General features: G+C 37.8%; 2 protein-coding genes across 5 annotated transcripts; one reads left to right on the top strand and one right to left on the bottom strand.

Moving 5' to 3' along the window:
* The first annotated feature begins 48,688 nt into the window (after positions 1-48,688).
* LOC131160170 (uncharacterized) lies at positions 48,689-49,541 on the top strand. The gene is made up of 3 exons (XM_058115555.1): positions 48,689-48,843; positions 48,962-49,087; positions 49,178-49,541. Exons 1-3 carry the CDS (start codon positions 48,739-48,741, stop codon positions 49,361-49,363), a joined length of 417 nt encoding a protein of 138 aa, XP_057971538.1. The 5' UTR covers positions 48,689-48,738; the 3' UTR covers positions 49,364-49,541.
* Positions 49,542-53,738: 4,197 nt separating this feature from the next.
* On the bottom strand, positions 53,739-127,752 carry LOC131160168 (autophagy protein 5). 4 transcript variants are annotated; one of them, XM_058115550.1, is made up of 8 exons: positions 127,355-127,752; positions 114,820-114,944; positions 107,563-107,629; positions 106,152-106,241; positions 105,036-105,123; positions 101,678-101,821; positions 95,212-95,343; positions 53,739-54,222 (listed from the first exon to the last, which is right to left on the bottom strand). In XM_058115550.1, exons 1-8 carry the CDS (start codon positions 127,466-127,468, stop codon positions 53,870-53,872), a joined length of 1,113 nt encoding a protein of 370 aa, XP_057971533.1. In that variant the 5' UTR covers positions 127,469-127,752; the 3' UTR covers positions 53,739-53,869. The 4 variants fall into 4 exon arrangements, with proteins under 4 accessions (XP_057971533.1, XP_057971534.1, XP_057971535.1 ...); XM_058115551.1 differs by having other exon boundaries at positions 105,036-105,063; positions 127,355-127,751; XM_058115552.1 differs by lacking the exon at positions 106,152-106,241 and having other exon boundaries at positions 127,355-127,751.
* Positions 127,753-144,179: the final 16,427 nt, after the last annotated feature.

The raw sequence follows: 144,179 nt of genomic DNA, 5'->3' as shown, positions 1-144,179 counted from the left end.
CTTGAATTTACATTGAATTTAAATAAAACGTAATATCAAATTGTATTAAAATTCGTCCAAATCCATTCAAAATGTTCGAAATCTATGCTCTCGAATGCAATGTTACATTTTTCATTTTTGATATTACTACCGTACAAATTATATAATATGCATGATTATGAAATCTTTGCGAATTTGTTATATCATATAATTATTTTTCCTGATTATACTAAGCGTCAGCTCTCCTCGATTTGTATATTAAATTTTTTTTAATGACTCTTAATTTGTAGGATTCGCAGCTGTCATAATATTAGTACGTTGTCATGCATGCATGCACTACAGTCGTCAGATGCAACTTTTGACTATTTCTTTATAATTTTTATTGTTATTAATTTGACCAAATAGAGTTCTTGTATTTTAATTTGAATTTGTACTAGTATTTGTATTTGAATTTTGAATATTTATAAATAATTTTCATTATCTGAACATATGTTATTTCTTCATTTAAATTGATTTTGTATTTAAATTTGAAATTTTGAATGATTTATAAATTTTGTAATAATTATGGTTTCAGTTTATGTAGTCGAAAAGGGAATTATAGATTTTTATATAAGAATTGATGATTAAAAAAAGTAGTATTAAAGGTTTTTTTTTTTTAATTTTTCTAATTATTAATGAAGGATTCAAATTTGTCACTAATACCCTACTATTAGTGACGAATTTGACTCCTTCACCAATACTAACATATTAGTGACAAATTTGAATTTTTCACAAATACCTTACTTTTACTGACAAATTTCTGATTCATCGCTAATACACTAGTAGTAGTGACGAATTTCTAATTCGTCACTAATACCCCTACTATTAGTGACGAATTTGAGTTGAGTTGTTCTAGACTATATAGTGACGGTATTAGGGTTTTAGTGACGGTTATAATCCGTCACTAATACTCCATTATTAGTGACGAAGTTTTGAGTTTGTCACTAAAAATTAGTAGTAACGGCACATATAGCAACTATTTTAAAACGTCACTAATACTTATATATTCGTCACTAATACGAATTTTTAATTCGTCACTAATACTCTACTAGTAGTGACGAATTCCTAATTCGTCATTAATACCCCTTCTATTAGTGACAAATTTGAATCCTTCACAAATACCTTACTTTTAGTGACAAATTTCTGATTCGTCACTAATACACTACTAGTAGTGACGAATTTCTAATTCGTCACTAATACCCCAACTATTAGTGACGAATTTGAGTTGAGTCATTCTAGACTATATAGTGACGGTATTAGGGTTTTAGTAACAGTTATAATCTATCACTAATACTCCATTATTAGTGATGAAGTTTTGAGTTCGTCACTAAAAGTTAGTAGTAACGACACATATAGCAACTATTTTAAAACGTCACTAATACAAATTTCTAATTCATCACTAATACTCTACTAGTAGTGACGAATTCCTAATTCGTCACTAATACCCCTTCTATTAGTGACGAATTTGAATCCTTCACAAATACCTTATTTTTAGTGACAAATTTCTTATTCGTCGCTAATACACTACTAGTAGTGATGAATTTCTAATTCGTCACTAATACCCCAACTATTAGTGACGAATTTGAGTTGAGTCGTTCTAAACTATATAGTGATGGTATTAGGGTTTTAGTGACTGTTATAATCCGTCACTAATACTCCATTATTAGTGACGAAGTTTTGAGTTCGTCATTAAAAGTTAGTAGTAATGGCACATATAGCAACTATTTTAAAACGTCACTAATACTCATATATTCATCACTAATATATTCGTCACTAATACTATTAGTGACGAATATATAATTATTAGTGACGGTTTTGATCTGTCACTAATACCCTGCTTTTTTGTAGTGTCTCTAGATTTTATCACTGAATTAACTCCTATAGAATCATTTGATTCAATTACCAGGAATCTGTAAGCTTTTCTATGTTCAGCATATCCTAGAAATACACATCATATTCCTCGCTCACCTAATTTCCTTATCTTAGGTTCAAAAAGCCTTACAATTGCCCTACAACCTCAAATTTTAAGATATTTTAAATTAGGCTTTCTTTTCTTCCACAACTCATATGGAGAAGTCTTAGTCCTCTTTAAAGGAACTCTATTTAATATATGACAAGAAGTTAGTAAGGCTTCACCCCAATAACCACTACTCAATCCTGAATTTGACATCATAACATTAACCATTTCTATCAATGTTTGGTTTTTCCTTTCTACCACTCCATTTTGTTATGGAGTATATGCTACAGAAGTTTCACGTATCACACCTATAGATTCACAATAGGTGGGGAAATGATATTCACCTCTTCTATCTTATTTAAGACACTTTATCTTAGTATCACATTGGTTTTCAGCCTCTACCTTATAAACCTTAAATTTATCAATTACTTCATCTTTAGTATGCATAAGATAAACATAACAAAATCTAGAAAAATCATCTATAAATGTTACAAAATATTTTTTGCCTCCTATGATAGGTATAATGAAAAGTAAGGTGTATTCCCAATAGGTGGGGTGAATTGGGTTTTTAAAATTTCCTTTGAAATCTATTTGTTTTACGAGCTCCTTTAGTTAAGAGATAACCCAAAAAATTAATATTCATCAATCACACAATTACAATGATATTGATTTGCAACCCCACAAGTCCAACCAACAATCCTTTTGAATATGTCAATCCCATCAACAAGGTAAGCTTGATTTCACAATATGAAACAAAATAGAAATTTCAGCAACCTTTCAAAATTCAGAATTTGATATCAAATAAGCTACTTGAATTTAATCAATAAGTTAATGAGCTTTGATATTTATCAATCAACGTACTCCCTTTAAGGTTTCCGAAAACTTTGATATTTATCAATCAATGTACTCCCTTTAAGGTTTCCACATTTCCTAATAACAAATTAATTTTCACCAATTAAGTAAGCATCCATGCAATTTATATATGCAGAAAATTAAAGAGATTTAGGGAAGAGAAAGACACCAAGAATTTACGAGGTTCGGCTATACCCACCTACGTCCTCACCTTAGGCAAACCACCCAAGGATTTCACTATACCACTCCCTTAACCGGGCGGAGCAAACCTTTTACACACTCCTTCAAGTAGGATGGAGCCCTCCTCTCTAAGCAATACCCCACTCTCGGTTAGCCAACAATTCAATGAATCTTGAATCGTCAAAAACAACAAGAGAAAATTTTGTGTACAATGACATGCTCAAAAGGGCTGATTAACACAATTTGAATATCACAATATACTTCAATCAAATATCTATATAGAAAGATGAAGCTCAGGTGCATATCACTAGGTTCTTTCTTAGATTAAAATTTTCAAGTATAGATCAAGAACCATGAGCTTTTAAATCAGCAAGTACTTAGCTTTAACTTTTAGAAAATATTCAGCAAAAATGCTTTGATTAAGAAAGAATTTTATCAATAGCAGATTTTGATCTTCGTTGTTGTGTTTGATTCTTGGGTTTTACATGTATTTATAGATAAAAAAAGGTAGTATTTTGATTCCCCAAGTTTCTTGGGTTCAGTCGCACATGCCTTTCAAATCAACATATTTTTTAAAAATAGTACAAGGTCAGTCACCTAGGCCTGATGGGTCAGTCGCCTGACCTAGTTCTGTCTGCTTGTCAATCAACTGATCAAATATGGTCAGTCACCAGATCTGTTGTCAACTTCGATCACCTTTCAGTATTTTGGTCATAACGTTTTCTATACAACTCCAAATTGGATGTTCTTGGTATCAACAGAAATCTAAGAGAAAATAACACAACTTTTATGTTGAACACTTTTTAATATAAGAAACCATTGATAGATAAAATTGCACATCAATGCAGATATAGAAAAAAAAAAAAAAGGGATTTTAGAGAATCCTGTTTGGTGCTTTTTATTCCAAAACTAATTTTAATCTTTTTGAAATAAATTTTGACCTTATAAAAATATTTTCGAAGTATTTTAAATCGTATCTAGGTCCAAGTAATTAACCTAAAAGTTTCATGCATCCATATTGAAATCGTTTGAGGTACTTACATGAGACTTCTTAAAAGACTATTACTTTCTAAGTGCTAAGTCTTCATGTATTTCCTTTACTCTCAGTATTTTCATGTATTTGCTTTGTTTTCAATATCTTCATCTATTTTCTTTGACTTCCTTCATAGCTCATTGTCTTAAGTACATACTTCATCAAGTTCTTCTAATTTTAAGTACAAGCTTTCAATAGACTTTTCAAGCACTTGACCTTGGTCTTTTATCAACACTCTTGAGTACTAAAACTTCACTTAACCAAATATGTTAAGTTCCTTTGCTTTTTTATCATCAAAATAAGATTCTAAACCTTGTGAGGCTAACATGTACCATGCAAGTCACATACATCACTATGCACTAATTGAAGTAAAGAAGACATTCTAGCAGTTTTGTTAGGAAAAGTTTTTCTAGTTATTTTGGTTTTAATACATACACTGCACTTATCATCCATGCCATTTACATATCTAGGAATTAGTTCCATATTAGTCATATCATGTAATTTTGTAGTATTAATATGTCCTAAACGATTAAGCCATAAAGAAAGTGAATCAATAATATAAATAGAAACATTCACTTTATTGATATTAATTTTAAACATATTGTTGGTTTTTTGAGTCCGATCTCTATTTTGATGCTGACAAATACAAGTGTCACGACGTCCCGGAAGTGCGGCTGCCCCGAGGTGGCGAAATAAAAAATTGTTTAAATTTTCAAAAAAATAAGAATATCGGAGTCGCCACTAACCTTTTAGTGTGGTTAGAATACTTAATTACTACCCCGTTAAGGGTGGAATAGGTCTACGTTACGAGAGTTGGGGTCCGGAGTTCGGTTACGCGAGGGAAAGGTACGAGCACCCCCTGTGCACCCGTTCTTACGAACGGTACCTAATTAATTATGAAATTATCTCTAAGTAAATTTAAAAAATATTTTATATTACTCCTTATGTGAATTTACAAAATATACAAGTAAAGAAATTAATCACAAAATATACATAATATATATTTATATATATTCCCTCAGAACCAAAGGTACGTGAAGCCCGAAAGAGCTTGTACCCTTTTTAATTGCAATCATAAGGATGAAAATCATGAGAATATTTTATAAAAATAAATAACATAGTACATATAAGGCCAAATAACGAAAATACTAAAAATACTGATGATAATATTAATAATGATAAGAATGATAATATTAATAAATAATAATAATAATAGTAATAATAATACTAATATTAATAGTAATAATTATAAATACCATAATGATAAAAACAGTAATAATGATGATAATAATAATAATAATAACAGTAATAGTAATAATATTAACAGTAATAACAATAAATATCATTAACTAATAATATACATATTTTAATAATATGATTTTTATCTTAATATTAACACACTATTAAAGATATGCACAAGACACACATATGCCAACAATTAATTAAAGAAACAAATTGAACTTAAGATTAATGTGTACCTATTCAACATGGCTACTAAAATTAATACACAAGCCTGAATATACAATTATTAAACATAAAATGAATGGAATAACAACCAAAAACCTTAAATACACACAACAATGAACACAACCTACTTAGATAAACACGACCATAACCCTAAATGTTAATCACATGCTTAAATATGACCTAAAAAAAAGAAAAAACCTTAAATATTAAACATATAACATGAATATGGCACACTCGATAATATTCAACAATCAAAACTTATTACATTTAAATATCAAACAATAGAACTCTTACCTCCACAGTAAAAGACAAATCCTACAATAATGAGAATGAATCGATTAGTAATTAAAATAATTACCACAAAAATCTAAACAAATATCACAACAATAAAATGAAACCATAAACACAATATTAAAATTTTAACGTATATACAATAAAAAGCCTAGATGCGAACATTAACTACATATTATGACAAATAATATATTAACTACCCATACAATGAAGTCTTAAGCTTTAAATATTAAAACAAATCAAAATAAGAAAAGAAATAGAAAAATAAATAAGTAAACAAATAAATAAATAAAATAAAATAAAATACACGTGCACGTGTGTGTCGTGTACGCTGTGTGTGTGCACTGTGTGTGTAAATGTGTGTGTAAAAGTGTATGTAAACAGTGTGTGTTTGTGTGTGTGCATGATACATGCATAGGAGCTCACCGGGGAGTTGCCGGAGAACGGAGCAGGGGGCACTGGGAGGTTTCGGGCTGCTGGTGCACGGCTGCCGTGGGAGGAAGCAGGGACCGGAGTTGATGGACGGCGAATCGGCTATGGCGACGGCAATGGCAAGCGTTGAGGGTGACGGCGATGGCGCTGGTTGCTGGGCAAAGAACGAAGATGCGTCAAGGCTGGAAAGCTGCAGCTGCTGGTTTCCTCGGCTGAGTGCTTGCCAGCACTGATGCTTGGTGGTCGCTGGCAGTCTGGTGTGGTGGTGCTGTCTGCCGGCGAGGATGACTGGAGAGGTTTGCAGCAGGGGGCCGTGGGAACACACGGTTCGGGTGGTCGTGACAGCCAGAGAAGGAGCAGGGAGTTCGCTACAGGGAGAGTTGCAGGGCTGCTGTCGTGTTGCCAGGTCTTGCTGGGAGCAGCGGAGAGCTGCTGTGTGGAAGCTTGGGGAAGCTGGGTTTCTGCTTGTGGAGTGGCTCGGGGAGTTGCTATGATAAAAATACTAAAAATAATAATAATAACAATAAAATAAAAAAAATAATAATAATAATAATAATACAAATAATCATAATAGAAAAAATAAAAATAATAATGATAATAATAATAGTAAATAAAGTAATAGTAATAATATTAATGATGATGAAGAAATAATAATAATAATAATAATAATAATAATAATAATAATAATAATAATAATAGCAAAATAATGATAATAAAGTAATAATATTTAAAATAGCGATAATAACGATAATAATAATAATAATAATATAGAAATCCCTTGGTTATATTCGGCTCGGGCAAAAATAGGGCGTCTACAGCTACCCCTCTTTTTAGGCTTTGCAGCTTCAATGTAACGATAGGAACTCTCTTAAGTTTTTTGTAGCAACAAGCCTGCAAAGATAAAAGACACCTATTTTAGTTAGGTCAAGCGAGTACCTATAGCTTTCAAGTTAATCAAGAGTTGTTTATTTCTACCAATCAGGGACGATTGGCACTGAATGTGAGAATCCAGGAGGGAGTACACAGCAATGACTTGCACTGGATGTAAGAATCCAGGCGGTAGTATGTAGGCTTGACTAGCCCTAAGTGTAAGAATCCAGGCCGAGGTACAGTGGGATGGCTTACACCGGATGTAAGAATCTAGGCCAAAGTACAGTGGGATGGCTTACACCGGATGTGAGAATCCAGGAGATAGTATATAGGCTTGACTGGCACTAAATGTAAGAATCCAGGCTGAGGTACACAGGGATAACTTGCACTGGATGTAAGAATCCAGGCGGTAGTATGTGGGCTTGACTTGCACTGAATGTAAGAATCCAGGTTGAGGCGAATACGAGGATCAAAGCCATGGGACACAATGATGGCTTGCTTCGAATGAAAGAATCTAAGTCGTAGCGGATACGATGATCAGAGCCATGGGACACAATGACGGCGTGCTTTGAATGTAAGAATCCGAGTCATAGCAGATACGATGATCTGTGCCATGGGACACAATGATGGCTTGCTTCGAATGTAAGAATTTGATCTGCAGTGGATACGATGATCCGAGCAATAGGACAAAATGATGGCTTACTGCGAATGTAGGAATATGAGCCGTAGTGGATACAATGATCCGAACCATAGGACACGATGATGACTTGCTTCGAATGTAAGAATCAGAGCCGTAGCGGATATGATGATCCGAGCCATGGGACACCCTGATGGCTTGCTTCGAATATAAGAATCCGAGCCGTAGTGGATACGATGATCCAAGCCATGGAATACAATGATAGTTTGCTTCGAATGTAAGAATCTGAACTATAGAAGATACAATGATCCGAGCCACGGGATACAATGATGGCTTGCTTCGAATGTAAGAATCCAAGTTGTAGCGGATATGATGATTCGATCCATGGGACATAATGATGGCTTGCTTTGAATGAAAGAATCTGAGTTATAGCGGATAAGATGATTCGAGCCATAAGACACAATGATGGCTTGTTTCGAATGTAAGAATCTGAGCCATAGCGGATACGATGATATGAGCCATGGGACACAATGATGGCTTGCTGCAAATGTAAGAATCTGAGCCATAGCAGATACAATTATCTGAGCCATAGGACACGATGATGGCTTGCTTTGAATGTAAGAATCTGATCTGTAGTGGACAGGATGATCCGAGCCATGGGACACAATGATGGCTTGCTGCGAATATAAGAATCCAAGTCATAGGAGATACGATGATCCAAGCCATAGGACACAATGATGGCTTGCTTCGAATTTAAGAATCTGAGTCGTAGCGGATATGATGATCCGAGCCATGGGACACAATAATAGCTCGCTGTGAATGTAATAATTTGAGTTGTAGCAGATATGATGATCCGAGCCATGGGACACGATAATGGCTTGCTTCGAATGTAAGAATCTGAGTCGTAGCGAATACGATGATCCACGCCATGGGACACAATGATGGCTTGCTTCGAATGTAAGAATCCAAGTGGTAGCGGATACGATGATCCGAGCTATGGGACATAATGATGGCTTCGTGCAAATATAAGAATTCGAGCTGTAGCAGATACGATGATCCAAGTCATGGGACACACTGATAGATTGCTTCAAATGTAAGAATGAAAGCCGCAGCGGATACGATGATCCGAGCCATGGGACACGATGATGGCTTGCTTCGAATGTAAGAATCGGAGTCGTAGCGGATACGATGATCCGCGCCATAGGACACAATGATGGTTTCCTTCGAATGTAAGAATCTGAGCTCTAGCAGATACGATGATCCGAGCCACGGGACACAATGATGGCTTGCTTCGAATGTAAGAATCCAAGACGTAGCGAATACGATGATTCGAGCCATGGGACATAATGATGGCTTGCTTCGAATGTAAGAATTCGAGCCATAGCGGATACGATGATTCGAGCCATGGGACACAATGATGGCTTGTTGCGAATGTAAGAATCCGAGCCATAGCAGATACGATGATTTGAGCCATGGGACACGATGATGGCTTGCTTCAAATGTAAGAATTTGAGCCGTAGCGGACACAATGATCTGAGCCATGGGACACAAAGATGGCTTGCTACGAATGTAAGAATCCGAGTCGTAATGGATATGATGATCCGAGCCATAGGACATAATGATGGCTTGTTTCGAATATAAAAATCCGATTCGTAGCAGATACAATGATCCGAACCATGGGACACAATGATGATTTGCTTCGAATGTAAGAATCCGAGCTATAGAGGATATGATGATCTGAGCCATGGGGCACAATGATGGCTTGCTGCGAATGTAAGAATCCGAGCCGTAGCGAATACGATGATCCGTGCCATGGGACACAATGATGGCTTGCTTTGAATATAAGAATCCGAGCCATAGCGGATACAATGATCTGAGTCATGGGACACAATGATGGCTTACTGCGAATGTAAGAATCTGAGCTGTAGCGGATACAATGATTCGAGTCATAGGACATGATGATGGCTTTCTACAAATGTAAGAATCCAAGTCGTAGTGGATACGATGATCTGAGCCATGGGACACAATGATTGCTTACTTCGAATGTAAGAATTTGAGTCATAGAAGATACGATGATCCGAGCCTTGGGATACGATGATGGCTTGCTGCGAATGTAAGAATCCAAGCCATAACAGATACGATGATCTGAGCCATGAAAAACAATGATGACTTGCTTCGGATGTAAGAATCTGAGTCGTAGTAGATACGATGATTTGAGCCATGAGACACAATGATGGCTTGCTGCAAATGTAAGAATCCGAGTCGTTGTGGATACGATGATCCAAGCCACTTCAAGTTGTGATAAGGTATGAAATCAAAGTTTGGAAAATGGTTACTCTATTGGGGAAATGCACTGGGGTGTAGGGTCCTGATCTCAATGAATGAATATACTTGTCCTTTGGATCTGTTACCCTAGTTTCAAAGTAAATCAATGTGTATCTGGTGTCAGCTGCCCCAGTTTTCAAATAAATCAATGTGCGCTAGGGGTCAGCTACCCCAGTTTCAGATATTAGCACAGTAGGAATTTCTCAATCAAGGATGTCAAATGATCATTCAAAATCTTATTCAACAATACAAGTGTGAAGGGTGTTCTATTTCTATATGTATGCATGTTGCTAACTTATGATGCCAGAATGCAGTGATATGCTGCTACATGTATGCATGCTGCTAACTTGTGATGCTAGAACGTAGTGATATGTTGTTATATGTATGCATGTTGCTAACTTATGATGCTAGAATGCGGTGATATGTTATTATATGTATGCATATTGCTAACTTGTGATGCTAGTATAGTGATATGCTGCTACATGTATGCATGTTGCTAACTTGTGATGCTAGAATGCAGTGATATGTTGCCATATGTATGCATGTTGCTAACTTATGATGCTAGAATGCAGTGACATGTTATTATATGTATGCATATTGCTAACTTGTGATGCTAGAATGCAGTGATATGTTACTATATGTATGCATGTTGTATGATATTACATGTATGCATTTTTTATTTTTTATTTTTTTATTTTTTATTTTTTATTTTTATGTTTCTTTTTTCTGCAATGCATGAAATGTATGGTAATGCATGAGATGTATGGTAATGCATGAGATATATGGAATGTATGGTAATGCATGACAAGGCATGAATCTTTTCATCCAACGTGCTTGTGATCAATAACCTCATTTTTTATCTTGGTCGTATTTTCGAATTTCTACATGAAATTGGCTACATTTGAACGGATCTATAATTGATCTTGGCTCAATTTTCTTGATTCATCCGGCCATGGAGGTGACTGGCTTGGCTCAAATGAAGCTCGATCACAAAATTTGCCCCAATTGAATGGATCTATAGCTGATATTGATCCTGTTTTCATATTCCAATCTAATAAGAAGGTGTTTGAATGGGTCCCACTGAAACTTAATTCTTCTTGAATAAGCAGATCTTTGAAACCTGACATAACATTTTCCCTAGTTAGACTGCTCTTTCTCTATAGGGATCTTCTTCGGATTGCATCCTTAATGTTTTAAAATATCTTTGAAATTTAAACAAATAAGCATGCAATCAGATAACTCAATCTCAATGGGAATATGGATGGAATGCACAAACTTGCTTATATTTGCTTGATTTTCTATGCTTGTTAAATAGGAGACAAATTTTACCAGTACTTTGATACTAATGTAACTTTGCTAGCTTAGAGAATTATATCAATGGGAAAACCCTTTTTTTTTTTTTTCTAACCTCATAACCATAACTCCTCCATTGTATCACCACTTAGAGATTCTTTCTTACTTATTTCAAGCTTATTTCAAACTCCCTGTCTTGACTTATAACTAGTGTCTCATTAAGTAGTCTGATCAATATTCCAATCTTAGGGTGAACTTTAAGACACGGGACAAAATGTTGGCTTAGGATTTAGGTTTCACCAAGAATGAGAAAACTAAGGATCAAAAATCTCATCCCATAATAAAAATTTCTACCCCAGTTTGTGGTGCAATTATAACGCCTAGAACCCATAAACTCAGGTTCGGTGCGTTATACCTGATAAAATCCTAATTAATCATAATCCATAACATACGCAACCGAAAACATAACCATAATCTCCATAAACATAGTTCTATAATACAAACATTCCATAATATCAGAGTTTGCTATATCCTAACTAGAAATCCATAAAATTTATCCATCACCTACATTTCCATATATACATACATCTCCAGAACATTTCAATATATTCACAACCATTTCTCTCACTACATCCTTAAAACATAACGACATAAAACATAAAACATAAAACATAAATATTTACATCCCCAAAATAGTATCAACATATACCTTATTTTTTATATTCCTCAAAACTAAGTACCCTCAAGCTCCCTAAGACTGACCTCGAGGATGTCCTGAAAAATGAACATTCATATTCGGAAGAGACACATCTCAGTAATGGAAGAAAATATACATATTAAAACAGCGTGTGGCTAACATGAGGTATATAGATATCATTTTAACACATTTTCAAATCATTAACGTAACTCTAAAATCATTTTCTGAACCTAATCAAACACATGCAGAGATTTAACCCACAAGATTACCCAAGGATAGGGGTGATTGCCCACCCATACAAGTAGCACCCCTCTACTCTGATACTTAGGTAACCCTAAGGTTGCAACTAAAGCGTATCAGGGCACTCACCTTACTCAGCAAGCCCTTAAGTGTTAACTTGATCTCGTACTCACGCTTTCAACAATAGTTTATCTGCAAAGGCCCTAAGGATAGGGAAATCTACCCGTCCATACAAATAGTTTCCCTTTGCCATAGTATGTTATGCAGCTATTGCCACATCTGAAGCTACTAGTGCACTCGCCTTTCTTAGCAAGCCCTCAGGCAAAGAGTTTGCCTCGCCCAATCGTAACATGTTCTACATACATAGATACTTCTAATATCATAATACTTTATTCCTTTCTGTCATTATTCATTCATACACATCTGTTCATGTTCATAGCTAAAACATTGCATTTCATTTCACTTTAAGTGACTCTTTCCCATTTACATCGTTCACATTTGTCATTTCATTTCATTGTCATTTCATTGTCATTTCATTGCATAACATTTTCATTTCATTCCTTCGTACTACAGCCGTTCCTTAGCCATCATTTGTTAGTCCACATAGAAATGGGCTAGAATTGGCTACAGTTAGTCCACATAGAAATGCACTAGAATCTGCTAACATGGCTTTCAGCTGTCATACATTTACATGGTTGCATTTAACATACACAAGCAACATTGTCCATATCATATTTTATTCTCAATACTTTACTCACTTAGTCTGCATCTCATACATTTAACATATATTTGCATAGGTTCTCATGCCACACAATTTAATAGTAAAATTCATACATGTTCCTATAAAATAGGTCAACCCACATTTAACATTTATATGCTGAAAATACATTTCATTTCTTACATAATTCCTCAGAAAATACCTTTCACTTTCATTCATTTATTTTCACATATAAATAGCTATATAAAGATTCCTAGGCTCAGAAAACATATTTTTACACGGTTGGCATTTTATACCCACATGGAAACACACACACACACACACACACACACACACACACACACATATATATATAACACATAATCCATTTTAATTCACGAAAAATCTGATTTAATACAAAAATTTCCCCCTTACTTGACTTCAAACTACGCTGGTTGGATCCCCGAACTGATACCCGCAATGTTCACTTGGACCCTGAATCCAAAAATCCTAACTTAATTAAAATAAATTCCAATTAACTCAAATCTTAAGGAAAACACTTATTTACTATTTCCTAAGCTCCATATAACATTATTCGTTGAGGAAATCCCAAAATAATTCACTTACCCTAATTTTGGGATGTCTCCCAAACCTCACAACCCAACGATCAGCTCCTACATCCTTGTAGAGAACGATCCTACAAACCTCATGGTGGTTCCGGATGGTCAAACCGAGTCAAATCCGGCTTGAAATTGAAGAGAGAAGGCTGGGAGACCATTGCAAAGAGAGAGAGGAGAGAAAGTTCGCGAGTTTCATGCTAAAAAATAAATAACAGCCTATTTATAGATAGGGCTTCGTCAAACGAGACACATGGGTTTGTCGACGAGGCACTATAGAGACTTCGTCCTTCGTCGCCAAAATTCAGAGTTCCAAAATATACTCTCTCAGGATTCCTTCGTCGATGAGAAACTGAGTTCGTCAACAAGCTTTTAGAAGGACACTCGTCGACGAAGACAGGACATTAGTCGACGAGGCCTACTTTTCTTTTGAAAAATTCTTCCTTTTCCCCTTGTTTATCCATTAATCTATTTTATTTATCATATTTTCTAATTAATTTAAATTTCAGGTCATTACAGCAGTATTCACAAAGTATTGACCGAACTTGATATTTGAACAAGCTGCCTACGTACCTTTTCATGATCAGGTTATTACGTAGTTCAGACTCAACAATGAGTCTCACAAATCATTTGAGACAACAACATATACCAATCTGGTCAAAACTTTCATTTGGACAATAATGTAGGCTAGGGGTATGAGTTAAAGAAGAAAAGAGTTAAATAAGGCTCAAAATCATTGATTTCATCAAGGGTAATTTGGTCAAAGATCACATATGTAATATGTCCCTTATTTTTATTTCTTCTTCCTTTTCTTCTTCTTTCCCTTTCCCTTTTTTTTTTCTTTCTTTTTTTTATCTTCTTCTCCTTTTACTATACTCTTTACTTTTCCTTTTATGACGGAATCTTAACCTCATTTTCATTTAAATTCCATTTGGGCCTAATCTTTTTTTAAACTGCCCCAATGTGGGGTGTGATCCTTTGACAGGTTAATCAAGAATTGAATTTTTTAGGCTCAAAAAGGGATTGCAAGGGATTTCTTCTTTGACTTTCTTTTGGGTAGCCAAAAAATGGCCTCCCATCCTGTTGGTAATGATTATTGTCTCAAATAACTTGCCAAATGCTAGGGAACCCAAATGCAGGTTAAATTTTTGGTGAACTGACTTTTAAGAAAAAGCTTATGTAACCTTCAGGCTCAACTTAGTTAACAAATGGTAAATCATTGTTTGGTTCTTTATAGGAAAACTGGTCGACCAAAGATAGCCACCTCTCATTTGATCAGAATATAATCATTATACTCTTAAGACACCAATCATAATTTAGAAGACAAAGACAAGAGACTTTGTTCGTCAATTTCATCCAGCAAATGCATGATAAGGCTTGATAAGTCGTTTCTGTCTACTTCTCCTACAACTCTTCATCATTTTGAAATCCACATCCCAATGAGGTTCCTTGACAATGTCTTTGTAACGACCAAAAAAATAAATAAATAAATAAATAAAATAAAAAAATTATTAATTAAAAAAAATTTATTATTATTATTAATTAATTATTATTAAGAAAATTAATTAAATTAATAAATTTAAGGATTTTGGATATATATATATATATATATAAAAGTATATATGTAAGTATATATATATATATATAAAAGTATATATAAGTAAGTATATATAAGTATATATATATATTAAAGAATGGATAAAGGAGAAAGAAAGGATAAAGGAAAGAAGAAAAAAAAAAAAAAAGAGAAAAGAAAAGAAAAAAAAATGAAAACTTAGTGTGTAAGTTTTCTTGCTGGAACAAAACAGAAGGAAAAAGGAGAAAAAAAAATTCACGCGCACAGAACAGATAAGAAAGGAAAGAAAGAAAGAGAAAGAAAAAAATTAAATATATTCTCTCACTCTCCACTCCTCTTTCTTCTACGATTTTACGGCCGATTCTCGCCCAATTGGAAATCCGAAGATATCACCAAACTCCATTCTTCGCCACCGACATATCTACCGAAGTGGATTTGTCGTAGGAGTAACGTGGGAATATCTCGTGGGGTAAGCCAAATTCTCATTCTTATCTCAATTTTTCTTAAATTTTAAGCCAAATGGGCGATCGGACACCACCACGAGAATCTAGGGATGATTCTCTACAAGTCTAGCAGAGTGAAATTCTCGTGGGGTTATTGTAGAAATAGTCCAAAATTAGGATAAATGTGTTATTTAGAAATTAATTATCATTTAATTATTATAAATTAGGAAATGTTAAAATAATATTTTATTGGGGTTGATTTGATTGAATCAGGGTTCGGGTGAGCGTCGCGGGTATAAGTTTGGGAGCCCTGCAAGCGTAATTCAGGGAATCAGGTAAGGGGGAATAAAATTATATCAGTATTTTATTAAAGTGAACCAATTATTTACGAGCATATGAAATTTATTATTTATTTATATTATTTTCAGAATAGTTTGATTACTGGAAAAAAAATTATTATTTGGTTTACGGTTATATTTGGGATAATTGTTTATGATATTAAATTCGTGTGACATGGGAGTAATTTTCCTAATAAATTGGATATGAATTACTGTGGTATTTGGGTTTGCATGTGGGGGTGTTTGAAATGATTATGGTAAGATGAATGAGTTGTTATGTTTGATTCCTGTGTGGAAATGATTTAATGCGTTTGTGTGAACTAACTGTGTGGTTATTCGTATGCATCTCAATATAACGTTGGCATGAGGAGGTTGTTATATTGCCTATATATAAATGATGATGTGACGTTGGCAGGTCGAGGAGCTCGTCATATCGTTATTTATATGGGGTAGGACATTGGCAGGTCGAGGAGTTTGTTCTATTGATGTATGACGGGTAGGTCATGGGGATTGGATACTGGTGAATAATGGCGCCTGTGTGGGCCATGTTATATACCCTGTGTGGGTAGTGGTGCCTGTGTGGGCCACGTTATATCCTGTGTGGATAATGGCGCCTGTGTGGGCCATGTTATGTACCCTTTAGTGGTACCTGTGTGGGCCATGTGTAGATAAGAAGTACGTAGGTGCCTGTGTGGGCCACGTACTGACATGTACGCAGTTGCTCTGTGTGGGCCACGTACTGAGGACATTGGAAGATGAAGTATGAGATGCATGATTCCTGTGTGGATGTGTTGTGTGCATGTGAATTTAATTATAGCATAAAAATAATGGTATAGCATATTGTGAATGCATGTGTGTGCATGCGGCGAGGTAAACATACCACTGGGGGCTTGCTGAGAAAGGCGAGTGCTCTGTTAGGTAGTTTCTTAGTATCAGTGCAAAGGGATGCTACTTGTATGGGCGGGTAGACATCCCGATCCTCGGAAACCTTCGCCTTTAAAATTATAATTATCTGTGGACTAGCGGCGAGGTAATACTTCACCTAAGGGCTTACTGAGTAAGGTGAGTGCTCTGGTAGGTAGTTTTTAGTACCAGAGCAGAGGGAAGCTACTTGTATGGGCGGGTAATCTTCCCTATCCTTGGGGACTTCCACTTGCATAAAAATTATGTACTTGTGCATATTGAATGTGTGTGTGATATTGGATGTCGGGAATGTTATTAATGGTACATTTTCTCAGTTGTTATTGATGTTATATAAGAAGCAGTTTATTTTGAGTTATAAATATTAAAACTCATTTGTCACACACTGTTATAATTTATTCCACCCTTACTGAGAAGTGTCTCACCCTAGTGGATTAACAATTTTTCAGGTTCTTCTGGAGACCGGGTTTGAAGGCCTAGGCTGGGACTGTTTGTGATAGTTTCTTTTTGGGGTATTGTAAGATACTAATATATGTATGGATATATTTGTACGGAATTACGTTTTAAATGCTGGTTGTGGATACAGTTATTTGGATGTTATAGTGTTGATTTTTGGTTGTTATATAGAACTCTGGTATTTATTTGAGATTATTTATTCATGTGCCGCTGCGTGTATGTTAATTATGGTATCAGATACAGGTGATTGAAACACCTGGCACTCGGGCCCCACTTGGCGGGTCGGGGCGTCACATTTAATAATAATTAATTAATAATAATAATAAAATTTTTTTTTAATTAATAATTTTTTATTTTATTTATTTATTTATTTATTTTTTGGGTCGTTACATTCTTGAAGTGGGGGTCCTTTACTAAACTTCATCTTGGAGGCTTTTCCTTCATTCTCTTCTTCTTCTTTTTTTTTTTTTTTTTTTTTTGGGCCCCATTGAGTAGACTCCCAAAACAAACTAATGGCTCCAAGTCCTTTAATTTGTACTGAAAAAACTATTTTCCATGTCACTTTACACAAAATGCAAGCAAAAATAGGAAAAATTTGGCATAGGGTGATGATCCAAGGAGGGTAGAATGAGATGAGACTGAAAGACATTCTTATTTCATTCAATTTCAAAATGATTTAAATGAAAAGCATGGATGCATTCCTCTTATTATTATCCTTTGGTTATCAAGTATCTCATTTTTGTATCACGTGAGCTCACTTCTGAAGTTGAATACCAATCAATCCTTCAAACCCGATGGTATTTATTACATTCCTACTGTGATCACGCAACGGGTCCCCATGATCCTAACCTTTCTCTGTAAAGAGATCGTCTTGCTCTGCTCAATATTGGAATCTTGGATCTTAATTTTGCCACCTTGGACCATGATTTTGCAAACAATTGGAATGTGACTATTGACCCATTGGAGATGACTATGCATGCATGGTTATGAAATTGAGCATGAAATGATTATGTTATGCAATGGGTGTTTATGCATGGATTTAACTAGTGCAAACATACATACAAATAGGGATATAAACATGTATGCAACCTATCGTGTATGGTTATGTGTGAAATTATGCATGAATGCATGAATGCAATGCAACCTAAATAACTACTTTTCCTGAATTCTAGAAAAATCCCACTAATGAAAGATTTCAAGATTAAGACAGCCTTTGATGAACCACTATTTCAATTTAATTCCTCCCTCAACCATTCTTTTCCTTGATGATGACCCATGTACCTTAGATCTTATGAAGGGTTAGATTATGATCTGAGTTTGAGGTTGACCCAGGCTAGTCAATCCATTGAATTTGTTCAATGCAGGCTTGTGGACTTTAATGTGCACTTGGACCTTGAGTATTTTAAAATATGGGCTTCAAGCTATTTTATGATGGGATCGGGTCCTGGTTTAAAAGGAGTGGGGCTTGGATTGCTTAGAAAATGTTGGCCTAGATTTTTAGGTAATAGGGTCGAGACTCACTTTTGAAATCTGGGTTTGACCTTTTTTTGAAAATCAGGTCTGGGCCGAGTTTTTGCTTAGAAAAAGGTCAGGCCTAGGTTTGTTTTTTAAAAAAATTGGGCCCAAGTTATTTGAAAAGGGTTGGGCTGACCCATATTTTAAAATGCTTGGGCCAAGTACTTTATTTTTTGAAAGGGTGGGCCATGGTCTCATTATTTGGCTTTTTTAGAATATTGGCTAAGTAGTATGCATGTCTAAAAGGGATGCAAAATGCATAACATAATACAAAGTATTTCAAAACATATATACAAAAGACTGTACGTGGAGAAGGATGTGGCTCTTGTCCTGACCCAGGGTAGGTTTGTATGTACGGGGTTCTACAGGGCTCTATCCTATGGAGGGAAGACTATAGACAAGTATGTGTGGGTAGGCTCTAACCCTATTGATGATAGGTTCCCAACCTGAACCCTATCTTCACCCAAAGGGTTTGGACAGGGCTCAAATTGAGCGGAGTGGTTTGCGAATCCCATCAAGCTTAAGCTACGAAGGGACAAACGTTCTTACACCCCTATCTAATCCTAGTAGGGAAAGCCCGGGTACAAAGCGTGAAAGTGTGTGAATCCAAGTTTAGCTATCACGCCCCGAACCCACAGATGGGTCCCAGGTGTGAATATAGTAACCTAACATGTCTCTATATAAATTAAAACATACATGATACAATACAATAAGAGGGTCTAACCCCGTGGGGTATACAGATATCTTATACACAAACACATAGACATCCATACTCATTAAATACGCAGTGAAATACGATCTTTCTATACATGTACAGTACTATACTAGAGTCTATACAAAACTAGGATATACATTCCCACAATTACAAAACATACCCCGAGTGTCTACAAGAACCATCACGACAACCCGGTTACAAAACTCATACCTAAATAGGCACTAATAGCAACTAACGACACCTCGCTTCCAAATGCTAGGATGCTAGTTACGACTACCTGAAGGACCTGAAAATATTTGTACGTATATTTGGGGTAAGACACCTCTCAGTAAGGAAGAAAGCAGGTTATATCGGTGTTTGGCATACTAGTGTAATTTTACATACAACATAACACCATAAAATATGATACAGTTCAAAAACATTTCCATACAGTTCCATACAGTTCCCGTATTTTCACAATTCCATTCCAGTACATACGATACCCACACATACGGTCAGTGTCATCACACTAATACGCAACTACGCTATGAAACTCGAAACTTCACAGCGATTACATTGCCAATATGATGTAGCTCACACTAATACCCAACTACTCCATGAAACCCGAAGCTTAATAGTGATTACATTGCCATTACAGTGTAGATCACACCCCTCGGTGACCAACCGGGATACATAGTGATATTTCACACCCTCAGATATAAAGCCGAAAACTCTCGCCCACGGTTTTGACACCGGTACATGTTGTAGCATACGGTAATTAGCCACCACACAACTGTTTCGGCATACGATAATTAGCCGCCCCTAGCCGATTTCACAAAACCTAGAATCATTTTGGAACTCACATTCCTATACTCATCAACGTACGGTAATTAGCCACCACATAGCTATTTTACAAAATACCTGGAACAATTACATACAACCATACATACCACACTTATTTGGTTTATGACAAATCATATCGTTTTCCAAGTCGAGTATACAATTTTATACAAATATGGATAATAGTCATCACAATAATACAATTTAAACAAAACAAATAGTTTCCCAAACAAAGTAGAGATGATACCTGAAATCCCCAAATTTTTCAAAAACTGTAACCCGAAAATTCTGTATTTTTGCCCGATAGATTTCCCCAAATAAGATACCAAAATATACATACAATCATAGCCTACAAGCTTACCGATCCCGATTTCAAAAAGTAACTGATATAAATTGAATCCCCTTACCTTAACCTGAATTCCAACTATGAACTCTATGGTTCCCAAAACTATGAACCGAGACTCTAAAACCTACAAACCACTGTATGATACATGCTTACAATCCTTACTACTATACATATTCTGAAACAGAAACGAAAATCGAGCCTTACCTCGATTTTGGCCCGACACCCAAAACTACTCGAAACAAGATTCCGATCCGTTAGAAACGTAGAGAATCCTTCCCTGATCCTCGCAATAACATCCAATTTATGAATTAGATGACGAACGGCGAAGAAATTAAGAGAGAGAGAGAGAGAGAGAGAGAGAGAGAGAGAGAGAGAAAGAGCTTTGAGTTCTAGAGAGAGAGAGAGAGAGAGAGAGAGAGAGGATATTTGAGATTACTTAACTCCAAAGCAATCCATTTGGATATTTATAGCCCTTTGACTCGAGTGGATTCGTTGACGAATTGGCGTCCTCGTCGATGAGTCCGCCATTACGTTCGTTGACGAGACGGTGGCCTCGTCGACTAGCCCGGGATTCTAGATTTTCCAAAATCCCTTGGGATCTCCTCGTCGACGAGACACTGAATTTCCTCGCCGAGAATGACAATACTTCATCGACGAAGCTTGCTCAAATTACTACTTTACCCTTCTTTCGAATACTTAATCCATATACTACGGTTCGGGTTCTTACAACCTCCCTTCCTTATAAAAATTTCATCCTCGAAATTTGCAATCTCTCATTACGAACACATTCATACTACCAAATACATATACACTCTAAGAAGAATCGGCGGCCATTTATACGTAGCCCCGATAAAAAACATACATACTCTAAGAAGAATCGGCAGCCATTTATACGCAATCCCGATACAATACAAACATAAGAAGAATCAGCAGCTATTTATACACAATCCCGATACAATACAAACATACTCTAAGAAGAATTGGCGGCCATTTATACACAGCCCCATTACGGTACATACATACATACATTCCCTCACTTATGGCGGAAGAATACCGTGGTTATATACATACATGACCTCGAGAGCTCACAATACTACAGGACTCTCCCAAAAGCTAACCACACAATACTACTACGATAACAGAGTACTACATACATACATACCCATGCTAACTCTGCTATCAAGACTACTACTCAAAACAACTACGGATACTTTCGGCATATTTCTGCCTCCAATTCCTAAGAAGCTTCCTCAACCACGTGATACTACCACAATACCTTTACTAACCGTATTTCCTTGGTACGCAACTTCTGAACTTTTTGGTCTAGAATCTAAACTAGTACTTCCTCGTACACCAAAGCATCCCCAAGTTCCAAGGACTCATAACTGATAACATGCAATGGATTCGACAAGTACCTCCTCAACATGGATACGTGAAATACATCATGGATCCTTAAGAGTGCAAGGGGAAGTGCAATCAGGTATGCTATCGGACCTACCCATTCAAGAATATCAAACGGTCTGATATACCTCGAGCTCAGCTTGCCCTTCTTCCCGAATCTCATCACTCCCTTTATCGGAGCAATTCTAAGGAATACCTTACCCCCCACCTCGAACTCCAACTCATGGCGGCGAACATCCGCGTAACTCTTCTGCCAACTCTGAACCCAATCTAATCCTCTCCCGGATCAAGCCTACCTTCTCAGACGCCTACTGCACGAGTTCAGGTTCTAAAACCTAACATTCACTAACCTCATCCCAATACAAAGGAGATTGACACCTCCGACTATACAGAGCCTCGAACGGTGCCATGCCAATACTAGCCTGGAAGCTATTGTTATAGACAAACTCCACCAATGGCAGAAACTGGATCCAACTACCACTAAAGTCTAATACCCCAAGCCCGTAACATATCCTCCAAGATCTGTATCATCCTCTCCGATTGTCCATCAGTCTGGGGATGGAACGCTGTACTAAAAGCAAGTTTCATCCCTAGTGCCTCCTACAAGCTCTTCCAGAATCAAAAAGTAAACATCGGATCTCGATCTGAAACAATGGACACCAGTACTCGGTGCGTTCTCACTATCACATGCACATTCGGGTCTGCTTGCCTACTCAAAGAGTAGCTAACCTTCATCAGTATAAAGTGAGCAAATTTCATCAACCTGTCCATGATTACCCAAATAGCATTCTGCTCTTGAAGTGCTGGCGACAATCTGGTAACAAAGTCCATGAAAATATGCTCCCATTTCCACACCATAATAGGCAAAGGCTGCAACAGCCCTGCTGACCTCTGATGTTCAACTTTTACCTGCTGACATGTCAGACACTGCTCCACGAATTGGGCAATATCCCTCTTCATACCACTCCACTAGAAGGACTTGTGCAAATCCCAATACATCTTCGTACTACCCAAATGTACCGTATACAAAGAATGATGCCCTTCCTCCAGAATCATCCTTCTGATCTCATTGTCGTTTGGAACACACAACCTAGTCCCAAATCTCAACACACCTCTATCAGAGATGTAAAAATACGCAGCCGAACCCCTGCTGCGCTTTCTCCACAATCTCAGCCAGCTCCGCATCACTAACCTATGCGGCTTTAATACACTCAAACAAGATTGGCTGGATCACCAAGCTAACAATGAAAGCCTGATGATCGCCAGACACCAACTCCACGCCAAGGCTTTCCAGATCCCATCTGACATGATGCTGAGCTACAACTGTAGATATTGTTCCATGCCCTAACTTCCAACTCAATGCATCTGCAACCATATTAGCCTTCCCCGGGTGATAACTGATCATGCAATCGTAGTCCTTAATCAACTTTAGTCACCGCCTCTGCCTCATATTCAGCTCCTTCTGTGTGAAAAAGTACCTAAGGCTTTTGTGGTCAATGAAAATCTCACATTGAACACCGTACAGGTAGTGTCGCTAGATCTTCAGGACATAAACAATAGAAACTAACTCTAGGTCATGCGTAGGGTGATTCTTCTCATACTCCTTAAGTTGCCAAGAAGAATAAGCTACCACTTTACCCTGTTGCATAAGCACACATCCCAAACCCTTCAGGGACACATCGTTGTAGATCACAAAACCCTCATCCCTTGAAGGGATGGTCAATACTGGAGCAATAACCAACTGGTGCTTCAACTCGAGAAAGCACTGCTCGCAATCACTAGTCCATTCAAACTTCACCCCCTTCTTGGTTGATCGTGTCAAAGATCCAAATAATTTAGAGAAACCCTCTACGAACCGACGATAGTAACCCACCAATCCGAAAAAACTCTGAACCTCCTGCACACTCTTCGGTCTCGTCTAGTCAACCACAGCTTCAATCTTGCTAGGAACAACCAAGATACCACCCTTAGATACCACATGGCCTAAGAAGGCAACCTGATTCAACCAAAACTCACACTTCTTCAGCTTAGCATACAACTTCCTTTCTCGCAGAATTTGTAGCACAAACCTCAGATGATTCTCATGCTCTTCCGAACTTCTCGAGTATACTAGAATGTCATCAATAAATACCACTACAAACTGGTCTAGGTACTCATGGAAAACCCTATTCATCAAATCCGTGAACACTGCCGACGCATTGGTCAACCCAAACAGCATAATCAAGAACTCGTAGTGGCCATATTTGGTTCGAAAAGCAGTTTTCGCTACATCCTCAAATCTAACCCTCACCTGATGATACCCTAACCGTAGGTCAATCTTCCAAAATACATGTGTTCCCTGCAGCTGGTCAAAGAGATCATCTATACAAGGTAAAGGATAACGGTTCTTCACTGTCACCTTGTTGATCTCACGATAATCAATGCACATACACATCGACCCGTTCTTCTTTTTCACAAACAATACTGGAGCTCCCCAAGGCAAAACACTCGGTCGAATAAAACCTTGGTCCAGTAATTCCTGCAACTGCTCCTTCAACTCTCGAAGTTCTGCTGGAAGCATCCGGAACAGAGCTTTAGAGATCGGTGCCTTACTAGGCAGCAACTCTATCGCAAACTCCACCTCACGATCCAGAGGTAAACCGCATAAATCATCGGGAAACACATCCGAAAACTTGTTGACTACCCGAATATCCTCGAGTCTCAACTCATCCCGCAGCGGTTCCTTCACACAAGCTAGGTACCCCTGACATTCGTCCAAAAGTAGCCTCCTTACCTATAATGCTGATAGAACCTATGGTGTCAAACGCACACACGATCCTACGAACTCGTACTCCTGCTCCCCAGGAGGTCTGAACACTACTACCTTCCTACGACAATCAATCACCGAAAAACTGGAGAATAGCCAATCCATCCCCAGTATGACATCAAAACCAAACATGTCGTATACTACAAGATTCTCTGGTAGCTGTCTCCCTTGAATTACAACTGGACAGTTTCCTAATATCTTACTATAGATCGTTATACTCTCAGTCGGCGTAGCCACAGACAATCTCTCATCCATAGCTCTAGTTTCAACCCCACAAAACTTCACAAAACTAGTAGATATAAAAGAATAGGTTACTCCCGAATCAAATAAAATAATAGCTCTATTCGAAAGCAATAACATGGTACCTATCACCACGTTCCTAGCATTTTCTGCATCCACTGGAGTTAGTGAATATACCCTCACCGGAGTTGTGGTTGCCTGGTAGTTCCCCCGAGGCATTTGATTACTCTCACGGTTCTAGCTCTGTACAGGCGTATCTCTCCTCGGCATTTGACAGCTTCATGACATGTGGCCCGGCTTGCCATAGTTGTAGCAATTTCCCCAGAACTGCTGACATTCGCCATCGTGCCTTTTACGACACTTGGCGCATAGTGCGGAGGATGGATCCCCCTAATGACTCTGCCGCTTGGTATTCTGTCGATAACCTGAACTGTAGTTCTTATTCTTCTTCCACTGTCCCTGTCGAGGACCACTCTGAGGACCAGAAGATACCGGCCTCTTCCCTTGATCCTGCACTACCTCATCTCCCCGAAGGTTGGTCTCAACTATGGTGGCTTTATCCACCAAGACAAAGAACTTATGGATCTACAACATCCCCACAAGACGGCGGACATCTCCGAGTCTTCTCGTACTCATTTGGAACTAAGTATGGCGCAAATCGAGATAACTCGATAAATCTAGTGGCATACCTCTACACCGTCAGGGTTCCCTGCGTCAGGCCCGAGAATGCATCGGCCTTCACATCTCGTATGGAGACCGAGAAGTATCTATCAAAAAATACCTCCTTGAAGTGGCCCCACGTCATACCAGACGGACCAGCTCTCTGCCTCTCAAGCAGACTCACCGCAGTCCACCAACGCCCCAACCTCCCCAGTTAGTTGGACGGTAGCGTACAAGACCTTATGCCTATTAGTGCAGTGGAGGATTTTCAAAATCCTCTTAGCCTTCTCGACCCAGTCTTCTACCACAATCGGATCAGGTCCTCCCATAAAATTCGGAGGGTGCATGCGTGTAAATCTCTCTATGGTACACTCCGCATCTGTAGGAGAGCCTTCGCGTCTCCTAACACTTCGTTCGATCTCTCAGATCACCTGCCTTGCCAAACCATGAGACACAGAAAGAGACTGATTGGTCATCATCTCCTTGGAGCCACTCTCCAAGTTATTATCCTTGGGTTCCATTCTGAAAACAATAGGAATCGGTTATAATTCCTATCTCGTACGCAGTTAACACAATCAAACACCTAATCATGTCAACTACCAATCCCACAGGTCTAGGCCTGTCCCGTCACACTGACATGAATCCATCAATGGTTTGTCATGATATTTCTGAAATCATCATTCCAGGAAGAACACAGAACACCACTAATGAGTCCTCGTCTAACAACAACACAACCCTCGACCTACACTACCCATTTCCTACATCCTATACTCTGGTATGTACACATCAATACTCCTAACCAAGTCTATAAGACCTAATAACCTGGTTAGCTCTAATACCAAGTTGTCATGCCCCGAACCCGTAGATGGGTCCCAGGTGTAAATATAGTAACCTAACTTGTCTCTGTATCAATTAAAACATATATGATACAATACAATAAGAGAGTCCAACCCGTGGGGTATACGCATACCCTACACACAAGCACATATACATCCATACTCCTCAAATACGCAGCGAAATACGATCTTTCTATACATGTATAATACCATACTAGAGTCTATACAAAACTAGGATATATATTCCCACAATTACAAAACATACCCCGAGTGTCTACAAAAACCATCACGACAACCCGGTTACAAAACTCATACCTAAATAGGCACTAATAGCAGCTAACGACACCCCCACTTCCAAATGCTAAGATGCTAGTTACGGCTACCTGAAGGACCTGAAAACATTTGTACGTACATTCGAGGTGAGACACCTCTCCGTAAGGAAGAAAGCAGGTTGTATCAGTGTGCGGCATACCAGTGTTATTTTACATACAACATAACACCATACAATACGATACAGTTCAAAAACATTTCCATACAGTTCCATACAGTTTTCAGTATTTTTACAATTTCATTCCAGTACATATGATACCCAAACATATGATCAGTGTCATCACACTAATACATAACTACGCTATGAAACCTGAAGCTTCACAGCAATTACATTGGTAATATGATGTAGCTCACACAAATATGCAACTACGCCATGAAACCCGAAGCTTCACAGTGATTACATTGCCATTATAGTGTAGCTCACACCCCTCGGTGACCAGCCGGGATACATAATGATATTTCATACTCTTGGATATAGAGTAGGACACTCTCACCCACGGTTTTGACACTGATACATGGCGCAGCATACGGTAATTAGCTGCCACATAGCTATTTCGGCGTACAGTAATTAGCCGCCCCTAGCCGATTTCACAAAACCTGGAATCATTTTGGAACTCACGTTCCTATACTCATCAGCATACAATAATTAGCCGCCACATAGCCATTTTACAAAATACCTGGAATAATTACATACAACCATACATACCACACTTATTTGGTTTACGGCAAATCATATCGTTTTCCAAGTCAAGTATACAGTTTTATACAAATATGGATAACAGTTATCTCAATAATACAGTTTAAACAAAACAAATAGGTTCCCAAACAAAGTAGAGGTGATACCCGAAATCCCCAAATTTCTTGAAAACTGTAACCCGAAAATCCCGTATTTTTACCTGATAGATTTCCCCAAATAAGATACCAAAACATACATACGATCGTAGCCTACAAGCTTACCGATCCCGATTTCAAAAAGTAACTGATATAAAATGAATCCCCTTACCTTAACCTCAATTCCAACTACGAATTCTACAGTTCCCAAAACTATGAACCAAGACTCCAAAACCTACAAACCACAATACGATACATGCTTACAATCCTTACTACTCTACATATTCTGAAACAAAAACAAAAATTGAGCCTTACCTTGATTTTGGCCCGAAACCCGAAACTGCTCGAAACGAAATTCCGATCCGTTAGAAACATGGAGAATCCTTCTCTTATCCTCGTAGTAACGTCCGATTTATGAATTAGGTGACGAACAACGAAGAAATCAAGAGAGAGAGAGAGAGAGAGAGAGAGAGAGAGAGAGAGAGAGAGGATATTTGAGATTACTTAACTCCAAAGCAACCTATTTGGATATTTATAGCCCTTTGACTCTGGTGGATTCGTCGACGAATTGGCGTCCTCGTCGGCGAGTCCGCCATTACCTTCGTCGACGAAGCTTGCCGATAGTACTACTTTACCCTTCTTTCGAATACTTAATCCATATACTACGATTCGGGTTCTTATGTTAGCCTAATCCCACTACGCCACATGCATGTCACATGCTGATTCACAATTAATCACGTGCTTATACAAACACCCATGGAAACAAATATTTTCATTAAATCAAGGATATTTTCAAATATGGAAACTAAATGTTTACATTAAATTCAGAATATTTACAAATATAGTGACAAGCATTCACATTAAGTCAAATACATTCACATATATGGGGGCTAAATACATTAATCAAGGATATCTACATATATGGGAACTAAATATTCACAATAATCAAGGATATCTACCTATATGGAAACTAAATATTCACATTAATTAAGAATGTCTACATTTATGGGAACATTATTTCACATTAATCAAGGATATCTATCTATATGGGAACTAAATATTCACATTAATTAAGAATATCTACCTATATGGAAACTAAGTATTTATATTAATCAAGGATACCTACCTATATGGGAACTAAATACTCTCATTAATCAAGGATATCTACATATATGAGAATATTAATCAATGATATTTACAAATATTAACTCAAAGATATCTACAACTATGGAAATATATGACTTTACTAAATCAAACGTGTTATAATTTTAACAAACTACTTCATTCAAATATAGGAGAATTTTATTTACAAAATAAAATGGAGTAATTAAAAGACTTAATAAATTTTAATTGGGATAATTCCTAATTAATTATTGGCTCAACTCTCAAATAGTCCCCAGCGGAATTGCCAAGTTGTCGCGACGTCCCAGGAGCGCGGGTGCCCCGGGTTAACAAAATAAAAGGTTGTGTTTAAATTTTCGAAAAAAATAGGAATATCGAAGTCGCCACTAATCTTTTAGTGTGGTTAGAACACTTAATTACTATCCCGTTAAGGGTAAAATGGGTCTACGTTACCAGAGTTGGGGTCGGGAGTTCGGTTACACAAGGAGAAGGTACGAGCACCCCCTACGCGTCCGTTCTTACGAACGGTACCTAATTAATTATGAAATTATCCCAAAGTAAATTTAAAAAGTCTTTTATGTTACTCCTTATGTGAATTTACAAAATATGCAAACAAAGAAATTAATCACGAAAATATACATAATATATATTTATATATATTCCCTCAAAACCAAAGGTACGTGAAGTGCGAAAGAGCTTGTACCCTTTTTAATTGCAATCATAGGGATGAAAATCAAGAGAATGTTTTATAAAAATAAATACCATAGTACATATAAGGCCGAATAACGAAAATACTAAAAATAGTGATAATAATAATAATAATAATAATAATACTAATAATAATAATACTAATATTAATAGTAATAATAATAAATACCATAATGATAACAATAATAATAATAAATAAATAACAATAATAGTAATAATAATAATAATATTAATAGTAATAACAATAAATATCGTTAACTAATAATATACATATTTTAATAATATGATATTTATCTTAATATTAACACGCTGTTAAAGATATGCACAAGACACACATATGCCAACAATTAATTAAAGAAACAAATCGAACTTAAGATTAACATATGGAAACCAATGAAAAGTGTAAGAAAATAATTGAACTTATGGAAACAAATTATTTGTAAAACTAATGTGTACCTATTCAACATGGCTACGAAATTAATACACAACCCTGAATATACAATTATTAAACATAAAATGAATGCAATAACAACCAAAAACCCTAAATACACACAACAATGAACACAACCTATTTAGATAAACACGACCATAACCCTAAATGTTAATCACATGCCTAAATATGACCTAAAAAAAAAAACCTTAAATGTTAAACGTATAACATGAATATGACACACTCGATAATATTCGACAATTAAAACTTATTATATTTAAATATCAAACAATAGAACTCTTACCTCCGCAGTAAAACAAAATCCTACAATAATGAGAATGAACCGATTAGTATTTAAAATAATTATCATAAAAAATTTAAACAAATATCACAGCAATAAAATGAAATCGTAAAAATAATGTTAAAATTTTAACGTATATAAAATAAAAAAGCCTAGATGCGAACATTAACTACATACTACGACAAATACTATATTAATATACATATCCATACAATGAAGTCTTAAACTTTAAATATTAAAACAAATCAAAATAAGAAAAGAAACAGAAAAATAAATAAGTAAACAAATAAATAAATAAAATAAAATACACGTGCACGTTTGTATCGTGTATGCTGTGTGTGTGCACTGTGTGTGTAAATGTGTGTAAAAGTGTATGCAAACAGTGTGTTTGTGTGCGAGCATGATACATTCATAGGAGCTCACCGGGGGGTTTGCCGGAGAACGGAGCCGGGGGCACTGGGAGGTTTCGGGCTGCTGCTGCACGGCTGCCGTGGGAGGAAGCAACGGCAATGGCAAATGTTGGGGGCGACGGCGACGGCGCTGGTTGATTGGCAAAGAACGGAGATGCGTCAAGGCTGGAAAGATGCAGCTGCTAGTTTCCTCGGCTGAGTGCTTGCCAGCACTGATGCTCGGTGGTCGCTGGCCGTCTGGTGTGGTGGTGCTGTCTGCCGTGAGGATGATTGGGGAGGTTTGCAACAGGGGGCTGTGGGAACACGGCTGTGGTGGTCGTGACAGCCAGAGAAGGAGTAGGGGAGTTCGCTGCAGGGAGAGTTGCAGGGCTGTTGTCGTGTTGCCAGATCTTGCTGGGAGCAGCGGAGAGCTGCTATGTGGAAGCTCGGGGAAGCTGGGTTTCTGCTTGTGGAGTGGCTCGGGGAGTTGCTGTGTTGGAGAGAGTGATCGGAGCAGGGTGGAGCTTCGGGTGGAGGTTATAAGGGAGAAGAAGAGATGGAAAAGTTGGAAGCTTTCTGCTGCCAACAATTTGATGATGCGCAGAGTTGCAGAGGGAGAAGAGGAGGAGAGGGGGGGGCCGGGGGCAGATTGAGGGAGAGGAAATGAGCGAGAAAGAGAGAAGACCAGCGGTTTTTTTTTGTTTGTTTTTTTCTTTCCTTTGGTTGCGTCCGGCTGCCCCCTTTGTATGCGAGCCCTTCATCTTTATAAAGAAAACAAACCTCAAAACCCTAGCATGGTGCTACCCCCGTTTATTTTTTATTTTTTGTTTTTTTTATCCTTTTAAAAAATAATAATAATAATGATACAAATACTAAAAATAATAATAATGACAATAAAATAATAATAATAGTGAAACAACAACAACAACAACAACAACAATAATAATAATAATAATAATAATAATAATAGCAAAAATAAAAATAATAATGCTAATAATAATAGTAAACAAAGTAATAGTAATAATATTAATAATGAAGAATAAATAACAATAATAATAATAATAATAATAATAATAATAATGATAATAATAATAATAATAATAATCCCTTGGTTATATTTGGCTCAGGAAAAAATAGGGTGTCTACAACAAGTGTCTCTTATGTGTGTTTTAGTGCATGAACAGGTATTATTCAGGTCACACAAAAGATCAAAAGAACATGGAAGTCAAGACAAGTCTTAAAGCACAAATCTAGTGCATTCCATGATGTCAGAGAGCAAAGGAGAAGAAGAAGACATTTATTTATTATTGTAATTGCATTTTTTTTTATTTGGTCTGTAATAATGCATGCATCTGCATGATATGGTTATTTGCTCAAATAGGACCATAAATTGACCTTAGGGATCAACTTCGGTTAACCGACGTCGGATTTTCGGGGTTAACTCTCAATGACCATAGATTGACTTTAAGTCCCTAAACATCACATGAAAAGTCTCCTATAACTTAAAAATTACACTTATGTGAACCAGGGTGACTTTAAATGAATCAAGACTTAAATGCAAACTTTAAGTGTGTTCGGTCGACCGAACCTGAACCTACATAGAAGCCTTGATCGACCGAACATACCAGGGTCAAAAGGTTGACTATTCATTCGACCATTTTACAATGAAATTGCACTTCTTGGTCAACTGAACTAACATGTGGGTGATTCCCAACAACCTGGTCGACTAAACCACTAGCTAAAATTTGACCTAGTCGACCGAACCTCAGAATCTGGTCAACCGAACCTGCTTTGGTCGACCGAACCTCAAAGGGTTCAAAATTGCCTTAATACAGTCGACCAAAACCTCCGTTCAAAAATGCCACGATCGACGTAACTTAGTGATATGGTCGATCGAACCTCAAATATGGTCGACCGAACCTCTCGGGCTGAAATTTTTTTAAGGACTAAAATGCCATTAATTTTTTAATTAAACTTTTTCCAACATACCGAGCGTGTCCCCAACGATCATAATTTTCAAAAAATTTATAAATACCCCCTCCATGACTCAGATTAGTAGTTTTGATTAGCCTAACTTTTCTCTCAAATCTTTTTCCTAATCAAAGTTTCCCCACATACTCCTTTATTTTAAAAAATCATTTTGGGATTAAATTTTTCATACTCTCCAACTCTCTTTGTTATATTCTTTGAAATATTTTTAAAGAGAGTATTTTGTTTGGGCTTTTTTTTTTTTTTTGTAATTATTGCGCAAATATTCTTGAGCGAAAAAATTCCAAATTCTCCAAATACTTTTCATTAGCAAAATCTTTGTTGGAGAACATATTTTTCATTTATATATATTCATATCTTTTATTTGTGCAAAAATTATTTGAAGAGCAAAACTCTAGATTCTCTTATATTTTTATTGAAATATATTGTTGGAGAAAATTTCATATTAGGGTTTAAATCTATTTAAACACTCTTACTTTACTGAGCATAACTCATATCATATTAGAGTGCATGTATTGAGTTATACTATTGTACGTCTTCTGCTTAGTATAGAAGCACTGTCCTTCTACACATATTTTATTGAATATCTATTGTATTTTCGACACATGGTCGAAAGAGGGAGACTAGCCCTTTGAATAGTCTCGGATTTGTTCAGACCCAGTTAGGAGAGCGCCAGATTGGTTCAGACCTAGTTAGGAGAACTAAGAGATGTACCCTCCTGGGAAAGTGTGCAAGGTGTTGTCTTCGCCCGGTAAGTGAGTTGGGGAATGTCCACCCTGAAAGGATATTGTAAACGGTTTCTGGTCCACCCGTAAGTGAGTAGGTAGTGCAATCCTTAGGGGGTATGCCAAAGGCGGGGACGTAAGCTGGTTTGGCCGAACCTCGATAACAAATATCGTGTGTGTCTCTCTCTCCTTATCTCATTTAAATTACTGCACTTTAAATTCAGTATGTGTATGTCTATTTATTAATGTCATAATTATTTGCATGCACACATTTAAATTATATGAGATATACTGCACACGTGTATATTTGCACTCACAGTTTAATTATTTTATATACACATTTGTATTATGAAAGGGATATGATATGTGGTGAATCGGCTTAAATGTTTGATTTAGCCCAAATGTTTTAAAACCCAATTCACCCCCCCCCCCTTTTTTTTCGTGGAATCACACCAATTCCAACACATACCCTCATACATATAGCCTTTTCCACAAAGACTCCACCCTTGGAGAGTACAAATTTTTCATATTCAAATACTAACTTAAAGCCAAACTTACTAAGTAGGCTTCCAGAAACTAAATTCTTCCTCATTTATGTTACATGGTATACAACAGTAAGAGTTAAATATTTTCCAAAAGTAAATTTTAAAGTGACATCTCCTTTGCCTTTGACTACAGCAGTGGACAGATTTCCTATGTAGAGAACATTGCCATTTTCCACTGATTCATACTTTGTGAATGAACTCTTTTTTTCGCAAACATGCCTTGTTGCACCTAAGTCAATCCACCATACATAGTTATCTTCAACAGCATTGATTTCAGAAATCATAGTCACAAACTTGTTAGAGTTTGTTCCATTTTGTTTTTTCATGAGAAGACGACACTCATTTTTGTAGTTTCCAGGTTTTCCACAATGGAAGCATGAACCTTTTTTTTCTTATTTTGATTCTTGACAGAATTGAACTTCCTACTCAAATTCCCTTTCTTGGGATGTTGGGGCTATGTAGAACCACCTCCTTCTTCCATCATATGCACTTTGGAAGTATGCTCTTCTGCACCTTTCTGGTTCTGCCTAAACACTTCCTCAACTTGGAAATGCTGGCCCAATTGTTCAAGAAACATATCAACCTTTTTGTGCTTCAAAGATTTTCTAACATCTTTCTAGGATGGAGGTAACTTATCAATAATAAAAGAAATAGAAATGCATTCATTCATTTTCATATTATGTTGATAAAACTAGTTAAGGATATGCATAATTTCATGAAACTACTCTACAACAAGCCTACTATTAAGCATGGTATAATTGAAAAAAATTTCAGTCAAAATTTCTTACTAGTCGCATCATTTGTGAAATACTTAGCCTCAAGTGCATCCCAGAACTCTTTTACAGTAGTCATATTCTGATACAGATTGAACAGATTGTCTAACATTGAGTTACAAATGTGACATTTGCATATATAATCATCTTGCTCCCATTTTAGCCTTGTACGTTCTTGAGCCAAAGTCTCATTCTCATTAATAGCAAGTTTGGGGGTGGTTAGAACATACACCGCTTTAAGACCTGTAAGAAGAAAGTGCATCTTTTTCTGCCAGCACCTGAAATTGCTTCCATCAAATTGTTCAATTTTGACCAAATCCACAGCAAATTCCCTCAAGATTGAAGATCAACCATTTTGTAAATAACGTTTTAAGATTGTAGAAAAACAAATAAAGAAAATGCTACAGAATAGAAAATACTTGAAAACACGTTACAATGTCATTTTCCTTAAAACATTATTTGCCCCCACCAGATCGGTGTGTATTGAGTCAGCAAATACATTTTCAGGATATAATGAAGTTCAGAATATAATTAATATCAATTTGCATCATACACAAACGAAAAACTAATCACAAACACCCTTAGAAGAATATGAATAAATTTATGGATTTCTATTTCTGCAGAAAACAAAACTCTTGATTGAAGAAAGTATATTTTGTAAAAACTTTGTGAGAGAAAGAGAATGAGAGAATGATTGAATATTTTTATATAATTCTTAGAGTTAATTCTGTCTTTAAATAGAAAAAATTATATCTTTTCCAAAAAGTTACATTTGTTCAAATTTAAACAATCAGTTAAATATGTTGAAAATAGTAACCTTGACTAAATGTGGAGATGGTCGGCAGCCCATCGTTGTTGACATTGGAGATTGGCAGGCAACCTACTCCACCTACCAGCCCACCTCCGTTAAAGTTTAACTCCCACCATTGTTGATTATATTATTGTATGATTTACTATAAATAGGTATGTGTATGTTTTGTGAAAGTGTGGTGTGTTGAGAGAGTAATAGCCAGTGAGCAAGAGAATTCTATTTCTTGAAGTTCTCTGTATTTTCCAGATTGAAATATATTTGTTTGGTATTTATCCTCACTAAGTTTCAGTCACATCCAGTGATTGAGTGTACCTCTCCACCCATCAGTGGTATCAGAGCGTCCAGGTACGCCGGAATTCGCCAAACAGAGGCGAAGAGAGGAGAAATTCAATTTTCTTCCCAATTTTGAAGTTGCTCCAAATCCCAAATTGAGCCTGTCATTATGCAATTCGACTCGAGACAATTCCAACGGTGGAAACCACGTCTCAAACGGACACTGGGAGAGTCTACACGCGCTTACACGCGCCTCCCACGAAGATAGCGTCCTTCCCATGCCCGCACGCGCCAAGGAAGACTCCGATAGACGGTGACACGCGCCCACACGCGTCTTCTTCGCCCGATTGGTGACCTGGATCCATACCTGAGATTTGACCCGTATCCGACCCGCCTCCCAGCAGCAGACACGCCACACCCGCAGAGAACGCCACGAGGCGTAATGGGAACATTAACGCTGTTAAAAGGCCGTTAAGTTAAACCGGTTAGTTTAAAAATTCACCAGAATTTCCTATAGCCGGTTCAGTGATTTTTAGACCAGTTCTTTGCAAGCCAAAACCGGTTCCTAAGGTTTTTCAACCTTCGGAACACATTGGTGGCATTAGATTTTCGAAAATCAACCCTCATCTTTCTATTTTTATATATTAAATTCGATGGCTAACGGTACTACCCAATCGGTCATTCCAAAATTGACCCGAGAGAATTATGACAACTGGTCAATTCAAATGAGAGCCCTTCTAGGTGCTCAGGATGTCATGGACATCGTTGAAGATGGGTACAGAGAAAGCCCATTAAAAGAAGCTGAAGCAGATATGTCGGATGCTCAAAGAACGACCTTGCGAGCCGATCGAAAGAAAGATTGCAATGCCAAATCCATAATCTACCAAGGCCTTGATGAGGCCACATTCGAAATCATCGCCTCCGCAAAGACATCCAAAGAAGTCTGGGACTCTCTCCATCGAACACACAAAGGTGCAGATAAAGTGAAAAAGATTCGTCTTCAGACATTGCGAGGTGAGTTCGAATCTCTAAAAATGAAGTATACTGAATCCATTGCTGACTACTATACATGAGTAATAGTAGTATCAAATCAATTGAGAAGAAATGGAGAGGTTCTCAATGACGAGAGAATTTGTGAGAAAATTTTGCGATCTTTAGATCCAAAATATGATTATATAGCTATGACCCTAGAAGAAACAAAAGACTTGGAAACAATGTCTGTAGAAGAACTTGTGGGCTCACTCCAAGCCCATGAGCAAAAAGTCAATAGAAGAAGTGATGATAAAGCACTGGAGCAAGCTCTCCAAATGAAGTTGTCCCTCACTGCAGATAGATATGACAAAGGGGGGACGTCACAACAAGGAAGAAGACGAGACCGAGGATCTCATGGAAGAAATTCTGGAAATTTTAACTCTAAAGAAGGTGGCAGAGGCAGAAGAGGTCCCACTAGAGGAGGACGAAATCAACAGAACTATGTCCCACGAGGCAAAGGACAAGGAAGAAAAGGAGGATACAATAACCGCTCGAATGTAGACAAAAGAAACATTCAATGCTACAATTATCATAAGTATGGACACTATAGCAATGAGTGTTGGGGGCGACAACAAAAGGTTAGTGAGGAGGCCAACCTTGCCGAAACTGATCATGTAGATGGAGAGTCGTTGATGCTGATGGCACACAATGCAACTCCTCAGGACCAGAGTGTTTGGTACCTTAATTCTGGAGCCAGCAATCATATGACTGGCAGAAAGAACTTATTTTTTGAACTTGATGAGAAAGTTTAGGAGGAGATCTCTTTCGGCGATAATTCTAAAATCCCAGTCCGAGGGAGAGGAGATGTTTTGATCAAACAGAAGTCTGGAGATCATGCTTACATCTCCAACGTCTACTATATGCCAGCCATGAAGACTAATATACTTAGTCTCGGATAGCTTGTAGAGAGAGGCTACCGAATCAACCTCAGTGATAAGCAGATGGTGATAATAGATGCTCGAGGAAAGCTTGTTACTCGAGTTTAAATGGAAAAGAATCGAACGTTTCCGCTCGCCATCCAACATGATACGCCAAGGTGTTTCAGTGCTATCATTAGCGACAAAGACTGGCTATGGCATCTAAGGTATCGGCATCTAAACTTTGAAAGTTTGAAACAATTAGGAAGCAAGAAGATGGTGAAGGGCTTACCCAATATCCATCATCCAAATGTGATATGTGAAAGTTGTATTTTGAGCAAGCAACACAAAAACAGCTTTGGAAAGCAAGCCGACTAGGGATCAACCATGCCGCTCCAGCTAATACACACAGATGTGTGTGGTCCACTAAGACCATTTTCGAATGGACAGAATCGATACTTCCTCACCTTCATCGACGACTACAGCAGGAAGACCTAGGTCTACTTCCTGAAAAGGAAGTCAGAGGTGTTCGACAAGTTCAAAGAGTTCAAAGCTCTTGTGGAGAAACAGAGTGGCTTCCGCATCAAGTCACTCTAGTCAGATCAAGGAGGAGAGTACAAAGACGAAGCTTTCCTGGAATTCCTTAGACAACAAGGGATTTAGAAATAGTTCACACCATCATACACTCCCCAGTTGAATGGTGTAGCCGAAAGGAAGAACCGCACAATCCTTAACATGGCTAGAAGCATGTTAAAGGATAAAAATGTGCCTAAGAGTTTTTGGGCAGAAGTAGTGTTATGTGCAATCTATCTGCTCAATAGGTGTCCGACGAAGAGTATTGATACAAAGACACCATATGAAGCCTGGATTACTCACAAGCCCAGTGTGAGTCATCTTAGGGTGTTTGGCTCCATAGCCTACGCCAAGATCCCAGAAGCAAGAAGGACAAAGCTGGAAGATAAAGGAGAGAAGTGTATCCTTGTAAGATACGGCGATAGCACCATGGGATATCGACTCTACAATCCCATCAACAAGAAAGTCTTTCACAGTCAGGATGTCATCTTTGAAGAAAATGAATCCTGGAAATGGGACCAAGCTGAATGTTCCAAAGATGTGGAATTGACACTTGAAGGAGAAGAACCTACACAGACAAAAGAAGTGGCTATCGAGCCACAAGTTCCCGAGCTGCAGACACCTCCACAAGTTTCATCACAAAGGAATGAAGCTCCATCACCAATAGAGCGTGAAATCTCAGACATGAGACCTAGAGGAGCTCAAAATCTAGCCGACCTGTATGAAACTACATAACCAATAGAAGAATATGTTACTCTACACTGTCTATTGTTGACCAGCAACCCAGTTAGCTTTGAGGAAGCCAACAAAGAAGATAAATGGAGAAAAGCGATGGATGAGGAGATTCAATCCATCGAGAAGAACAAGACTTGGGAGTTGACAAATCTCCCGAAGGGCCGCAAAACCATTGGTGTGAAATGGATCTACAAGACCAAAAAGAATGCTCAAGGAGAAGTTCAAAGATACAAAGCAAGACTTGTCACCAAAGGCTACAAGCAAAAAGAAGGGATTGATTATGGAGAAATCTTTGCCCCGGTTGCCAGGCTTGAAACCATCAGATTACTAATTTCACTTTTAGTGCAAAATGGATGGAAGATTTACCAGCTGGACGTGAAATCAGCATTTCTGAATGGTTTTCTGGAAGAAGAGATTTATATCGATCAACCACCTAGATATATGAAGAAGGGAAAAGAAGATAGAGTGTACAAATTGAAGAAAGCACTCTATGGCTTGAAGCAGGCACCTCGTGCGTGGAGCATGAGGGTTAATGACTACTTCCAGAAGAATAGATTTGAGAAGTGTCCCTACATGCATGCGCTATATATAAAGATGGAAACAGATGGAAGCATGCTGATAGCCTGCCTATATGTTGATGATCTGATCTTCACCGGTAACAATCCAGAGATGTTTGCCGCTTTCAAGAGGAGCATGGTCAAAGAATTCGAAATGACGGATATTGGCCAGATGGCTCACCTCCTTGGCATAGAAGTCGTGCAAAACGATAAAGGAATTTTCATCTCCCAGAGCCACTATGCAAAAGAAGTATTGAAGAAGTTTGGGATGGACAAATGCAACCTTGTGACAACTCCGGTTGAAACAGGATTGGAGTTGAGAAAGAATGAGCAAGGAGATGTTGACCCCACATATTTTAAGAGTCTGGTTAGAAGCTTAAGGTATTTGACATGCACCAAACCAGATATACTCTATGAAGTTGGACTTGTCAGCAGTAAAGGGACTTCCGAACAGTCCACCTGAATGCAGCGAAAAAGGATACTTCAACTGTCAAGGGGTACCATCACCGATGGTTGTTCTATTCGTCAAGAGTTGCGGTGATGAAACTTATTCGGGCTATTCAGATAGCGCTGGGAAAGAGATCTGATGAAAGGACAAGCACGACGGGATTCACATTTTCATGGGATGATGATACAGGTGTTACATGGTTTCAAAGAAGAACCACATCTACGTTGTCATAGTGAAGCTGAGTATATGTGCTTGCAAACCTCAAATGTTTGTCATGGTATGGATTAGGGAATGATGAAGTATTTGGGATCTTCAAGATAAACCCCAAAGAAGTCTACACGACAACGATGCAGCGATATGCCTTGCGAAAAATCCAGTTTACCATGCAAGAAGCACTATATTTGAGATCGGTATCATTTTATAGGGAGCATGTCAAGAATTAAAGAAAGTGGAATGATATCGCAGAAAATATGATCAGAGTGCTGACATTTTAACAAAACCACTCAGGCATGATATTTTGGAAAGAATGAAGACAAGGCTGGAATGACAAACGTTAGGAGAGAGGTTTAAGGGGGATGTTGAAAATAGTAACCTTGACCTAAAGTGGGATGGCCGGCAGCCCATCGTTGTGGACATGGAGAGTGGCAGGCAACCTACACACCTACCAACCCACCTTGTTGAAGTTAACTCCCACCATGGTGATTATAGTTGTATGATTGACTATAAACTAGTTGTGGTATGGTTTTGAAAAGTGTGGCGTGTGGTGTGTGTGAGAGAGTAATAGCCAGTGAGCGAGAGAGTTATGTTTCTGAAGTCTCTGTATTTTAAGATTGAAAGATATTGTTTGGTATTTTATCCTCACTGAGTTTAGTTTCACTGCACTCCAGTGACTAGGTACATCTCCACATCAAAATAAGTGTTTATAAAACTACCATTGCGAAAGCAAAATGTTGGTCCCAATAGGAGAAGAGAAATGGAAATGAAAAGAGGGTTGTAATGTAAAGAAAGCCCATAGTATGAGCCAAAAATGGATTAAAAAAAAAAAAGCAACAAGAAAATAGAAAAAGAAGTTTCAAAAGCTAAAAAAAAGAAAATTTTAAATAACAAACATTCAATTCCTATTTAATTAATTTTGGAAAATAGTTTTTTTTTTTTTTTTTCTCAAAGAATTAAAAAATTTAGCTTGTTTTTCAGTTTAATAAATTTGATAATAATTATAAAAATGCACCGATTTCCAATTTTTTACAGGAATTATATAGGAAAGTTGAGATGAAAAACTTTGTATATTTTTTTATAACATTTATGATTTCAAACCCTGAATTTAGGGATGTATTGAAGTTGAATCGTGAGTTAGATATGTGCAAATTTAGGACAAAAATAGTATTAAAATAAAAAAATTTATATAAATCGAAATTAGGGCCCCAACAAATTCATGATCCCTTTATTAGTAATTTTAAAAATTAAAATAAATGGCAATTTTGAAATTCAAAATAAAAAGTTATTTGCACAAGTAAACAAACTCTTAATTTTCTGACTTTTTAATACAAATCTTGGGAAACGAAAAATAAAGCTAGAACTTTTATAAATTTTTTGAAAAACTAAATGTGAAAAAATAAAAAATTAAATTAATAAATGGTCCCTTAAAAGGGTCACAACTCATTGCATTTTCGATCCCTGGATTTTCTAAAATTTTCTATTATCATCACTACAAATATACTTTTCTAATTTCAAAAAAAAAAAAAAAAATTTGTTTTATGAAGGCATTATTTGGCACTCCTTGATTTTTCTATCACGCATTGAAATGACGGATTTACCAATTTCCATTAGTCCATCATTTTTAATTAAAAATTTTAAATTAAAAACTAGATCGCATTTAATAATAATAAAAACAAAATAACAATAATTCTCTTTAGTGAGTCGAATGTTTTAACTTTACGAAATTGAAAATCTAGGCTCCCAAAATATAATTTTTGGAAAATTAAAAAATAAGTTAATTTTGTAGTTTTTTTTAAATCTAAAAATTGAAAAGAAAAAAAAAACAATCGTTTTGTAAAACTGAACAAACCCTTAATTGCTTTCTAACTTTATAAATATGAATCTCAAAAAACTAAAAAAAAAAAATAAATAAATTTTTTAAAAATAAAAATACAAAATAAAAGATCTTTCCTATAAACAAACAAGCTCTTAAAAGGCTAACAATTCATTACGCTTTCGACTCCTAAATTTCCAAAATTTTCTATAATGATTATTGTAAATATATACTTTTCCAATGTCACAATAAAAGAAATTTTGTAGACAGACACTATTGTTAAAAAAACAAAAACAAAATACCTATAATTCTCTTTAGTTAGTTGTATGTTTTAACTTCTACACAACCAACAAAACCCAAGCCCATCCAAATTCCAACCCCATATTAAATCCATAATGGTCACAGCCCAAAATGCAAATAGAGGATTTGAGCCCTACCCTATTGAACTTTAAAACCAAGCCTAAGAGCTTAGCAAGGGATTGGGCTAAGTAGCTAATCAGATCTGCCCATCCAAAATTACAATTGAAAACTACATTCTAATTTTTTTTTTCCAAATTTGCAATCCTAGTTTCTATCTAATTATTATGCGTAAAAATGAGAAATAAATAAATATATATCTAATTTATTTAAATTTAAATTATTTAACTCAAACCTATACGATTATTATTATAATTTCATTTTATAAAAACCAAGCTAACACCATGTTTTGTTTGGAAAAAAGTTTATCTAAAGCACTGCCTTCCCTACATTTAGTTTTCAAATGGGTCTATTTCAAGAGCACAAAAAAGTTCCTTTAATGGAATATGGTGGTCCATAAAATTATTCTCTGTTCTCTCTCCTTATTGAGTTTCTGAGATCAATCATTTCTCGAAGCAATCACTCTACTAAGTTGTATTCTTTTTTAGTTCTAACTCACTCCCTTCATCTTCTCCCATCTCCCCGAAAAAAAAAAAAAAAAAAAATCATGTGACCATCATGAGGTCATTCCATTGTCACCTACATACACAAAGACTTATAAAATAAAGTTTTAGAGAGGCATGGGCCTAATAAATTGAATTAGACATGAAAAAGAAAAGGAGCCATTAAAATGAACAGGGATAGATAGGAATTGATGAAAAGCAGAAAATAAAGAAGATAAAAGGAGACAATAAAGGAACTTTTGCTACTTTTTGTATTGTGTCTGTGTAAATGCAGAATAGTGTGTATATATATACACAGGAGAGAGAGAGAGAGAGAGAGAGTAGAATATTCTCTATAACAAACTTAACAAAAATAATAAAAAGAAAAATATAATATCAAAACAGACAAAATCCGTTTGAACTGAAAATTATTCTTGATCGAAGGGTGGTTGAGTAGTGTTTATACGCCCCTGCGAACCAAACGTGTGTGGAAGAACAGTGAGGCTCGAACGAAGAGAAGCAAATCGAGAAGCGGATAAAGGTTTTGTGAAAATATCAGCGAGTTGATCCTTGCTTGAAAGAAAAGACACCTGGAGAGCTTCTACCTAAATGCGATCACAGACAAAATGATAGTCAACATCAACATGTTTGGTTCGAGAGTGCATAAGTGGATTCATAGACAAGTAAGTTGCTCCCAAGTTATCACAAAAGAGAGTTGGAGATGTGGACAAGAAAACACCCAATTCAAATAGGAGGGATTGTAACCACAGTAGTTCACAAGTGGCATAAGCTAGAGCTTTGTACTCAGCCTCTCTGCTAGATCTGGCAATAGTGGGTTGCTTCTTTGAGCTCCATGAAACTAAGTTGCCACCAAAGAAGACACAGTAACCTCCAATTGATTTTCTGTCATCGGGATACCCTGCACAGTCTGCATCTGTGTAGGCAGTCAGGGACAAGGTATTTGAGGGTTGCAGTAGTAAACCATAATGCAAAGTATGTTTTAGATAGAGTAAGATGCGCTTAACACTCTACTAGTGAGATAAGCATGGGGCATGCATGAACTGATAAACACGATTGACAAAGAAGGCCAGGTCTGGTCTGGTGAAGAGTAGGTACTGTAAGCTGCCCACTACACTTCGATATAGCGTAGGATCTAGAACATGAGTGGAGTCAAACGCAGACAGTTTAGTGGAGGAGGACATAGGACTAGTGATTGGCTTGCAGTTCATCATATTTGTCTTGTTAAGTAGATCCAAGATATATTTCCGTTGACAAGGCATGAGCCCAGAAGAGGTATGATGACATTCACCACCCAAGAAGTAGTGTAAAGATCCCAGATCCATGATAGGAAAGTCAAAGGTCAGGGCAGAAATGAAGTGGGATATAACACTCGAACTGGAGCATGTAATCACAATGTCATCAATATATACAAGAAAGTAAACTGTTACGGATTGATGCTCATAAATGAATAGGGATGTATTTGATTTGGAAACAATAAATACAAGTTCTAGTAGCCGAGAGCTGAGCCTAGCATACCAGGCTCGAGGGGCCTGTTTAAGGCCATAGAGAGCACGATTGAGTTTACAGACATAATGAGAAAATTGTGGATGAATAAACCCAGGGGGTTGAGTCATGAAAACCTGCTCATCTAAATTGCCATGTAAAAAGGCATTCTGAACATCCAATTGATGAATTGGCCAACCATACGAGACTGCAATGGAGAGAACTAACCTGATTGTAGTAGGTTTGATCACAGGGCTAAAGGTTTCGGTTTAATCCAAACCTTCAAGTTGGCTATAACCTTTGGCAACCAAGCGGGCCTTTCGTCTCTCAATGGATCCATTAGACAAATTTTTCGTCTTAAAAATTCAACGACAGCCAACAACATGTTGATTGGGTGTAAGAGGAACAAGAGACCAAGTATTTGTGGACATCAAAGCATCAAACTCAACCTACATCGCATGCCTCCATTCAGGAAATTTGGAGGCTTGAGTAACAGAGGTGGGCTCCTCTAGGACAGTAATGGTAGTGGTATGGGCGCGAGGCGGAGGCCAGGGGATGGTTCCATTAGTTCAGATTTTAGGGCAAACTTTTTGTGCTCTAGCTCTTGTGTGCATGGGATGAAGGGAAGTGGTAGGAATCATAGAGAGAGAAGGAGAAGAAGGTGAAGGAGAGAGTGATGATGAGGACGAGTCAAGGGAAGCCCTAGTGGATTGTCAAGAGGAGGAAGCAAGAGCAGGTGAGACGGGTGGGAGCTGGGTTTGGGAGTGAGGGATGGAAGAGTGTGTTGAAGGCCCAGTGTTACTGGGAGGAGATGATGGGCCGAGAATCCAATGGGCCGACTGAAAAGAGAGAGGGAAGTATGAGACGAAATGGGCTGAGCTGGACAATATTGAAGGGAGCTAAAACTGGAATATGCATATGATAAGGACATTTTCGTCAAATAAAACATCCGGGAGATGTACATCCGGTCAGTAGGAACATTGAACGCACAGATAACCATGATGAGAAGCACTATAGCTGAGAAAACACAAGGAGGGAATCTGAAGTCCATTTCTGTGTTGATTATATGGCCTAAGATTGGGCCAACATTGACAACTGAAAGTTTTTAGAAAAAGGTAATCAGGTTTGTAATGAAATAAAATCTCAAATGGGGATTTTTTATTTAAAATGGGAGAGGGTAGACGATAATAAGAAGCGGCAGTAATAAAGCATCGGACCAATAGAAATGAGGTAAAGCAGAATAAGCAAGAAGGGCAAGACTAGTTTCCACAATGTGCCTATGTTTTCTTTCAACCGAGCCATTTTGTGAATGAGCATGGGGACAAGAGATGTGATGACAAATACCAAAGGATTTTAACACATTATTAAGAGATCGAAATTCACCACCCCAATCAGATTGTAATGAACGGATTTTTGTATTAAAGAGAGTTTCTAACAAAGACTACATCAGAGTTGCATTTTAAAGGAAAAATCCAAGTAAATCGACTGTAGTCATCTACAAAGGAAACATAATAATGAAAACCACCACGAGAGATCAAAGGTGCAGGGCCCCAAAAATCGGAGAAAATGAGAAGAAGCGGGGTAGGTGAACGATGAGATGAGCGACCATAAGGGAGCTAGTGAAGCTTAGCCTTGCAGCACAAAGAGCATAAACCCGAAGAGGAAGAGGATTTGGTGGGCAGAGACATCTGTGAGATGAGTTTATGTACTAATTGCATGGAAAGTGACCAAGACAAGAGTGCCACTGAGATGAGGAGACACGCTCACCAACATGAGCTTGAGGAGGTGGAGATGGGAACACGTACATGCCATCCTTAGTAGAACTACGAAGGAGAAGTTGCTGAGTTTGTGAGTCCTTCACACACAAAAAAAAGATGAGTGAAATTCAAAAAATACAAAATTATCCTTACATAATTTGCGGACTGAAATTAAATTCTTAGAAATTGAGGGAACATGGTAGAGTTTGGAGAGGAGAATACTGCCATTGGAGGAAGGTATGGTGGAGCTACCAACATGATGAATTGGGATAGAAGAGCCATCACCAACACGAACTTGTTCATCACCTTTGTATTTAGAAGGGTTGAAAGAGAGATTAGAGAAATCATGGGTGAAGTGGTGGGTAGTAGCTGAATCGGGGTACCAATTGGAGTCTGTAGATGTGGAAAAGGGTTGCTGAAATTGTGGGCCTGAAGTGAGGTGGGCTGAGAGGGAAGGTGGTGGAGAAGATTGATATTTGTAATCAAATCGGTGGTAACAGGAGATGGCGGTATGGCCTCTTTTATGACAGACCTGACAGGTGGGTCGATTAGGTGAAAAGGGAACTGGGGAGGAGGAGGGAGGACGACCACCATGCCTTCCACAACCTTCACGACCACCACCTCTGAAATTGCCCCTGCGTGTGAGAAGCCTCGGCCGCAAGAGAAGTCGGTAGCAGGTTTTTTTTGAGTGGTGTTAGTAGAAAATTCAGGAGATGCTGCAAGTGTGGTGCTCTGATGGTTCAAACGTGCTTCATGAGTCAAGAGATGGCTATATACTTGCACCGGAGTAAGTGAATCCACACGAGTAGTGATGGATGTAACAAAGGAATCGTAGTTAGAGCCTAAACCAGCCAGGAGATATGTAATCAAATCAGATGAAGGAATGATTTTACCAGCCATGGCAAGGGAGTCTTGGAGGAGCTTTGCCCAACGATAGTATTCAGGAATGGTTTCTGAACCCTTCTTGAGGGTAGTGAGCTGGAGTTGAACCTGCATGATGCTTGCATTTGATTTTGTAGCAAATAGATCTTCAAGGTTGTCCACACCTCACGAGAAGAAGTAGTTGTGAAGACATGAGCAATCAATGTTTTAGAGAGGGAGGAGATCAGGACACTGATGATGGCTTGATCCTGCTGTTGCCAGGCGAGAAATTCAGGGGACGGTGCATTGTTCTTGCCGATTGAGTGAGAAGGAACTGAGGAGCCATCAATGTATCCAAAGAGATTCTGACCTTTGCGATAGGATATGAGTTGTGCCTTCCATAGTAAGTAATTGTCATGGGTTAACTTCACTGTAATCATATTGATGGGAGAAGGAAGGGAAATAACTAAAGGTTGCGTGTAAGAAGACGATGTAGTAGGAGATTTTGCCATGCTGTAGACGAGAGAATAGACGCAAGTCCTAACAGAGCTCTAATACCATGATGAAAAGCAGAAAATAAAGAAGATAAAAGGAGACAATAAAGGAAATGAATTCTGCTGCTTTTTGTATTGTGTCTATGGAAACGCAGAACAGTGTGTATATATATACACAGGAGAGAGAGAGAGAGTAGAATATTCTCTGTAACAAACTTAACAAAAATAATAAAAAGAAAAATATAATATCAGAACAGACAAAATCCGTTTGAGCTGAAAATTATTCTTGATCGAAGGTTGGTTGAGTAGTGTTGATAGGAATGCAATAAAATTGGAACAACAGAGGACAAAACTACATTGACATAGTTTATCAAGGATCCAAAGTTTTAAGTCATTAATTGATTTGTCTATTTAATTAGTTAATTCATTTATTCTCAAGTGCTTACCGTATATATTTTAGTTCATTGAATTTGGATTATAAGCAATTCATTAATAAACACAAATAGTCTATCATGATTCACGCCATGCACATACAACCCACAATATTTTGTAGAAAATAATTTCTTTCTTGTTGAGAAGTAATAACTAATAAGTTGCCGAAAAAAATAAAATAAAAATAAAATGATATTTATAATGTTATATTATTGTGAAATAATAATTTTTTTTTTATTTTTAATATTTATAATGTATAATTGTAAGCTTCTCATAAAACCTCCCATCTTATTTATTATAGATATTTTCCTAAACTTTGGGTTTGAAATATTTTTTCTAGAGTGAATATAGCACAACTTATTTATTATAGATATTTCTAGTAAGTTGCCTAAAAAAACAAAATGAATCTTTAAGTTAAGTAGATTTTAGAAAGAAAAAAGAATTTGAAAAGATTACATAATATTTATAGATTTTAATTAGGTACCAAAAGGGAATTAAGCAAGTAGACGTACATGTAGCTGAGGCTGATTTCCTAAATTCAATTGGCAGCCTCGTCATAGCTCCAACCTTAATTTGGAAGCTTATGAGTATTAATAGACAGACCTGCACGCAGCATTGCGTCGTCCATCAGAAACCCTAATTGCTTCATTAGAATCATGAGTAGTCCAAGTAGAAAGAAGCAGAACTCCTCCGGCAAACCATCATCATCGAGAAGAAGAGGAAGGGAATTAGACCGACAACAACAGCAACTTGAGGCAGAGGTTTTATTGATTATGCCTTGCTTAGTTTCAAACTTCAATATTTATTTTGAGTTTTAGAGTTTCATTACTCCATCTGACCGTACAATTATTGTACATGGATATACATGTACGCATGCAGATTTGTGAACTGAAAGCTAAAAATTCTTGTTTGAGGAAGATACTCGCTGACACAAGGCAAAGAGCCAATGAAGCAGCTGCTTGCAACAGAGATTTAAAAGCTAGCGTTGGGTCAATGAGGGCCATGGTACGCATACGCACACGCACACGCACACAAATATATAAATATATATATGCAGTGATGATGGAATTGCTTATCGGCATGGCATGGGTACAGGCGCAAAAGAATGAAGAGGAGATGGTTAAAAGACTCGCTACTGAAGTGAGCCCACTGCTCTTCCAAGCCATGTCTCAGATTGCTTCTTCATCATCATCATCTGATTGTGTTGGAAAACAAGCTGCTTCCTGCAGCAGCGGCAGCAAAACAGCGGCCGACGCAGAAGAACCCAACTCCCAAGAATGACACGAGCAACAGTAGCTTAATGTGCAGCAGCAGTAGCCGAACAACCTAAATCAGACGAATTTACATTAGTATAATATGCAGTAGCAGATCGATTAGTCGATAGCTATTTCAATTTTAATTTATTTTTAGCTATTTCAATTTTAATTTATCTTTCTATCAATCTTAATTCGGTATCCCGGGATATTCATTGATTGCTTCAATCTTAATTAATTAATCCGACGACTTATTTCAGTTAATTATTCATCCCTACCACGTTATAAAATATTTTTCAAGAAGACATATCTATTTGTATGCGGCCTTTTTTATGGTACAAGTACTTTTTTTTTTGTTTTTAAGCTTTGTTGGTTTTCCTTCAATTGTTGTTCTTGCAGATTAAGCCCATGCATCACCAAAATCCTTCCAAAAAAAAAAAAATTCCATGCATCTCCAAATGCAATATTATATATATATATATATATATATATGTAAGTATGTGCCAAAGTTTTATGATTCTAAATGTGATAGAATTAGTGTGCAATATTAAAATTAATGATGGAATGTTTCAAAATTAGTGTTGGACTCTTTGGAAATTTTGGATGAAAAGTTATAGTCCTATCTCTCGAATGTGTTACCTATTTTGTAAATGTAAAACATGTGATAATAGTTTCAACATTTATTAGCATTAAATATATGATGAGCAATACCCATGTATCATGTCTTTCACATCTAAAAGAATAAAATAGGCACGTGGATGGGTAGGTTCGCTATGTTAAACAAAATTATACATGAAATCTATCCCTTTATACGATTAATAGTACTATAATAATTTAAATAATTATCTCTAAAAAAATGTTACTTTTCTAGGCCTATGCCCCCCACTCAAATTTCAAAACATTCCATAATTTTATGCTTATCCCACATAGGAAGCACAAGAATACTCTACATATGCGTTTTCACTAGAGGCACAGTGGTTTTTTAAAGAATTCACTTGTTTTTGTGTGTGTGTATTCTGTTGATATTTTAGTCACTTTTTCAATTCTTCTTCGAAATTTAAAAAATCATTTAAGATGCGTGTATTATATTGATAACATTTCAAGATTGGAAGTAATTGCTTGTAGCTCATTTATTAAAATGGTAATAAAGAATTTAAATAGCTCAATAGATCACCGTAGACCATGAAAGAACTTCAAGATCAATAGAATTAATTAACTGCTTGTGGATGATCAACATATTGATAATAAATAAGTTAGGTAGGAGTATTGTAGCAAAATTTATTGGTATACATCATTTAATTACTATTCCCACAAAAAAATAAAATTGTCGAACAAGATTTTCTTATTAATGTCTGGTTCAGTCCTTAAAGCAACATCCTGAGAAAAGTTTAAAACTACCAACTTTCAAGTTCTAATCCCAAGAAAGAACAAGATTGAGAATCAGAATAAGAAATGAACTACCACTTTTTCTGCAGCTTAGAGGTAATATATATATTTGTGTGTGTGGTGACAGCAATAAAATACTTGTTGTGTGTACTATATTTTATTTATAAGGGCACTGTCTATATATACAATTCAGGAGGAATCAAAGAATAAAAATGATTACAATTTAATTAGAAAGGAATATATTGGTTACAACTTATTTTGTACTATAGTTGGGTTGGTATAACTGCTAATACGCCCCCTCGAGTCCAAAGGGGTGTCAACCACTTTGAGACTTGTTGTACGAGAGGTAAGTGTGGGGCATGGCCAAGTAGTGAAGGGGATAGAATGGGTAAGGAGGCCGGAGTAGAAGAAACAGGCGGTGCAGAGATTGTGAGCTGAGATTGTGCAAAAGGAAATGAAGTTTCATCAAATCTGACACCACAGGATATGTAAAGTCTACTTTTGGAGAGATCAAGACATTTGTAACTCTTATGAGAAGCATTATAGCCAAGGAATAAGTAAGGAGTGGACCGAAAATTAAATTTGTTAGGAAGGTATGGACGAAGGTTAGGCCAGCAAAGGCAACCAAACACCTTCAAAAAATTGTAATCCGGTTCATGATTAAATACCATAGAATAAGGAGGTTTATGATTTAATGTTTGAGTGGGGAGACGGTTTATTAAGTAAACAGCAGTTTCAAAGGCATCAGCCCAATAAGTAAAAGGAAGAGATGTTTGGGCCAAGAGGGCAAGCCCAGTTTCAACAATATGATGGTGTTTTTGTTCAACGAGTCCATTTTGTTTATGGGTGTGAGGACATGAGAGGCGATCGTGAATACCAAGTTTTTGACACATGGAGGATATGGGTTTAAATTCACCACCGCCATCAATTTGTAAGGTTATTAATTTGGTGTTAAACATTCTCTCAACAAAGGATGAAAATTTGGAAAATATGTGAATGGCATCAAATTTTTGTTTAATAGGAAATAACCAAGTGAATCTGGTAGTGATCCACAAAGGAAACTTAGTATTTATAACCCAAACGAGATACAAATGAGGATGGGCCCCAAAGGTCCAAACAAACTAATTCCAAAAGGGCATGTGATACACAGCCCGACTTGAGGGAAAGGGAAGCTAAAGTAATTTTGCAAGAGGGCAAACGAGGCATTTGAAGGAGGCTTCTGAGGAGCAATGCGTCAAACAGTTGGTGTGCAGAACGCGATGGACGAGAGCAAGGGAAGGATGACCCTATCTATGATGCCACTTTGGAAGAGAAGCGTGTTGACTGACATGGGTGGAAAGAGAGGACTGAGTGGTGGAAGGAAAGACTTATAACCCATCACAGGTTGGCCCAGTGAGGAGGATTTGCTTCGTCTGCGAATCCTTGACAAAAAAGTTAGAGGAGTGAAATTCAAAGAAGCAATCATTATCAATGCAGAAACAAAAAACAAAAATTAGGTTTTTCATAATTGACAGAACATGAAGGAGATTTTTTAGAAGAAAGGGAGAGGAAGCAGGAAAAGAAGAATCACTGAAGTTTTGGATGGGAATTCCGGAGCCATCGCCAACCTTGATGGTGTCATCACAACTATATTGCCCGGTTGAAAGGTTCAGGTTCGATAGAGCATTAGTTATATGGTGAGTGGCTACAGAGTCAGGGTACCACACATTGTCTGAAGAAGAGCTAGGAGCAGTGAAATTTGCCAAGAAATTGCGAGGAGAATCATATTGATAAGCAAGATTGAATATGTTTTGCACTGGAGTGCCACATGCCCAATCTTGTTGCAAACCGGCAAGTTGGCAGAGAGAATGAGGACTACTAGTTGTGATCACCACAATTGTAATAAGAGTATATCCCACGGCCACAGTTGCGATAAGCATTGCGATCACCACAATTGTAATAAGAGTATATCCCACGGCCACGGCCCTGTCTCCTAGCTCGATGAAGAGGATGACCTCATGAACTAGCAACAAAGCTAAAATTCGCAAAGAAATCAAGAGGAGGTCTGAATGTGGAAGCATGAGAGAGGCGATTTTTGTGAATGAAAAGTAGTTGATATGGTTCATGGGTAGTCAAAGGTTCAGCTCTGGTGGTAATGGAGGTTACGAAGGATTCATAGGAGGGATCAAGGCCATTTAACATATAGAAAACAAGCTCTATATCAAATAGAACATTACCAGTTGCTGGAAGTGAGTCGACAACGAGCCAAACTTTCCCAAAATAATCAGAGATGGATTGGTCTCCACAAGAGAGGTTGGTGAGTTGAAATATGATCTGAAACTCTTTTTCTTGTGAGTGAGAGAACATGGTGGAGAGGGAACACCAAAGACCACGAGATGCTGAAGAAGAGAGCACTTGGCTGAGGATTGATTTCGAGAGAGAGGAGAACATAACACTGAGGACCAGCTGATCAGTGCGTCTCCAAGCCAAGAAGGCAAGGTCAGGTTTGGGTGGCTGCTCTGCAATTGCATGAGAAATTCCGATGGAGGAAGCAACCCATTGACATAGGAGAAGAGGTCCTAACCCCTTAGGTAAGCTGTAATTTAAACTTTCCAAAGGAGATATTTCTCAATGGTGAGTTTGGTGGTAACAATGTGAGAAAATAAATAAGCAATGGAAGGCAACGAGGGAAAGGATAATTCCATGGATCTAAAGACAGGCTAGTCACGGCAGCTCCAATACCATGTTGACAGCAATAAAATACTTGTTGTGTACTGTATTTTATTTATGAGGGCATTGTCTATATATACAATTCAAGAGGAATCAAAGAATAAAAATGGTTGCAATTTAATCAGAAAGGAATATATTAGTTACAACTTATTTTGTATTGTAGCTGGTCTGGTATAACTACTAATAATATATACTTTTGAATATACATAAAAATATAGCTAATTAGATTCTCAACACTCCAACGAGGACAGAGTAATGAAGTTCTTCAGGTTTTTAGTTGAGGTGGAAAAATAGAAGCGGATCACAGCTTGAAATCTAAAGAGATGATGAAAATAAATCAATGTAAATGTCCTGTACAATTCTATACAGCAAATGGTGTTTGGTCGTCGGATACAGAAAACGCAAGATCTGTGAGAATCAGATGAACAAAATGGGGATGTCATCTATCACATGTACTTGCTGGTAAAACTTTGACACACATACAAATATGAAGGAAGTGCTCAGGGTTCATCAAGTTCTTAACCGTCCACGAGAACGGTGTCTCTAGTTTTGGTTCAATACCCTGGATGCGGATGAACTTAACTTCAGCATTATCACTGGGGCAGCAGGACTCTGCATGTTCATACGATTTTTCTCCCATCTCTTCCACATTTCTGATGCTGCTTCCATCTTCCAAACAGATTCCCTGCTCCTCTCCAACTTCTGCTCTCGATACTTCATTCCTTAAAAGTTTCTTCGTAAAGAGTTCCGGCAGTAGAGTTCTCAATGCATCCCCCAACGTAAAACATTTACCTGCAGCAAACAGATAAAACAACATAGACTAGGAGTTGCTAAAACAGTTCGTCACAACATACACACAAGCTGCCATATCAAAATGACAAACCCCGATCAATGGAAAGGCAAATTAACAATATAATTACCATTTTCAGGAGCCAAAATTAAATGCAAGTGTGATTTCTTAGGAGGTCAAAAACCAACAGATGGCAAATTTTTAGCAATGTCACTCCACTAAGTGGATTCAATTTAATTGACCCTGATTCCAGAATACACAAACCCTGGGCTGACAATCTAGACTACTTAGTCACCCACCTGGGGCCTGGAGGGGGGAGCATTATGTACGGTCTTACCCCATCCTTTCAATATATTGATTCTGTAATTTAAAACTATGACCTTGGTGTAGCAACCTCACAATTTACCACTGTCAACCTTACTTCTGCGCTTATTGATTAAATCAATTCAACAATATTCATAGGGCTGGCTGAGTCATAATTTTAAAAATTATATATATATATATATATAATTTGAAGTTTCAAAAAGTTATTAAGACTCCAGGAAGTTCGTTGATTAGTGCTATGCTTGGCACAATCGAGGCTGGAAATTTAATTGCCATCAAAAATCAATGTGATCTTTCAATGTAATATGATGGATTCTTATGATGGTGTGCAACCTAGACTGGCAGGTCAAAGATTCATCATTCAGACTGGTTGGATCAATTTAGGTTCAATAACAGTGGGCAAGTTTTTTATGTCCCCAAAGCAGACTGACATCCAGAATATTTTATGAATGTCCAAAATTTCCATTGGCATCCTCAAAACATAATTATAGAGTAATATATTTTCATTCATTTTTCATGTAAGCAATCGTTTTTTATATTTTTATTTTCATCTATTTTTATAATTTAGTTTAATTCATTTTCCATGCCTAACATTAACTCGCTATCAAAACATTAATTACTTTTAGTTATTGAACAAAATACAGTAAAAAAATTAAAAATTTTAAATATACTAAAATATTTTAGAATATCAAAAATGGGCGCTAAAAAAAAATGTAGTCATAAATTAGTTATCAATTAGATTTAGCAAATTTATGTAGTAGTTTTAATTAATTGTGAGAAGGGGAGGTTAGGTGCAACGGTAAGATTGTCGTTGTGTGACCTCGAGATCACAGGTTCAGGGCGTAGAAACAGCCTGGTGCAAAAATGCATGGGAATGCTGCATACTATATACCTATTGTGATCCACCCCTTCCCCGGACCCCGCATACGCGGGAGCTTTGTGCACCGGCTGCCCTTTTAATTAGTTGTGAGTTGCCTAATACTTTTCGATATCACAATATCTTTACTGTTTAATCAAGCAAGATTATTTTACAAATGAAAAGTGGACACCAAATTGAACTTTATGTGGCACTCGATATGTTATGCAATGAATCCTACTGTTAATGAGTTTCCACGAATTGACAACTAGTAAAGTGACATCAAAGGGTAATAGTTCTATAAAACTGTGTAGCATACCTAATAAGTATGTGCTAAAAAAAAAAAATCACACAAGCGTGCGAACATTATTCATCATTACACAATACCTGTCCAAGCAGCAAGCATCATTATTAGTCACTTTCAAGGCACTAATCACAAATGAGGTGCTTATTTAGAAATTCTATTTTTTTCATTAAAAAAATAAAAGGGCAGCCCGATGCACAAAGCCCCCGTGTATGCGGAATTCGGGAAAGGGCGGACCATAATGGGTTTATAGTACGCAACCTTACCTTATATTTTTGCAAGAGACTATTTTCACGCCTCAAATTCGTGACCTCTAGGTCACAGTGACAACCTTACCGTTGCACCTAAGCTCCCCTTCATTAATTTATATTATTTTTCTCTTTAACAAATCAAAGGGATGTGTGAAAAACAAAGCTGATATTAAGAAATTCTAATTTTTATGTGTAATTTTTTATTTAGTTCTTGTGATATTTTTTTGATGTTATTTTATTATATCATAAATGAATATCTAGGATCAACAGTGAGGTTGATCAATGGTAAGGTTGCTCCTTTTTGACTGGTTGGTCAGGGATTAGAGTTCAAGGAAACAACCTCTTTGCGTAAAAATAAGGGTAATGCAATGTACACTTTGATGACTCCCCCGCCCACCCCCCACACTCACAAAGCAGGGAACTTTGTGGCCCAGGAACGCCCAATGAATATCTAAGAGTTTATCTATTATGAAAGTGATACCCTACTAAGACATCCTCTTCAATATATTGAATCCTGTTCCAGAGCATAGAACCAGACATCCTCTTCCCCAAGAAAATACAAGCATTGCTCTCTAAACAAATAGCCCACCAGACATCAAAAGACACACACCTCAAAGCATGGAACCATTTCCACTGTGTCCAAAACCTTTGAGAGAACGAGTTAACAAATCCTTTGCAAACTCCGAAGAAACCTTCTCTCCAAATACTCCAAATAATTTGCTTCTGACCCTCCAAGAAAATAAACACTGAAGAAGCTGGTGAGAGGAGATTCTGAACTTCCAAAAAGCATAAAGAACAATATCTGTAGATAAAGCCAAAAAAAGTATCCTATCTCCAACAGATTGTTAGTATTTACTCTATTAAAAACAATCAACCAAATAAAAGCTTTAATCTTAGAGGGGACCAAGGCCTTCCAAATAGAACTACAGAGTGGAAAAGACGGATTTTCTTGGATTAAAAACTCAAAGACACAAGCAAGAGTGCTAACCCAAACAGCCAAGAACCCACAGCCAATGGTCCATCCTTATGGACGGACATCTTCCAACAAACATAACAAAGAAAAGAGATCCAGCACCTCCCTTTCACTAAGGGGTCCATGAAAATAAAAGTCCCAAGAAATTTCATCCCCCATTGAAATACAGAAGAAATAATTCAATTATTCAAAGAGGAGAACTTACAAAAACGAGGAAAGGAACTGCAGAACGCAGCATCACCCACCCAAATGTCTTCCCAAAACCAAATATAATTCCCAATGCCAAAAACAAATTTCTCTATGGAATAAAGAGGGGGTAAATATGAGAAATATACTTCCAAGGGCTCTCAAATGAACACCATAGCCCTATATTAGCATCACACTGATTGCCTTGCATGCCAAATTTACTTCTGCTAACTTCGCACCAAAAGGAATTGTCCTTCGAGGGAAATCACCAAAGCCATTTACCCATTAAAGCAACGTTTTCAGACACCAGCTATGAAGTTGCTTGTGACGAGCACTTGCAGAGAGTGCTAGAGCTCAATCAACGATGGAGACTGTGATGATGACAAATTCCATCACTTCCATTTAGCGTTTTGATGGACTACATGACTAAACTTGGATTTGACTTGGATTTGGAAAGTAATTGGAAGTATAGGTATGAGAGGCAATAGATCATAAAGACCTCTTTGTATTTGTATATTTATCTTACCTAAGAAGATTATCTTGCGCCGCACCTACATTGCATTGGGCAAAACTACAATTGATGCAACCGATTCTGGATTTGAATGGAGATTGGCCAATTGAGCCCCATCCAGCCAGTAACAATGGTATTTGCCGTTCACCCAACCTTGGGGAGGTGAGGGGCACGACATGCTTGGGTGTATGGAAGTAATCAATTATCTACTCACCCCTTAAATAAGCAGGTTGCTTGATCATTGGCCAATCCATTTCAGGGGAAAAGGATACAAGAACAGATGCTTTGTTCTATCCTCTGGAAAAAGTGGCGAGTGGAAGGGATCTTCATTTCGTGCTAAAGGTAGTTGAACCTCACTTCAAGGTTCTTATTGGAGAACAAGAGGCTAATGCAATGAACACTAGGGCGTCAAATAATCTGGATTTCGTATTGGAGGGGATACTGGTTGATGCACCAACCTTGGAGATGGTCAGATTGGGGTTTTGGTATGTGTATGTGAATGTTTGTTTTTCATTCTTTGCTTCTACTCAAGGAGATTTTTTTCCAGCGATTGTGATTGACGGATCCAGTAGAGATGGTGGTGGCAGTGGCGGCAACAGTGGTGGTGTGATGCGATTTAAGTTAAAATTGCAAACCCAACGAGCTTAAGTCAAAACTTGCAGACAACCCAGTCAAACACAAACAACCCATGGTGACTTAAGCTAGACCCATGGAACCTGTAGAATTGGATCAGTGTCTGCCCTGAAGGCCCTCAATACCACTTGATGCAGAAGCAGCGACTAAAAATATTAGGTTTCAAACTCCAACCCCCTAAAATCAATATGAAAAGGCCTATTTATATGCTTACAAACTAATTTAGAAATCTAAGGGCCTATTTGGTATCGTTTCTATTTTAGGTTTTTGTTTTCATTTCTATACAATGAATATGAAAATGCACTTGTTTAGTCGTCAGTTTTCTATTTCTATTGACGACGGTTTTCACCTATTTGCAAAAAAACTAAAAACCAGATTTTGTGGTTTTCTGTTGTTTTGGTAACCTATTGTCAAAATATTTTAGTATCCAAAATTAACTTTTTTGGATTAAATCATTCATTTTATCCATACTTTAAAATTAAAATTAAAATAAAATGGTCATATGAATTTAAAATATAATTAAAATTAAAAATTCCCATAAAATTTCAAAAAAAAAATTAAAAATAATAATAAAAGCCATTAATTTACTTGTCACATACCATAAGATTGTTCTTCTAAAAGTGAAATTTTTAATATAATAATTAAGCAAAATAATTATAATAACTTTCATTTTTATTATAGTATTTTTAGTTTATATTACTTTGTACTATTATTATTTTAATCATGTTTTGTAATTTTTATTTAATTCAACAATAAAAATGAACATTTGTTTAATCAAGTTATTTATTTGTTTTAGTTCTAGAAGTGCTAACTAAAGAGATCATTTCAATTTTTAGTTTCTAATTCTAGTTCTAGTTTTTTTTTTTTTTTGGTTTCATTTTCATAATTTTTTATAGTGATACCAAACAGCCCCTAAATAAACTAAAATACTAGTTTACTGAAATAATAATGCCCCAAAATAAACTAAAATACTCTACAAAAACTTGTTAGTGTTGACTTTATATGGAACAACTAACCAAATAAAAGCACTAATATTATAGGGGACCTTAGCCTTCCAAATGGTTCAATGAAGCAGAAAAATCATATTGTCACAGATCAAATGCTCAAAGAGAGCGAGAGAGAGTCACTAGAATACTCCCCCAAATAATCAAGGACCCGTGACTGAAAGTCCCTCTTAATTGAAAGAAGAAAATCCTCCAACAAGAACAGTAAACAAGAGAGCTCAATCAATTCCTTATCATTAAGAGCACTCTGAAAATGTAAGTCCCAAGAGAACTCAACCCACTAGAGGTTAAAAACGATGAGATAACTCTATTATGTAAGGAGGAAAGGTATTCTCCTTTTTTGATCCTCTATTATGTAATGAGGAAAGGTCATTCTCCCTTTTTGATCCCTAGTGGATATAATATCTCTTCAGATTTCCATTTTTGCAGGTCACTTAATGATAAGATGGTGGAGGAGCTCTCTTCATTGTTGCTGTTGGAGGGTTGTCATTATTCCCATACGAGGGATATTCAGTCATGTGTTTTAATTTTTTTTTTTAAATAATAAAATAAGATTGATTAATAGAGAAAAATTTTACAAGAGGGAGAATGAGACATCTCCCAAAAAAAACTGGGACAAACTGGAAAGAAACAATTAAAAACAACAAAGAGAGAAGAGACCAACAAGTCAATGTGTCCTCAAATCTCTTCGCAACTCCTAAGAACTTGCCTCTCTGAAAAAACCATAACCAACAAACCAGTGATGCCAAGTACTGAATTTTTTTCCCAAAATCAGCACCTTGTTTAATTTTTTCCCAGAAAAATCCAAGCATTAAGCTCCATTCATATTCCCCCATAAAACTGTAATAATACGACTTCCACAATGCTGGCCATCCTTCCTTCTACCAAAGCCTACAAAGGAGATGGCTAACAAGTCTTCCACCGAAGTAGGACATGCCCAGCCCTATTCCATAATACCAAAAACCTTATTCCAAATCCTCCAAGAAAATTCATAGTGCAGAAGAAGATGAGTTGTTGTTTCGGAGTTTTTGTAACAGAGCACACATACATTGGGAGAGAGAGCCCTTCAAAGGTCCCCTAATTTCCAGCAAGTTACTAATATTTGTCATATTAAGCACAACCAACCAAGTGAAAGCCTTAATTTTTGTGGGACCCTCGCCCTTCCAAATAGTAGGATATAGCATAAATGAAGAGTTGGAATGGGTGCAAAAAAAAAAATTGCAAGAATACACTCTCAACTGATCCAAAGACCAAGAACAAACATCCCTCCCTGAAGAAAGATTACTCCAATTCAGTAAGGTAACAAGATGACAATTCCACCATCTCCCTACTATTAAGAGGTCACCTAAATTGGAGGTTCCAGGAAACCAAAGGACTACTCAGATCACCAACAAAGAAAGATATGGCACTCATAAGTAAGAGATGAGGGAAAGAACTAGAAAAGGAAGAATTTCCAAGCCAAGGATTTTTCTAGAAATGGATACAAGAACTCCTCCCCACCTCAAGTTTAGCATGAGAGGTGAATGAAGAATAAATCAAAGAAATGGACCTCCACAGGCTCCCCAAAGAACATCTTAAATTAAAATTAGTATCCCACCCATTCTCTTCCAACCCAAACTTACTTCTCATTACTTTACACCAAATTGGCAATTCTTCTAGAGGGAAATGCCATAACCATTTAGCTAAAAGAGCAGTGTTTTTATACACCAGCTTACCAAGACCCAGCCTCCCCCCACTCCCTCCTTTTTATACCTACAAACTTCATCCCAGCTCAATAAATGGTCCCTGTGACTCCCCCACCAGACTACAAAAAGTCTCTCATAATCCTATCAAGCTTGCTAGCAATCCCCACTAGAATATTAACAATAGACAAGTAGTATAATAATATGCTAAAAAGACGAGTTTGAATCAAATTTACTCTGCCCCCGAGAGAGAAAAGGACTCCCTTCTGACCATCTAATCTCTTTGTCACCCTTTCCACTATTGGATCTTAAAAATCTACAACTCTAGGATTACCCCCCAAATGGACCCCAAGGTAACTCAAAGGCCAATCTAGATTACCACACCCATTTCAGTAGCCCACTCCCTAACACGCTCAACGGGCACATTCGACTATTCGTGGCTTTAGATGTGTTTTAAATTATTCAGGGCTAATTCACATAAACTTTTTTTTTATTTGTGCTAATATGTCTTTTCCGCTTCATCACAATATTTGGAAGGCCAAAGACCCCTCTATGATCAAGGCTTTTATTTAGTTTGTTGTTCTTGGTAGAGTTGACACCAACAATTGCAAAGTAGGAGGCCTTCAAAGGCTTTATCTCTGGATACGCATGCTTAATGTTCTGATAGATCAAAATCCACTTCTCGTCTTTTTTTTTGCATTTCGTGCTTTGGGAGGGTTTGGAATAAGTTGTTTTTTATCTAGAGAAATCTAGGTTTGTCTAGGGAGGATTTGTTTTCACATATACAGATTTTGGTAGCAAAGATGGGTTGGCATTGTGGAGATATGGGACTTTTGCAATTTGGTGGGGATTTTGGTTGGAACAAAATGCACTTATCTTTATGAGGGGAAAAAAAAAAAGAAAAAGAAAAAAGGGAGAGGTTTTTTTCGCTTTGGGATTAGGATTCATTATACTGATTTGCTTTGGTATGTTGCAGCTGATTGCTTTAAAAGGGTGTTGATGAAGGACAAGAAACAAGCCCTTGGGAAGATCCTTGCCAGAGAATAATTAAGAAGAATTGGGTTAAAGGATTATTGGGTTTAGTTAGTTGTTAATTATGTGTTTAGTTTAATTAGTATATTATTATGTGCAAGGGGCTTGTTTGTAATATTTGTGTATTATAGTGTTATGTTTGTTTTTAGTGGTATATGTGCAATTTCATGTGAAGGCTTTCTTATAAATAGTGTGTGAAAGCCATGTTGTACTTCAGTTGAAGATGAAGAATTGGAGAGTTATCATGCCGATCCACTAGAATGTTCTCATATCCAACCCATTAACAATGAGTTCTGCCCGATAGCATCAACAGAAGAAGAAGTTCACAACCTTTGCTCCATCCAGGAATCATTATCAGCACAAATAAGAAAGGGGATTATGTTTCACCCTCTGCTCTAATCTGGCTATTAGCTAATAAATACTCAAAGCCGATTAAAGTCATTGCATTTTTCGACACAGGAGCAGCATGCAGTTTCCTTAAACTAAGTATTCTCCTAAAAGACAATGGAAGTCTTGTTATAAGGCTTTCAAAGCAGCAAACGGAGAACATTTTTAAGGTCTGATTAAAGAACATACCCATTTATATTAAGCTTCATCTAGAATGCATAATCAAGGCTACATTTGTTGGGCCAAACCTTCCAAACAAAGATCTTCTCATTAGATTTGATATTATTCAGCACTTAAACAAAGTCTAGTGGACAAAACAGGGATTAAAATTTAGACCATATTTGTTACAATGGACCAAGACCCCTAATCTCTTCTAGATCACCCAGTCTTTAGAGGAAATTAAGGCTCAATTAATTCAAGGAAATTGTGCTGACAGTCACAGTGATATTTGGTATCAGAGCCATGGCAACTTAGAGACTCCTTTGGAGCCTCCATCACTCCTTAAGTGATGAATCTCTTTGCCCACTGCTTGTCATTTTATTTTGTTCATCATTGTCCGATTCCCAAGCATAGGAAAATTCCATTTTCAAGCATAGAAAATCTTGGAGTCCCAAGGTCATTTCCACAGGGATTCAATTGGGAAGTTTAAGAGTTCATACGTCACAAAATAATTCAGAGTGAGATGTGTGGGGATTGATTTTTAATGAATACAACCGTTACTTGATTATAACAATTTAATTAAAGGGCTAGGCTTTAGATTTCATCCTAATCTTATCAATGGTAATCAAATCTCATCTTTATAACTCAACCAACATCAATATACCTATTGAACTTGATCGAAAGATATATCACTTGAAACGCATAGGTTTGACAAAAATTGTTGATTAAGGGTATAGAGGTAGACAAGTCCAAGGTGAAAATTATTTCAAATTTGCATACACCAACTTGCATCAAGGATGTGCGGTCCTTCCTTGGACATGCGGGTTTTTATAAAAGGTTTATAAAAGATTTCAGTGCCATTGCACGTCCTTTGTGCAACTTTCTTGCTAATGATGTTCCATTCGAGTAGACAAATGCATGTGAAGCGGCTTTTTCAAAACTAAAAAAAATGTTAATTTCTTCGCCTACAATGCAACCACCAGATTGGAACATGCCCTTTTGAACTTATGTGCGATGCAAGTGATTATGCCATTGGGGCGGTGCTAGGTAAGAGGAGAGATAATAAGCCTTTCGTAGTGTACTATGCTAGTAGAACTCTCAATGATGCAGAAATGAATTACACTACCACAAAAAAAGAGTTACTAGAATTAGTTTTTGCACTGAACAAGTTTCAGTCATATCTTATTGGTTCACCTATTATTGTTTTTACAGATCATGCGGCACTCAAGTATCTGCTCTCTAAGCAGGATGCTAAGTCAAGTCTCATTCAGTGGAACTTGTTCCTTCAAGAATTTGATTTTATTATTAAAGACAAGAAAGGAGTTGAAAACGTTGTGGCTGATCGCTTGTCCCGACTGGTATTTGCTAACCCTCTAGGGCACATCCCTATCAAAGATAGTTTCCTGGATGAACATCTGTTCCTTGTGACGAACCTACCTTGATACGTCGACATTATCAACTATCTCGTGTCTGGGCAACTTCCATCACATTGGAATGCCCTAAGAGAGAAAAATTTCTGGCTGAGGTCAAACATTTCTTTTATGATGACTCATACTTGTTTAAATATTGTCCAGACCAAATTTTGAGAAGATGTATGCCAAATAAAGAGACTCAAGGTGTCATCTCATTCTGTCATAGTGGAGCCTGTGGTGGGCATTTCTCTTCAAGAAAAACCACCGCAACAATTCTACAAAGTGGTCTTTACTGGCCCACTCCTTTTAAAGACGTTCATGAATTCTGCAAATGGTGTGACGGATGCTAAAGGTTAGGAGGGATCACACATAGAAATATGATGCCCTTAAACCCTATTTTGATTATTGAAATTTTTGATTGTTAGGGCATCGATTTTATGGGTCCTTTCCCCCCCTCTTTTGGCTATCTGTACATTTTTTTAGCAGTGGATTATGTATCCAAATGGATAGAGGCTATTCCAACGAGAACTAACGATCACAAGGTGGTGATCAAGTTTTTAAAAGAAAATGTTTTATCTCGTTTCTGGATGCATAAATCAATCACTGGTGATGGCGGCTTACATTTCTGTAATAGATCTTTTGAAACTTTAATGAAAAAATATGGTATTGCTCATAAAGTTTCAACTGCCTATCACCCGCAAACTAATGGGCAAGCGAAATTGGCTAATAGGGAGATTAAAATTATCCTTGAAAAAACGGTAAACCTGAACCATAAAGACCGGTCCTTCAGATTAGTTGATGCGCTTTGGGCATACCGCACTGCTTTCAAAACCATTTTGAATATGTCTCTTTATAGGCTAGTTTATGGTAAGGCTTGCCATTTACCTGTGGAAATGGAACATAGAGCCTACTGGGCCATTAAAACTTTGAATTCTAATCTTGGAATGGCCGGTGACCATCATCATTTGCAACTAAATGAACTTGAAAATTAAGAAGAGATGCTTATGAGAACTCTAGAATTTATAAAGAGAAGGTAAAGGGTTTTTATGATCAACATATTGGGAAGAGACAATTTGAACCTAACCAAAAGGTCTTATTGTACAATTCTAGGCTTCACTTGTTTCCAGGTAAGTTGAGATCCCGTTGGACAGGTCCTTACATAGTAAGGACGGTTTACCCTCATAACACTATGGATATTGAAAATCCCAAAGATGGTAATGTTTTCAAGGTAAATGGGCAACGTCTGAAACCATTTTTAGAAGATTTCCCTCGTGTTAGCACTGAAGAGGAATTGGTGGATCATGCTTACCAGGACCTCCCCTCTACTTAGACAACCTTCAATCTCATAGTCTTGTATATATTTCACTTTCTTTATTTTATTTTTATGTTCTTGTATTTTATTTTTTTTTCTTTTCTTTTAATTGTTCTTGTTCTCCCGTGCTCTTTCTAACCCCTTTCGCAGGTTTGCGTCATGCCATCACTTTGGACAGTAAGGACAATACACATTTTAAGGACAATGTACATTTCAAGTTGGGGGGAGAGGTTTACACACCTTGGTACTTGGTCTATTTGTGGAAAAAAAAAAAAAAGGAGAAAAAAAGACCGTTAAACCGAATCTTTATCATGCCTCCCGCCTCAAGTTGAAAAGCAGGAGGTTTTGCCCTTTCCTTGCACCATGGCTTTGAGCCATTTATGTTCCTACTGGAAATGCTCCCGACTTTCCTCCAGCCCTGCTACCCTAGGCCCATTATCGTTGGAGTAATTTTCCACCAGTTTCCTCAGCTCATTGACCTCTCACTTCAACTCTTTATTTTCTTGCCGCAAGTCTTATTTTTTGTTGGTCTTCTCGGGATTTATGCTGCAGAAAGGCAATCTCATTTTGGAGGCGGTTCACAATAGTGTTCCGACTCCGCAGACGTTCGGTCAAGTGAGATATCGAAGTGACCACCTGAGCAGTAAGAGAAATCGCATGGGAAGCTGCACTTGTATCGGACATTGTGGCCATTACCATTTCAGTCCTCATCACATCACCTTGGAGCTGAGGTGAAAAATAAGATAGACCAGGGATATATCTTAGTAGCTCAGTAGGACTGGTTATCACATCTGATGCCACATTCAGATCCAGAATTGGGTTGGAAGATGATCCTGCCAAAGGGATGATTGAGAGTCTTTAAGAGAAGTTAGGAAATTTTGGAGTGCAAGATCAAACTAATGTCTTGAGTGCCTAACCCTTGTGCATTGGCTTCCATTTATAGGCACTGTTACACCTCAAATTCCAGACCTTTTGAAAGGGCGGACAAACTGTCTCCTTATCCCACTGTCTGTGTCGGTTGCAGGTACATCATTCAGGTCTGGAAGGACAAAGAAAAACTCCATCAAATAAAGGCGAACTTTCCTAGTTTCTCAAATCTGTTGTCAGGATAAGATTGTCGTCGTGCGCAGCCCAGACATTTACTTTGATTTTGGTGTTGTCTATTTTCTAACCCATTAATTGCAGATATGCCGTAGATTCATTCTCAAGGTGATACCTTCTCCTAACTCCCCTTAATCTTTTCTTCGTGTTTCATCTATATACATTGAGGACAATGCATAATTTAAGTTAGGGGGTGTGGAGATATCAGTCATTTAAAATATATATATATATATATTGAAAAAAAACAAAAAGTGAGAAAGAGAGAAGACTTTTTGATGAGTGAATTTAAACTTTGTTTGATTTCTAATATGCTCTTTTGTGATTCATAGACTTAGTGTAATACTTTGTTTTGAGACATGCTTAATCACCAAATTGGCACCTCCCTCATGCACATCTACGAGCCATTTGAAACATACTTGAGTTAATAATGCTTGTGAATGAAATCCTTACAAATCGAGTGGAGACTTAAACCTTCTTGCTATATTTGTGCCTATCTTTCAATTGGGAGTAACTCTAATTCAATTTGTTAATACAAAAATTTTTCACTGTAAGTGACATATATATAAGCTTTATTATTATTCAATACTGAATCGTGGCAATTTATAGAACATGATCTTAGGCCCTCTTGAAAGTTCGAGCCTTAATTCTTCTAACTTTCAATATCATTTGTACCTTTTCTTTGAGCCGTTAGTGTTTTCCCCATTCTTGACCAGCTTAGGGGAATCTTTTGTGGGTAAATATTGTTCAACGGTTGCCAATGTTTGAAGGATATCATTGGCAGTGGCTTGTAAACGTTGAAGGAACATAGGACTGGGTAAGAGTTCATTCTTCTTCTCAAAAAAAAAACAAAAAAACAAAAAAAAAAAAACAAAAACCAAAAAAAAAAAAAAAAAAAACTCTGGGCATATCCTTTATTATTAGCACGTTGATGTCGTATTTAATGCCCCATTTGTAGCCCTCCTGAGCAATAGCTTCTTGAAGATTGTGGTTTACAACCTTGTGTTGGTGTGTTTTCTTCAATCCCATTTTATGTTTGGGTGTTTAACTATGTGTTTGGATAGGTTAGAATTTGTGATGGTCATGGGTAGTGTCCTAAGCCACATTGAAAGCCGTCACAGGTTTGATTCCCTTTCCTTTTTACCCGAATTACATTACAACCAATGAAAGTCCTTTTTTATTTTATGAATTTCCATGTGTTTCAATGTTGAATAATTTTAATGAATCATGTGCCACTAACATGCCACTTATCAATATTATAATTCATTACTCAATTTTTGAGACTTGTTTCCATCTGTGCCATTTTTCTGTTCATGTGAATTATACTTGAAATTGCTAGTCAAATACTCTTGTTCACATGAGTTCTTGGGTGGATGTTTACCCTATTTTCAATGAGAGATTTTTTCTGAGAGACACCATGGTAAGGTCTTGAAGTCAAAGCTCAAAAATGGAATGATCTAAATTCATCTGCATTTAGATAACTTGGATTATTTTGAATGGCTAAATTCACTTACACATTGAGAGTTAGATTGATGCATTTGAGTTCTTTTCTAAAACTTTGTATTACTTATAAGTAAATTAATTAATTCAGCATTCTATTTATTGGACTAGTTTAAAACTCATAAGTTGGATAAGGGAGTCATTGTTTTAAGTTTTATTTTTGTTTTAAGGTAGTAGTAGTTTATTTTATTTTATTTTATTTTTTTTGTTCTTTTATTTTTATTTTTACGATAGTCATTGCTATTTTCTTTTGACAACATGGATGATGTTTGTGGGTATCATCTCTGCAAGCCCTCACGAGACTATAACTCCTCCACTACGGGCAACCTAGGGGTTTAAAGGCTTGTTGAATGCGCTAAATGCAACCGCGTGTCCCTACGAAAGTGGCTTTATTTTCTAATTTTGTACTTTATTTGAAGTTTTCTTTAAAATTAGGGACTAGCAATGTGCAAGTTGGGGGGGTGTAATTAGTACATAATATTGCCTATTTATGAACATTTATACACCATCTTAGTGCACATAAATAAGTTAAATCATCTACGTAACATGCATATAGAACTTATTGTGTGATTTTTGTGATTTGTAGGTAAATTGCAATAAATAATTGATTAGCCCTTGTGTGGAGTATGGAATGGCTGCAAAGACTTTAAAGATTCAAAGTACTAATTTGTGAAGTGAGGAAGGATGTTTGGAAGAATTGAATAACATCCAAGAGTGTTTTAATTCGGGCCAATTGAAGTAATGTAGCAGTTTTGCGCAGCTTTGGTAAATCAGTCATAACTTTTGACTCGGTTATCCAATTTAAGCAAACTTTGTCTCATTTCAAAGAAGACTTCAAGCCCTACAAATTTACACTTCACGAGGACGTCCAAATTACAATGTTCAGCCGTCCAAACTTGAGCTGGAATAAAGCTGATGAGATTAAACAATAAATTTCAACACAAGGAGTGCAACTACCATTTTGGTTGATGAAGAAGTGCAACTACCATTTTGGTAGGTGGTGGTGTTTATGGTAGGTATAGGTGTGTAACTAATAAATCGTGTTAAGTTTAGGAGTGGAGGTAGTAGTTTTTTGAACCTATAAATAAGAGGCTTGTGTTAGCCTTAAAGGTGGTGTGGAAGAGCTACCTCATTTTCTTGTATTCTCTCTCTCATTTCCTTGTAAACATTCAGAAGTGTTTAATTTAAGTATTTCTTCTTTTCATTCTAATGGCCAACTAAATTTCAAGTTAGGCTAAGGATGGAGTCCTACATCCCATTATAGGTAATTCTCATCTCAGTCTTCAAGTATTTTATGTTTAAAATTGATTAATGCTCAATGATTTTTTTCCAAAAACTTTTAGTTTTGTAAACTTCTTGATTGATTGTAGACAAGTTAAATCTTGCCACAACCAATGTTTTTTGTTCTTACATTCTAAAAGTTTGCTAAAATATATTCATTTGACATTAAGGATGGAGTCCTACATCCCATTATAGGTAATTCTAATCTCAGTCTTCAAGTATTTTATGTTTAAAATTGATTAATGCTCAATGATCTTTTTCCAAAAACTTTTAGTTTTGTAAACTTCTTGATTAATTGTAGACAAGTTAAATCTTGCGACAACCAATGCTTCTTGTTCTTACATTCTAAAAGTTTGCTAAAATATATTCATTCGACATTAATCAACATTTTTTGTCAAACCTATGCATTTCAAGTGATATATCTTCCGATCAAGTTCAATAGGTATATTGATGTTTGTTGAGTTATAAAGATGAGATTTGATTAACATTGATAAGATTATGATGAAATCTAAAGCCTAGCCCTTTAATTAAATTGTTATAATCAAGTGAGAGTTGTATTCATTAAAATCATTCCCCACACATCTCACTCTGAATTATTTTGTGATGTATGAACTCTTAAACTTCTCAATCGAATCCCTGTAAAAATTACCTTGGGACTCCAAGATTTACTATGCTTGACAATGGAATTTTCCTACGCTTGGGAATCGGACAATGATGAACAAAATAAAATAACAAGCATTTTTGGCATTAACAAATTGAATTAAAGTTACCCCCAATTGAAAGATAGGCACAAATATAGCAAGACGGTTTAAGTCTCCACTCGATTTGTAAGGATTTGTTCACAAGCATTATTAACTCAAGTATGTTTCAAATGGCTCGTAGATGTGCATGAGGGAGGTGCCAATTTGGTGATTAAGCATGTCTCAAAACAAAGTATTACACTAAGTCTATGAATCACATAAGAGCATACTAGAAATCATACAAAGTTTGAATTCACTCATCAAAAAGTCTTCTCTCTTTCTCACTTTTTTTTTTTGTTCAATATATATATTTTAAATGACTGATATCTCCACCACCCCCAACTTAAATTATGCATTGTCCTCAATGTATATAGATGAAACATGAAGAAAAGATTAAGGGGAGTTAGGAGAAGGTATCACCTTGAGAATGAATCTACGGCATATCTGCAATTAATGGGTTAGAAAATAGACAACACCAAAATCAAAGTAAATGTCTGGGCTGCGCACGCCGACAATCTTATCCTGACAACAGATTTGAGAAACTAGGAAAGTTCGCCTTTATTTGATGGAGTTTTTCTCTGTCCTTCCAGACCTGAATGATGTACCTGCAACCGACACAGACAGTGGGATAAGGAGACAGATTGTCCGCCTTTTCAAAAGGTCTGGAATATGAGATGTAAGGGTGCCTATAAATGGAAGCCAATGCACAAGGGTTAGGTATTCAAGACATTAGTTTGATCTTACACTCCAAAATTTCCTAACTTCTCTTAAAGACTCTCAATCATCCCTATGAAAGGATCATCTTCCAACCCCATTCCGGATCTGAATGTGGCACCAGATGTGACAACCAGTTCTAATGAGCTACTAAGATATATCCCAGGTCTATCTTATTTTTCACCTCAGCTCCAAGGTGATGTGATGAGGATTGAAATGGTAATGGCCACAATGTCCAATACAAGTGCAGCTTCCCATGCGATTTCTCTTACTGCTCAGGTGGTCACTTCGATATCTCACTTGACCCAACGTTTGCGAAGTCGGAACACTACTGTGAACCGCCTCCAAAATGAGATTGCCTTTCTGCAACAGAAATCCCAAGAAGACCAACAAAAAATAAAAGACTTGCGGCAAGAAAATAAAGAGCTGAAGCGAGAGGTCAATGAGCTGAGGAAACTGGTGGAAAATTAATCCAACGATCTTGGGCCTAGGGTAGCAGGGCTTGAGGAAAGTCGGGAGCATTTCCAACAGGAACATAAACGGCTCAAAGCCATGGTGCAAGGAAAGGGCAAGACCTCCTGCTTTTCAACTTGAGGTGGGAGGCATGACAAAGATTCGCTCTAAGGGTCTTTTCTTCTCTTTTTTTTTCCCCCCCACAAATAGACCAAGTACCAAAGTGTGTAAACTTCTCCCCCCAACTTGAAATGTACATTGTTCTTAAAATGTGTAAAGTGATGGCATGACGCAAACCTGTGAAAGGGGTTAGAAAGAGCACGGGAGAACAAGAACAATTTAAAAAAAAAGAAAAAAAAATACAAGAACATAAAAATAAAATAAAGAAAGTGAAATATATACAAGACCACGAGACTGAAGGTGGTCTAAGTAGAGGGGAGGTCCTGGTAAACATGATCCGCCAATTCCTCTTCAGTGCTAACACGAGGGAAATCTTCCAAAAATGGTTTCAGACGTTGCCCATTTACCTTGAAAACATTACCATCTTTGGGATTTTCAATATCCACAGTGTTATGAAGGTAAACCGTCCTTACTATGTAAGGACTTGTCCAACGGGATCTCAACTTACCTGGAAACAAGTGAAGCCTAGAATTGAACAATAAGACCTTTTGGCTAGGTTCAAATTGTCTCCTGACAATATGTTGATCATGAAAACCCTTTACCTTCTCTTTATAAATTCTAGAGTTCTCATAAGCATCTCTTCTTAATTCTTCAAGTTCATTTAGTTGCAAACGACGATGGTCACCGGTCATTCCAAGATAAGAATATAAAGTTTTAATGTCCCAATAGGCTCTATGTTCCTTTTCCACAAGTAAATGGCAAGCCTTACCATAAACTAGCCTATAAAGGAGACATACCCAAAATGGTTTTGAAAGCAGTGTGGTATGCCCAAAGCGCATCAACTAATCTCAAGGACTAATCTTTATGGTTCGGGTTTACTGTTTTTTCAAGAATAATTTTAATTTCCCTATTAGCTAATTCTGCTTGCCTATTAGTTTGCGGGTGATAGGAAGTTAAAACTTTATGAGCGATACCATATTTTTTTCATTAAAGTTTCAAAAGATCTATTACAGAAATGTAAGTTGTCATCACTAATGATTGATTTAGGCATCCCGAAACGAGATAAAACATTTTCTTTTAAAAACTTGATCACCACCTTGTGATCGTTAGTTCTCATTGGAATAGCCTCTACCCATTTGGATACATAATCCACCACTAAAAGAATGTACAGATAGCCAAAGGAGGAGGGGAAAAGACACATAAAAATCAATGCCCCAACAATCAAAAATTTCAATAATCAAAATAGGGTTTAAGGGCATCATATTTTTATGTGTGATCCCTCCTAACCTTTGGCATCTGTCACACCGTTTGCAGAATTCATGAACGTCTTTAAAAAGAGTGGGCCAGTAAAATCCACTTTTGTAAAATTTTTGCGGTGGTTTTTCTTGAAGAGAAATGCCCACCACAGGCTCCACTATAACAGAATGAGATGACACCTTGAGTCTCTTCATTTGGCACAAATCTTCTCAAAATCTGGTCTGGACAATATTTAAACAAGTATGGGTCATCATAAAAGAAACCTTTGACCTCAGCCAGAAATTTTTTTCTCTCTTGGGCATTCCAATGTGATGGAAGTTACCCAGGCACGAGATAGTTGACAATGTCGGCGTACCAAGGTAGGTTCACCACAAGGAACATATGTTCATTCGGGAAACTATCTCTGATAGGGATGTGCTGCAAAGGATTATCAAATACCAGTCGGGACAAGTGATCAACCACAACGTTTTCAACTCCTTTCTTGTCTTTAATAATTATATCAAATTCTTGAAGGAGCAAGATCCACCAGATGAGTCTTGCCTTAGCATCCTGCTTAGAGAGCAGATACTTGAGCGCGGCATGATCTGTAAAAACAACAATAGGTGAACTAATGAGATATGACCGATATGACCGAAACTTGTCCAATGCAAAAACTATTGCTAGTAACTCTTTTTCTGTGGTGGTGTAATTCATTTGTGCATCATTGAGAGTTCTACTAGCATAGTACACCACGCAAGGCTTATTATCTCTCCTCTGCCCTAGTGTCACGGTCCGACTATTTTCACACCCTTGTGAAGGGCCGTGCGGCGCTAGCTAAAGCACTCTTGCTTAACTAGCCAGCCTATCGTTTACCAACATTCATCCACGAAGCACTTTCATTAACATTCATTCAAATAGCAGCGGAAATAGTAATCAATTCATGAAAGTTGCGGCAAGCACGCATTAAACATTGAAGCAAACGTAATTCATTAACACCTCCGTTGACATTGTGTGCTTAGCGAGGGAGGCAAGTAGGCTAAACACATTGACAATAGCTAGTGAGTTTTATAAAGACTGATGAACACTCACCCTCCCCTAAAGAGGTTTTTATGTAATTATCATCCTGGCACTAGGAGACATCAAAGTGACCGAGGAGTCATACTGCCTTATTTGGCATACAAAGACTCTACTAGTAGAAAATAACCTTACACTAGTATTTACATGATGAAAACTCATCCCAAGCACACGAGATAAGCAGTCACAGGCAAGCATAATGCCTTGAACAAGCTTAGCTTATGACATTCTCCCTCAATTATGCGGTCGACGTCCTCGTAGACTTTGGCGGTAGGTACACTTCAAATTTGTCCACGAACGGTTGAATATCTTCCGCAAAAATCCAACTGATTTCTTTGTCATCAAGGCATTTCCACTTCACTAGGAACTTCTACCGCTTCTTCCTTGAGGATATGAACTTTCTGTCTGCAAGGATCTCTTCAACTTCACGTCTGTCAGGTTGCACTATCTTTAACTCTGCTCTGTTGAACTAACTTCTACTCAAGTCATTGGTGTTGGCGTTGAACGGCTTGAGGTAGCTGACATGAAACTACGGTTCTCCCCTGATCTGCCCACTTCTTCATCTGCTTAAAAGCTTTCTCCAGATTGGCTCGGGCAAACTCTACATTCTGTCTCCATTCTCTGGTGAAGATGTACACCCTAGGACTCTTTCTTCTATACGGCTCGCCCACTGTGTGAGGTAACAGCAGCAGTTGGCCTGTAATAAGCTCGAAAGTGCTCTTGTTGGTTGTTGAGCTCCTTTGGGCATTGCCACAAAACGGAGTCACGTCAAGTAGTTGCACGTCATTCTTCTAGTTGTCGTTGACAAAATGGCACAAGTACTCATCTAGTAGCTCTCTAAATCTCTTCATATGTTCATCTGTCTGTCGGTGAGAACTCGAAGAGATGTCAATATGTGACCTAAATATCCTAAAAAATTATGTCAAGAAGTTGTCAATGAACATTAAGTATTGGTCACAAATAATAACTTGGGGAACACCCCAATATTTCACAATAGTCACAAGGAACAATTGTGTCGTCTTCTCTGCCGAACAGTCCTTTGGTGCGGCCATGAAAGTACCATACTTATTCTGCTCCCCCTTGTCTTGTTGGCAAGTGAGACAAGTTTTGGTATAATCAACCATATCATCCCGCATGTGCGGCCAACAATACCTCCACAGTAGTCTTGTCATTGGAGTCATTCTCCGCGAATACCCCTCAACGAACTTCCTGCAATATATAGTAAGGCCAAGAAAGGAATGCAACTCCTTCATAGTCGTGGGGATCTTCCGTTCTTGAATCATCCTTACCTTCTCTATACCCCTCTGGATACGACTTTAATCAACCACATTACCAAGGAATTTGTTGCTCCGCTGAGCGAAAAAGAACTTCCCTTTCTTCATATACAAACTGTTTCGCCTCAGCCTGTTGAACACCTTCCGTAGATGCTCTTCATGTTTCCTCTGAAACAACACCGATGCTCCCAACGGTGCTTTGGAAGGGCAAACACATCCCGCTTCCAATTCATCAAGTTGTTTCCCCAACTCTACTATCTCTCGAGGCGCAATCTGACATGGCCCTTTAGCAGGTGGTTTCACTCTTGATAACAACTCGATCTCATGCACCATAGTCCATCGTGAAGGCAAATTGTGAGGCAGCTTATCCGGCAACACCTCCTTATCCTTATCCAACACCACTTGGATGATCGTAGGTTCCAGCTCTTGGCCTACTTCTTTGTCTACCACCACTGTGGCTAGACATGTCTGCTTAACCTGACCCAATCCTTCATTGAGTTGTATGGCTGAAAGGGACTTCCTGTTGTCTTCTTTTGTTGCAACGACTTGCACCATGCACGAGTGATCTCCCATCAGACACAGGGAACCAGCCAAAGGCATCAGCATTGCCCTTATCCCCCTTAGGAACTCCATTCCTAGAATGATTGGAAAGTCATCCAATGGCACCGTTGTGAAATTCGCATGACCTTCCCACTATCCAAGCTTCACAGTCACTTGCTTGGCTACTCCCAGAATAGGCTGGGCTATAGAGTTAACTGCTTTCGTGCGTCCTGTATCCTTCTCTAAGGATAAGTTAAGTCTCCATGCTTCTAACTGCGAAACAAAATTATGAGTAGCCCCCGTATCCACCATAGCGCGGGTACTCTTCCCATTTATCCTCAAGTCCACAAACATTAACCCTTTTGCTCGTGTAACTTTCGGTGTTTTTGCTTGCTTTTCCAATGCGCTCACCCGCCGCACTGAACCCACCCTCAGGACATGATCCTCTTCCTCCTCGCTTTCCACCACTTTTCCCAAAGTAGAAGCTTGTAAGGCATTGAGTAATCCCTCGTGTTGATACTCACTCACTCTATGAGATCCACCACACAAGTAACACGAAATTTTACTCTTCCCATTTCCATTGGATGTGTTGAACCCTTGAGACGACGAAACTTCTTTCAAGGTTGATGATTTAGAGTCGGCTCCCCACTCTTGGTTTTACCTTTCTTGAAATACTTTCTACTGTTTCCCTCTGCGCCAAACCGTTTGGACAAAGCGGTATCATCACCAACGTAGTCAGTCAAGCGTTCTGCAACCACTTGTATAGTTGACAAGTCTTGAACCCTTTGCCTATGAAGTTCAGCTCTTGCCCACGGTTTCATCCCCTCTAGAAAATAGAACAACTTGTCCTTCTTCGACATATCCCGAATATCCAACATTAAAGCAGAAAATTGTTTCACATATTCCCTTATCAACCCCGTATGCTTGAGATCTCTCAGTTTTCTCCTTACATTATACTCAACATTTTCAGGAAAGAATTAGGCCTTAAGCTCTCTCTTCAAGTCTGCCCAACTATCGATTGCACAGCTTCCATTTTCAATCTCCTGGTACTTGGTACACCACCACAGTTTGGCATCACTAACCAAGTACATGGTCGCAGTATTCACCTTTGCCTGTTCTGAGGTCATCCTCACAACGCGAAAGTACTACTCCACATCAAACAAGAAGTTCTCTTAACTCCTTGTCATCCCGGGCACCCCTATATGTCCTGGGTTCTGGTACCTTGGTCTTGCTAACTCCTGCAGTGTTGGAGTTCCCCATAGCAAGAACTATCAGATTCACCTTTGCATCTAGATTAGCCATCCGCGACTGTAAAGTTTCAACTATATGGCAAAAGTCCTCTAACATGTCACCTATCAAACCTGCTTGATGTTTTTGTGATCCCATTACTTCATCAACAAGTTCTCTCATCTAGGCCATCTCGTTGGCCATATTATTGGTTGTCTCTTCAACCTGTGCTTCCAGTGCACTGATTCTTTCAGCATTGTTTGGTGCCATGGTCACTTACCAAAGCTTCCCAAATCCCACAACGAAGGTAACTGAATTCTCATAGCAACTGAGCCTTGGCTCTGATACCAAGTGTCACGGTCCGACTATTTTCACACCCTTGTGAAGGGTCGTGCGACGCTAGCTAAAGCACTCTTGCTTAACTAAAATTCATCCACGAAGCACTTTCATTAACATTCATTCAAATAGCAGCGGAAACAGTAATCAATTCATGAAAGTCATGGCAAGCAAGCAGTAAACATTGAAGCAAACGCAATTCATTAACACCACCTCTGTTGACATTGTGTGCTTTGCGAGGGAGGCAAGTAGGCTAAACACATTGACAATAGCTAGTGAATTTTACAATGACTGATGAACACTCACCCTCCCCTAAAGAGGTTTTTATGTAATTATCATCCTAGCACTAGGAGACATCAAAGTGACCAAGGAATCATACTGCCTTATTTGGCATACAAAAACTCTACTAGCAGAAAATAACCCTACACTAGTATTTACATGATGGAAACTCATCCCAAGCACACGAGATAAGCAGTCACAGGCAAGCATAATGCCTCGAACAAGCTTAGCTCATGACATTGCACCGCCCCAATGGCATAATCACTTGCATCGCACATAAGTTCAAAAGGCATGTTCTAATCTAGTGGTTGCATTATAGGCAGAGAAATTAACATTTTTTTCAATTATGAAAAAGCCGCTTCACATGCATTTGTCTACTCAAATAGAACATCCTTAGCAAGAAGGTTGCACAAAGGACGTGCAATGGCATTGAAATCTTTTATAAACCTTCTAAAAAACCCGTGTGTCCAAGGAAGGACTGCACATCCTTGATGCAAGTTGGTGTAGGCAAATTTGAAATAATTTTCACCTTGAACTTGTCTACCTCTATACCCTTAGCAGAAGCAATGTGGCCCAACACAATACCTTGTGTCACGATAAAGTGACATTTTTCCCAATTTAAGACAAGATTTTTCTCCTCGCATCTAGTGAGGACACAACCTAAATTTCTCAAGCATCCCTCAAAAGAGTCACCGAAAACAGAGAAGTCATCCATGAAGACGTCTACAATTTCCTCAACCATGTCACTGAAGATACCCATCATGCACCGTTAAAAAGTTCCCCATGCATTACACAATCCAAAGGGCATTCTCGTGTAAGCAAATGTGTTAAAAGGACAAGTGAACGTAATTTTTTCTTGGTCCTCTAAGGCAATCTCGATCTAATTGTAACTAGAATACCCATCCAAAAAACAGTAGAAAGAGTGACCAGCCACTCTCTCTAGGGCTTGGTCAAAAAACGGAAGCGGGAAATGATCCTTCCTAGTGTAAAAGTTCAATTTTCTGTAATCAATGCACACACGTCAACCCATTTGAATACGAGTTGGAATTGACTCATCATTCTCATCGACAATCACAGTCACTCCCGACTTCTTCGGTACCACTTGAGTGGGACTAACCCACTTGTTATCAGCGATGGGGTAAATGATACCCGCATCCAAAAGCTTCGGGACTTCCTTCCAAACTACCTCCTTCATTATGGGGTTCAATCTATGTTGTGGTTGGCGAGAAGGTTTGGCATCCTCCTCAAGGTAAATCCTATGTGTGCAGACCAAGGGGCTAATACCCTTGATATCAGCTATGCTCCACCCTATAGCACTCCTATGGGATCTCAACAAGTCTAACAATTTGGCCTCTTGGGCTTCCTCTAAGGTAGAGGAGAGAGGAGATCACCACAGGGTAAGTCTCTCCCTCACCCAGAAAAGAATATTTTAAATGTGATGGCAATGGTTTCAGCTCAGGCTTGGGCGGTTGAACATGAGATGGTAAAATTTTAGTCTCAAAAGGAGTTAACTCCTCAAATTTCGGAGTCCAACCGTGAACTTTAAAGACCTCAACTATATCGAGAAGAGAGCATAAGTGCTCCGCTTCGGGGTTCTCAACACAGTCATCCTCTACAACATTCACCAGGCATGCTTTAAGAGGGTCTTCACAAGAGAAAGCATCCAAGTGTTCCTGCAAAATAACATCAATATTATTAGCTTCAAACACATCACCATCATCCCCAACTTGCTTCATGACATTAAAAATGTTATGTTCAGCAATCATGTTCCCAAATGAGATTTTCATCAAACCGTTCCTGCATTGGATGTTAGCATTGCTCGTAGCAAGGAATGGTCTACCAAAGATAATGGGGATGTGGGAATTTTTGGTCACCACTTGTTGAGTATCCAGTACCACAAAATCAATAGAGTAAAAGAATGGATCCACTTGAACTAAAACATCCTCCACGACTCCCTTAAGGATTCTAATACTTCTATCTGCCAGTTCTAAAGTCATCTTTGTTGGCTTCAACTCTCCCAACCCAAGTTGTTCATACACATAGTAGGGGAGAAGATTCACACTCGCCCCCAAATCAAGCAGGGCACGCTCAAATTTGAATTCCCCTATCACTATGGAAATGGTCGGGCTCCCAGGGGTCTTTGTATGTGGGAGGTGTAGTTGTATTCAGAATTGAGCTCACTTGTTCAGCCAAAAGGACTTTGCTATGCACGTTATGCTTGCGCTACACATTGCACAGATCCTTTAAAAATTTAGCATATGCAGGCACTTGCTTTATGGCATCAAGCAAAGGTATGTTTACCTTCACTTGATTGAACAATTCAAGCATTTCAGCATTACACCTTCCCTTTTGAGGAGCCTTGAGTCTCTAACGGTAAGGGATGACTATTGGATCTTTTGCAACAACTTTCTCACCCTCAATCTCTTGGGGCTCTTGCGTCACCTCATACTCTTAGATTCATGAACAGGCTCTTTGAAAACATTGCTTAAAGAGCCTTCATCATTTCTTTTTGAAATCTCTTTTTGTGGCATTTTTCTTTCAACTTTCTTGTTACTTCTAAAAGTAATGAATTTAGCATGCTCCATAGTCACCTCAGAGTCACTAGTACTCGCAATACTATGTTGACCCACTAGATTAGCTTGGGGTTGAGATGGAAATTTACCTTTTTCTTGTTGAAGTACCCCAACGGCGGTATTCAACTTAGTAATTTGAGCTTTCATGTCCCCAATAGATTGTGTGATTTGAGAAATTGATTGACTCGTTCGGCCTATGAACTATTGCATTTGATCCTCTAGACTTCTCTTGTAAGGGGGTTGGTATAATGGAGCATTTTGTTGCCCTGAAGGGGCATATGCTTGAGGATAATTTTGAACATACCCTTAAGAACCTTGACTTTAATGGAATTGGGCTCCTTGCCCTTGAAAATTTTGTGGGGCATGGTGATTGAAACTTTGAACAAGAAATGAAAGATTAGCCACTTGATTCCTCCAACTAAAGTTAGGGTGATTTGACCACCCTTTGTTGTAAGTTTCAGAGTATAGATTGTTGAAGGGCCTTCTGAATTGATTCAAAGAATTTACACTTGCTTGACCACTAATCACTTCCTTCAGAGAGGGAATGGTGGGACACTCACTAGTGGAGTGTTCTTGGGTCTCACAAATTGCACAAACCTTTTCCAATCTAGGTCCAAAGCCTCCATTTGCCTTGTGAGGTTTGCAATCTTAACTAACACATTGTCCTTTTCTTTGAGTTGGTACATCCCTCCTCCACTCTGAATACCAGGGTGCCTCGATGTTCCAACGGATTGAGAAGTGTCCCAAGTTTGGGCTCATTCCACCAAAACATCAAAGTAATCTAATGCATCCTTAGGTGATTTGTTTAAAAACTCGCCATTGCACATCAAGTCTATATACTGGCGATTCTTAGGCGAAAGCCCTTGCATGAAAAAGTTCACAATTTGGCAAGTATCTAGACCATGATGTGGAATGGTTTGTAAAAGCTCCTTGAAGCGTTCCCACACTTGATGAAATTCTTCATTAGGTTTTTCAAAAAAAATTTGATTTTGTTTGGTCAAATCAATGGTTTTTTGTGTGGAAAAAAACTTCTTCAGGAAGTCTCATTGCATTTCTTTCCAAGATGTAATAGAATGAGGTTTAAGGGAATATAACCATGACTAAGCTTTATCCTTTAAAGAAAAAGGGAAAAGCTTAAGTTTAACCATATCTTCAAGGACAACGGGGTTAGTAAGAGTTGAACAAACCTCTTCAAATTCCTTCAAATGTAAATAAGGGGATTTTGAATCCATCCCATGAAATGTGGACACCATCTTAATCATTTCAGGTTTCAACACAAAGTGGCAAGCTTGCATTGGTAAACGAATACAAGAGGGCTCACTAGACCTTGGAGGATTGAAATAATCTCCTAATGTTCTTGCATGTTGAATGGTGGGAACATTAGGGACATTTTGATAATTTGGGGCATTTTGAAAGTTTTGAAAATTTTGAAATTGTTGTGCCCCCATTCCTTCTTGGTCTTGCATATTGCGTTGATTTCCAAAGAAAGGCAGTTGCCCCACTTGACCTTGGCGAAAGGGTTGACTGTTGTCACCCCCTTGATTAACTTGAGCGAATAAAGGGTTGGCTTCTCCACATTGGAGTGGAGCACTCTTGGGAGAATGAATTGGGCCTCCATTTCCATCCCTCTCATGTGGAAGTTCTTGGTTATTTTGGGGTTCCAACGCCATTGGTCCTCTAGAGGATGAGGGTCCTCTTTGGAAATTTATGGATGGAGGTGCTTGGATGGGGGCTCTTCCGAGAATTCTAAGTGACGTTGAACTAATCTAGAAGGCCACTCCCTAACTAGCCTATTAGTTCCATCACGAACCCAACTCGACATACACTATGATAACAAAATTTAAGAAAATAAAGAAAAAATAATTAGTTCCTGCAAAAGAAAGAAAATGTTACTACAAGTTAATATAAACAGTTCAGGCGGTACAACCGTCCATGGAAAACAAGGAAACATAAATACAAATAAATGTACCAAAAAAAAAAGTAAATAAATATATACTAGTTAATACAAGTAGGCGGTAGAAAAACCAGCCATGATATATATATATATATAGTATTATGCACCTTTTTTTTTCTCCAAACTTACACAGAATCTCTAGCAACGGCGCCAAAAATGCTTGTTATTTTATTTTGTTCATCATTGTCCGATTCCCAAGCGTAGGAAAATTCCATTGTCAAGCATAGTAAATCTTGGAGTCCCAGGGTCACCTCCACAGGGATTCAATTGGGAAGTTTAAGAGTTCATACATCACAAAATAATTTAGAGTGAGATGTGTGGGGATTGATTTTAATGAATACAACTGTCACTTGATTATAACAATTTAATTAAAGGGCTAGGCTTTAGATTTCATCATAATCTTATCAATGGTAATCAAATCTCATCTTTATAACTCAACCAACATCAATATACCTATTGAACTTGATTGGAAGAAATATCACTTGAAATGCATAGGTTTGACAAAAATTGTTGATTAATGTCAAATGAAAATATTTTAACAAACTTTTAGAATGTAAGAACAAAAAACATTGGTTGTGGCAAGATTTAACTTGTCTACAATCAATCAAGAAGTTTACAAAACCAAAAGTTTTTAGAAAAAGATCATTGAACATTAATCAATTTTAAACATAAAATACTTGAAGACTGAGATGAGAATTACCAATAATGGGATGTAGGACTCCACCCTTAGCCTAACTTGAAATTTAGTTGGCCATTAGAATGAAAAGAAGAAATACTTAAATTAAACACTTCTAAATGTTTACAAGGAAATGAGAAAAAGAATACAAGAAAATGAGGTAGCTCTTCCAAACCACCTTTAAGGCTAACACTTATTTATAGGTTCAAAAACTACTACCTCCACTCCTAAACCTAACACAATTTATTAGTTACACTCCTATACCTACCACAAACACCTCCACCTACCAAAATGGTAGTTGCACTTCTTCACCAACCAAAATGGTAGTTGCACTCCTTGTTTTGTTGAAAATTATTGTTTAATCCCGTCGCCTTTCTTCCAGCTCAAGTTTGGACGGCTAAACATTTTAATTTGGACTTCCTCATGAAATGTAAATTTGTAGGGCTTGAAGTCTTCTTTAAAATGAGACCAAGTTTGCATAAATTGGATAACCAAGTCAAAAGTTATGACTGATTTACCAAAGCTGCGCAAAACTGCTACATTACTTCAATTGGCCCGAATTAAAGCACTCTTGGATGTTATTCAATTCTTCCAAACATCCTTCCTCACTTCACAAATTAGTACTTCGAATCTTTAAAGTCCTTGCAGCCATTCCATACTCCACACAAGAGCTAATCAATTATTTATTGCGATTTACCTACAAATCACAAAAATCACACAATAAGTTCTATATGCATGATACGTAGATGATTTAACTTATTTATGTGCACTAAGATGGCGTATAAATGTTCATAAATATGCAATATTAAGTACTAATCACCCACAACAGAGGTGATTGTCCCAAACACAGTATGCTCTATGGTTGCCACATCCAATGTGGATCCTCCACATCAAAATAGTGATGAACAAAACCAAATTGTAGGTTTCATTCTAAGCTTCCCTTTTCTCTTGAAGTCATTATAGAATAAGACCTAAGGTGCCCTTGACTTGTTTGAAGGCTGAGGAAGGCTGTCTTTTGGTCGGGCAGAGCTGGCTTCTCTAATGATTGATAGAGAACAAGGATACTTTGATTGATTCTGTGTTTTATTTCACAAGTTGGGCAAGAGATCTGTTCACTATTAGGTTGTGAGAGGAGGTTCTGATCGTGTCAATTAAGAAGTTATGTCTTCTAGAACCATGTTGACTCCATCCCCTTCCCCCGGCTCTTCCCCCAGATCTTCATTAGCCATAAGCCTAGATCATCTGGACTACATGTATAAAGTAGATTATGTACCACAAGATAGCCTTGTCCCTCAAACCAAGAGTCCTCAGATTACAAACCCGTATTACGTCTATGATAAAACCAAATACCCTCTAAACATTCTAAAGAAATTCATTGGCAAGACAGTTATACCAAAAGGCGTCAAAGAACTCATTGAGGCTTCTCCTTTCGACTCTCACCAACTCTTGGCAACTAAAGCAGAACAGTTTGTCACTCTGGAATTCTCCCTAGAGCTTCCCAAAAAGTATATCAACCAGGGATTCACCCATATTCATGTTGGTGCAATTAAGTTCTAACTTACCTTTCACAAGAGAAAAGGTCTTCCGATTTGCTCCAGAATTGCTCTCCTTGATTCAAAGTTCGATACGTACGAGCATGCCTGCATTGCCACGATGCAAACAAAGTTGAATGCAGGGACGGTTAGTTTCACAGTCTTCCCCAATTTCAATTTGCATCTATCTGATCCCAATATGAGGACTGCTTCCAAATCCAGATTGTTGGAGCACCCCAGATTTCTAATTCCATAGCAATCACCCTCTACCATCAAATGGTTTATAGACTTTAGAACCATTCTTTTGATCTAACAGCCCCTCGGGGAAATCAATATGCTCTCCTAGTTAATTATGATACTTCTCTGGTCCCGAGCCATGTCCACATCCCAAAGCATCTACCTAGTGAAAAACTCCTAAAACTTCTCCCTGAATCTTGGGTGACCAAGTATAAGCAGCTTCACCAAATTCCTAAGCCAATCATCCTCCATGATCCAGTCTATAAAACTATGAAAAATGGCGTGTTCACATCTCCTTCCCAAAGGATCAGGAATCCTCAACAAACTCATATCCTCGGCATGTCTTTCCCACCATGATGATCCTACGCATCAAAATTCATCATCACTACTAAAGGACCAGAAGATCATGATCAGACCGTCAGCCACCTTTGTCAACCTGGCCGATCCAGCTTCTCCAGGATCTCAAGTCCCTATCTCATACTTCAAGCGAGACAATTTTCCAATTTATGAACCCATGACCAAATCAGGTCATAAGTGGTTTGACGTCGATTGTGCCTGTAATGAATGTCTTAATGATCCAGTTTACAAATAGTCTGATGAAGAAGAAGTTAGAGGTAAAGAGAATAATAAGTCCCAACAAAAACTCAAAAAGAGATATGAAGACGAAAATCCAAAAGTCGGCTTATGAGGAGAACCATCAGGGAAATTTGACAACTATGTCAAGTACGAGGGGAAAAGAACAAAAGATGATAAATTTTCCTAGATTAACATGCTAAGACCTTCGAACTGTGATGATGATTTCCCACCATTAGAGTACGAAGATGTGCGATCCCGAACAAAGCACTTCTAGAAGATTAAAGATCCAATTGTAGTCAAACCAGAATGATCTACTAAGCAGGTATCCCCAGCTGAGGCAACTATTAATCGGCAGTCAGAAAATGCCATAGAATGCTCCAGCAAATTATGGATAACCAAAGAGAGGTGGCCAACAATGTCGAGAACAAGTTCGATGTCACATTCATCCTCATCTACAAATGTTAGAACCATATCCAAAGATGGAGCTAATGCAAATGATTTAGCACATGTTGGCATTCTTTCCATCTTTCAAAAAGAAAGAAGCAAAAATGCAGCACCTCAAAGCTCAGCTATATTCCCTCAAGCAAAGCCAGCAGCAACAACATAGACAGGCGAGGATTGACCCTCTTTTCCCTCCATCCACTTTGGCTTTCAGCTCTCTTCAACCAACGTTTCAACCGGTATCAATGCAAGTGTCCTTCAGAGGCAGTGACTTTTTTCTCCATCTCAAAAAGAGGCAATACACCCAAAAGCCAACACAAACCCAGAGGGTTGAATCAACGGCAGTCTCCACTACTCAAAAGAAGAAAAGGATAACCCTATCTCCAAACTCCTTACTGAGATGACTGATCCATTACATCTAGAAGAAACACCAAAATCAACACTTGCCATCATGACGGATGATGATTCATCTGAGGAAGAGATTCAACTTCTAGAGGTTACAATGATGACCTAGCCATCCACCCACGAGACAGAATACGACAGTCCTACAGACGATGAAGCATTTGATAACATCAACCTCTCAAATAATACCTCATCTGCTATTCCCATGCAAAGTTCAAGCAACAATGGAAATGGACCAACCATTTCATTTCAAGGAATCCCTCCAAGCCAGTGGAGGAATAAGATCCTTGAACTCCATGCTTGGTGCACAACAGAATTAATGAAAAAGGGAATTACCCTCAAAGAAGTCATTGGAAGGGTTGTCTCCAAGTTCGCTGGAAGACTAGGAATCTGGTAAATAAACCTTGGATATTACAAGCAGCTGCAGATATCGCAAGTGCCGAACCTTGATGTCTTCACTCCACAATCATTGAAGAATTATGTGTTGCCTTGGAAGACCACGTCACTTAAGCCAAAGAAGAATACATGAAGATTAAATGCTGCTCACTTAAAATAAAAGATCTAGAGAAGCATTATAATTTTATCTCTGAATGAAATTACACTCTCTGCGGACCAGATGACATCAACCTCAAGCAAGCCTATCTTAATAGCTTGCCTGATCCATTAGGAGAAGTCTTTCGAGAATTTCAAATGAGTGGAAAAAGACTTGAAAACGCTCCCTTGGTAAACTATATCATAGTGCTCTTATGAATCTAGATGTGCTCTGCAGAAAGTATGACATGTACAGAAGAGTCCAAAACGGGGGAATGAAAATCACCAAGGAATGCAAAAGGAAGGACCTCCTCATCAAGTGCAAGGGAAACAAGCAATGCTCTTACCCAACAGGAGAACAAGAAGACGTTTATCCCCATAGAAAATCCATAAGATCAAAGAACAAGGAGAAACGTTGGAAATATCTGAGAAAGAGGAAGCATGAGAAAGAATTAAAAGATCATCAATGTTACATCTGCAATCAAAATGGGCATTATGCAAAAATATGTCCCCAGAAACGAAATAGAATTAAACTAATACAGATGCTGCACAAAGTCTCAGATTGGGATTCAGATGACGACATCAAATCCACATTCTCCATTGATGACCAACAAAATGAAGATTTTATCCTTGCTTTAAAGCAATGTGAACAGACAGATCTTTCGGACTCTTTGGATGAAGATGAAGAGTTCAAGAGTTATCAGGCTGATCCACTAGAATGCTCTCATATCTGAACCCATTAACAATGAGTGCTACCCGTTAGCATCAACAGAAGAAGTTCACAACCTATGTTTCATCCAGGAATCATTATAAGCACAATTTAAGAAAGGAGATTACGTTTCACCCTCTACTCCAATCTGGCTATTAATTGATAAATACTCAAATCCGGTTGAAGTCATTCATTTTTCGACACAGGAGCAGCATGCAGTTTCCTTAAACCAAGTATTCTCCTAAAAGACAAATGGAAGCCTTCTAATCAAGCTTTCAAAGCAGCAAACGGAGAACATTTCCAGATCAGATTAAAGAGTGTACCCATTTATATTAAGCTTCATCCAGAATGCTTAATCAAGGTTACATTTTTTGGGGTCAAACCTTCCAAACAAAAATATTCTCATTGGATTCGATATCATTCAGCACTTAAACAAGGTCCAGTGGGCAAAATAAGATTTAAAATTTAGATCATATTTGTTACAATGGACCTAGACCCCTAATCTCTTCCAAACCACCTAGTCTTTGGAGGAAATTAAGGCTCTATTAATTCAAGGAAATTGTGACAGTCATAGTGAGTTTTTAAAGAAGGGCTCAAAGCCATTATGGAAGAACCCAGAGTTCTTTGTCAACCTCCCCTTCAAAAAGAATGAAGATATCAACCCAACTAAAGTCAGTCACAAGGGGATGAATCTGGAGCACTATTCTTTGGCACAGAATGAGATGGCCCAACTTCAAGAAGGGCTCAACGAACCAACAAGGTCACATTGGGCTTGTGAGGCTAAACAATCTCAATGAAAGCTTAGGCTCGTCATCAACTACCAACCCCTCAACCATTTTCTTACTGATAACAAGTTTCCATTGCCAAATAGGATCAACTTATTTTCACAATTATTGGAGGCCCAAGTCTTTTCAAAATTTGACTTGAAAGAGGACTTTTGGAAATTGAGCGTCCATCCAGATAATAGGCCCAAAACGGCCTTCTGCATGCCTCATTTCCACTACCAAAGGACTATTATGCCATTTGAGCTCAAAGTGGCCCCGTCCATATTCCAAAAGGCAATGATCAAGATCTTCCAGCCCATACTTCATCATGCCCTAATGTATATTGATGATATCACATGCTAAGCTTATAAATAAGTTTACAAATATTGTGGAGCACTACGGAATTATGCTGTCAAAAAAAAATGATTATTGGTGTCAAAACAGTTCATTTTCTTGGGACGAAGATTAGCCAAGGGAAATATGAGCTGCAACTACATATTGTTACAGAGCTCAACACCTTTCAAGATAGCCGAATGACAACAAAACAATTCCAGCAGTTCCTTGGTATTGTCAATTATATGGCGGACTTTTTTCTCAAAGTTGGCAGCTTACACAACACCACTCCACCAGCTTTTGAAAAAGAAATATGTGCCCCCTTGGGAAGCTAAACACACAGAGGCGGTAAAATCACTCAAAGAAATGATCATAAAATTACCAACACTCCAAATTCTTGACAAAGGAAAGAGAATCTTGCAGACTGATGCAAGTGATTACAATTGGGGAGTAGCCTTAATTAAGGAAAAAGAAGACGGGACTAGACATATCTGTGAATACAAGAGTGGAGCATTCAAAGAATCAAAATCACACTATCACTCCACCTTCAAAGAAATATTGGCGGTAAAAAGAGGGATTGAAAAGTTCAAATTCCATTTGATTTGACATACTTTTACAATTGAAATGGGTATGTCCTCCTTTCCAAATATGATCCAATTCAAGGAGAAGATCTTCCCGCAAGGACAACTTCTTAGATGGGCGAACTGGTTTTCACAAAATAAATTTGAAGTAAAGCACATCAAGGGGAAGCACAACATTCTTAGTGACTTCTTCTCAAGACCAACAAATCCCCAAACTCATTCCCAAGTTCTCTTCCTCATGGCATCCTCATCCTCCTCATCTCTTTCACAACTTGTCAAAACCCTTCCCAGTGAAATCCAAGATAGCATCATTAGCCACACCATTGATAAAGGAAATCACAAAATGATCCAAGGTCCCCAGTCCCTTCTCTCAATATACGGATTGGTTGATGCACCAATAAAATACTTGGACTGGAACCCTCTTTTTCCTTACATCAAGGGCCTTTGGGTCCCCACACTTTCTCATTTGACCTTTCCTAAGGACGCATTCCTCCTTTGGTACCTTGCAAGGGCCTACCATCTCGCTATGATCCATCACAAACCCTAGACCCATGCCTTCATAACAAATCAGAGAAAAAGACCACGCCAATACAATTACTTTAAAGATTGGCTATTGTTTTTCAAAACAAAAGCAAAATTGGTTGAACAATTAGATTTCATTACCGGGTACCCATATTTACTGGTTATTTTCCACCACAAATGTGAGGTCTAAATCCAAGACAAAAATAGGTATGTTAATATCTCTCCCATCTATGGAAGGATAAGCTTCAAATAAAATCCCTTTGCAGATCCGCACCTATCAGCACACAATTGGATTGATACAAGGAAAATCCTATACTAGATAAATCAAATTGACCCGAACAGATTACCGCAAGATTTATTCAACCCGGTGCACTTTTAGGATGACGGGAGAGCCAAAAACTCTCATTACCCAGTCTTATTTCCTCATTTCTACAGTACCTACCTAATAAACAGGTTGGCACTTTATTATGAGGAACAAATAGAAAGTAATGAGACTATCGAAGACTTGGAGATAATGGAGATCTACCTAGCTGAAGAAGAGGAGGAATACAGGACAAAAATGGACTGAAGCAGTCACATGGGCATTAGCTTTATCTTTATTTGTATTGTCATTTTCAGTGTGCTCAGCTTTATCTTTATTTGTATTGTTAGTGTGCTCGGCTTTATTTTTATTGTTCTTTATCAAAAGTTATGTAAAGGAGATAAGGAAAAAGAATATGTCAGAGGCATATTCCACGTAATAAGAACACACTGCGAGGAATTTCATTGATCTCAAACAAAAGGATTACAAGAACAACAGGAATACATCGTGTGGCTATTACAAGAGAGTTCTTACGAGAGACTTCTTTGCTCTCACTTGCTCTGCCTGGCAAGAGGCTAAAACCTCCTTTAAATAGATGAGGAGCGAGGGAATATGCCATGACATCTTGGAATATGCCTCCGACATATTCTTTTTACTTATCTTCTTTACACAACTTTTAATAAAGAACAATAAATATAAAGTTGAGCACACTGACAATACAAATAAAGATAAAGTTGAACACACTGACAATACAAATAAAGACAAAGTTGAACACACTGAAAATAACAATACAAATAAAGATAAAGCTAATGCCCATGTGACTGCTTCAGTGGTCCATTTTCATCCTATATTCCTCCTCTTCATTAGCTGGGTAGACCGTCATTATCTCCAAGTCTTCAATAGTCCCATTACTCTCTGTTGTTCTTCATAATAAAGTGTCAACCTATTTATTAGGTAGGTACTGTAGAAATGGGGAAATAACACAGGATAATGAGAGTTTTTGGCTCTCTCGTCTTCTTGAAAGTGCACCGGGTTGAATAAATCATGCAGCAATATGTCCAGGTCAATTTGATTTATGTAGCATAGGTTTTTCCTTGTATCAATCCAATTGCGTGTTGACAGGTGCGGATCCACAACGGGATTTTCTTTGAAACTCCGTATCCTTTCATAGATGGGAGAGATATTAACATACTTATTCCCATCTTGGATTTGGATCTCACCTTTGAGGTGGAAAATAACCAGTAAATGTGGGGACCCAGTAATGAAATCTAATTGTTCAACCCATTGTACTTCTGTTTTCAAAAATAGTAGTCAATATTTAAAGTAACTGTATGGGCGTAGTCTTTATCTCTGATTTGTTACGAAGGCATAAGTCCAAGGTTTGTGAACGATCATATCGAGACGGTAGGTCCTTGCCAGCTACCAGAGAAGGAGGAATGCTTTCTTAAGAAAGGTCAAATGAGAAAGTGAGGGGACCCAAAGGCCATTGATGTAAGGAAAAAGAAGGTGTCAGTCCAAGTATTTTATTGGTGCATCAACTAATCCGTATTTTGAGAGGAGAAGAGACTAAAAACCTTGGATCATTTTGTGATTTCCCTTATCAATCGTATGGCTAAGGATACTATCTTTGATTTAATTGGAAAGGGTCTGGACAAGTTGTGAAAGAGATGAAGAAGATGAGGATGCCATGAGGAAGAGAACCTGGGGATGCATTTGGGGATTTGTTGGTCTTGATAGGAAGTCACTAAGAATGTTGTGCTCCCCTTTGATGTGCTTTACTTCAAATTTGTACTGTGAAAATCGCCCATCTAAGAAGTTGTCCTTGCGGGAGGATCTTCTACTTGAATTGGATCATCTTTGGAAAGGACATATCCAATTTAATTGTAAAAGTATGTCCAATCGGCTGGAATTCAAACTTTTCAATCCCTCTTTTTACCGCCAATATTTCTTTGAAGGTGGAGTGATAGTGTGATTCTGATTCGTTGAATGCTCCACTCTTGCATCCACAGATATGTCTAGCCCTGTCTTCTTTTTCCTCAATTAAGGCTGCTCCCCAATAGTAATCATTAGCATTAGTCTGCAAGATTCTCTTTCCTTTGTCAAGAATTTGGAGTGGTGGTAATTTTATGGTCATTTATTTGAGTGAATTTAAAGCCTCTATGTGTTTAGCCTCCCAAGGGGGCACATCTTTCTTTTTCAAAAACTTGTGGAGTGGTGTTGTGCAATCTGCCAGCTTTGGGACAAAGTATGTCATATAATTGACAATACCAAGGAACTACTACAATTGTTTTGTCGTCATCCGGCTATCTGGAAAGGTGCTGCGTTGTGTAGCAATATGTGGTTACAGCTCATAGTTCCCTTGGCTAATCTTCATACCGAAAAAATCAACTGTTTCGACACCAATAATCATTTTCTTTTCTGATAGCATAATTCCGTAGTGTTCCACAATATCTGTAAACTGATTCAGAAGCTTAGCATGTGATGCTGTGTTCTTTGAAAATAGAAGGATATCATCAATATAGATTAAGGCATAATGAAGTATGGGCTGGAAGATCTTAATCATTGCCTTTTGGAATATGGACGGGGCCACTTTGAGCCCAAATGGCATAACAATCCATTGGTAGTGGAAATTAGGTATAAGGCTGTTTTGGGCCTGTCATCTGGATGGACACCCAATTGCCAAAAGCCCGCTTTCAAGTCAAAATTTGAAAAGACTTGGGCCTCCGATAATTGTGAAAATAAGTTGATCCTATTTGGCAATGGGAAGTTGTCATCAGCAAGAAAATGGTTGAAGGGCTGGTAGTTGATGACAAGCCTAAGCTTTCCTCGAGATTGTTCAGCCCTCTTGTTGACATAGAAAGCTTCACAAGCCCACTGTGACCTTGTTGGTTCGGTGAGCCCTTCTTCTTGAAGTTGGGCCAACTCATTCTAGGCCAAAGAATAGTGCTCCAGATTCATCCCCCTGTGACTGGCTTTAGTTGGATTGATATCTTCATTCTTTTTGAAAAGGTTGTTTTTGAATTTGAACTGAACGTGAGTATCCCCCTTGTATCTCCTCTCTTCCCCATCCTTCCACTCTTCAATTTCTTCTAATCTCTTCTAGGGCTGCGTATCCATGATGCTTTCCTTGCAGCATTGGTATCAGAGCCCAATGTTGACCTCTGTTCTCCCACTTCAATTCCCCATTTTCCCCTCTGTTCTCTTCTTTCTCCTCTCTTCTTCTTCGTTCTGATCTTTCTCTGGTTCTTATCCTCAGTTCTTTGTTCCTAAGCCCCTGCTGCCCAGCAGTATCTGTCCTCTTTTTCTTTTATTCTTCTCCTCCTCTTCTTCTCTTCCATAATTTCCTTAAATCTCTCTCCGATTTCTAATTTTCTCCATTTATTCTCCTCCTTTCTCCTCTGTTCTGTCAAAAATCTGCTTCTGTTTCTTCTCTTCTTTCATCTTATTTCATCATCATATTTTTCTTCTTCACTCTCTATTTTTCTTCATTCTCCATTTGATTCTTCTCTGCCTTGGAATTTCAGTACAATTCTGAACTGTTTTTGAAAACTCCAGCGTCCCCTTGATTTTGAACACCCCATTCCTAGAATATTCTCACAACACCACCCACACCATCAAAGTCAGAACCCCATGAAGCCCCTTTCCCGAAAGTTTTGTTGCTTTCCTACCACCAGAAGGCCCCCACACCCCAGCCAAACCTTCTGTCATTGGCCTTCCAGAAACCCTAGTTTCCTGTGCTCTTTTCTTCACACTGCCACCACCACTGCAATCCCCACCCCTTTGATCTACCCTCACCTAAAATTTCACCACCGGAGGAGCACTGGCAGCAACCCACAGGCCAGCCACGTGCATGAAAGTGTTACTGAACTCCTGTATTTTCCAGACTCGCAAGAAACTGCTACAGCCACGATATTTTGGGTTTTCTCTGTGATATTTTGACCTGCAACAAGATATTTTGGTTGTGGACACAATATATTGCAAGCAACCGCCCAAAGTTTGCTACAAAAAGCAAGAAATTATAGCTGCCAGCATCAAAAATCAGCCTTTATTGCGCAATTTGTGAGTTCTGTACGTGAATGAGTTTCACTTCTACGTGAGACTCAAGGTCAAAGGTGACTTGAAGATAGTTTTTTAAAATTGAAGATGAACTTACGGTTTTACATGTATAAAATAAGAATCATGGCCAAATTGTATTAACGACAGTGTTTTTTAAAATTGAAGATGAACTTATGGTTTTACATGTATAAAATGAGAATCGTGGCCAAATTGTATTAACGACTTTTGGTGAGACAGTTGCAGTGGGTATATGTACAAATCCAGCAATATGGTAACAAATTATTAGACAAAGGAATGCCATTTATCATACCTTGGCCGCAATTTCAAGCTTTTCCGCACCTTTCTCAAATGTGGAGGACATGTTGGCAAAATCTTCACTGATGGAAGATGCCCTTTGAATATAGTTTCTACATATGGGGTCACTCATATGAAACTTCATCCAAAACCTCACCCAGAGCCTTATAAGACAACTTAGATTGATAGGACTACCATACATGTTTGTGAAAAATGTTCAGTTCCTACCCAGATTGGTGACTACTTTGACAATGTTTGGTGTGATATCATACCCATGAATATTGGCCATGTACTCCTTGTTTGAATGATTTGGGTGTGACTCGAGGACATGAGAACACGTCTTCCAATATAATGGGAAGAAAATAAATTTTGAAGTCAACTCAATCAATCAACCAAGACAAAGAATCAGTCACAACTACTCAACTTGAAGACACTACAAGCAAGGAAATGAATGTGTTTGAAGACATCCAAGGTCTCTCAAACATTTCTATTGTTGAGTTTGTTATCTCTGATGTATTCATTGATACTGATTCTTAATTCAAGTCTATGGTGCTGCCAATGGAGTGTGGTTTCTTGTATCACTCAAGCGCTATTTTCAAAGACTTCAAGTTTGCTTCTTTCTGCTGATACTCTTAACATTTCAAAATTCAAGGTCGAATTTTTTGTAAGTAGGGGAGATTTGATGTGGGACAAGAAGCAAGCCCTTGGGGAGATACTCATTGGAGAATAATCAATAATTTGGGTTAAGAGATTATTTGGTTCAGTTAATAGTTTATTCTCTGTTTAGTTTAATTAATATATTATGTGTATTTGGGAGCTTGTTTGCAATATTTGTGTATTATAGAGGTATGTAATGTTGTAATGTAGTTTTAGGGGTATATGTGCATTTTCATGTGAAGAGGCTTTCTTATAAGTAGTGTATGAAAGTCATTGCATTGACAGTTGTTGAATTTGAATTTGAATTTGAAGTGAACTTGAGTTTCCCCTATGTATTTCCTCTCCACTCTCTTCCCCTTACTCTCTTCCATTCCTTCCAATCTCTCCCATGGCTCAAGATCCTTGATGCTGCCACTGTATGGTGTGTTTTCCAGATCTACAGTCAGATTGGCAGCTTTTTTATTTTGATTATAGTTTTTCTTTACAGTAAAATAATATTTCATTAATAGAAAGAGAATTTACATGAGGGAGAACGAGACTTCTCCCAAAAAAGGCCTGGAACAATCCAGAAAAGAACAACTAAAAAATACCAAAAAAAATAAAAGAACAAAATGAGATCTCTCATTTTGTTTTCATTTATTCAAAGGACTTCTTATTCTTCTTTTTGTACAATCTTTCTTCTTTGATCTCTTCTTTTTGTATTAAAATAATAATATAGACTAACCACAAAATTTATCAAAAAACAGAAACATAAAAAACAAAGTGTAGACCAATGGAAAAAAGCCACATATTAGAAACATGGGTGACCTATGTTCTCTGCATGTTTAACATAAAAGAGTAGGAACGCTGCTATTCTCTAGAGACAAATAAATCACTTTAGCATATTCTGGGCATATGTAATGGAAAAACTAAAAAGTGAACTCCACAAGCCAAATGATGCGCATGTAAGCTTACCTTCTTCTTTGTGAATGTCAATGGGTCGGTTTATGCAAGATACTTTGTCCCAGCTATCAATTTGAGGCGCGTCTTCTAAATCATCAAAATCCTCACTAACACTCCAAACGTACAACCGAACAGGAATTCTACCTAAATGGGGCTCATCAGTATAATAATAATAATAATAAATACAACCAAAATAACAGAAAAACAGTAATAGCTGTTGTCCAGTTGTTGATAACAGTAATAAACACAAAATAGCAAAGAATGTTTCTGTCCTAATAATTAAGAGTAACAGACTCATTAAAGCTTAATCACACAGATATTCACAGCAATCAATACATTATATATCCAAATTAGTCCGATATGAGTACATTCCACTTATTCCCAATGGAAAACCATGAATGCCTAAAAGAAGCTTGACAAAGCTAGGAAAATAGTCTTCCACTGTTGTTTTAGAAAGAGAAAGGTGGGTTAATGTACTCTAATACAATGTTTTGAAAGGTAAGGCATAAGGTGATTGTGGACTTAAATTTCCACAAAATTGTCAACATTTCCACCGAAATTTCTGCTCTCCACCATCCTCAAAATTGAAATGGCACTCAATTATTATTTTACAAAACTCCCGATGAAATTCCCATGAATAATCTGAAATTTTTTGAAATATCAAGAGTTCAAAATTTTAACAAAAGAGTGAAATTTCCCTAAAATTCAAATTTGAGATTCAAAACCCAAATAAAAATTACTTTCTTAATTCATCCTCCTTTTCATTGGAACTAATTATCACAGGAAGGATATGAATTGTAGCTCTCAGAAATTTGATAATATATGAAAAAATAAATTATCTGTATTTGTATAATAAATAATATTTAACTAATTTATGAATTTTATTTATATTAATTGAATATGTTTAGTATGACTATTATATTATAATTTTAAATAAATGAGGAATAATGGTTTTATCAGCCATTATGTAATGGTATCGGTGGCTTTGAAGACCGTTATAGGCAATATTTGGTCCTCTGATGCATAACTTTGTATTGTAGCAACCATTGCAGGCCACTATAGCCCAATATATTATCAAATTGGCTTTAAATGACTAAAATAGGCCTTGAATTCTTCACTATTTTCCCTTTATCTAGGCTTATTTAAGTTTGTTTATTTTAGTTAGTCATTTTTGAAAAAATAAAAAAAAAAAAAAGATACCATTTTTTAATTTCTTTCATATTTAGTTCTTTAATAACTAGTATTCAAATAAATTTTCTTTTTTCTCATTAAAATAACATATTTGCACATTGTAAGTTCTTTCTTTCTTTTGGGTTTTTCGTTTTCTTGCACCTGATTTGGAGACAACAAGAAGTTCTATTGCTATGCATTTTTTCCTTATTTCTTAGATGAACATTCTATCTTTTATATTCCTTCATATTTACGATTTTTTACTTTAAAGTCACTTATTATCAATTAAGTAGTGAGACGAAGCAAATGCATGCTTCTTCTTGCCTATAGCAACTAAAGCAACCAAGATGGCATCCAATACTTAAAGTGTGTGTATATATATATATGATAATAAAAGAAGGTATATTAGATAGAGAAAAAGAATTTACATCACAAGAGGGAAAGAAGACCATCCAAAACAACAAAATAAAATGAAATGAAATGAAATGAAAAAAAAAATACAAAGAAAAAAAGAAAAAAGAAAAATTAACAAGTAAACAAGGAACCCCCTCTTAAATCCTTTTCCTTCATAGTTCACTGAACTCTTCAAGCCAGCTAACTGTTGTTGACCCTTTTTAGCTCTATTTATACACCCATCAAGATGCACTTCATTTTCCCCAAGATCAAAACACTTAAAATCCAACTTATCCATGAGATCTTGAAATTCACGATTCTTCTTGAGATTTCCCCCCACTGGTGTTGGTAAAGTACTGTCCTTACACTGCAGCTCATTAACCAAATCGTCATTTTCAAATAAAGAGACCCCCTCCAATCCTCCCAAAGGGGAGGGGTGTGCATCAAGTCCCCTAAACCGTTATTGGAGTTAGAAACATATTCATATTGTTCCTTAATTTCATCTAATGGTAAACCCTCACCACAATCAAACTCACTTAGACCATCGCTTTCGTTATCTGATAAATCCCCCCATTTCAATACCTCCTTTCCTTAGCCAATCCCATCACAAGAATTGCCTTTCTCTTTTTTAACATCTATGTATTCCATAATAACTAACCCTCCTTCTAAATTCCTCTTTAAAATCTTTGGAACTACCTCACCAGAATGCTCTCTTTTTCCTTCGAATGGTTTTTTCATATCCCCACCCATCTGCACAATCTTCTGACGAGTATAAACCTTGGACCCTTAAATCCCTTTGCCTTAAGGTTTGAGGCATCATATATTCTACCCAAAACACCATAACCCTTGTAAACCTTTGCTACAGCATCCTCTTGCTGCAATCATCAACCAAAACTCCAGAATTGTTTGAAACAAGACTTTCCTTCATCGCCTCTTTCTCTTTAAGCCTTTCAGTACTGTTGCTACTCTCTGATGCATATGGCTATCTCTCTTGGCCAATCTGCTTTGAACCTGAACATTGCAAGGTATGATTTGTATTCGGTTCGGAATCTGCTTGGAAGACAGCCCTTTGTCTGCCAACACCAATTAATGGGAGAATTCTGGGTTTGAAATGCAGGAAACTTCTGTTCTTCCTCAATCTGATCTCCAACTTCTATTAATTGCTGCTTAAGCCGAGAAGATCCTTCCCTAACAGCATCATGCAAGTGCTCTTTTTTTATCCATCACTCCCAGCCATCCCAACCAAGCAGCCTTTGTCTATTGAAACTCCATTGGAAGGAACATCTTGGGAACTATTTGAGCACTGAACATTTTCTTGAACATTTAAACCAGTCTCTTGGGCCTGATCCGCATTATTCATACAATGGGCTTGTTTAAAAGAATGGTCCATTTGAGAGTGGCCTGACTCAGAAGAAACCTCTCTAGTTTCCAAAGAATGGCCCAATTCATTCTTACCAAGACCATGGGCCTGGTCAATAATTTGATCTAACTTAGTTAAAAAAGGCACTGCTCCTTTTTCAATTACCTGAACTAGGTCCAAAAAAAAAAAAACAAAGCTTCCCGCCCAATATTCTTTGTCTCGTCTTCCCCAAGCACAACCCTAGCTGGCTCTGCCATCTTCCATGCTCTTTCCAAAACCCTAGATGCCTGAACTGAGTGGACACTCTTCTCTGATCGAACAGCTGAGGTTACTGGCTGATTAACAGCAATTGCTGCTGACTTTGGAAGCTCATCCTTGTTCAACTGAACCACACCACCAGACATACAGCACCTATCATCCTTGCCGGCCGCCATAACTCAACCTCCAGAAAGGGCTTGATGATTCGCAACCCTTGCCTCCATCTATATTATCTTCCAGAATGACCTGCCTCCACAATCTGAAGTGTGGCTTACCTCCTGCACCTATTTCACCCGCATCTTTGGAATCTCCTTTGCCAGGTCACTGAAGACTCTTGCAAAGCATTGCCATCCCTCACCTTCTACGCCACCAGGAATGAACACAGAAAACCTTCTACGATTCCAGCCCAACCCTAACTCCAAAAAATTTCCCACCTTCATCCACCTAATCAACAGCCAAAAATTTTGAATATACTTTCGAGAACACCGAAAACCCCTCTGCATCCAACCAAAAACCGATAACCCTTCAACGAATCACGAGACAACCTCTTCCATTAACCTCACCCATCTATTGCGAATAGAATTCTTCTCGACCAAAAGCAGAGAAGAACTCCCCTTGCCTTGTCCAAATGGAGAATTTTCCTTCAATCTGAACCACTGGACTCGTCATACCCTAGACCAAGCTTCAACATAGCAAACACACGATGGGGGAACAAGAATAGTATCATGAGGAGAGAGGGAGAGAGAGAGAGAGAGAATCATTGTACCCCACATTCAGGCATATGTTATATTTAAATTGATTACATTTTACTAAAAACCCATTGAAACATTAGTACATAGGATTCTAGGACTAGAACATGCGAAGCCTTGGTTCTCAGCTTTAGTCCTTCCTCCCTATAAGCAGTCCTTCCAACTTTCTCCAAAACTCCTTGAACTGCTGTTTGAGCAACTGATCTTTGAAAGCCAACAGCAAATTTTATGGTGTCTGTAAATTTAAGGCACCAATCGCCATTCTTGCCCCATTGAACAAAGATGGAATGGCCTTCACCTTGAACTTAATCTGACATAAAAAAAAAAACCACAATGTTTACCTTGTCTTTTCACCAATAGATGAATCTCCTGAGAAACTTAATCCATAGAAATATTACAATTGTAGATACGCAGAAGATGAGCAACTGCAAATCAAGTGTGCCACTGACATTGATACCCAAATCAAACAATTCAAAACCCTACCTTTCTCATACAAACATGAAATCCCCCCCCCCCAAAAAAAACCCCAAACCCCCCCCCCCCCCTCTTCCCCCAGTGAACTTTCTCAAACTGCAAATCAAAGGACTACCTTATAGAACTTTCCAACAGGGTCTTGACAGGGTGATCAGGATGAGTACAATGTTTACATGTGCAGGTTAAAAAGGCTAACGCCAATCTAAGGATCTACTACTGGATTGCATTATTCTAGAGGTACTCTAATTTTTTGGGGAAGACACAAAAATGGTTTTGCTAGATCTCACATGGAAGCATAATATAAAAACATAGCTCAGTCTACTAGTGAATTTATGTTGTTAAAGCATCTGTTGTAGGAACTTGGTCTTCCTCTTTCAATGCAGCCACATTGCTTTTTAGATAAGAGAAGAAATATTAGTAAGATAAAGAAGCAATTACAAGGAGTGGAGGAAAAATCCCTCCCAAGAAGTAGAAAACAAAAGATTAAAATAGCAATAGATTAATTAAAAATCAAATCCATCCAATCTCATTGACTATAAATAAACCACATCCCAGTAAACAAACTAAATGTTGAACACGAGAGTGATGCCAAGAAAAGAACCCTGCCCCACACAAAAGTAGAAAACGCCATCCTTCCATTAAAAGTTCCACATTCAAGTTCCAACCAAATACACCACATCATGGCAATGAAACTATGCTGATAAAATCAGGTTGCAGGCATATAAAATCAAATTGAGTATCATTAGCAAACTAAGCATATTGAAACTGACTGTCATTGTTGCACTCATTAAATCTAAACTGAGATGCTGCTTGCAAATTAAACTAATCCTAAAAGCCACAACCATATTTCTTGGCAATCTGCTTCTGACAAGTTTTAAAATCACAATAATTTCCATAAAAAAAACATTCATTTAAAATTTAATCCCCCAGTGTACCAAAGCAGATTGAACCGTCACTTTGGTTTGCCACTCTCCTCCTAACGTGATGTGCATCAACTCTTCCTCTCCAATTTATTTTTCCAAACTACAGTCTCCCAGTTATCAACCTCTCAATTTCCGTACTCAACTCCTCCTTGATTTCAAAAGTTCCATCCTATGGGAAAACCTGTCAACGACATACTCTGAATTTCTGCCAACAGTCCAAGCCATATTCTTTTTTTTCTCCTCATGTTATTTTAAAAGCATATTTATGAATTTGCTCAGAGTAAAGTTGGAGTGATCACTTCTAATTAAAGATTATTTTTTAATTAATTATTATAGGCATTTAGTATAGGATGTGGCTTGGACTGTTGCATGTGATGCACAAGGAGGGCATCCCCCTATTGTGGTTCCACTAGGAAAGAATTTTTTTTGTGAGACCTGTTGACTTCAGCAGCCCCTGTCTACAGGGCTCCCTCTATAACAACTTGATTTTTCAATTTATTTTATTTTTTTCAGTGAATTAGAGCATCATGAAGAATTAGAAATAGAAAAAATATCTATATTTTGAATTTTCAAGTCTATAAGCTGTAGTGTTCCTCATTAAAGAGCACAACTAAATTGTCCATTTCTTTCTTTGAAGTAGGAAAAATTGAACTGATATTTGTATTCAATTCCTCCAAAATTTAAAAAATAAAAAATAACCATGTGCTCAAAAAGCATGACGGTAACATGTTACTTTCTAAAAATAACTACTAACATTTTTTAAGTTGCAAGTCATGTTGAGTTTACAACTTTACATGCATCAAGCTTGAGCAATTTGATTAGTCCAGCTTGAGGGCGAGTGTTATGAAGCAAATAGGCGGAGAAAATTTCATGGTCTATAATAATATTAAATATTTGTGTGAGAGACAAAAAGATCTCTCTCTCTCTCAAATTTTTTAATAGGTTTTCTGTTTTTTTTATCTCTATTCCATCCTCCAATGATCTGCATGCATACTTTACCCCCCCAAAACAGGCAAACACATCTACAGCTTGTAGAAAGCCAAAGCTTAGAAAATAATGAGTAAAAGGCTGGCATTAATGCTTTTTTTAAGTATTTATTCTATAACCTCAGTGTGACACAAAAAATTGGTATCTGCCTCAGCCGTGCACACCTGTCTTAGCTGGTCCAGTAGTATCTGCCTCAGCTGTGCTTTGTTGAGATTTCAATGAGCACAAATTCAGATTCACAGTATAATCATCCCCAACTGTCCCAAGTTTAAGCTTAGATGAAATCCGAAGATAACCTTCCAAGTTACCTGCAACAGAATCTGGATTGTAAATTCGGACAACCAGGCTAAAAGGATCAAAATGAAATAACCACAAACATGAATTGCTGGAAAGCTAGATACATATTTGATTTCAACTTAGCTTCCAAACTTTTAATAAAATTGCTCAGAAAAGCTGCACGCACGTGCATTTTTATTTGAATTTTTGAATAATTTATAAATGTGGTAAACTAGTTTTTCTATGCCATGCAAAAGCGACTAGAAAGGACACAACCAAGAACTTAGCTTTTCAACTGTGCCAACTTCATCTTCATCAGAAGCATCATCATCATAACATTAATCCTCATCATAATAACATAAGGAAAAGGGGAATACTTCAACCTCAGACATGAAGGAGTTGCGAAATACAGGAATATCCCCATCCCAGCTTCTAAATCACATCTGGATGAGAAACCAAGTAGATGTTTTTGGACACAAACCTCCCTAGACCTAGGCCTCCTCAAGAGTCTCGCAACCTACCAAATGATCCCTTCGGCATCACCTGTGCCCAACTACAAGAGAAAGCAGGAGAAAAATCTTCACTGCAACCTTAAAAAGAAATTTGACTAAGGACAAAATAAAGAGGAATATTCCCATATCTGCCTGGACAGGGACTGCACTATGTCGCAGTCTATTTGCTGGGAAAGTGTATTTTAAACTTAAAGTTCAAATTCTAATTCTGCTGTACTTGTTTAGCTTCATCTGCAAGGATACCTGACCACAAAATTGTAAAGGGCAGCCTGTGAGGACAGTTGTTTCCACAAAAGCCCTATCTCTAGGGCAATCCCACTAGCAGAGTCATTTCACAGAATAAATATTTTCATCATTTATCAAGTAATAGTAAGAGCTAACAGATTGAAGCACAAGTTTGTCCATAGTGTGATCCCTTTTATTAAGTCGTGAATGCCAAATAGTCTACTTTTTGTCTGACTATTCTTTTACACAATTTGGTACATCTAATTCTTTATGCCACACTATCCATTGGTTAGAATCAGTCGCATATAGATTATACTCTACTAGCTCATCTATGAGTACAATCATTTGCAAATGATGCAAAGCTCAGTCGGCAAATGGCTATCAGGTTGGGTTGTCTGACTGAGTGAGGAATGCTTTTGAAGAAAGAAGAACCTACTTAAGGCCATGGATGTGCTTGGCACAAAGCTAGGGAGGTTTTACTTCACATGAAGTCAACCATAAAATGAGATAGCACTCTTTCATTTTTATTTTTATTTTTTTCAGTTTCACAGGTTCCATCCATTCAGTAGCCTTCTTGTGAAGCAGAGGTGAGCTCTTCACTTGATAAAAAAGTGAGGCATAGCCTCAGCAATGGTTCTAGGTTGATACTAACCTAAACAAATAGAATCTTTCTTCCACCATAAATAAGTTTGCCCACCCCCTCAATAACAAGATCCCACAAAAATCATCTCAACGGTTAACCAAAAAAGCTAGATAAGACAATGGTCAATCAAGAACAGAACAGGTAGCTAGAACTATAAAATCCTCAAGCACACTCATTTCCCTCCACATAATGTAAGTATTTCTCTAGCAATGTTAATCTTAGGCCCAAAAATATTTTCAAAGATTTGTAATGAAGAAGCACATTTCAAAGCATTGCCAAAATGAGAAGAGAATAGCTCTTGGATGTAAGAATTCAACATTTTCCTCAACCACCCTAAGAACCTAAATAATAATACCACTCTTAGGCATGCATCACCAGCCTACCTTAACACATAAACCACCAAAGTAAACAAAAACGAAAAAAAAAAAAGCAGAAAGCATATCTCCCAGCAGAAGTCCTCTAGAAGCCGTAGACCAAGTTTTCTGCACACTGCACACACATGGGAGTGGATGGGCAACCTGTGATTTATTTCTCCATAGAACACCAAAACCCTTCCTAGCCAATGCCTCTGCCAAAAAATATAATTAAATTTTTCATAAGATTTCTTAAAATTTAACTTGGAAACAATTCAGCAAGGATTACTACTTTTCATATCATCAATGATCACTTAGCAGTGCAGCATCCAGAATCAATCTGTGTTGAATATAAACACTCTATGTCACATAGAACTTCCTCAATACACAGGAAGCAAACTTATAAATACTAGTCACCAAACTAACAGGCCTAAAATCATTTATCTTAGAACAATGGTCCTACCTGGGAACAGGGATAATGAAATTAGGTTTCACTCTTCCTTTTGACACCCTGACCATGAAACTAATAAAAAAAATTATATCCCTTGATAATCTCCCAACTCTGCTAGAAAATGTCATAGTAAGAAGGCTTTATCCTTTTCCCTCCAAAATGTCACTCTTAACAATTTGGACATATTGTCAAGTCTCAACAAGATGACAACAACACCAAATCTAATCCATCAATCATGTCCTTAATTACGATTTCATCAGCATGCAAATCCTTATACCTCATATTTCACTGACCATTACATAGACCTTGAGAGGAAGGAGATTATGATGAATTGATGATATATGTTCCCAGTCAAATAGGAATTGATACATTTATCATGATTAATTGCCTTGGTTGACTTAATGAAGAGTTGAATACATATGATGAATCTATCTGCCTTAATGTTGCCTAGAAGGTGGAACATTTCGGATCATAGAATGGGAACAGGATCACGATACGGCACCTGCTCTAAAATGTGGAACATTAGGGGTATACATAAATAGATATATTGATGAGAAAAAGTGTTATGGCACTTGTGTATATTGAAGAGAATACTGAGGTGTTCCGAAATTTAGAAGAGGCTTTTTATCGTGAAATAGATCAATAATGACAGAAATTGAACTAAATGTGATGATTCCCCACTTTTAACTAATAAAAAGTAATGTGAAAAATATTGAATTAAAGCTTTGGATCGTTAGATTTAATGTTCCAAAATGAAAATGTACCACGCTTCGAAACATTCGTACCAATATGTGGTTCACTAGGGTGTTAGTGTTTTCACGTGACTACAGTGTATTTAATCCCCTACTAAATTCTCACTTTCATCTTGAAGGAACACCAAATAACATATCACAATTTTTTTCCATTCTTCGACTCAATTTGTGTTTTCATATTAATTCTAGTTTCCCATTTGGTTAATTAACATAAGCAAACACATACACATGCACACGCAGGCATGTGTGTATACAAATATATTTATGTGCCTGTGTAAGTGTGTATCCATAACTGAACTAGCAAGCATACCATTTAACACACAGCGCCAAAGCTCCACCTGATCAGATTGGGACATGTTCATAATATTCTTGCAGTTCCCATTAATTATATATGCAGCCTGTAGGCATAATAAAGTATCATGAACAAAAAAAAAACCTTTAAAGATACAAGTTTCATTCCATTCATTTCAATGAAAATAGTAGCCCACCCCCACCAGGCATGTTCATAACATTCGTGCACTTCTCTTTAATTATATATAAAGCCTGTAGGCATATTAAAGTACCATAAGGAACCAAACATAGGTACATTTCAGTCTATTCTTTTTCAATGAAAATAGTTGTGCACCCCCACCACTTCAGAATCCCACCAAAAAAAGAAAAATAAAAAATAAGGTGAAATCAAACAACTGAACATAAAATACTGTGAAAAGATACCAGAAAGAGAGAAGACAAATTAATAGTCATCTGACTTGTCCATCAAATAAAAAAGGTTGTCCACGGAAATTGAGGACTAGCTCTTTCTATGCAGAGTGCTTATCATTATCATAATTTCTATCCGCATGTTTATACTAAATTTTATTGCTAAAGGATTTTACACTGAATTAAAATTCATTTTATAATCCATATGGAACCTGGAAAATATGAATGATGCAGCACCGGTCCAACAAAGGTTCCCAGTCTATCATTGACAAGCTTGATACCCATGGTAAACCGCACCCAAGTCTAAGGCTCAAAACATCTCAGAAAATAAGGTCCATCATGAAGGAGAAACAAGGACTTTAAGGTTCCTCACCTTATTCTTACAAGCATAGGGGAAGCAAAATGGCATCACAATCCCAACCCCAAGCCCACGAACCTTAGGTTAGAAAATTTAATATCCATTGTCAGGAATCTAAGCTAACATATAGCCACTCAGTTAACAAGAAGAGAGCCCAAAATCCAAGGGCATTATATAGATTTTAAACCCTTCTTGGATTCTCCATGACAATCTAGGAGAAAAGAAAAAAAGTTGAAACAAGATATCAAGCAACCATAATCAATAATCTTAATCCTGAAATAAACTTGTACCTCCAGTTCCCATTAAAACACCAACTGCGAACTGTTCAAAGAGGAATGAAAAGAAAAAAGAAGAAACATTTATCTTTACCTCTTTTAACGAATTAATAAAGCTCCACTTAACACTATCTTCACCTTCACAGGGGATCAAAATATTTCCCGGATAACCTCTAAAATGTACCTGTAAAAGAGGCTCCAACTTAAACCTAGAGAACTAACTTGTTTTGTCATTAAATAAGTTAAAAAATTATCTCATAATTAAAAATTAAGGATGTCATCCATGGCTGTCGAGACAATTTACCATTTCATACATTTGAAAGGAAATCAATCTAAAGTCATTCTATCATGGACTGGATGGATGAACAAAATCGTAACTTTCACACAGCAATTGAAATGGAACAGATACTTGTATGATCATATTCCATGCTATGTGCATGGCTTGCACCCCTGCCAAAGCGCAATAGTCATGTAGGATCTACGAATCATACTTGGAAAATGCAATAAAAATTTACATTCTTATGATAAGTCCAAATTTCTCCTTAATATTGCAGGAATGGTCCCCTAAAATTCATTTTTGCCTCCTTATTTTTAGGAAATGTATATGCCCAGCCACAAATTCACAACATCCACATTCAAGCGCAGAAACCCATTTCATGTCATAGTTCTCCTTTTATATTGCATTGTAAATGGCCTAAAAATTACACAGAAAAATTTATAACACAGATTAAAAACTAGTCCTGTTATGTGAACTACAATTAGGAAAAAAAATAAAAACCATCAAAGAACATATGATTGAAATGAGGATGTTCAAAAGGATTGTTGAATGTTCAAGGAAAGATGGAACAAGAAAGGGATGCATATGAGAGAAGCCGGGGGTGGTTTCAATAGAAGATAAAATGAGAGAGAATAACATAAGACAGTTTGGAGAAGTGCAGCAGAGACCAATAGATACATGGATTAGAAAAGTTGAATTGGTTGACATGGGAGATGCTGTTAGGCTAGGGAAAACAGAGAATAACTCAGCTCAAGGCAATTAAAAAATTAAATGATTTAAAAGAAGAGATATTTTTAAACGAACTATGGCACATGAACTAAAAAGAGCTTAACTAAGGACCCATTTGAGACAGCAATGATGAAATTTTATAATACAAATGCTAACATGCATGATATAACAATTTGGTTAGGAAGTCACCATTGATCTGCAAAACATCACTAGAGGAAGCTTCAATAACCAACTTCCTTCAAAATTGATTCTAAGCTCAAAATAGTTTTCAACCCAAAAAAATAACATACTGACTGTGTTGTCAAAGACTACCCAAAAATATCATAATTTATCCTATAATACTCAATGTCGCACTCGTACATACAAATTATGAAATTCTATATAACGGCTTTCCATCTCCTTAATTTCAACAAGTTTCAAATTCAAACTCCATAATGCAAGACATAGTTTTGTCAATTGGATTGACGAAGGCGCAATATTAAACCAATAAACCTTGTACCGTAAGATTCCAAGGTCTTTCTGGCTCTGCACATAAAAGGTCAAAAAGAACTCCAGTTGGTATATACCTGCATAAACATACATAACATTAAGCAATAAAACCCTAGATCTTGCAGTGGGATAAAACAAGTAAAATTCACATGCAACAACTACCATTCTCAGCTATCATAGTTTTTAATTCATTGGTTGTTTTGCAATATTTTTCCATGCACACCCTCCAGGAGGCCAACAACATGATATGACTATGTGTAGCATTGAGCATATCCATGCCACAACGAATAAAAAATAAATTCCAAAATAAAAGCACCAAAATCTTTCCTCCCTAGAAATTTTGCTGCATTTTCTTAAATATAAATGCAATGGCATATCATCACTTGATTTATAATTTGAAAAAAGCAAATAGGCAGTGCCAAGGAAAACACTGAAGCATCTCCAACCCAACAAACTTAAGCAAGTGCTTGCTGCAATTGAATTTTTGATGGATTTGAAAAACCATAGAGGTATCAACATGAATTTAGGCAAGATATGGACGGGCTTTAAGACTGAAACAGGGACTATTCAGTAGCAGATGGAAACCAGTGCAGTTTCTTGTGAACTAAAGAAGATGATGGGATGAAAAGAAAGAGAGAGGCAACGAGCTTTCCTCTCTAGTACAAGGGATCAATGGTTATGAACAGTAGATCGAGAATGATGCTTTTCTTTTTTTTTCTTTTTTTCTTTTTTTGCAATGAACAATAACAAAAGTACAAGAGAAAGGAGGATAGGGAAGGAAAGAAGCTTTCCTCGAAAGGGCCAAGCAGCTACACACAAATCCAAACTCAAATTTTCATCCATTCAACTCTACATGATATAATAATGAAAATGTTTATTGTTGGCCAAGAATACTGACTGCCAAGCAAACAGGGAAAAAAATCAGCAACTAAGCAATTTGAAGTTATGATTGGCTTGCAAAAAAGTTTAAAACTTGAAAAATCAAGAATACTTGGATGCTAAGCAACTCAATCACACTTTACTACTGAACCATAAAATTAACCAATTGATCCAAAAAAAAAACTCCTAAATATTTACTAAATAATAAGTTCACAAAATAAATTAAAACAAAAAAAATTACAGTTCTACCCAAGGTCTGATTTCGACTCAAATTTCGAAGCTCCAAAAGTATGGAAATTTCAATGGAGATTACGATTTCGATGTCAATTTTGATTTCAATTTGAAAAAATAATGGAAATTAAAGCATGGAATTCTTTTATAAAGCTTTAGAAATGATTAATAGACATAATAATGTAAGTTTTAGGACTAATATATTACAAGTAAATACATCTATGCTGTGTATGAGGTAGAGAAGTTGCAATATAATATGTGCATCAAACATATTTGTAAGATAATGTCCATTAAACATATTTAGTGAATCGGTTAATACAAATGAAATTCATAAATCATTTAAATATTATTTATTATACAAATAATGATAATTTAGACATGAATAGTTAAATAAAATGTTGTTGTAAGTTTACTTTTTCATAAATTTCAAAAGCACTTGTAATAATCTTTTGTTTCAATAAAAATAAATTAAGAGAGAAATTTCTCTTCACTCTTAAATCTCTCATTTGCATTCTGGGAAAAGTTCATTGCATAGCTCAAATTTCGACAAACTTAGCTAAAATTTCAAGATTTCAATTAAAATGATTTGTTGAAATTTCAATAGAAATTATGCAAGATGGAAATAAACTGCCATTTTGATTTCGAGGGTGATGGAAACCGGAAATTTTGAAAATTTCGTGGAAATTTAAGACCATGGTTCTACCTTCCTATAGCAATAGAATTTGAAGACATTCTATTACTTTTGAATTTGCTCCCAACTCATCCTTCCATTGATTGCATCAAACATTTTCAAAGTGAAGTGCATATCCTTGAAGGCAAGGTCAAAATGCAAAAATATTGCCCTAAAAAGGATGATGTGAGAGCCAAAATGGATTTTAAATAATAGCTAACTTCTACAAAAAGTAAAACCAATTTAGGAAGCCAAACAAGAATCCAGCTATGAACCTTCTAGAACTAAATTCAAGTTGCAAATTTCCTTTGGTTTTTTCCATTCACTATAAAAGATTCAGCAGATAAATAGTCTAAATAATTTGATATTTTGAATTATGCAATGCTCAGAAAATGAATAATCTACCTAGTTTGAGATTTTTAACAATATGAGTTTTGTAAGTCTTCACCACAATTCATGCGTCCTTTATAAGAGAATGATTCAAGTTGATGCAGGACTAATAAGCAAGAAAATAAAAGAAACAAAAGAAAAGAATAGGATGCAAACGAAATATAAATAAAAGAAACTCAGAAAGATGGAAACATAAGGAACATAAAATCAGGCTAATCCAGGGATGTTAGGTTAGTTCAGACGTTCTAACATTCAGATTGAGCCAAGTTATTTCTTATTATCGCAAAGATAAAATTCATTGTCAAAGGGGGTGCCATTCATGTCACACCCATGTACCAGACTGGGCCAAGCTATTTAAAACATATGGATCTGTTCTCAGCTTCAGTTGACAAAGAGTTAAAAATTTTAACTATTTAAAGCCTTGGGTGAATTTTTGGGCTGATAAAATTATGTGAATCATTATACGATGTTGTCAAGGGTTGGGTCGAGGCTCTCGGTCAACGATGCGTAGAGCACAGATTGTTAATGCAGAATGGGAACCAGAACAGGAACAGGAACAGGGTTAGTGGCCTGTCCAGGTACGCAGTGGGATGGAAGTAAGTTTCTTGGATCATTCTAGTGTTACAAAAAATGGTGTTCCAATAATAGAATGCTTTCTCTTTTATACACAAACACACATACACACAACATTTTGAGCTCATGGATAATTGGGCAATTTCTAGCCAAACAATTACATCTCAGAAACAATAATAAAAGTCCAAATACTGAATTGAATAATCTCCAGATTCTCAACTAATCAATTAATAGTATAAAAGAATCAACAGCTTAAATAAATAACATCCAAACTCCATATTCTATAATCAAGTCATAGTTTAGAAAGAAACAGTGATGAAAAGAAGTGCATTCCTGAGAAAAATAACCCCAGCTAAACTAAAAGCTAACTGGATCATAAGAAAATAGTGAGAACTGAAATTTTATACTGGCCTCTCTCCTTTATATTTGTAGGGTGGATTTTGACTGCCTTAAAGAGAATATGAACTCTGCACTCGCTGAGGCCTAAATCTTGGCATTGGATTAAAAGTAGTTTGACCTAGAGCTCTGTGACCTCTGTCTATGAAATTTTAGACCAAATGTTGATGCAGTACAGCATGGAATTAATTTTGTTTTATATTTTAATAATTTTCTGGATATTGTTATTTGTATTTATTGGGTCACATTTTATGATTCTAGGGCATTAATTTTTAAGTAACTGATTTGTTTTAGATTCCAAAATTAGTTTTTGTATTCTCCAAGCATTGTAAGGCTCTGAATGCCTCCTATGGACAAGTTTTAGTCAGAGTTGAATTGAGGTTATGTTTAATTGGACATTTATGTCACACCAAGTGATATCAAATGGAACTTGATAGGATTCATGATTTTAACTCAAATTGCCAGGACTGTCATGGCAGATTGTCTGCGAGCTTAACTCAAGCTTGCAGGGTTCACAATTCCAACTTGAACCTCCCTGCATCATCACTATCTCAGCCACAACTTCTCAATCAAACAGAACTACCCTTTCTCTAATCTCCCTACTCAAACCTTTCTTCAGTCATAGCCATGGAATTTATATACATACATACATATATATATATATATATATGTATGTATGTATGTGTGTGTGTGTGTATTACAGCCATGAACCCAAAAAAAAAAACAGAATCATGTGCAGGGAAAAAAATTGAAGCCAACATCTACTTCTTAATCAGTTGTAGCCCTCCAGCGCCCCCCCCCCCCCCTTTTTTCCTTTAAAGCAGTCAAATCCCTTCATCATCATCTTTTCCGTCTCATTGTCTTTGTCTTCATCGACCTCAGATGCTTGCCAAAGTAAATGCATTAATCCCTTTATTAATGATCCCCCCCCACAATGAATTATTCCTCAATCAACAGTATTGATAGATGCATTCTTCACACTTTCTTCCAATTTTTACTGCCAATAGACCCGTCAATCAACAATCACCATCCCTTCGCAGTAGTTGTCAGCACTAGTCAACCCTTGACGCCTCCGATTCTTAACGTTCATAGTTCTCACAGGTCATCAGTCATTGCCATTGTTGGGGAAACTTGATACACCAACCTGCTTTTGGTTTGATAAAAAAAAAGGATTTTGAAAGAACCAGACCAAGCTGATCTACATGAACCAGGCTGGACCAGAACCCAAACTGGACAATCTAGGCTGGACCAGCGAAAAAGCAAAGGAAAAAAAAAAAAAAAAATCTTAGTGGTGACAAATGACCAGTTTGGCTCATAAAGTAGCCCAAATGTGCGAGCAGAAAGGAAGAGCACAAAAGTATTCCATGACAACCATCTCAGGTAGCTTCAGTCAGTTCGCAAGTTAATTTTCAAAAGCAAATTGTCTCTCAAGTTCGACCAAAATTTTGATGCTTTTGATTTTTGAGTCAAAGATTTCTACTTTTAAAATATTATCGATCCCGGTAAAAATGAAAGGGAATAGTAGACAACACTGTGTTCCTTCTAGTGGGCCAACTCCTGTTAGTGTCCATAATAATAGCCAATTACTGTGCAGGCCTCTAGCATGTCAGATAATCGAAGTAGGGTTACTTCACCCAAATTCACAGTCAAAGGAGATCCAAAGATGCCATTTGAATGGTTCAATCATACAGAAATCAATGTTTTAAAAGGCAAGGCATACCTAAAACACCTTGAGGCTCCATCTTAGATATCAAATCCCGAAAAGGTTAATGCATTACACACTGAGGGTTAGGCACTTGTACAAAAGGCAGGCTTTTTTTGCATCTTTCTAGTTGAGGCTTATGCATTTTGGGTGTGTGATTCTCGAGTTAGATTTGATTAGAAAATGTAAACTCCATGTCTATATAAAAGGAATGTCATAATATGAGTTGATTTTTAAAACTCTTGAACCTCAAACTTCCTAAAATAATTAAGAGTTGTTTCTTAGATCTTGAAAATAATTTGAACTTTGTGATGTTATGGCTGTCTCTTGTCGTGATTTTCACAATGAATTCAAGTTAGAAATTTTTGAATGGCCAAAAAGTAGTTTGCAAATTATATTGATTTTTCTTTAATAATATTTGCGATTTTCTTAATTTTTCTTTATTTTTAAATATATGTAATTTAATTACATATTTTTATCTAAAAATAAAATTCTCAGAAGGATTAATTCCCAACACCTTGAGGCTTACACCTTGCCTCTTAAGGGTTAAACACCTCACCTTATGCCTTCACATTTTAAAACCTTGTAGAAAATATCTTTACCCATAAAGATGTCAGACCCAAACAAAAAGTTGGCATCGCAGTTATTCGTCTCAAGGGCCTCGCAAGTACTCAGCAGCATAGTATAGTTCATCAATGCCAACTTCATAGGCAAGCTCCAAATCCCTGAATGAAATCTTATGAGGCATCACATGGTGAAACTCATCATGATCAATTATAAGCAAGAGATGAAATTTAGGCTATGCATATTGGCTCAACATGATGATGATAGTGACATATACAAGGTTGAGTTTCACAAATTGGTTGATCAATGGTTTTTTAAAGCTGATGAACTCAGTGGATCAAGCCAGTGCCATTTCTAGGATTGCAGAGAAAAAGAGCAAATATTTGAAGGATAACCAGAACAAAATATCGATTTCAAGAGCCACCTCCTACCTCAACCAAGCCGCCTTAGAAAGGATTAAGCAGTTTCTGCTTCACTACTATAATTATGGACAAAAAGGACCATCTTATTGAACTTATCCTAAGAAGACTCATGTCACTGTAACGCAGACTGCAGAAAATAAGGAAAATGAATCCAAGGCTTGAGAGAGCTCCACTCTTAGTCAACTTCTGAATGCAACTTGAGTATTCCACATATGAAGATGTCAAGGCAATGTTAGCTAGCATCCATGCCAACTTTGGCTAAGGTCGAGATTTCTTTTCAATGGGATATATTGATGCAATTGCTGGGGTAACTAATTATGTTTATTTTAATTTTTTGGAAAAAAATTCCATTCTATTCCAAGAATCTTAAGAAAATATCCTTCTCAACCCCCACTTAATAATAATTGTTGCGGTCCCACATAATAAAAAGCCTTTTAAGTAAAAAGATTACACAACAGGTTCGGGATAGATTATTTGGTGTTTTTGGGTAACAGGTTCACCCTTCTTCTTTGGGAAGTATTCTTTATTTTTTTTCTTTCTTTTGGAGGGTTTGTGAAAGGGAAGGAGAGAAAGGCTTTGTGGAGAAATGCTCTATTTGCTATTATTTGGTGCATGTGGTTGGAGCATAATGTTCAATCTTCAAGGCTACCATGCTTATAGTTCATCATTTGTGGAGTAGGATAGTGTTTTTTGCCACTCTCTGGACTGCGACAAGTGGTATTTTTAGAGGAATCTCATCAACTTGCTTTCAAAGAAACTGACAAGCTGCACTTTTATTAGTTCTTCTGTTTCTTCTGTTGCACTTCTTGTTTTTGTCTTTGATTTTTCCCCCTTTGTCTCAGGGGGATGCCTCATTCTCCTATTTTTCACATTTTCTGCTCTCATAGGGTCTATTTGGATCAAGGATTCTATTTGGGAAAAATAAAGAAAAGGAAAATAAATAGGAAACTCATTTTACACTATATTTTTAATCTATCTCAAATACTATTAAAAATAAAAATTTGTTCTAAGATCATTAAAATTTAAGAAAAATAAAATGTTAATTATGTGTAAAATCAAATTTTTGCTCATTCATTTGGTCTATTTTTTATTTTCTTTTTTAGTTTCCTTAATAACCAAACATAAAAAAGTGAATTCCTTCAAACTTTCATTTCCTTTCCTTAATATTTTCCAAGTTCCAAATAGAAATTTAATATATTTCTTTGCTTATTAATATATACATATACATATACATATATACTACTACCATGAAGCTCAACTCCCAAAACAAAATCGTTTGATCAAGTCATCAATGATGTCTTTCAAAGAGAGAATCACAGTGTGCACATGCACCCAACAGTTAATGATGCCTTACAAAGAGAGCCACAAGTCAAAGCACATGCATGTTCACACAAGAAGAGATCCATAAATGGTTGTAAAAAGAGGGGGAAAAATCCATACCATTTCAGGGGCAGACCTTTGTAATCAAACCAAACAGTGTCTGCCCCAGGAGGAAGTGTGCTGCTGAAAAGAGGCCTTATGTGAGGAACTAACAAAGGCAGATACCCTATCCGAGGAGCTAAGATCTGAAAATCACACATAAAGTCAAAATGTAAACTATCTGCTCTTTTCTTTTCCTCCTCAAGCTTCAGTCCTGCTTTTTCTTTATCTGTTTTTCCAAGTGTGCTCGCACATCTACACCCATCCCCACCCCCCCCCCCCCACCCCTTCAGAAAAGAAAATATCAAAATCAAGTGTGTAGTGGAGGAATACGCGTACAAACACACACACACAGTGAGTGAGGTGGTGAACTGGAAAAACAAAAGAGGAACAGGCAAGGATAAGCTTAAGGAGGAAAAGAAATGAGCAGATAATACAACAAATTATTGCTTTAGAATGAGATTTAAAAAAACATAACAGTAGGAGAAAAGACAGTATTTACCATTAAATATCAACGAATCAAACATCAGAAGAAGAAAATTACATATTTTTTAATTTGAAGAAAAAAAAAGTTGTCCAAGGGACCCAATTAGACAAATATATAGTAGAATCCCAGTCCTGTTTACACCGCCAATGATATTCCTTTATGGTGATGAATAGAAAAGGCTAAATAATGTAAATATTCTAGCATGAACAAAACCAAAACAAAAAAAAAAATTCACAACAATGGAACAGAATTCGGTAAAAATGCAGACGTATATTTTATAATCATTAAAACAGAATCGGTAAAAAAGTGGATCTACCATTAAGAATCTATTTTATAATCATTGAACATGAAGGAGGTCCTCCAGACAATTATTCCAGTGTCTCAGAATAAGCTAACAATTTTGCAGAGAAGAACACAGATACAAAAACAATTTGGAAGTACAGATAAGAAAAATAAGATTCAATATTTAATATCATTAACCCATTCAACTATGAAACGAATGTCGCTTGATAAACAACTCAAAATATACAGGGGAAAAAAATGTTTCATTTTCTAGGTACCAATGTCACGTAGAAACGGTAGAATGCAGTGTCTTACGTCTTGGAAAAAGAAGATTGCAGTATGGCACAAGCTCTGAAATGCAGAACTTTAAATGTGTATTTATATATGTTAGAAGAAATAGGTTATTCTAATAATTATGCAGTGTAAGTAGAAGTAGTTTTGTCCTTTAATCTTTATTATCATTACCATATAAAAGGGCAGACCTGAAGCTGAACATAACTCCAGGAAACTGCCACCTCCTTCTTTCTTTTTCTTTCTTCTTCTTTTCTTCTACTCAACCTCCATCTCTAATTTCACAACATGGTACCAAAGATGGTTACCAAGAGGTTCTGGAACTAGTCTTGTTGTCTGTTGCCCACATTTATTGTGTGGTGTTTAAAAAAATTATAGTATTCCCTGTAATGGGCGGTATCTACTGTGTGTTTATCTCCCCACGTGCTATCAGAATGCACATGTGGGGAAGTGTTAAAGCTTGATATATATTATTGCCCACAACCAAACAGCTTAAGCTTTTAGGTAAAGTGGTAATCTAGTAGGATGTGCTTAATAGGATGTTTTCCAATGTTCTAAGGGGACAAATTCCATTCTCTATCATGTACCCAAAAACATCCATATTCTCCGTTGTGCCTCATGTCTTTGGGTGCACATGTTTTGTTCATGCTCCACATACGGGTCAGGGAAAATTCCCTCCTCGTGTTGTTAAATGTGTCTTTGTTGACTACTCGAGAACTCAGAAAGGATATAGATGTTATGACCCCTGCACTCACAAGAAATATATTAGTGCAGATGTTACCTTTCTTGAGAGGACGCCTTATTCCTCTAGTGTTAGATCTTCATTGGATGAATACATTTTGAGTACATCAATGATTTATGGCTCCCCCTCGTGCACTGATCCTTTGATCCCTACCCTTATCCCTTTAATAAAATATCTTGATCCTCCTCCAAATCCATCAATTATTAATCCAACGAAACAATTGGGGGTCTATAAATGATGGAAAAAAAGCACAGGCATCGATACCACTCTGCATCCACCCCTTCTATGCTCCATTGTTTCAACTTCTAGTTCTGGAGATCCTCTCCAGTGTGATTTGGATTCGTCGATTGCACTACAGAAAGGAACTCGAACATGGACACAACAATCATCAATTTCTTATCTTATAGCTCATTTTGTTTCAATTCAACAACTTCCTATGCATTCTTTTGCCTTGTCAATGACCTCTATCTCTATCTTTTCTTCACATGCTAAAGTACTTGCTAACGCAAGGTGGAAGCATGCAATGGAAGTAGAAATGGATGCATTGACCACTTGGGGAACATGGGATTTGGTGAATCTTCCTCCTAGTAAGGAGTTGGCTAGGTGTCGTTGAGCCTACACCATCAAATATCTTCCTGACAGCTCTATTGAACAACTAAGGCTCAATTGGTTGCCAAGGGGTACACTCAAACATATGGCATTGATTATTTTGAGACCTCATCTCCTATTGCTAGACTCAATTCTGTTCGTGTATTGATCTCGTTGACAGTTAATTTTGGTTGGTCCTTATCCCAATTGGAGGTTAAGAATGCCTTCTTGTATAGAGATCTGCAAGAAGAAGTATACATGGAGCAACTTCTTGGGTATGTTGCTCAGGGGGAGGATGGTAAGGCATGTAGGTTGCAAATAGAATAGCCATTTATGGTCTTAAGCAATCTCCTTGAGCCTAGTTTGACAAATTTAGTGAGGTGTTCTCCTACATTTGGTTTCATTAAGTGCTAGTCTGATCATTCGGTCTTTGTTAGCCAAAACAAGACATGTGCGGTGCTTCTAGTAGTTTATGTTGATGACATCATCATCATCGGCAATGACCCGAGTGGGATTGCAGATGCCAAATAGTGGCTTCAAGAAAAATTTCAAATCAAGGACTTGTACTCTACATTACTTTCTTTGTATTGAGATTGTACGGTGTAACAAAGGGTTGAATCTATCTCAACGAGAACACACCTTTGACTCGCGAAGTGAGACTAGTATGTTGGGAGCTAGACTGGTTGATACTCCCATGGACCCCAATGTAAAACTATCTAGGGATGTTGGACCAGACTTTGAAGATAAACGTCAATATAGATAGTTGTTGGCAAGTTGATCTACCTAGCATTCACCTAACCGAACATATACTTCACTATGGAGGTGGTGAGTCAATTTATGGAAAATCCCTAACAACCACGCTGGGATGTTGTTTGTAGGATTCTAAGGTATTTTAAAGGCTCTCTTGGTAGAGGTCTGATATATAAATGTAACAGAAATTGTAAGATCATAGGATCCTCTGATCAAATTGGGCTAGCTATGTTGATGATCGAAGGTCTACTACCGGATCTTGTACATTTGTGGAAGGTAATCTTGTTACAATGTGTAGCAAAAAACAAGCTACTGTAGCTAGATCTAGTGTTGAAGCAAAAAATCGAGCTATAGCTCCTGCTGTGAGTGAGCTTATGTGGGTGAAGTCTCTTGTGTCGGAAATGGGATTCTAAGAAGCCCATAGATATGTTTTGTGATAATCAAGCTGCCATTTGTATTGCTAACAATCTAGTGTTTCATGAGAAGACAAAGCTCATTGAAGTTGATTGTCATTTTGTGAGGGATGTTGTGTTGAAGAAGGTTGTAAGGACTCCATTTGTGAAATCTATGGATCAATTAGGCAATGTTTTCACAAAAACTTTATTTAAGTCCACCTTGTCTAATGGTTGTAACAAGCTAGGATCAGGTGATATTTATACACCTCCAGCTTGATGGCAAGTGTTAGAAGAAAAAGGTTATTTGGTAATTATGTGGTATAAGTACGGGTATTTTTGTCTTTCAAGCTTTTTTATCATCAATATATAAAAGGGCAGACTTGGAGCCGAACAAACTCCAGGAAGCTGCCACCTCCTACTTTATCTTTCTTTCTTCTTCTCTTCTTTTCTTCTTCTCTTCTTCTTCTCACCTCCATCTCCAATTTTACAACAATATACATATATTAGTGAAATACATGTAATGGCATTCGCATATTTAAGAAAGGATGCTGAGGTACTTCTAAATCTACAAGAGATTTTCATGGCTGAATATGCAAATATACAAGAGATTTTCTTTCCTGAAGAATACTGAGGTGTTCCAAAAAAAAAAATTGTACCAGCATGTGATTTGTTAAGGTGTTATCATTTGGTAACAATCCTACATACACAAATTTTTCAGAAACAGATTTATTAAACAGGAATAGTCAAAATATAATGACCAGGCAGGGTGGGGGGTGTGGTGTGGTGTTTGAGTTTCAAACTGAAAGGCTTAGTCAGTAACAGACCCAAACAACATCTATTCTAGTGGAACAACAAAGCAAAAGTAAGCATAATACAATACACTGCTATTTTTTTACCACATCCCAACCCCCCCCCCCCCCCCTCCCCCAAAAAAAAAAAAAAGATATTTCAAACATAAGACTTTCTAAAGAAGTGCATATCCACTAATGCTAAATCATTACCTAAAAAGATGAATGCATTATTCAACATATGCTATCAAATTCCGAGCTATGATATCAGCTATTCAGCTTCATAATGGCAAAAACACTAAATCATCCCCAAAGAGTCTGTCTTATTTCCAATCAGAAAGCACAACCAGGTTTCTCAATATTAACTGCTAAGAAAGCCAATATTAGACTTGCTCAATGGATTTCATGCACTTGTTGTTTTTCAGATAGAAATGTGAAATTCACATTCAATCACAACTACGCAAGCGATTCCAGTTCTTGATACACTAAGCCAAATGGAAACCCTTTAAGGGACTCGTTAGATAGTTATTGGTTGTGCTATAGACTATGGCCACCTTTGAACCATGATTGGGGGTCACATTCCTAGTTCCACGTGTTTTAAATGTCTCAGTTCACAATCGTACATGATCTGAGTCGTCAAAAGTGGCAATCAACTCTCTTAAATGGATTATTCAATTAAAAATGAAGAAATACAAGATACTAAAAACAAACGAATCACAAAAATAGTTGCAAATGAATGAAGTAAGAAATTGTGCAACTCATGAAATTCATTTTACACAATCTCTTGATTCTTTTCTAGTAAACCTTAAATATTAGTATGTAACCCAAGTAAGTGCTTCAAATTGCACCCTGGTTCAAAACAGAAAGCAAGCAAGCTTATTCCCCAAGTACCCACGAACTTCATCCTGATGACCCAAAATTGACTATGTTCCTAGCAACTATAGCTTATCTATCAAGATATTGGCTTTGGGGTTCTTAAGTATCTATGGCTCCTTAAGACAAAATATAAATGAGATAAATTGCAGTTAGTACTACTGCATCAAAAAGCATCTGATTCCATCTTCATTACTTTTAAAGGGTACTCAAAATATTGAGGCATCACTGCATCAAAAAGCAGCTACGGCAACACATATTGTCAATGGTTTCTTCAAGAAATTGCTAGGGTGGATTAAATTTCCAAAATTTCACAACTAGTCATCAAAAAATATTCAATGGACCATTAATAAAACAAGAATAGTAAGAACCAAATATTTACCAAATAAAAAATTAAGAGCACAATGCACTTTCCAAACAAAATTGTATATGAGGAAAAGAAAGAACAGCATACACAAGACTCATGTGCCACTTTTTGGGTCTTGGGAGAGCACAAGGTACGTAGCCAGTCACGAGCCGAGCTTGTTCAGGGCATTCTTCTTGCCTGTGACCATTTGTCTCTTGCGTTTGGGAAGGGTTTTCATCATGTAAATACTAGTGTAGGGTTATTTTTTAGAGATAGTTTTTTCCTAAGCTAAAAAGAGGCGTATGACTCCTAGGTCATATTGATGTTTCCTAGTGCCAGGGTGAGAATTTGCATAGGAAGCTCTTTATGGGAGGGTGAGTGTTTATCAACTTGCAAAAGTCACTAGTTATTATCAAGGTGTTTAGCCTACTTGCCTCCCTCACTAGACACACATTGTTAACGAAGGTGTCAATAATGAATTACGTTGCTTCAATGTTTACTGCTTAAGTGTCATTGCTTTCATAAGTTGCTTATTGCTTCCGCTGATATTTGCTTGAATGACAATGAATTTGCTTTATTAGTGAATTTTGGTCAACACTAGGCTGGCTAGTTAAACAAGAGGGCTTTAGCTAGCGCCGCACAGTCCTTTCACAAAGGTGTGAAATATTCGGCCCATGACACCTGGTATCAAAGCTCGGTTTGTTGCTACATGAATTCATTTTCCTTTGTTGTGGGATTGGTAAAGCTTTGGTAAATGACCATACCGAACAATGCCTAGAAAACTGATGTGCTGGAAGCACAAGCTGAGACGACAGCCAACAATGTGGCTGTAGAGATAGCCCGAATGACAGAACGTTTTGATGAATTGGAGGGATCATAAAAGCATCAAAAAAGTTCGATAGTGGAAATGTCATAGGACTTTCACCACACTGTGGAGATCTTGCAAGCTTAGATAACTTATCTAACTGCAAAGATGAATGTGAAGATTCTTGCTATGGGAAACTCTTAACACTCTAGGGTTTAGCAATACCAAGGTACCAAAACCCAGGGCGTATGAGGGTGCCCATGAAGCCAAGGGGTTGGAGAACTTTCTATTTGATATGGAACAATACTTTCACACTTTGAGGACGGACTGAGAACATGTGAAAGTGGATACTGCGATTATGTACTTGGTTGGTGATGTCAAACTATGGTGGCGTACTAAGTAGAGTGAAATTGAGAATAGACGTTGTGTAGTGGATTGTAGGGCAGACTTGAAGAGAGAACTCAAGGCCCAATTCTTTCCTGAGAATGTTAAGTACAATGCTAGGAGGAAGCTAAGAGACCTTACGCATACTAGGTCAATAAGGGAATACGTGAAACAATTTTCTACTTTGATGTTGGATATCAGGGACATGTCAGAAAAAGGACAAGCTGTTATATTTCCTTAAGGGGTTAAAGCCGTAGGCAAGGACAGAACTTTATAAGCAAAGAGTTCAAGACTTGTCTACTGCACAAGCTGTCACGAAACACTTGACTGACTACGCTAGTGATAATACCACTTCGTCCAAAGAAAGTGGCGTAGGTGGAAACAACGGAAAGCCTTTCAAGAAGGGCAAACCCAAAAGTGGGGGAGCTGATTATAAGGCATCAACTTCAAAAGAAGCTTCATCGCCTCAAGGGTTCAACACACCCACTGGAAAGGGTAAAATTTCATGCTACTTATGTCGAGGCCCTCATAGATTTGCTGAGCACCCTCAAAAGTCATCACTCAATGCCTTACAAGCTTTCATTGCGGAGCAGACATTGGAGAGTGATGAGGGAGAGGAGCATATCACAAGGATGAGTGCAATGCGGCTAGTGAACACATTACTGAAAGTTACACAAGCGAAAGGTTGGGGTGAGCATAATTTGGTTAAAACCAAATTAACCAAGTAAATTCAGTCGGTTTGGTTCGGTTCAGTTTTCATTCTCGTTGCATTTTGATTTTCAAGTTTCAGTTTTCAGTTCGGTTTTTGGGTTCGGCTAATTCGGTTAACTGAATTAACCAAATAGTATAAATTAATAATAAATAATTATATATGTTATATATTAAAATACTTTATGTACTGTATATATACTAAAATTTTATTTATTTTTTATATATTATATATATTAAAATTTTATTTATATTTTTTATATATTAAAAATCTATATTTTATCGATATTAAAATATTAAATCGGTTAACCGATTTAACCGAAATTCGGTTCAATCGGTTTTGAGTTCGGTTAAATATAGAATTTCGATCGATTCAATTAATGAGATTTTTTAACCAAACCAACTGAATGCTCACCCCTAGCGAAAGGATTAATGTTTGTGGAATTAAGGATCAATGGGAGTGCCCGTGCTATGGTGGATACCGGGCTACCCATAATTTTGGGGAAGGATTCAGGGAGACTCAACTTATCCTTGGAGATGGATTCAAGACGCATGAAAACGGTGAATTCTGTAGCCCAACCTACTCTGGGAGCAGCCAAGCAAGTGACTGTGAAGCTTGGGCAGTGGGCAAGTCATGCAAATTTCACAACCGTACCATTGGATGACTTCCAACTCATTTTGGGAATGGAATTCCTGAGGGAGACCAAGGCAGTGTCGATGCCTTTTGCTAGCTCCCTGTGTCTGATGGGAGATCACCCTTGCATGGTGCAAGTTGTTGCAAAGAAAGGAAACCATGAGAAGTTCCTTTCAGCCATGCAACTCAAGAAGGGATTGAGAAGGGGTGAGCAAACCTATCTAGCCACGGTGGTGGTAGAAGAAGTAGGAGGCCAAGAGCTGGTGCCTATAACCATCCAAGCTATGTTGGATGAGTACAAGGAGGTGATGCAGGATAAGCTGCCTCACAACTTGCCTCCACGACGGGGTGTGGAGCATAAGATCTAATTGTTGCCAAGAGTGAAACCACCTGCTAAGGGACCATATCGAATGGCTCCTCCATAGCGAGCAGAGTTGAGAAAAAAACTTGACGATTTGTTGGAAGCGAGATATATTCACCCTTCCAAAGCACCGTTCAGAGCACCAATGTTGTTTCAGAGGAAACATGATGGCAGCATGCGTATGTGTGTAGACTACTGCGCGCTCAACAAAGTGATAATGCACAACAAGTATCCTATTATGTTGATTGTTGATTTGTTTGATTTGCTGAGTCATGTAAAGTACATCACTAAACTAGACTTGAGGTCGGGCTACTATCAGGTGAGATCTGCTTATGGGGATGAGCCAAAGACAACTTGTGTGACGCAGTATAGTGCATGTGAATTCTTGGTGATGCCATTCGGGTTGACGAATGCACTCGCGATATTCTGAACCTTGATTAACTAGGTATTTCATATCTTGACAAGTTTGTCATGGTGTACTTGGATGATATTGTTGTCTACAGTTCCACTCAGGAGGAACATAAAGAGCATCTACGGAAGGTGTTCAACAAGCTGAAGGAGAACAGTCTGTATATGAAGAAATAGAAGTGCTATTTTGCCCAGCAGAGCATCAAATTCCTTGGTCATGTGATTGAGCAAGGTCATATAAGGATGGATATGGAGAAGGTGAGAGCAATTCAAGAATGGAAGATCCCAACGACAGTGAAGGAGCTGCATTACTTTCTTGGTCTTGCCAACTATTACAAGAAGTTTGTAGAGGAGTACTCGAGGAGAACTGATCCTTTGATAGAATTACTAAAGAAGAGTTACTGGTGGAACTGGACAAAGAAGTGCCACAGAGTCTTTGATGACTTGAAGGATGTCATGATGAGAGATCCGGTTCTTGCTCTTCCGAACATCATGAAACTCTTTAAGGTACAAACAGATGCATCCGACTACGCCCTTGGAGGAGTCTTGTTACAGGAGGGACATCTTGTTGCATACGAGAGTGGTAAGCTTAGTGAAGCGGAACAAAAATACACAGCTTAAAAAAAGGAGATGCCAGCGACGATACATTGTCTCCACGTGCGGCGACATTACATACTTAGGTCAAGGTTTGTGGTGAAAACATATAACTCAGGTATTAGCCACTTCTTCACACAATCGAAGTTGACACCCAAGTAGGGCTAGTGGCAATAATTCTTGGCAGAATTTGATTTCTCATTTGAGCACAAGGCGGGGTGCCTGAACCAAGTTGCTGGTGCACTGACCAGGAAGGTCGAGCTGGCAGCATTACAGATGATAACACACTTCATAGTGAGTATTGTTACCATGACAATGCAGGAGCACATCAAGGAGAATTTATCTAAAGATTCAGTTGCGCAAAACCTCATGAACCTCATGAAGTAGCCAGCTCTTTGTTCCATGAGCTAGAGATCTGAGGAAGACACTGCTGAGAGAGTGTCATGATTCCATGTGAGCCAGACATCTAGGATGGCAGTGGACTTTGGCATTACTAAAGGACAGGTATTATTGATCGCACATGCGTGATGATGTGGTTGATTATACCTAGACTTGTCTCACCTGCCAACAAGACAAGGTGGAGCGGAAGAAGATTGCAGGGCTAATGGAGCCCCTACTGGTACCATCCAGACCGTGGGAAAATGTCTCACTGGACTTCATCACCAACTTACCCAAAGTGAGAGATGCAGGTTCTATTTTTGTGGGTATATACAATTTTTCGAAGTACAGTACGTTTATACTCGCACCAAAATACTATTCGGCAGAGGAGACGACACAACTATTCTTCAAGAATATTGTGAAGTATTGGGATGTTCCCCAAGATATTGTTAGTGACCGAAACTCAAGATCCACCAGCAACTTCTAGACAAAATTTTTCAGAATCCTCGGTTCATAGCTTGACATCTCTTCGAACTACCATCCATAGACAGACGACCAGATGAACTAGCAGAGTACTTGCGCCATTTCGTCAACGCCAACCAGAAAAATTGGGTACAACTACTTGATGTGGCTCAATTTTGTTTCAATATCCAAAAGAGCTCAACAACCAATCCTTTTGAGCTTGTTACAAGCCAACAATCGTTGTTACCTCACATAGTGAATGAGTCGTACAAAGGAAAGAGTCTCAAAGTGTACATCATCACCAAAGAATGGAGACAGAATGCAAAGATTGCCCAAGCCTACCTGGAGAAATCTTTTGAACGGATGAAGAAGTGAGCAGATCAGGGGAGAAGACCGCAGCACTTCCAACATAGGTGACTTGGTGTTTGTTAATCTCAATCCTGAACATATCAGTTCACTATAGGAACAAGATAGAAGACAACTTCGTAAATATGAAGGACCAGTCCCCATCTCGGCCAAAGTCATGAAGGCCTCTTACGGAATTGACCCTCTAGTTTGGATGAAAGTGCATATTGTGTTTCACGTTAGCTGCCTCAAGTCGTTCAACGCCGACACCGAAGATACAGGCAAAAGTTAGTTAACCGAAGCAGAATTGAAGACAATGCAACCCAACAGACGAGAAATTGAAGACATTCTTGTAGACAGAGAGTTCACATCCTCAAGAAAGAAGCGGCAGGAGTTCTTAGTGAAGTGAAAAGGCCTAGGTGACAAAGAAATTAGTGGGGTTTCTAAGGAAAATATGCAACCGTTCGTGGACAAAGTTGAAGTGTACCTAATATCAAAGTCTACGAGGATGTTGACCGCATAAGTGGGGGAGTATCGCCGAGCTTGTTCAGGGCATTATGCTTGCCTGTGACCACTTGTCTCGTGTGTTTGGGGATGAGTTTTCATCATGTAAATACTTGTGTAGGGTTATTTTTTAGAAATAGTTTTACCCTAGGCTAAAAAAGGGAGCATGATTCCTCGGTCATATTGTTGTTTCTTAGAGTCAAAGTGAGAATAGCATAGAAAACTCTTTAGGAGAGGATGAGTGTTCATCAACTTGTAAAACTCACTAGCTATTGTCAACGTGTTTAGCCTACTTGCCTCCCTCGCTAGACACACATTGTTAACGAAGGTGTCAATAATGAATTACATTGCTTCTATGTTTACTGCTTAAGTGTCATTGCTTTCATAAGTTGCTTATTGTTTATGCTTATATCTGCTTCAATGACAATGAAAGTATTTTATTGGTGAATTGTGGTAAACGCTAGGTTGGCTAGTTAAACAAAAGGGCTTTCACTTCCACCGCATGATCCTTTCATAAAGGTGTGAAATATTCGGCCCATGATACCGGTAGCCCTACATCTACCTTTGGATGTTGTTCTAGTGATTTGAGCTTAGGAGTTATGACCCACAATTCAAGTGCAGAACCCATGTCATTGGGCTAGGGTTCACTCTCCCGGGCTCACTCTCCTATGCAAATTGCAAGAAAAAAATTCTCATACAAATCATAGATTGTGTGCTACTGAGATAGCTCATGCAAGCTCCTTTAGTTGTATAAACAGTTTTTGCTTGCTTTAAATTTTAAAATAATTACAAGTATGCATCCCATTTCTGTCCATCTTCTTTCCTTTTTTCTACCCTATCAAAAAACGGAAAAGGGGTTTTTCATTCACTTTTTCCCCTTCCACAATTTTTCCTTTCTTCCTCCTTCCTACCAAACACAGTATAAATGATGCAATGAACTTTTTCTCAATGTGCAACCATTATTTAATCGTCTAAATATATAGTATATGAACTTCAACACTTTAGTGTATCCCAAAAGCATAAAAAGAGGGGGTGGGCGGTAAGGAAAGAACTTTGACAATTAATGCGAAAATCTCACGAAGATGAAGTGTTGAAAAACTACATTCAGCTGAAATACTGAAGTCTAAAACATTGGAGCCTTCGGACAGCAAGGAAGATGGCTTGTATAGATCGTACCACCACATCTGCCATCTTAAAGATCTATACATTGACGCTGATTTATTATTTTGAGTAATAATTGACTCTTGGATTTTTTTTTAAAAAAAAACACTGTTTAGAGCACGAACAAGATCATACTGCCAAGCGAATAAACCCTAGACCCCTAATTATAAGGCTATCTAGAATTTTTTAAAAACTGTAAGATGGTTATTAAGATGAAGAAAATAAGATGACCAGGGATTAACTGATTACGCATATAAAGGAGAGGGTTACCAGAGCGGGCGGAGGAGGAGGAAGCGTTGTAACTTCGGAATCGTGGAGATGAATCTGCAGAGGGATCGCCCCCTCCCATACGTACCTCTGAGCTTCTGTACCTACTCTCTCCATCTCTCTCCCTCTCTCTGGAACTACAGTTCTCTTCGAAAATCACACTCGCAGACTTGAAGGCAGAGAAAGAATTTTCAAAACCATTCCAGCTGCAATTGCAGCTTAGGGGCGTAGGCTATCTCTCCCTCCTCACTGCTCTCTCTCTCTCTCTCTCTCGCCCCTTCGACTCTTCGACGACGATGAACCAGTGGCTCCAGCAAACAAAATTTTGCGCTTTAATTCTCATTTCTCGACGTACAGTGGCATTTGCAATTTCAACTTTCAAGGTAGTTTGCATTGCGCAACCTGCACTTAGGTCCGTTGGTGTCGATGTTAAAAAATAAAGAAAAATTAAAAATCAACAACATATATAAAATTAATACAAATTAAAAACTTAATTAAAAAATACTTATTTTCAGCTTTAAATCAAATAATATTATAAAATTTTGATTAAAATAATAAAATTACAGATAATAAACATTAAAAATTATTATAATAAATAAATTTATTTTAATTATTTTAATTAATTGTTTTACTTTCAAAATTTACTTTATAATAAAAATTTTATTAAGCATGACAATTGAAAAATAATAAAAGTATATTGTAATTAGCTTTATTATCATTTTTTGAAATTTATGTATATTTTTTAATTATATTTTAATTCATATGGTCAATTAATTTCGATTTTAATTTAAAAGTGTATAAATTGAATAATTTAATCCAAGAAAAATATTTTTGGATATTGACATTTTTGGCAACAGATTACCAAAATAGCTGAAAACCATAAAATATGAGTTTTAGTTTTTTAGCAAATAACTGAAAACTAGCAACAAAAATAGAAAACTAATAATATAAATAAACGCATTTTATAATATGTTTCTTCATTGTGGAGAAACAAAAATAGAAAACAGAAAACATCAATGATACCAAACAAGCCCTTAGTGTTTGAAAATCCGGATTTTGAGATTTGTATTTAAATTTGTGTATATTTATGTTGGGTTTCAAAATAAATTTTGGATCTTGTCGATGGCCATTTTGACCGAATCCAAAATGGAGGTTGGTAAGTCTTTTTACTTTTTCTACATTTTTACCCTTTTTTACCTTTTCACTTTATTTTTGTCATTTTTTACTGTCCCAGGTGATTTGAAATGGTCTTAAATATTACGGTTGGATTCGATAGCGATTTTAACCTCATGCACACAAATCAAAATAAAACCTCTATCATTTTGAACATTTTTACCCACTTTTTGCCAAATCTAACTATACCGTGCAATTTTGGGCATTCTAAAATGGTAGGAAAAGGTCCGACAGTGATTTTGACTTTGGGCATACAAATTAAGACAAAATTTGTATCATTTTGGCCTTTTCTACATTCTTTATACCAAATCTAATTGTATCGAGTGACTCAAAGCAATTTAAAATGGTAAGAAGATGTCTAACAATGATTTTGAATTCAAGCAAGAAATCAAGGTAAAACCTCCATTGTTTTTATCTTTTTTGGTCTCTTTTTTGTCAAATTTTGCTGCAAGAAGTGATTCAAAACAACCTGAAATGGTAAGAAAATGTCTAACAACGATTTTGACTTTAAGCACGCAAATCAAGGTGAAATCCCTCTCCTTTTTTTTTTTTTTATGGTCTTTTTTTGCCAATTCTAACTGCATCAAGTGATCTAGAGCAGTATAAATGATGGGGATCGGCATACGTTACCCATGTCATTTTCATATATTATGACACGTGGATGGCTTCCAGATGTCCACATTTCTTTTGCAGATGTTACGACGCGTAGACGACCTCTAGATGTAGGAACCTGAACCGAGAAATTAAAAGGAAATCTAAAAGAAAAGAGAAAGGAAAAGAAATGAGGAAATCGGTTTGGCACAGGACCAAACCATCGACGAGTTCAGGGAATCTTAGGAAACCGTCAACAGTTAAAACTACTGAGAGGTTTCCGAGGAAGAATTTGGTTTGGTAAATGGCCAAACCATTGACGGTTTCATGTGGGCCAGTTTGGCTATATATATGTAAGCTCATTTTCCTTTAGAAAATAAAAATCTCTCTCTCTCTCCCCCCCCCCCTAGGGTTTCAGTTTTCTCTCTCCTAAACCTCCTGGATCACTCTTACGTGCTCCTCGATCCTCTCTCCCTCCTCCCAGCTCGTAGGTGGTCAATCCTCGGCAGGTTTAAGTGAGTAGAGTTTTGTGTTTCTGAAGGTTTTAGGCAAATTTTTCAGGAACATGTAAGGGGATTAGATTATGTTAGCTCTTTTTGAAATATGAACCAATTAAACTGTTGTATATGATTTTAGAAACAATATATGTGATTTTCTGAACAAATCAAGCTTATAAAAATGATAGTTTTGAGTATTATACGTATTTGGGGAAAACTAAAGTGAATGGGTTGATCATCTCCTTTTTCTTGTAAAACATATAGTTTGAGTTAAATTAAACCCTAGAGATGATCATGCCCTTGTTTTCAGCAAATTTTGTATTCCCCGAGAATTTTATTATATTATGATTTATGAGTTAAAATTGTGTGGCATGAGAACGAGTATTATAGCATAGTTAAATATGATGGTTTTATTAAATGTTTTAACAGTATAGAATGTGATGGTTGTATGCTGGATTATGAAATGAGGGTTGTACGTTGGGGTATGAAATGGTGGTTGTATGCCAGGTTACGAAATGACGGTTGTATGTCGGGTTATGAAACAGCGGCTCAATGCCAAGATACAATATGACATGTTTTATACTGATATATATGGAAATGAGATTTTATTACAGTTTTATTTCGTAAATTGCAATATATGGTTTAAGAACCCCGAGGGATCAAATGTAATGTGAGCACAGTAGCGTAGCTATAATCAAAAGGGAGTGCAACCACACTAGTATGAAAGTGTGGTAAGGGATAGTCGATTTGACCTGGGTATAGTACTACTGCTAAAGGATATGTCGGGAGACCCCTTTTGAAGGACATTCCGGGGGACCCTTCTGAGGTACATTTCAGGACATGGTAGGCAAATCGTACTTACAAATCAGTTAGTTTGACTTAACATTGGTCGCCTGGCCAGATGCTAATTTCCGCCTTCGAGCGACACAACCCATCATGGGGGGAAGAATGTTGTTAGTCTAGTAACCCAAGAGGTTAGTTCTTCTATGCATATGTTTGTGAATCTACGATATATGAGCTATATTAAGCTGAATTATGTTATGAAGGAAAGGTATATATATTTTTAAGCTATACAAGTGAATACAGTTTTCAAATGTCATTTTTTGCTCACTTACATAAAAGGAAATATTATGTTCACACTAAAACTCATGTTAGCCACACACTGATGATAATCTGATCTACCTTACTAAGAAGTGTCTCACCCCAATATTCATCTAATATTTCAGGTCCTTCAGGGAACCGAGCCTAGTGTACTTCGGGTTGGGATTAGATTGTCAGTAGTGGTTGTTAGAGCTGGTGAGACACCAGATGTTGTGTTATGTTATTTTGGGTTGTAATATAATGACATGGAGTTTTGTGATTGTGTTTGGGACAATTAGAACTCTGGTAATGTATTTTGAGGAGGTTTTTTTTCTAGTGCATGTTTATGTTTTTAGCTATGGACAGGAACACCCGGGACCCCTAATTTGGGGGTGGGTTGTGTATTTATGGTATCAGAGACTTTTACAGGGATTTATGCAGGTTTTCCTACATGGCACTCCAAGCCCCACGTGGCGAGTTTGGGGGCGTCACAAGTGGCATCAGAGCTTAGGCTACTAAGTTATGCAAACTTTGTCAAATGATCTTACTAGAGTATAGGTTTGAGTTAGGATACGGGTAGGAATTTTGAGTTTTGGTTTTGTAGCCTAGGGGCAGAATTTCCTTGATGGACTTCTGTGTTTTTCCTAAAATGACGGTTTTAGAAAAACCATGACAATCTATCATCGATTTTGTTTCCGAGCAGAGAGATTAGAACTTGAAAATTTGAAAGGGAATATTAAGTTGGCAAAGTACGTCGTAATTTAGGGGTGATGGTTTAGTCCCAGTACTTAAATTTATTAAATGTGTATAGGAAGAAAGATTAGTAAAGGTGGCTGGGGCCAAGCCGTCAACGATTTTTCGGAGGATGTTCACAAACCGTTGATGGTTTGCTCAAAACAGGCTCTTGGGATTTTCATTTCAAGTTTTCCGTCAACGGTTTTTGGGGATTTTAGTAAAACCGTCGATGGTTTTGTGTCTATGTTGGATGTTTGGGGTTTATATTGAGAATTGAGATATTAAATGGGCCTTTTAGTGTTATAAATACACCATAAATGTTAAGGTATTAAAATTCTAAATTCATTTGGGTTATACCTTTAGGATGGATCCTAAGGATAATAATACGAATGTCGGAGGAAGTAGTAACAAGGGGATGTCAAATGAGGACGGCAATGGTTCGACATTGGGGATTCGAGACTCTGCCCAGCAATTCATGGCATAGGTCATGTGGAGTTCTAGGGGATAGGACCGTCCTATCGCTGACCTGGGTTGTACCATCGATCAGTTGACCCGGATGAACCCTCCATTGTTCTCAGGAGGAGCCAACCCAATTGTAACTAAGAATTGGGTGCAGGAGATAGAGAAGATTTTGGCAGTGCTACGCTACACTAATGAATAGAAGGTTCTCTACGCCACGTTTAAGCTAATAGGAGAGGCTAAGCGGTGTTAGTTGGCTGTTAGGCTACTAGAGGAACAGAGGTCAGTACCTACAGCGCTGACTTGGGATCACTTTAAAGAGATTTTCTTCAATCGGTACTTTTCGGCCACTAATAGAGACGCTAAGGCGAAGGATTTCTTGAACTTGACTTAAGGACATCTAACTGTTCAGCAGTACACCGCCTAGTTTGTGGAGCTGTAACGCTTCGCTCCATATATGGTACCCGATGAGTTCAGGAAGGCACGAAGATTCAAGAGGGGCCTGAGATAGGAGATCTTTGAGTAGGTAGCAGTTTTGCAAGTGCGGGACTTCTTGGAGCTAGTGGATAAAGCCATCGTGGACGAAATGAGTCAACAGAGAGGTGTAGGGGTACAGAACCCAAAGAAGAGGTCCATGCCTTCTTGTTCTCACACAGGTATGAGGCAGGGTCTTTAGGGGAGGAATGGTAGCGATGGAGGACAGAAAAGGAAGACGGGTGGCAGGGCATTTCAGGGTACCCCATCATACCCTATTTGCCCTATATGTGACAAAAGGCATCCGGGGGAGTGCTAGAGAAGAATGAATGTCTGTTATAGGTGCGGTAAACCCAGCCACATCACTCATGATTGACGTGGGCCGGTGGGCAATACACTTGCACCTCATCAATACCGAGGAGGTAATCAGGCACCACGCGAGAATTACCAGAGGGGCGCTGCCCAAGCGTGGGTGTATTCTTTGACTCCAAGTGAAGCGGAGAACGCAGGAGATATGGTGACGGGTAACATTTATATGTTTTTAAATAAAGCTATTGTGTTGTTTGATTCAGGAGTCACACACTCGTTCGTATCTCTGGGGCATGTTAGATTTTGTGGGGTAGAAACATAATTCTTAGACAACGATATATGAAATTGCCCAGTGGACATTCAGGGTAGAATGTTACTGGCTAGCTTAATTGTATTTAATATGCATGGATTCAACGTCATTTTGGGGATGGACTAGCTAGCATCCAACTATGTGAGTATTGACTGTCACATGAAAGAGGTAGTGTTCAGACCTCTTGGGGAGCAGGAGTTTAAATTTTCTGGGTCATGTGTGCGCTCTGCACCACTGATTCTTTAAGTCATTCAGACAAAAAGGCTACTTTTAGGGGGATGTCAGGGAGTATCTACAGTTGTAGCTCAACATCATATCTGGAGGGATCTGGAAAGCCTTGGCATAGAGTTGGTGTCTGGTAATCATCAGGCTTTCATTGCTAGCTTGGTGATCCAACCGACTTTGTTTGAGCGTATTAAAGCCACTTAGGCTAGTGATGCAGAGTTAGCTGAGATTGTGGAGAAAGTGCAGCAGGGATTGGCTGCGGATTTTAACATCTCCAAGGGAGGTGTGTTGAGGTTTGGGACCAAGCTGTGTATTCTAAACGATGATGAGATCATAAGGATGATTTTGGAGGAAGCTCATCGCTCTTTGTATACGGTACATCCGGGTAGTACGAAGATGTATCGGGATTTGCGCGAGTCCTTTTGGTGGAGTGGTATAAAGAGGGATATTGCTTGGTTCATGGAGCAGTGTCTGACGTGTCAGCAGGTGAAAGCTGAACATCAAAGGCCAGCAAGGCCGTTGCAGCCTTTGCTTATTTAGGTGTGAAAATGGGAGCACATTTCCATGGACTTTGTTATTTGATTAACTTCAGCACTTCACGGGTAGAATGCTATTTGGGTAATCGTGGACAGGTAGACGAATTCTACTCACTTTGTACCGATGAAGGTTAGCTACCCTTTGAGTAGGCTAGCGGACTTGTATGTGCATGAGATAGTGAGAATGCACGGAGTACCAGTGTCCATTCTCTCAGATCGAGACCCGAGGTTTACTTCTCGATTCTGGAAGAGCTTGCTGGAAGCACTGGGGACGAAGCTTACTTTTAGTACGACATTCTACCCCCAGACTGACGGACAATCGAAGAGGACGATACAGATCTTGGAGGATATGTTATGGGCTTGTGTACTAGACTTCGGTAATTGGATCCAGTTTCTGCCATTGGTGTAGTTCGCCTATAACAATAGCTTCCAAGCTAGTATTGGGATGGCACCGCTCGAGGCTTTGTATGGTCGGAGGTGTCGATCTCCTTTGTATTGGGACGAGGTCGGTGAACGTCAAGTTTTAGGACCTGAACTCATGCAGCAGGCGTCTGAGAAGGTGGATTTGATCCGAGAGAGGACTAGATCGGCTCAGAGTCGGCAGAAAAGTTACGCGGATGTTCGCCGTCATGAGTTGGAGTTCGAGGTGGGGGATAAGGTATTCCTTAGAATCGCTTTGATGAAGGGAGTGATAAAATTCAGGAAGAAGGGCAAGCTGAGCCCGAGGTATATCGGACCGTTTGATATTCTTGAACGAGTGGGTCTAGTAGCCTACTAGATTGCACTTCCCCCTGCGCTCTTGAGGATCCATGGTGTATTTCACGTATCCATGTTAAGGAGGTACGTGCCGGATCCGTCGCATGTTATTAGTTACGAGTCTTTAGAGATTGGGGATACTTTGGCGTACGAAAAAGTACCAATTCAGATTTTAGAACAAAAAGTTTAGAAGTTGTGTACCAAGGAAATACCATTAGTAAAGGTATTATGGCGGCATCATGCAGTTGAGGAATCTTCTTGGGAATTGGAGGCCGAAATAAGCTAGAGGTATCCGCAATTGTTTTGAGTAGTAGTCTTGATAGCAGAGTCGGTATGGGTATATATGTAGTACTCTGTTATCGTAGTAGTATTGTATGGTTAGTCTCTGGGAGAGTCTTGTAGTGTTGTGAGCTCCCGAGACCGTATATGTATGTAACCACGGTATTCCTCCGCCTTAAGTGAGGGAATGTGTGTATGTATGTATGTATCGTAACGGGGCTGCGTATAAATGGTCGCCGGTTCTTTTTGGAGTATGTATGTATTGCAACGTTGTTGTGTATAAATGGTCGTCGATTCATCTTAAGAGTGTGTGTGTCTTCAGTAGTATGATTGAGTTCATAATGAGAGATTGCAAATTTCAAGGACGAAATTTTTGTAAGGAGGGGAGGTTGTAAGAACCTGAACCGTAATATGTGGATTAAATATTTGAAAGAAGGGTAAAGTGGTAATTTGGGCAAGCTTCGTCGACGAAGCCAGAGTTCATCGATGAAGTCTCTCTTGTTTTCGGCGACAAAATTTAGTGTTTCGTCGACGAGGAGATCATGAGGGATTTTGGAAAAATCAAGAACCTTGGGCTCGTCAACGAGGCCACTACCTCATCGACGAAGGTAATGGTGGACTCATCGACGAGGACACCAATTTGTCGACGAGGGTGGCCGAGTCAAAGGGCTATAAATATCCAAATGAGTTGGTTCCAAGCTAAGTTAGCTAAATATCCTCTCTCCCTCTCTCTAGAACTCGAAGCTCTCTCTCTCTGTCTCTCTTGATTTCTTCACCGTTTGTCGCCTAATTCATAAATCCAACGTTACTGCGAGAATCAGGGAAGGATTCTCTACATTTCTAGCGGATCGGAATCTCGTTTCGAGCAGTTTCAGGTTTCGGGCCAAAATCGAGGTAAGATTTGATTTTCTTTTCTGATTCGAAATATGTATAGTAGTATGAGTTGTAAGCAAATATTGTTCTGTGGTTTATAGGTTTTGGAGTCTCGGTTCGTAGTTTTGGGGACCGTAGAGTTTGTAGTTGGAATCCGGGTTAAGGTAAGGGGATTCAGTTTATATCAGTTACTTTTTGAAATCGGGATCGGTAAACTTGTAGGCTATGATCGTATGTATGTTTTGGTAACTTATTTGGGGAAATCTATCAGGTAAAATACGGGATTTTCGGGTTACAGTTTTCCAAAAAATTTGGGGATTTCGGGTATCATCTCTACTTAGTTTAGAAAACCGTTGTTTTGGTTTAAACTGTGTTATTGAGATGAATGTTATCCATATTTGTATAAAATTGTATGCTTGAATTGGAAAATGATATGATTTGCCGTAAACCAAATAAGTGTGGAATGTATGGTTGTATGTAATTGTTCCACGTATTTTGTAAAATAGTTATGTGGCGGCTGATTACTGTACGCTGATGAGTATAGGAACGTGAGTTCCAAATGATTCCAGGTTTTGTGAAATTGGCTAATGGCAGCTAATTACCGTACGCCGAAATAGCTATGTGACGGCTAATTACCGTACGCTGCGCCATGTACCGATGTCAAGATCGTGGGCAAGAGTGTCTGGCTCTATATCCGAGGGTGTGAAATATCGCCTGTGTGTTTCGGCTGGTCACCGATGGGTGTGCGCTATACCGTAGTGGCAACAGTATCGCTGTGGGGCTTTTCGATTTCCATAGGATATTGGGTGCTCGTATTGGCAACGTAATCGCCGTGAAGTTTCGGGTTTCATAGAGTAGTATTAGTGTGATGACACTGACCGTATGTTTGGGTATCATATGTGTTGGAATGTATTTGTAAAAATACTGGAACTGTATGGAAATGTTTTCGAACTGTATCGTATTGTATGGTGTTATGTTTTACGTAAAATAACACTAGTATGCCACACACTAATATAACCTGCTTTCTTCCTTACTGAGAGGTGTCTTACCCCGAATGTACATACAAATGTTTTCAGGTCCTTCAGGTAGCCGTAATTAGCATCCTAGCATTTGGAAGCAGGGGTACCGTTAGCTGCTGTTAGTGCCTGTTTAGGTACGAATTTTGTAATCGGCTTGTCGTGATAGTTTTTGTAGACACCCGGGGTATGTTGTGTAATTATGGGAATGTATATCCTAGTTTGTATGGACTCTGGTATGATACTGTATATGTATAGGAATATTGTATTCCGCTGTGTATTTGATGAGTATGGATGTGTATGTTTATGTTTTAAGGGCAACCGTGTACCCCACGGGGTCGGACCCTCATTTGGTGTTGTATCATGTATGTTTTAATTGATACAATGACACGTTAGGTTACTATATTCACACCGGGGACCCATCTGCGGGTTCGGGATGTGACAATTTATCTAATAAGACCTTCTCCTTTGGAGGTCTTATTAGACATTCGTATATCACACTTTGTTTTTTATTTTATTTTAAAATCTTAATATTTATTTCGTTTTTTTTAAAGGAGTTAATTAAAGATTTTATATTCAATTTAGGGATAATTATTGATTAATTAGGTACCGTTCGTGGAACTGGTGTGTAGGGGGTGTTAGTAACTTCCTTTTGCATAGCTAAACACTTGGTTCCAACTCTAGTAAAAGCAAACCGAGACTACTGATTCCTTGACCCTAGGATTAGTCTAGAGATCAACCAACGAGTAGTGATTAGGTGAACTAACCGCACTTAGGAAAATAACAGGTTAGTAGTGACTCCATCGAACTTATATTATTATTATTCTTGCCATTCTGGCCCCTTCTCCAGGATATTGCGACAATCCTTATTCAAATTTATATTTAAAAAAAAAAAATTTGAACCTAAGTTGATTGAAAAAATCTAATAATATTTTTGTGATTTAAGGTAATGCCATATATGAAATAAAAATAATCAACAATTCACCAAGGTTCCTTGAAGGTGTTTATTTTTAAAAGGGTAATTTTCAAAAGGGTCATGTACCCAGATTGTGTTCTCCTTAACGATTGCCAACCATACATTCCTTCACATATGGCGTGTGACACTACATAAATATAAGAAATCAAACTAATCAAACATTTAAAAGGTGGCAAAAGTATTTTTGCAATTTAAATTAATTTTATTTTCTTCTAAGTTGGATGTGAATTAAATAAGTAAAAGCAAATAAGTTTACTTACAAAATTTGGTATTGTTGCAGGGTAAAATTAGTAGGGTTGCTCCTTCGACTTCCGCTGACCTAAAAGGGAAGAGAAGAAAGGCTTGGAGGACCCGGGGTGGACTCCAGGGATCACTCCGATACCTAAGTAAGAGAAATGCTTTTAGAGAGGCTGAATGCAACAGTAGAATGAGTTGAATCCCTTACCTTGGCATCTTCGTCCCTTTTTATAGGAGCTCGAGTTAACCCTTGGTTGGTTCGTCTTTATTGCGCGGAGGTGTGAATTGCTCCTCTGTCACAAAGTGCTTGTACCCATCACTCGGCTATTTAAGCCGCTGGCGTGGATCACTCCTCCTCTTTATTGGGTTGGAGCTGATTACTCGTCAAAGTGTCTGACCCTGAGAAGGCGCGAGACAGGTGTTGACCTACTCTCATTGGTTAGATTATTTTGGGCGTATTAATTGTCCCCCGCTCAGTTTCAAATTTCTAGACGGAATTTTGAACACTCGCTTTGTCTGTATTTTCCCCCTAGAAGGTGTAATGCTCCCTTTTTTTTTAAGTGCTATGTGGGGAACTTTTTCCGAACTGGTGTTTTGAGCTGATCTCCAGAGCTGGTGTTCCGAGTTGTCTAAGCTACTCCTTGGCGGACTTTTTACTGAGCTGTTTATAGAGGGGAAGAATTTGCCGAGCTGCTCGCGTAGGACTTTTGCCGATTTGTCCGAGCTGTTCGCTTAGGACTTTTGCCGATTTGTCCGAGCTGTTCGCTTAGGACTTTTGCCGATTTGTCCGAGCTGATTGTCGGAGCTGTCCAATTTGATGCATGGAGCATTTTTTGGAGTTGTCCGAGTTGATCCATGGAGCATTTTTTCGAGCTGTTCGAGCTATCCTCTTACGACTTTTTCCAATCTGTCCGAGTTGATTGTCCGAGCTGATGCATGGAGCATTTTTCCGAGCTGTCTGAGTTGATCACCATGGAGCATTTTTCCGAGCTATCCAAGCTGCTCCTTGGAGGACTTTTTAATGAGCTATTCATAGGGGGGCAGAATTTGCCGAGCTGCTCGCAATAGGACTTTTGCCGATCTATTTCGAGGTGATAGTCCGATCTGTCCGAGCTGATATATGGAGCATTTTTTTTAGCTGTCCAAGTTGATCCATAAAGCATTTTACTGAGCTCATGTTCCGAGCTGATTCATGGAATGGATTTTGCCGAACTGATCTTACCAAACAACTTCGTGGCCTTCTATGCCTACTGAGTCGTGCTCATCTGCTGGGCTATTTTTGGCCTTACGAGTCATGCTCGTCATTTCGGCCCTTGATGCTTAATGATTTGTGCTCATCTGCTAGGCTGTTTTTGGCCTTCCGAGTCATGCTTGTCAATTTGGCCTCTGTGCCTAATAAGTCGTGCTCATCTGCTAGGCTGTTGTTGGCCTTACGAGTCGTGCTTGTCATTTGGGCCCTTAATGCTTAATGAGTCGTGCTCATCTGCTGGGCTGTTGTTGGCCTTACGAGTCATGCTCGTCATTTGGGCCCTTGATGCTTAATGAGTCGTGCTCATTAGCTGGGCTGTTGTTGGCCTTGCGAGTCATGCTCGTCATTTGGGCCCTTGATGCTTAATGAGTCATGCTCATCTGCTGGGTTGTTTTTGGCCTTCCGAGTCATGCTCGTCAGTTTGGCCTCTGTGCCTAATGAGTCGTGCTCATCTGTTGGGCTGTTTTTTGCCTTACGAGTCGTGCTCGTCATTTGGGCCCTTGATGCTTAATGAGTTGTACTCATCTACTGGGCTGTTTTTGGCCTTCCGAGTCATGCTCGTCAGTTTAGCATCTGTGCTTAATGAGTTGTGCTCATCTGCTGGGCTGTTTTTTGTCTTACGAGTCGTGCTCGTCATTTGGGCCCTTGATGCTTAATGAGTCGTGCTCATCTGCTGGGCTGTTTTTGGCCTTCCGAGTCGTGCTCGTCATTTGGGCCCTTGATGCTTAATGAGTCGTGCTCATCTGCTGGGCTATTTTTGGCCTTCTGAGTCGTGCTCGTCAGTTTGGCCTCTGTGCCTAATGAGTCGTGTTCATCTATTACGGGTTTCAATCTAACCCTTTTTCCGAGGCGCCGTCACCATCCTATTTATCATGTGAAAATGTGATAAATGCATGTTTAAATGTGTCGTACCTTGGGAAGTAATGAACTGTGTGGAGTCCTTGTACTCCTTTACTGCGGCTCATTATGGACACCTCCAAAGCTCATAGGGTGGGGTTCAGGAGATGCCGGGAATAGGTCAAAACCAAGCACCCTGACCTTCCCCTGGACGGTGTGAGCTCATATGGATATGGCAATGAGAGTCCTGAATCTGGGGAAGATCTGGACGAGGAAGAAGATGGGGAGGAAGAGGAAGCTAGAGAGGGGAGCAAGACAAGCCAGTTGGCTGGAACTTCACTTGTAATATATATATTCTTAAACTTTATTGACGTAGTACAATTGCTATAATTGGAACTTTTATTACTGCATTGTAAGAAACGCTCAAGAATAGTATTTTTTTAACATATCCACTGTACTAATCAGAGGATATTTGCCCCTTACTTCTATGTCCTCCACCGTTAGGGTTTCTCTTGCCTCCACCTTTCCTTTCAGAGCCATTACATAGCAGCTCCGAGCAGCTACTTGATCTCCCTTGACAAACCCTGTCCCGTGTGGTATAGGGAATTTGATTTTGAGGTGATATGTTGACGTTACAGCCCGAACTGCATTAAGCGAAGGGCGGCCCAGTATGATATTATACACCGAAGGTCGGTCAACCACAAGAAATTTTGTTAGCGTAGTAATTTGCTGTGGGGTCATCCCCATTGTCACCGGTAGCGTGATTGTACCTAAGGGGTGAACAACGTCTCCACTGAATCTGACCAGGGGAGTTGAGATTGGTTTGAGTCATTCCTTACCGATTTTCATTTCGACTAGGACCGACCAGATGCGTCTGACTTTGTAATTTGCCACCAGTAGGGAGAGCACCAGTGCATCATCATGCGGCTGTTGTACCCCTTCTTCGTCTCCGCTGTCAAAGGTTATGTCGTCATCTTTTTTGTTTCGTTTGCTACTTGTTTCCCCCTTTTCCATCAAGAGCACCTGTTTAGCATATCTTTTGCGAGCACCCCACTATCTCCTCCTCTAGCGGATCCTCTGAAGATCACCGCAATTTCCCCTACGACCTGCTCTCCCTTCTCTTTTACGCTGGGCCTCCTCTGCTCGAGAGGTTCCCTTTGTGGATCTCCTTTCTTTATAAACTTTGACAGGTATCCCCTTCTTATTAGGGCTTCGATTTCTTCCTTCAACTGGATGCATTCCTCTGTGTCATGGCCATGATCCCTATGGAATGCGCAAAACTTGGACATGTTTCGCTTGTGAAGAGGTGTTTGCATAGGTTTGGGCCACGAGACGTAATCTTTCTTTCTGATCTGCATCGTAATTCATAGCGCGGTACATTCAGGGGTGTGTAGGTGGAGAACTTACTGGGTTGCCCTTTTATCTTTGGGCTTGCGTGTAGTGTATTAGTCTTTTGTCTTTTCGCAGATCTATAGGATTCTCCCATCTCCCTGCTACTACTTTTCCTTTTCCGTTCTATGCGACTTCCTCTTGTGTCCATCATCTCCTCCAAGTTGATATATTTCTGTGCTCGAGCCATCAGCTCCCCCATATCCACCGGTGGTTTTTTTCCCTAAAGAGTATAAGAAACTTCCGGGCTGAAGAGCCTTTGTCAAGGCTGCTAAAGCCACCCCCATGTCTAGCTTGCGGATTTCTAGGGTTGCTGTGTTGAAACGGTGAATAAATTTCTTTAGAGTCTCCTGCTCTCCTTGCGCCATACTCATGAGATGGCCCGTTGTTTTAGCAATTCTCCATCTACTAAGGAAGTGGCCAGTGAACAGTTGTTCCATTTCTGAGAAGGAACCGATCGATCCGGGTCGCAGAGTTCGGTACTAGTCTCTAACAGTACCCTTAAGGGTTGTTGCAAAAGCTCGGAACATGATGGCGTTTGGAGCCCCTTGTAGCTGCATCACCATCTTAAAGGTGTCCAGATCAATTGGGTCGGACAGACCTTTGTACCTTTCGAAAGTGGGCATCTTGAATCTACTTGGTAGTGGAGCCTCCATGATCTTTTTGTTGAATGGTGGCTCTGAGGACCTTAAAGACGCTTCCCCGTAGAAGGGTTTGGTTCTGCCCTCTTTCATCATCTTTTCTATGTAATCTATTTTCTTGATCCTTTCTTCGAGCTCCATGGATCTTGGTTGGTTGACATCTACGCTATTTGCGTCCTTTACCTTCTTGTTGAGGCAGATTTTTTCCTCGTTCTCCTTTGGTTTGTCAGCTTTCTTGTGTGTACCGGGGCTCTCTTGCTGTTGGTGGAGGACGTGCCCTTCTTGACTCTTTTGTTGTAAGAGTTGTTGAGCATATCCTTCATTTCCTTTTGGAAAGCGAGGAATTCCTCCCTGCTGACACCCATTGGTTGCGCGGGTGTGGAGTGGATGGACTGGGATGATTCTTTTCTCATAGCAGGGATGGAAATAGAACTGTGTGAGGTTGGCATTGCCTAAATGTCAAAAGTCGAGAGCAAGATATGATCGCCTCTTAAAAGCAGGTTCCCACAGACGGCGCCAACTATTGCAGGGTAAAATTAGCAGGGTTGCTCCTTCGACTTCCGCTGACCTGAAAGGGAAGAGAAGAAAGGCTTGGAGGACCTGGGGTGGACTCCGGGGAATCACTCCGATGCCTAAGTAAGGGAAATGCTTTTAGAGAGGCTGAATGCAACAGTAGAATGAGTTGAATCCCTTACCTTGGCCTCTTCGTCCCTTCTTATAGGGGCTCAAGTTGACCCTTAGTTGGTTCGTCTTTATTGCTCGGGGGCGTGAATTGCTCCCCTATCACAAAGTGCTTGCACCCATCACTCGGCTATTTAAGCCGCTGGCGTGGATCACTCCTCCTCTTTATTGGGTTGGAGCTGATTACTCGTCAAAGTGCCTAACCCGGAGAAGGCGCGAGACAGGTGTTGACGTGCTCTCATTGGCTAGATTATTTTGGGCGTATTAGGTATGTCATTTAGAATATAATTAGGCTATACGTTGGTCAAAAATAATTTCCACTTTCCTGTCTTTGTATCGCACATGTTGTACGTGATTGTAAATGAATAATTTTAATTGACATATTTGAATAAAGTTTGAATATAGTTTAAAATTTGAAAGATAAATTAAGATACATAATTAAGTTTGTAAATAAAAGTAAAATACTTGAAGTCATTTATATAATTTTATATTCCTTGTAATGTATAAACTAAGGATACTACCATGATACAACACAAATATAAGAAATGAAAAATCTTTAAAATCTAGGGCATGATTTAACAAGACCCACTGATTAAAGTTGTATTATCTATACTTAATTGCAAAGACTAAATTTAATATTTGCATTAATTCTATATAAAAATTCTAACTAATAAATATGCATCCTCTTCTTTACTTGTTATTCCATATATGATTTCCTCCATGGAAAATATCAATAAGAGAGTTTATTGTGTTGTCTTTGGGGGAAAAAAAAAGTGAAGTTATACTCTCTTCTATTGTAATTGGATTTTTATGAAAAAAATAAAAAATATATTTATATTACTATGCACTAAAAAAAATGTTTTTAGATTTTTTTTGAAATATTTCCAAAGAAGTCAAAGAAGTTCTAGAAAAAAGTGTTAGACATTAAAATTATATTTTAAAAAATTATAAATACATTTAAAGTATTGGATGCATGTAAAAAGTATTCAAAGAAGAATATTGGTGTGATGATAGATGCCATTTGAGCAAAACAATCTTATATAAGTATTAATACTACATGATTTTGCAATATTAAGATATGGTACCTATAACATAGGAGTACAATCATATTTCCAATAAAAAATTTAGAAAAATGAAACATATGCTTACCAAAATTTAGAAGAATTTTTCTGATGCTTATTAGTTTTTTTAGAACTATAATACAATTATCTAATATATATATATATATATATATATATATATATATATTGTTAGGAACCTGTGAGCATTCAAAAAGATGTGATACCAGAAATTTAACGTGGTTCAGTCAATATCGACCTACGTCCATGGAGCACACACCAAATATTCACTATTTCGCCGGAAAATTACAATTCTCACTCTCTCCCTCCCTCTCTTCCTCCTCTTTCCCCTCTCTGCTCTCTGAGCTTCTCACTGTACATTTCTTGTATTCTTAGCCCACTGTTTATAGGGCTGATATTTAAAGTACTATTTAATCACAATTAAAC

Source organism: Malania oleifera, chromosome 7 (genome assembly GCF_029873635.1).
Source record: "Malania oleifera isolate guangnan ecotype guangnan chromosome 7, ASM2987363v1, whole genome shotgun sequence".
NCBI lineage: Eukaryota > Viridiplantae > Streptophyta > Magnoliopsida > Santalales > Ximeniaceae > Malania > Malania oleifera.
This window is presented reverse-complemented; position numbering and strand designations above follow the sequence as displayed.

Excerpts from the sequence above, each read along its gene's own strand:
- LOC131160170 (XM_058115555.1), top strand. The coding sequence starts at position 48,739 with ATGAGTAGTCCAAGTAGAAAGAAGCAGAACTCCTCCGGCAAACCATCA. Across the intron at positions 48,844-48,961 it reads AACAGCAACTTGAGGCAGAG|ATTTGTGAACTGAAAGCTAA; the intron begins GTTTTATTGATT and ends GTACGCATGCAG. Across the intron at positions 49,088-49,177 it reads TTGGGTCAATGAGGGCCATG|GCGCAAAAGAATGAAGAGGA; the intron begins GTACGCATACGC and ends GCATGGGTACAG.
- LOC131160168 (XM_058115550.1), bottom strand. The coding sequence starts at position 127,468 with ATGGAGAGAGTAGGTACAGAAGCTCAGAGGTACGTATGGGAGGGGGCG. Across the intron at positions 106,242-107,562 it reads AAAGACCTTGGAATCTTACG|GTACATTTTAGAGGTTATCC; the intron begins GTACAAGGTTTA and ends CCTCTTTTACAG. Across the intron at positions 95,344-101,677 it reads TACTGGACCAGCTAAGACAG|GTAGAATTCCTGTTCGGTTG; the intron begins GTGTGCACGGCT and ends AGCCCCATTTAG.